Source organism: Crocodylus siamensis, chromosome 3 (genome assembly GCF_052110815.1).
Source record: "Crocodylus siamensis isolate JL-2025a chromosome 3, ASM5211081v1, whole genome shotgun sequence".
NCBI lineage: Eukaryota > Metazoa > Chordata > Crocodylia > Crocodylidae > Crocodylus > Crocodylus siamensis.
In genome coordinates, this window is record NC_143397.1 from 220,666,035 (window position 1) to 220,810,213 (window position 144,179).

Consider the following 144,179-nt stretch of genomic DNA (forward strand, 5'->3'; position numbering starts at 1 on the left):
CAAGGGGGGCAGGAGTGATCCAAAGCCCTCCTGGCTCACCAAAGGTGTACGGGAAAGCCTGATTGCCAAAAAGGCGGCGTACACCTGGTGGAAGGGGGGTTGTATCTCCAAAGAGAAGTGTACCTCCTCTGCTTGGGCCTGTAGAGGGGCTGTCAGGAAAGCTAAGGTGGACATAGAGCTAGGAATAGCATCCAAAATCAAAGATAATAAAAAGTCCTTTTTCAAATATATAGGGAGGATGAAGAAAGCATCGGGAAACGTGGGGCCCCTGCAAGATCCTCTGGGCAATCTGGTGGTTGCACCAGAGGAGAAAGCAGACCTCTTTAACCAAGTCTTCACCTCCGTTTTCTTGGTCGGGAACCAGGACTCCCCCACCGTGATGCAAGATGGACTCGAGGGGAACGCCTCCAGGCCTCAGGTTGGGGAGGACCAGGTTAGAGAGCTGGAGGGGCTGGACGTGTTCAAATCAGTGGGTCCAGATGCCCTCCACCCCAGGGTGTTGAGGGAGCTAGCAGGGGTTATTGCAGGGCCCTTGGCACAGCTTTACGAGCACTCGTGGTGCTCGGGACAGGTGCTGGATGATTGGAAGACAGCCAGCGCGGTCCCCATCTTTAAGAAAGGGAGGAGGGAGGACCTGGGCAACTACAGGCCCGTCAGTCTTACCTCAATCCTAGGGAAACTCTTTGAGAAGATCATCATGGGGCACACCTGTGATGGGCCGGCCTCAGAGATGATGCTCAAGGGCAACCAGCACAGTTTCATTAGGGGCAGGTCATGTCAGACCAACCTGATTGCCTTTTATGATCAGGTCACAAAAGCCTTGGACTCAGGTGTCGCCGTGGATGTAGTCTTTCTGGACTTCAGCAAGGCCTTTGACACCATCTCCCACCCCATCCTCATTAAAAAATTGGGTGACTGTGGCATTGATGCTTACACAGTCAGATGGATTGCAGATTGGCTGAAGGGTCGCACTCAGAGGGTGGTGGTGGATGGGTCATATTCAACCTGGGGGGAAGTGGGCAGTGGAGTCCCCCAGGGCTCGGTTCTTGGGCCCACGCTGTTCAATCTCTTTATCAGCGATTTGGACGATGGAGTGAAAAGCAACCTGTTTAAATTTGCTGATGATACCAAAATTTGGGGTGAGGTGAGCACGGTAGTAGGGAGGGAAAGACTGCAGCAAGACCTGGATAGGTTACAGGGGTGGGCTAACAAAAACAGGATGTGCTTCAATACTGAGAAGTGCAGGGTGCTGCATTTGGGCAGTAGTAACCAGCAGCACACTTATAAGATGGGAAACACCCTTCTTGAGAGCACGGAGGCAGAAAGGATCTTGGAGTCATTATTGACTCCAAGATGAACATGGGCCGACAATGCGAGGTCACGGTTGTCAGAGCTAACCGGATCTTGTCATGCATCCACAGGTGCATCTCTAGCAGGGACAAGGAGGTGATCCTCCCCCTCTATGCAACACTGGTCAGGCCACAGCTGGAGTACTGTGTCCAGCTCTGTGCGCCCCGTTTCAGGAGGAATGTGGACAAGATTGAGAGGGTCCAGAGGAGGGCCACCCGCATGATCCGGGGACAACAGGGCAGACCCTACAATGAGAGACTGTGGGACCTGAACCTGTTCAGGCTTCACAAGAGAAGGCTGAGGGGGGACCTGGTGACCATCTATAAACTCACTAAGGGGGACCAGAAGGGTTTGGGAGAGACCTTGTTTCCCCTAGCGCCCCCTGGCATAACAAGGAATAACAACCATAAGTTGTTGGAGAGTAGGTTTAGATTAGACATCTGTAAGAACTACTTCACAGTCAGGGCAGCTAGGATCTGGAACCAACTTCCAAGGGAAGTGGTGCTGGCTCCTACCCTGGGGGTCTTTAAGAGGAGGCTTGATGCCTACCTGGCTGGGATCATTTGAGCCCAGTTTTTTCTCCTGCCCAGGCAGGGGGTCAGACTTGAAGATCTACAAGGTCCCTTCTGACCCTGCTTCTATGATTCTATGCCCAAAGGTGCGGGTCCCAATGCATACCTTTTCCTCTCACTTCACCTGGGTGTGGCTCCTGCTCCAGACTGACCAGGGCTTCACTGGTCAGGGCACCCCCACGCCCTTGAACTTTCCAGGGGCTTACAGCAGACACCATGACATTCTAACATGCTTTTGCCCCAGGCTGGAAATGTTTGCTGTCCTCTACCCACTGCATAGAGGGAGCTGGTCACACAGATCTGCTTCTGAAGTTTGCAGCAGCACCTGTCTGCTTGCCTCAGCTTGGATGCTTACTGTCACCTCTCCTCCTCACCAACTTCTGACTCCAGGACCCTGTAGCTGCAAGCCAGAAAAGCGTTGCAGCAGGCCAGGTGCCAGCAGTGCCCAAGCCACATAGGCCACAGTGTTGCCTCTATGCCACTCCTGACCTCCTGGCCCCTGCCACTCTGACCCAGCAGAGGTGAGCTTTCCATACCAGGTCCAGTTTTGGGGCATGCTGGGGTCTGGGAAGACGTTCAGGTGCACATCTGTGGGGAGGTGTGCATATCTGTGGGGTGATTAGGGATGGGGTATGGAGGTGAACAGCTTGGGGATGTGGGTACAGGGACACAGATCCTTTTTCCCCGCCCCACCAGCCTGGCTGCAGTTCACAGCTAGCAGGAGGGAGGACACGGGGCTGGGGACAGAGGCTTCACTGACTGTTGTCAGTGATAGTACAACAACTGGGTCAGTGCAGTGATTGGGCAGAGTAGACGAGCTCTGGCTGAGGCTCGAGTGCCACCTTGCAAGAGGGGGTGGTGAGCGGGGTGCCACAAAGCCCCACAGGATGCTGGCAGAATGTAACCTATTTTGATTCACAGTAGGATCTGGCACAGATGTTTGATAAAATGCTCTAAACTAAAGTGCTTTAGTCTGATACCACATCCATCCAGGGTTAACTCAGTGCAGGATCCCCCATTTTTAAAGCTCTCTGTACTGTGACTGTCTGTTCAGTTGTAGAGCTCATTCTGTGTGCTTATCACGTGATAAGTGTAACATCTGTACCTAGCTTTAACTGTAAACTGAACTAACCATTGCTAGAAGATTCTGCTATGAAACTGATTGCTACTTGGCACCTGCAAGGAATGTACATGCTACAAGGTATATTGTTTTCTCATGAACAAACAGCTTGATCGCTTCTTCTGTAGGATGATAGGCACACATAATTTACTTTAGGATTGCCTAAGGGTTTGAAAGAACTGCTGTAGATTTAAAATTTTAATCTCCCAAGGTCAGTAATGTTTTTAATGTAGTTTGCTAAAACACTGCCGTTCAGAATCTGAATATCCTTCTTTTTTTAGGGGGGAATTTTAATAGCATGCCATATTTTATCTTGTAAAAATGTCTCAGTTTGGTTCCTTTTTATTAATGGAATGCATCATTACAGCCTGTGGGTGCATTGTTGAAATAACATTGCAGATGTAGTGTGCAGTAAAATAGATCAACATCAGAAATGTGGTCATTACTCAGAGGAGCCAGGAAATGCCTGGCCATAGTATAGATTATAAAAACATTAAAATACTGTTTATCTAAGATGGGAGTTGTGCTACAGGACCCTGGGGTAAAAGATTTGACCACATATATTTTAAATAAGGAAGCAAGGTGCAGCTTCCATTGTTTTCTAGCCAGATAAGGTGGTTTCAATGTCTCTTCTTGTCTTAAAGAAGATGGGAGATACCGGAGTGCATATGGTTTCCCTGTCTCAAAGTCTTGCAGACAGAAATTGTGGTTGGCTGTATCTGCTGTCTAAGAATTTGATGATGACTTCCAAGATTGTAACTAGTTTGAATACTAGTGACCTTCATGTGGACTTGCAGTAAATCTGTGCCTACTACTGATGCGGATAAAACGTGATTGTAATCAATCCAGTATTTGCATTGATTTTTCTACATTTAGTCCCTTTTATGAAGTTATCTTATACCTTCTAAAGTGAATACTCTTGGGCCTGAAATAATTTGTGCAATAGTGAGTCAACGGTCAGTACTTAAATGCAAATAGAACAATATGAAGTCTCTGTTGTCACAGTTAAATACATATATATATGTATTGGGCTAGATTAGCTCTCCTAACTTACTATAGGGTGACTATATTTCCCTTCTCTCAAAATGGGACACCCCACTGGCTCACATGCTCAGCAGGCTCCAACTCTGCCCTCAGCTAAACATTAGGGCTATGTGAAGCTTTGGTCCCTGATTCAATCTGGCGGAAATTCAGCCTGATTCTGATTTGGCTGAATCTCCAAATCTGAATCAAATCAGAAGACCCTCTAATCTCTCCAAATCAAATCAGAACCCTCTGAATCAATTCAGAGAGATCTGGAAAGATTCAGTGATTTGGACATAGACACAGCTTTAAACATGTTTTCTACATACCGCTAGGTAGCAGGTGACTTGTGAATGCTGGGGCGGATGGAGTGTCCCACAGAAGTATGGGGGGCTCCCCAGAGTGCTCAGCAGCAGACCCGGAAGTGGACCAGAAGCACTTCCGGCTCTGTCAGGGAGCATGCTGGGGACCCCCCCGAACCTCCCCAGCTCAGCAACTGGTTCCTCCTGGGTCTGGGGGGCACTTGGGGGTTTCCCTGCTGCCGATTGCTGAGGAGGGGGGTGTGGGGGGGGCCTGGTGTGCTCTCCAGTGGATCTGGAAGTGGACTAGAAGTACTTCTGGTCCACTTCCAGGTTCGCTGCTGAGCACATGCCCCCGCCTCCCCCTCACTGCACTCCTGTGGGATGCTCCATCTGCCCCAGCATCACAGTGTTCATGAGCCACACTGGTACCTTGAGGTATGTAGAAAAAACATTTAAAGCTGTGTCTATGGCTGAATCACTGATTCTCCGAATCAGCATCAAATCTTCAGATTCGGATCTGGCTAAATCGAATCAGGGACAGTGATCCAAATCAATAAATTGAATCACTCCCAATTCGGGCCGAATCCAAATCAAATAAGGCCCACTTTGCACACCCCTACTAAACATGTTAGAGAGTGGGGGAAAGGTGGGTTGATTGATGAAAGAGCCCTGTTTTTGCCAGAACAGTTTTGTTTTAAACACTTGTCCCAGGCTTCCTGCTGAAAATGGGCAAGAATATTCATTTGTCCAAAGTCAGCAGACACCCTGGACAGGTGTTTAAAACCAGACTGTCCCAGGAAAAAGAGGAAAGATGGCCACCCTAGCGTATGGACATAGTTGCCTAGTTTTGTCCTGGTTATGAAAAAGTTGACTTCAATATTTGGGGCTCATTTTATTTTTTACAAAATGGAAGTCAGAACACTGAACGTTAACATGTTTCAGCTGAGGTGTTTCTTGATTTGGCCTGTGTGCTCTTGGCTCTGTGGGGGGGAGGTCTTTTCTTTTAAAATGTACCTCATTAAAAGGTAACAGCAAGACAAGAAAAAAGGAGAAGGGCTGACTTGTGGTCAATGATGTGTGGTGTCTTTAACTGAAGAATAGCAATTCATCTTGTGTCTAGTTTTGCTGATAGTAAATCTTGGCCTTAATTTTGAAATTATCTATGAAATGTGCAAACTGGTGGTTTTGATTTTGTCTGCCATATGTCACGATTGACATGACCTTAGTCCAGCAGAACTGAGAGGGGACTTTGGCCTCACAGCACAATGAGGAATTCCACTTGCATGGCCAAGCAGCTACTAATGATATTCTAGAAATAGTTTGTAAACTTACTTTTTCTTCAAATGATTTTTCTAGAGTCCAGGTGTTTACTGAGGTGTCTTCAGATTAAATCCAAAGAATAGGTTTGAGACATAGACTTCACTGAAGATGGCCTGATTTCACTTTCTCTTCATGGGAAATAAAGTTATCAAAAACCCACCCAGTGAAGTTTCCTTTTTAGTACCAAAAATTTTTAAGTTAGGTGTCCGCTAGCTCATACAGACTATTTGGAATCAAGAAAAGCAGCTTCTTTTATGATTGGGATCACTAGACTCCGAGGAATTGTTCCAGGCTAGTGAATTAGGATCACAGAAAAGCAGGGTTGGAACCCTGTGCTCAGAGCAGTATCATCTCAGACAAATGTTTCCCTAAGCTTAAACTGGAAACTTGAACTGGAAGAACAGTGACACCCCTAAAATCACTGACCAGTTTCAAAATGTTTGGGAAGTTTTAATAATGGAAAAATTGTTGTATCAAGTCAGTGTTCTCTAGGGGAGAAGGCAAAAGACTTTTCCCTTGCATTCTGATTGGTATTATCAAAAGCTGTTTTTTCCCAGCATCAGGTGCATGTTTTCTGACATGGGTCATCATTTCATGTCATGTCCTGTTCATTCCCACCTCTCTCTACTGTCAATTCAGTTTTCTTCACTGGCGACTGCTTCCTCCATAGAACATCTTGGGGGAAAAAGCAGCTTCTAATCATCCTTTCTAAACATCTGGCAATTTTTTTCTTTAAAGCTAGAGGAAAACCATCTTACAGAAAACTCGGAGCATTATTGTTCCTTAATAAATTACAAATACTTACCATTTGCATATAGCTCTCAATTTTAATTAAATCCAGCTGTATACCACTTACAGCCCTGGAATTACCCTCCAAGATCCCTGGCTTTACATCTAAAACACTTGTTCCTCCAACATCTGATGTCCTGGGCACAAGTACACATTCTGAACTGAGTCCCCTCCCCTAAGCAATAAAAGCATCAATCTCCATTTCCTGCCATTTCAAATTCAAGCCTGATGCTTCATGAAGAAAAATACTTACTGGCAAAGCTCAGAATGAGACCAAGAGTAAGTAGGAATGCCAGCTCATGCAGCTGACAAACTCACATGGATCTATTCACAATCCAAGGAAACGGGACCAAAACTCACACTGTAAAGTCAATCGCCTGGAAATAAAAGCCATCAAGCTTTCTAGGCTGTTCATATTTAATTAAGGGACAGGCAGTTCATACAAAATAAAAATTCAAACTGCAGTAATACATATGAATAATGTCTTGTCATCAAGGAAGTAAAGACATTTACTCATCTTGGTTAATGAAAATTTATGGTTCCCCAATAGCATTGCATATCTTGGGAATGGTGACTGTTTTGTTCCTTCCCACATGACAACTGTCAAGGTCATAAAATAAGAATGAACTGAAGCAGCAAATTGATTTTTACAATATCTAGTTCTTCCAGGCTGTAGCATACAGGGCAAAATAAATGGTTGCCTAGGACTGCAAAATATTAGGAATAACACAGTATTTAGCGACGGTTCATTATGAGAGGGACTGTGAGCGAGGTGGTGTGTTCATGTGTTAGTTTGCTTAGAATAGCAGAAACCCTAGAACTGAGACAGTCTTGAATTTTCCATTTCTAGCCAACTTTCCAGCAGTCATGAATGAATAGCACTCCTAAGGGTAAGATTTCTGCATCTTTGCCTATGGTAAGGTCATGCCCTAGTTTTCTGCTAATATAATATACTTTCCCAGTTTCCCTGGTTTTTCTCATGACCTTTTCCCCTGTGTTTGCCATCATCATTTTTCTTTCTTTCCTATATTACTGTAGGTCTTTTATGCGTTTCTCATATTAGTGGGATTAGTTGGTATTTTTGCTTTTTCTGCCTATCCTGGCAATCTTCCACCTTGGCTGCATTCCTGCTAGTACAGCCCAAGTTTCAGGTGCCAATCCTGCAAATAATTATGTAGGTGCATGAGTTTATGTGTGTTCATGTGAAATCACAGATGCATAAGTATCTGTAGGGCTTAAAGACTTACTACTTGTGGAATATTAAAAATGCACATGTAACCACTGAAGTCCCTGTCAAATGTTCAAACTGCACCTTGCATTCACCTCTTACAATGCAGCTTCTAATTACATCATCACATTCCTTTTCTCAGATAATGGAGTGCCACATTGTATCTTTTTTTCAGCAGTTTTGAACCTTGTAATATTTTTTGGTCTATTTACACTAAAAACAGTGCCCTAATTACACATTTGCATAGTTAATGAGAATATCTGCTGTAACCTTAAAATTTGTGGAAAGGAGATAATGGTTCACTGTTAATTTTGTTCTTTTTCCATTTCTGTTGGATGGTGTCATGTTCCATGTACAGTATATAAAGTCTCTGGAGCAGACAGCAACTTTTCATTATGTTTATGTCAAGGGCTGAGTACAAAGGGGCATCGATCCATGATCTATTAGATTCTGCCATTATAATAATAATAATAATAATAAAAGAAATACCTCATGTTTTAGTGCATAACACCAGCTCCAATTCAAAGAAGATAGAAAAATGTTTCTCCCAATGTGCAGCTCATGCCATAATTGTCAATGATAGAATCTCTTGTACTTTCATTATGGCCATTATCAGAGACAAGAGAATGGTCTGGATTCAACACTGGTCTTATCTGATATGGCACTTCCTATATTGAGGCAATAACTCTTTATTGGCTTAGGACCATATCCCAAGCCTCTGCAACTCCCATTGATAGATTTGAAAATTAGTTTTGTATGTGTTTTCATCTCTAAGTTAGGTTTTCTTTTATATTTTACCCACATTCAGGTCTTATATATTATGAGAATATCATTTCTGATGCGTGATAGTGACACCTGTCAGCTGCACTGGAGATCAGGGCCCCATCTTGTTAGGCTCTTCACAAATGTATAGTAAGACACATCCCCTGTCTCCTGTGAGAGTCCATCTAAAAAGCAGTTATGACAAGTTTTCATTGTAGCAGTAGCATATTTTCCTTCCTGTGTATTTCACAGAGAAATATATATTGTGCTGTATCTTTTATAATTTCTTGTTTGACTCTTGCTTATATAGGAAGTGTGACTAGTGTGCATTTGCTGGGGGAACAGAATCCACTATGACTGCAGCTAAGTCAAACCCCGGGCAGCCCTTAACCTGCTCCAGATCAGAGCTGTAGAAGAGCCTATGCTGGAGGCAGGAGCTTTCCTACAGTCTTATGTCTAGGCTCTACAGATTGGAAACTGAACTCCACAGATGCAGACACAAAGGAGTTCACCATTATATCACTGCACAGCTTTAGGAATCTGCAGAAACTTCCCCCAAGCTTGAGATAGCTCCTCTCTTCCAGGCCATTGGTTTCCTCAGGGCAGTTTGTAGCCATTTTGGAGCATACCCAGTCCAGCACGTAGCTGAATTTGCTACACATATATGCTCCAGGTGCACATTTAATGAGTTTAGCAAAGCTATAACATTCTACCGCACATGCGCCAGTGTTGATTTCCAAATCCCTATAACTCTTGTCAAATCTCAAAACAATCTTCCTCCAGGACATGGCTGGGCACTATTACTCAGTGTTGAAACCACTGCCATTTAGGCTGCAGGCTTGTTTGTGGGAAATAAAAAGAAAATTATAAGAATATCATTTATAATGGGGAAAGTATTTTTTTCACTCTCCTCTAACTCAATAATAGCTGAACAATTTTTATTTATTTTTTGCTCAAACTCTCCAAAAAAAACAAAACCACACAACTCCAGGCAGCTTCCAAGCCTGGAAAATCTGAACACAAAAGGTGACAGCTCTATAAAGCTAGCTGTGAGCACAAAGTTCAACTTCAGGCCATTTTACAGTCTTGACCTTTGCCTCCACCTTTTCAAACAAACTGGGCGCATCTACATGAGATGCTGACTGCGCAGTAGCCGGAAAATACATCACAGCATGGGCAGTGCTAACACTACGCAGTATTATTAGGCTACTGAGCAGTAGCATCACCTAGATGTTCACTGGCACTACTGCACAGTAACTCCACTTACTGCACATTTATTTATTGCTTCCTAATACACCTGAATATTGAACAGAGTGTTAACGATGAAGCAGAACAACACAGAAACCCTGTTCTAGTTAAGGATCTGCTAAAGAGAAGGCTATTGAATCCCAACTGCAATTATTATATGGTAGGACAGAAAAGACACCAATGCCAGGTTAATGGGGAGAAAGGAGAGATACACAAACTCTGGACACATCTACACATGCATCTGATCCGGGCTCAGTTTACTTGGGTGTAAACTATACAGGAGTAAGTGTTCCCTAGCAGGCATCTACATATGCAGGGACCAGGCAGCTGATTTGGCAGGGATGCAGACAAGGGGCTTCTAGACACCCCTGCTGGGGCCACTGTCACCCTCCTGGGCCTCCAGTCCCATTGCCTCAGTGCCTGATGGGCCAGCCAGGACTGGTGGCAACACTTCATCCAGCATACCTGAGATGACAAGCAGCAGCTGGAGGCCTTTTACATGACCTGGGCCACCTTCTGGGACCTCATGGAGCAGCTCTGGCCACACCTGGAGTGACAGGACACTAGCATGCAGCTGCTTCTTCCCATGGACACCTGCCTGGCCCTCATCCTGTGGTCTGTCGACCACCTGTTTGGCATGGGAAAGGCCATTGCTGTGAAGGCTGTCCTGGAGGTACGCGGTGGCCACCTGAAATATGCACGTCACCAGGCAAACTACAACACTCGGTCTTCTCTTGTCCTGAAATTTAAAGGTCCTAGAGAAGATGTGGAAGAGTCCAACAGAAGGTAGATGAAGGCATAGTGGAGAATTTCAGCAGGGACAAAATTGAGGCAGCAGCATACACAATGTTGTGCAGCGAAGGGGCCTCCTGCGCCATCAAGTCCAGCACGTGGGATACACAGGCAACTATTTACAGAAAAATTCCTCAAAACTACCCACTCTGCACTTTTACACATATCACAGCTACAAAGCACAAAGCCAGGAAGACCATGAACATCCTATAACATGCCCCAAGTGAAATACAGGGAAGATGGCCAGAGCTCTGTTTCTGCAATGCCAGAGGAGTAATTGGTTAATATATGCTCAGAGAATCCTAGGTTGAGGGCTATGTCCATGCTACAGAGAAAGGCAAAAACCCTTACAAGGCTTGCCAGTCTGACCTGAGGGAAATATTCCTTCCTTCCCCCAAAATTTGATGATTGGTTTCACCTTAAGAAAAGCAGAACCTTCCAGTCAGGTATCTGTGATGTTTCACTCCAGTTAAAACCCCCAGTCTCACCTGTGGCCAATGTCCACATTGAAAGGAAGATGAGGAACCTCCTTCCCACCCCAGATCCTTCCCTTCCAAAAAAAATAAATAAATCCCAACCTCGAAGCCAATAAAGTATTATTGAGGTGGGAAAAATCTCCTTTCTGCTCCCTACAATTAGTAAAAGGCTGGAAATAGAAGAAGCAAAATTCAAGACTAGAGATAACAAAGAGTTCTGAACCTCAAAGTTAATGGAAAGCCTGAGTTGAACAGGGAGTCTGAGAAGTTAATTGATTCTGAAGGTTTAAGGCCAGAAGGAAACATTAGATCATTCATCCTGACCTCCTGTCCATCATGAAGTGACTAAATGAGCAGTGTCTGTGGGCCCCTCAAGGGCCAGAAAATTAATTCAAGCTTAAAAACATTTAGCTCAACGTAGGTGAAGATGAAGCCAAACATTTATTCAACACAGGCAGAGAAAGTGGTAAGGGAGAAGTTGTTACTTCCAGAGGTGTTGAGCATTGCCATTTTCTGGTAAAGTCAGTGGGTGGCTATGCATCACTTCTGAAAAATCAGATCATAAACAGCTGAAAGATCTGGAGCTGCATAAAGTTATTCAGGCTTCCAAAGCAAGCAGCAGTAAAACCTTGAAAGGATTCCCCTGCACCATCCCAGGTTTTGTTTATGTCACTATCTCTTCAGTGTTTAGTCTCCTTTGCGCTGTTTTGCCTTTGAAGTATGTGGATACCAGTACTTTTGAAACAACCTCTTTGTAGGAGACAGAGAAGAGCAACATCTACTAGTATAGTAAAATGCCCCTTTATTGGAATGGTTTGACATTTGGACTATGCATTTTGAAGCACGGGTGTAAGTAATTATCATGAATGATCATGCATGCATCTGCCCATAAAGTCATACATAGAAAAATGCTCTCCAAATACAAAATAAAGTGTGTTTTTGTTGTAAAATGGTGGTTTCACTGATTTTTTTCAAATTATTGTACTTCAGTAAGTGATAATTTGGGTAAAAACAAAAACCCCCACCTTTCTAATGTACAGAAAATACAGCGGAGATGGTAGACTAGAGATGAGGATCTTGTCTTTGTTTTTGAGCTAGTCACTTTTTTGAGCCAAGTCATCATTGCATGGCATGTGCAGAGATAAACAAGACCTAATCTGGATTTATTTTATATCTATTTTACATATATATATCTATTTTACATAGATATATATATATATATAGCAAGTGATGGGAAGAAAAAACACAGCAGTGATTACTACACCTACTGGCTATATTATTGGTTATGCCATGTAGTCTCCTCAACTGTGTGGGTGTTGAACATTGACTTTGGTTAACAATGGAAATTTTTACAATCATTATGCTAAATGTGAACACCCTTCAGAAGACATCATACACCTAAACCAATTATAATTGTAAATTTTTGTCCATAAGAAAAGGTTAATTTTTTCTTTTTCCTTTTTTTTCGTCATGCCTATGCATTCTCCTAGTTCATGGATAATGGCAGCAATTTTACTATTATAGTAAAACAAATCAGAAAAAAAATACACACACACACACACACACACACACACACATTATATATATATTTTCCCCCTGGTTTCCCCACAGCAGATATAAATATCTGTTAGATGTGTCATAAGGTGTTAGATGAACACCTTGCTGGGGTCGTTTGACTAGATGATCTGCTCAGGTCCCTTCCGACCCTAGAAACTATGAAACTATGAAACTATATCTGGGTGCTCCTCTAAAGAAACACAAAAACAAACGCCATTGTGACTATTGAAACTGGAATATTATTATACTTTAATACTATTCAAAATAAGACTTGAAAAAGAAAGAGGATTTGTAGCTATTAGCTCTACTCAGACTACTATTTTTTTTCTGAGACATCAAATATTTAGTAGGGAACCCCTTGTTGGTTTAAGATAAATCAGACAACCCCAGCATCCTGGCATGCTCTCTGGGTTAAGCATGGCTCTCTGCTCCACAGAAGGGCTGGCCTCTCACCTCTGCTTCCTGGCTGCAGCTCAGCAGAAACTTGCAGGCATAGCAACATCTGCCTGGCTTCTCCCTGCTAAACAGGGATTATTACCCCCTCCCCTCTGCCTTATGCAGACACCTCAGAATTAGCTAGCAGACTACATACCAGCTACAGTCTATGCTGTGGGAGACAACAGGCTTTTTGGAGTTAATCAACAGGTAGCTTAATGTCCTTCCTTGGAAAAGTTGTTTAAGAAGATTTGTTTGCTCCCCACCTCCCCCTCACCACTCCCTGCAAATTCCCCTCTCCCCTCTGCCTTGCTGAGGAGGTGTCTGTGTATTAGCTAGCGGACCACATGCTGGCTACAGGCCACGCTGAGTCAACAGGTAGAATCAAGAGATAGCTGGTAATGTCCCTCTGTTGTTTTCTTAATGGGGTGATAAACACTGTTATTAATTCCCTGCTGGGCTAATCAGAGCATCTTGCCAGGGCCTGTCCATGCCCCACCTTCATCGTAATGCTGTGCAAGGGAAGGGAGGGCTGCCCTAGCACCCCTTAGCTTCTAGCCTGAGTCACTATAGACATGTGCCTGCATGTCTGGGATGTCTGTGCAGTTACAAAGTCATTTAACCTAGCCAGGTTAAACTGACCTGCAAAGATTGAATGTGTATCCCTAGCCTTAGGGATGTATCCTTTCTTTGGGAAAAACTGGGGTAAATGTTCAAAGCAATACTTTTGGTCATTCTTTAGCAATACTGGCATTTAAAGGATCAGCATGATTTAGAACCCATTGAAATATTTGGAACAAATCTAGAGTTCCTATTTCAGATTGCTTCAAATCAAGTCAACCAGTGCCACACCATTTATACTCCCCTTATAGCCTAACATAGTCCTAACAACTTTATTTTGAAAGACAAGTTAAACATATAAAGAACAATTAAGAGGTCTGATTATGCCTGCCCTACTTGAGTAGACCTTCAAGCATGCCACAGTTTTGGAACTATTGAACTGAAATGTGTACGATGGATCAGTATGTTCTCTAAGGCTAAGTACAGACAGTCAAATTGCCTGTAGCTGAATTGATTAAATCTTCACAGGTTAGTCTAAGCCGCATAGATTGAACCAATAAGCAAATTAACAGAAATTCACTTTTGATTTCAGAAATGTAGCCATAAGCCTGCAGTGGCCCATGCTACAAGCCTCTTTGAGCAGACAGCTTAGGCCAAGGCTAGCATCCTAGGATGCTGGGAGATTGTGAGTTAACTAGAATCTGGAGGGGATCTGGGACAGAAGTCCAATAAACCAATTTAACCTAAATGTTTGATATTACATCTATCTAGGTTGATCTTAAACTGGTTATGGCCATTTTGAAAGCAGTTTATGTGCACTGAACTTTTGTTGTGTTACAGAGTTGAGCTAGTTTCCAATTACTTATATTGGTTTGTGTGTAATTTCTGTCCCTAGCCCTTAATGCCACATTTTGTATAGGTGTCCTCTAAGAGAAATGTGTTCATATTTTTGTCAGTTATGGAGAGATGAAGTATCTTGTGAATTCTCCATAATACGCAAGTAGAATAATGATGTAATTGCCTATCAGGCTTCTGCTTTCTATCACGTACTAATACTTATGAATAAAATATACCAAAGTTGGGCATATAGTAATAAAAAAAATACTTCTGGTTTTATGTTACTTCTGTTCCACCACACATATCTTCTGGACACTACTAAAATAGTGCCCAAAGCTTTATTATACCTGCTCCAGTATGAATACACCTCAGGCTGCCTTAGATTCTTCAGTATAAATGTTTCTTCTGGAATGCTGCCTACTGGTATACAGTTTCAGGCCAGATGCAAGTCTCTTCCATTCCAAACCCTTCCTCACACTTTAAATACATTAATCAAGGATGATTTCTCATGTGTATAGGGGCTTGTATTACAGCTTTGTATACTGTATGTCAAAACTGAATGTACAAAAGTAAGATTACGGAACACAGGACTGAAAAAGGCTTAGTGGACACATCTATGCAAGATGTTTACTGCACAGTTGACTAATTAACTGCAGTAAATGTCTCAGCGTCCTCATGAGTGCCCCTATTAGGTCGCAGGAAACTAATAAACTCTGCATCAGGGTAGTACTGGTAAAATACAAGTACTACCCTGCTCTGGATTTTTTGCTGCCACAGGTGGCTGGGACACAGGGTGCTTCAGTGAAGGGCAGGTAGCCACCACACCAAAGCACCCTCATGCCCCAGCCAGCAACTCTACACTAGGTGGAGCCTGGTTGGGACAGTCCTTGCCTGGCGGGCTGACGACCCTGGGTCACTTGCCAGCACAGGCTTCTCTGACTGGGCTTCACATGTTGTGCACGAATAAATTCTGGAAATTAAGCACTAGAGTTGATTCATGCACAATAATCACATGTGTAGATGTGCCCACAGGGTCCCCTTCCAACTATTTCAGGCAACCACATCATGTAACAATTTTCATCTCATGCGCCATCCTAAAACTAGTTAGAGTTCTTGCCTCCACTATCCTATTAGAGGGTTGTTCCAGAATTTCACTCCTCTTCCGGTTAGGAAACACCTAATTGCCAAGCAAAATTTATTTATTCGTTTATTTATACCTGTTTGTTCTGGTGCCAACTTCATCCATTAGTTTAAATAGACAGGTTACAGGAGTGGGTGAACGAGAATAGGATGGGATTCAACAGTGACAAGTGCAGGGTGATGCATCTAGGGAGGAAGAACCAGCACCATACCTACAGGCTGGGGAACTCCCTTCTCCTCAGTGCAGAGGCAGAAAAGGATCTTGGAGTCATCATTGATGCCAAAATGAATATGGGCTGGCAGTGTGGGGATGCAGTCAGGAAGGCCAACCGCACCTTCTCATGCATCCACAGATGCATCTTAAGCAGGTCCAAGGAGGTGATCTTCCCCCTCTATGCAGCACTGGTCAGGCCACAGCTGGAGTACTGCGTCCAGTTCTGGGCGCTGCACTTCATGAGGGATGTGGACAACATGGAGAGGGTCCAGAGGAGGGTCACCCGAATGATCAGGGGGCAGCAGGGCAGGCCTTACAAGGAGAGGCTACGGGACCTGAACCTGTTCAGCCTCCAGAAGAGAAGGCTGAGGGGGGATCTGGTGGCCTGTGACAAACTAGTTGTGGGGATCAGCAGGCATTGCGGGAGTCCCTGTTCCCCCGAGCACTACCAGGAGTGACTAGAAATAACGGTCACGAGCTGACAGAGGGTAAATTCAGATTAGACATCAGGAGGGGCTACTTCACTGTCAGGGTGACTAGGATCTGGAACCAACTTCCAAGCGAAGTGGTGCTGCCTCCTACCCTGGGGGTCTTTAAGGCAAGATTGGACGAACACCTTGCTGGGGTCATTTGACCCCAGTACTCTTTTCTGCCTTGGCAGGGGGTCGGACTTGATGATTTGCTTAGGTCCCTTCCGAACCTACTAACTATGAAATGATGAAATATATACTGTTCCTCCTGGGTATTCATTCCCTGCATATTTTTATAAGGCCAGCCATGCGCACGAGCATGATCTATCTTTAGTAAACCTAGGTAGCATTTTATTCTATTTTTCCATTTATTGAAAATCTAACAAATCCGTAGTCATTTTGTTTACTATTCTTCTGTTCTTCAATATCATTCCCAATTTGATCAACTTATTAAGTCAAGTCTTGCCATTGGACTTGCTGGCCTTGTGCCCTGAGGGAGTGTCTACAAGAGACACTGACTGTGTAGTAGTAAAAAATACTGTGCAGTAGTGTGTCACAGCATAGACAGTGCTAATATGCTACTGTGCAGTATTACTAGGTGCAGTCACCTAAAGGACATTCATCAGTGCTATTGCGCATTAACTCCAGTTACTGCACATTTATTTAGTACTTGCTAGTACAAGTAGTAAATAAATGCGCAGGAGCAACTACGCAGTAGTGTCTTGTGTAGATGTGCCCAAAGAGTATCTGGTTCCTTATAACTTGAGAAAATTAAGCTCTTTGAATTTTGCTTCCATTTTGGAGATAGTAATTTTTGCTGCTGAATCCGTTTCTCTATTCCTTAGTGGATCTTTGCTTACTCCTAATGACCTTGTATTCATCCACATATGTCTAGAGCCCTTCCCTAATAGTTTTTAGCCATTGTGTAGCATGTCACTTTTAAATAGTGTTTTCACCTTTGACCTAAAGAGGTTCCACATCTCCCCCAACAGTCAAATCCATGAGCATTTCAGTCTGACTAATTCTTTATTTTCTTAAACTCCACCCTTTTGGAATCAAATGCCTTAGTCAAAGTTCTGTTAATATTCCTCCACTTAATTTAAACCTAATTTTATCAAGGTTACTTGAACCAATGTTATTTTCTGTGACCAACTACTCTATAAAGAGTACTTATCAAAACCAAGTTTAAAACAGCATCTCTTCTGATTGGGATTGATATCAGGTAGATGTACCTGCTAGATAAGAGCACAAGGAAGGCAGTATTCTCCTCCACTGGTGCTAATTCTAACGTAGCAATGGTGTTTTGTGCCTCCCCTATCTTGGGTTTACCCATTTTTAATATGTTAATTTTTGGATTCAATTAGCCTACAGGCCTCCATCAGAAACCAGGGTCCTCATGTTCTAAGCACTGTATAAGCCCAACTAAAATAGTCTTCCTGCTCCAGACTGCTGAAAGTCTAAATATAAGATGCAAAACAACAGAGGCCCACTACAGAGTCAAGAGAAGCCCAAGGTAACAATGGCATAAACTTGCATCTTAGCTGCCTGCAGCCCCAGTATGCTTTTGCACTACTGGAGAGTAGAATAGTATTGCCTCAGCCAGAGCTTTCTGCTGCTTCATGTGAGGGCATCTCCTAGAAGAAACTCCGCTATTCTGGGGAAATTCCCCAGAGGAGCAGGGGTAGATAATTCTAGTGGATTCTTTGATCCTGTTCAACCTGGGTTCTGCTAAGAAAAAGAAACTGAAGCATAGCAGCAAAGTTTCCCTGATGCTTAGGGCACAAGACTTCTGTACAGCCTGTCAGTTCTGTGAGCAGATGTCACAGTCTGTGTTAAAACCTAACCATCGCTCCTTGTAAAGAGATAGGAGTGATGACCCCACATTACATCCAGTAACTTCAACTGGCAACTTGAACGCCACCAGCAGAAAGGATGAGACCAGTGTTATCTTCTGGTTTCTGTAATTTGCTAACATCAAAATTTCCTGAAATAGAATTAGAAGTATCGTACTTTAAAATAATTTCCACAGTGCTTTAGTTTAAATACATTTGTGTAGCTCTGTTCATGTTGTCTGAGCCCATTTGAAATAGCTGTATGCTGCACTGGGAGTTTCAGACTTAGGTTACGTATGTTTTATATATGATAGAACTGCATTCTGTGTTAATGGGTTTATATGTTTAAAGCCATGAATTAGGATATCAAAAGCCAATTAACAAAATTTGTGATTTGGCCAATGAGTTATAATAACATTGTTTAAGCTATAATTTTTCTTGTGTTGGAAGTATTATTAATGCATAGCAAATACATGTTTTTTCTTCTATTAATTGTATTTACTGCATGTTGCAAAACTTTCAGTCTACTAAAATGAAAAAGTTGTTATTTGATCAGCTAGTGGTGTGACATGTTACACACTAATGAACATAGCAAATACTGTAGGTATTTGCTAGGTGCTAATAATAAGAGTGCCACACAGTATCCAGTTAATCAGAGTCATATCCTCATCCAGATCTGGCTGCTTAATTTTTTTTCCCCCAAGATAAAGTACTTCAAATGAGTGAATTAGCTTATTATAGATACAGCTGACAGGACTGCACAGAGTTAAGTTTTACAGTCACGTTCCATTAGACAACAGTTTTCAGTTGACTATAACTTCCCCAAACCTCTACCACTTCGACTGAAATTCTCCCTTCTGGATGTTGACCTTCAGTGGCTAATGATCATTAAGGTTAAGCAAAAATGGCTTAACTGTTTCAGAAAATAAGACTGGGAAATTGTTGTTTTGTTGACATAAAAAAAAGCATTACAGCATTAGCACCTTCATGCTTGGAAGAGCTACTTAAAATGTGCTGGGTGGGCTGCTGGGGGCCTGTCTTTTACAGTCTCTGAAAGTTCATGCAAACCTGCCCTTTGAAAAATCGCATTAGTACATGTTCAGTAGGAGCCCACAGACCGGCTACATTTTGACCACTAAATTTCCAAAGGACCTTGTCCGCATATGATAGACAGGCCTCTCTCAGCTGCTGCTGCAAATTGTAACAGCAGGCATGGAATTGAGAAGAGGGAGATTTTACTTGTGCTCTTAGTGTTCTTCTCCCTTTTGTTGATACCCAAGCAGGATGGAGGTAAAAACCTGATTCAAGTACAAAAAAGGGTAAGAACTGAACAGCATAAACAGAGGGAGGAGTCTGGGGTATGTGTCACTGAACACTGGTCTGCTCAGCATTGCAAAACCCAGGTGCTAGGCGGTTCGTTGCTCAGAATGAAATAGCTCCAACAGGGAAGACTGAGGCAGAACCAATCTAATCTGATGGCTAAAACATGTCCTGGAGTTGTGGGCAAAAGTCCCTGCTCTGAAGGTAGAATCGGCATTTGAACCCAGTGTCTCATATTCCTGGTAATATCTAAAAACCAACTATTGGGTGCTTCTCCTTTGCATCGTAGTGCCTAAATACCCCAGAGGATTTAGCACTAGCATTCTGGGTAGAGTAGTTTACTGTTTGACCTTGTCCACCCTCTCTTATATAAGTGCAGCAGACTTCCCTTTTATGGTTTGGATGAGTCCTGGGCTTGAGATTCTGCAATTTTGATTGGTGGAGCCCACCTGCCAATCAGAAGCAAGCCAGGGTAAGTAAGGCCACGCCCTTTCCCCAAAGGGAGGGGGACAAGGAGCAGTCGAGAACTGATTCGAGACTGCACCCTGCCGGGTCCAAAGCACTTCAGGGGTGGAGTCCCTGAAATGTATAAAAGGAGCAGCGTGACAGCACGCAGAGGAACACGATGGGGAAGCTGAAGAAGGAAGATTGGAGTGAGAAAACCTGGGGACCAGCCACCCCAGCGGGGAATAGCCCCGAGCTCCTGAAGATCCCTGGGAGGGTGAGCCCTTCGGGCTCATCACGGTGCAGGGACCCACTGCACGGAGCAGCCCTAGGAGGGTCTGAGACCCTCGGCCTTGTCATAGTGAGTAGTCCGATGCATGGAGTCCAGGCCCTAGAAGCACAGCAGTCTCAAGCTTGCAGACCCCGGCAGGTGGCTGGAACCACTGTGCACAAGACCTAGGCAAGATCCAGGAGTGGTGAGCAGTGAAAGGCTGCTCCGCTGAGCCACCTAATGTGAGACCGGAAGGCCAGAGCCCCACATAGGGTCCCAGCGAACTGGGCACGGAGAGCAAGGAAGGCTACCCCAGTGTGAGGTAGGCAATTGGGAGCCCAGCAACCCCGCTGGGTGAAACAGCTAGCCCTTGGTGCTCAGAGTGGGGCACAGAGAGGCACAAGCAAATCTGCAGAGGGCCATGAGGCTCGAAGCAGATGACATTGCAAAGCTTGGGTTCCCAGGGACACCAGGCCACAAGGGGAGTCTGGAGGCAGCATAGGAGAAGAGACCCCGGCAGGGAGCATCACGCTGGGACAAGACAGACCATCAGAAGGGTCATGAGTTATTGGAGCACTGGGGCCCTGGAAAGGAGGGGCGGTATTAGGAGTGGCCTTACTAGAGCTGGGTGGAAGACCCTTCCCAGTGGGTGGGTCCCAAGACCCTGGTGGGAGTGGGTGAGGTGATCCCTGTTCTCCTGTCTCAGGGAACGAATTCATAATTAGACTTCTATGTGGTTGAGGTTCTGAATTTATGTTGCACTTTATATTTTATAAATAATATTGTTCTTATTATTTTAGTGTTGTTAACTGTGATGTTGATGGGTTTGAAAGCTTGAAGAAATCTTTGGGTCAGCAGTGTATATATTTTTAAGTACTGGGTTTTACCTGCTGGGGTGAATATTATTGGATTCATTGGGTTGGGTAACTCATGTCTTGACTTGGAGATTATGGAAGTTATTTTGTAATATCAGGTATTTAATTATTTCTGGTATGTAAATGTTTTAATTATATTTGTAATAATAAAACTGTATATGGTTAAGTGTGTACTCGTGGGGTTGTCTCTATAGAGAAATGGAAGGATCCGCATGTAGGGAGGTGACATTCCTCCCTCAGCACCCTACCCTGTCACCACTTCCTGTCCATTTGGCTGGGAGGGCACATAAGCATTTTCTTTGCATTGGATTTGTCTCACTGAATCCCATTTGGACTATCATGTGCAAAAGCTTGTACATCAGGCCTGGAGCAGAGAGTCTCTGAGGAAGGTTTGGAATGGAAGCACAAGACATGCAATAGCAAGATCCAGAGAAGTTTCTCTCTTTTCTTTGTCACTTCCCTTGTTTGTTCTCTCAAAGGTGCCCTTTTTAGCTCAAAAATGGAGATTTTGTCAATCACATTTGTGGAATGAGGAGCTTTATAAATAGGGAACTATGAATCTATTTCCACTTGGCATAACCTGTACTTTTCTGGTTACAGTGGAAAACTAGACTCAAGACCACAGAGCTCCTTAGTGAACAACAAATGGCACAACAACAAATGTAGCTGAAAAGAATGCCAAGGTTGTCATTCCCCATCAGTGGTTTGGATGGATTTCATCCTCAGAGAAACATTTAAAATGCTTGGGGCTGAATCTTGTGCAGGAAACAGGTGGTTTGCTTTACCAAGTGGCATGTGTAATGGTAAGTGAGCTAGAGCTGTGCATCAGTCCAAACTACAGCAGATGTACTGCAGTTCGCTCAGCTTCGCTGAAGGATATTTTTCATATTATGTGTGGAAAAGAGCAGTAACCCTTGTTTGTTATATGAGGCCTTGTAGGACTTGTTTGGAAAGGAGCCATTTTTAACATGAAAAAAGCCATTAAAATATGAGTCACCATAATCACACTCAAAGTGCTCCAGCGTGGGCTTTCAGATACAGCTATACAAAGCAGATTATTTTCTTTAAAATGAAGAACTTCATTACAAATTAAACTGCATGAAGCAAAGTGACATTACCAGTCTGTTAATTTGCAATAATTAAAAAACACAAATTCAGACTATTTTTAGTACTGCGGCAAGAAAGTCATACACCCTGTGTTGTGTAACATCCTACAGTATATTCGAATAGTGCCATGGAATTCTACTCAGCATGAGATGCTTTCATCTGCTAAACCAAAACCCAGCTCCAAAAAGGGACGTAAGTCTCTGGTCCAGGATCCAGGGCCCCAAGTTAGGTGCCTGGGCTCCCAGAACCAGCATGGGGAGATTAGGCATCTCAGACTGCATTCCACAAAAATCTGAGAGTGGCCTATGAGAAAGAACAGGAAATACTGAGGACAGGAGGGCATTTAAATCCATGATTCTGGGGTTTAGATGGCTTAGGTCATATCTAATCTATATAGCCTCTGTGCCAAGCCTGATTCCACTGCTGTGAAGTGAGTTTCGTATACTCACTCCTGCTGTGTACACCAAACCCTGATAATTAGTGCAGATAGATAGCTTATAACAGCCCTGAACATGCTTTTTACAAACTTAAGAGTGGGGTTGGTGAAAACATTCTATGGCATCTAATGGCTGGGCTTTGGAGTACATGAAGCAGGACTCAGTAGGTGAGACTTGTTTCTTGGTGGCAGACCCTGGCTCTGCAAGGAGGCAATGTAGACATGGTCTTACTCATCACTACTAGAAATCAGTTCTCCAGAGTCTCAGCTTGGAGGCACCTAAGCTTTCAGACCGTGAGCCAGTCAGTAAATATGGATCTCCCAGGATGTGTAAGAGCAGATTCAATTCCCTCCTCTGTCACAGCACCTGAAAACCTTCCTGTTTCCCAGAGTAGTTACACACCATCAGGCTATCATCTATGGTAGATGAGGCATTCTTCACCTTTCTTCTCAGAGCTACTCCATTGTGCATAAAGCATTGAAGAGGCATAAGGTCAGAAAGGGAGAATGAGACACTGTAGGACAATGATTACAGCACTCACCTGCACGCTTCAAAGTCTATGTATATATTTTACAGTAAGGGCTAAATTGTCTTGCACTTTCATGTGTTTAAGTGGTGCTTATGCATTCAAATGTAGTCAGGCAAAAGGCATTTTTGATATTTATACAGGTTTTAGAAACGATTTCCACCTAGGCAGCTAAGTTTGTTTTTCTGAGCATGCTTACAAGGTTCAATTATGGCCATATATGCTCTGTGGTGGAATAGGATCACACAAATAGGTGCATAACTAAGTCCACAAAACGGCAGCTGGAAAAAAAGCAGGACTAGCAACTGTTTTACATTGAAGGAGGAGAAGGAGCACTCTGCTACCTTTTAACCCAACTGCCTAATGATCAGGAAGTGAGAGACCCAGTTTCTAGGCCTCCCCTTATTCAGAGGGAATTTGAACATACATCTTCTGCTTCCAAGCAAAGTGCCAGGACATCATGGGATAAGTATTGCCCGATGGCCCTTTCTCTTAAAGCTGGCCCACTGGAGAGCCAAGAGAAAAAGCTATACGAGGCCAGGCAAAGATCAAGCTGGAGGCAGCAGGGCTCGGGGAGATAGGATCTAAAATCTGCAGTAAATGCCAAAAAGGTCACTATAATATCATGGCTACTTTCGGACATGTAAGTAGCACTTAGATGCATAAAGATGAAACAAGATTTGGCCCTAAATCTAACTGGATACAAAGTATAAACAGTCCCCTGCTAGGAGAGTGGAGATGCTGGACTGACTCCCCTTAAGCAGAGGAGGGAATTGAATTTTGGAATCCTACACCCTGGAAGAAAGCTCTTGCTACTTGGCTCCTGCAAAGCAGAGAGGAAGCACCACTGCCATGGTGTGTTTTGAAAAAGCAGCTATTGCTTTAGTTTCTGAGAAGTCCCATCTGGTAGGTATGCAGTCTAAGAGGCTGGATCAAGCCTCTTATAGGACCTAGCCAGAGGAATAGCTTATGACTCTTTATCAGGCGTATACATGAACTAGGCATCAATCTGCTCAGCTCTGTCAAAGCTAAAGAACACTCAGCATTCAGAGAAGTGGAATTTTAGGTCTCTGGGGAAATTTAACATTGAAAACTGAGGCACTTTAGAGTTTAGACATCTCCATATACAGCTAAGTGGGGGTTTAAGCACTGCAGTTTTGGCTTTAGGCACTGAAATACCACCTAGGTCTTATATTAGGTTCCTTAGTTGTTTTTTGGATGTGTTTTTTTTTTTCATCAGGCAGTGACAATATCTACTACTAGTTTCTATAATTTTTCTAGCTGCAGAATAGCAGGAAAGAGACTCCTACTTCAGTATATAGGACTGTACAACCAATACTAGGTTACTGTCTTCATTTCTGCTAGCCAGGATGCTGAAGAAGTGGATAAACATGGGGATTTTTTAGCTTCTTGCATATTTCCTTGACCATCAGGGCTACAACAATACTCCAACCTGAAAAACTGGAGAGGTATAGAGTAGAACCACAAGAACCTTACACTAAGAAACTCAAGCTAAACAGACGGAGCTCTTTATCATAAAAAGGACAAAAGTGTGATTAAGCTCTATGGGGGAGTAACTAGCAGTAGTTTTATGGCCTGTGAGATTCTGGAGGTCACACTAGATGATCTCAAGCAGTTAGAGGCAGAGATAATTGCATGCATGCAGCACCATGCTAACATAACTATCCTGCTTCCAGTGTGAGAGTAGCATGAGTGGAGGTAGCTCAGGTGACTGCATAGTTTTGCCTTGTAGGCTTATGGCAATGCACTAAGGAAGTAACACTATATTGTGTCCAGTTCTGGCTGGAGTTTTCCTGATACTGAAGGTCATATGGATCCCTCACGTGGGTCCCTTGGCCATTGTTAAGGACAGGACGGAGCATGGAATCAAAAAGATTGAGAACTACTAAATTCATGATTGCTTCTGCCCAAGACACCTGTTACTACATCAAATGTTAAAATACACTCACACATATATTCATCAGGCAGTCACATTTGCAGGGATTGTCCGCTATGAAGCATTCTCTGATGAAAACCACATTAAGACGGTGGCTCTGATGTTTGGTATGTCTATTAAAACCATCCTCTTTATCCATGTTGTTATATTTCCCCTATAAAACATCAGCACCTGTTGCTGGAACACTAACTAGAGGCTGAAGTATGTTGTGGTTCGATATATTTTAATACCATGTGATGCATTATGAGCAGCAAGCGTTAGCACAGAACTATGTAGAACTGCTTATTAGCAACCTGTGTGTCACTTGTCTTCTCTCTCATTCTTGGTGCTCCATGTTGAAGAGGGTAAGGCATATTTCTGGGTTTGTTAAACATACTATTGGAAATCAAAATCGTTTTTAAGGGGAGAGACAAGGTCTGTTCCTTTGTTGATCCTTGTCTGGACCTAGGCCCATCAAATATCAAACAACGGACAAATGACAATGCTGCTCCTCTGACAAGTTAATGATCCTGGCAAGCACACTGGGGGCATGCTCCAAGAAATTCACCTTGGGGAGGCAATGCCTATTTCAGGAGTGGAAATCTCTAACTGGAGAGCTGGCAAGTGTGTGCATATGCTGGAGGTTTAAATCAATCATTTCCATTTTTACTAATGTTACCCAGCAAGATACAAAACTTGGTTTCATCATTAATGGCTGCCGGCCACTTTGCAGGCTTGAAGCATTAACAGTCTGTGCTACAATAATACTTTAACTTCACGTAAAATATTTGGTACTAAAGCCAATTGTTTAATCATTTTCTCAGTAGCTTTCATTTCAGAGTGATCAGCAATTTTCTTTGACCTTATGTCCAATCCATCTCCGCAGAGACTTTAGATGGCCTCTGTGACTGTCTCTCCGCTTAAAAGCCAGGCAAGAGCTCCATCTATCATGATGCCTGAATTCTAGACCCTGAGTCTTAGTGAACTGACAAATATTTTGACAGCATTGACTGGTGAATAAACTGGACTGCAGATTCAAATACAATGCAAATGCAGTTCTGACTTTGAAAACCAGTAGCTAGATCCATAAAAGAAATTATGCATTGCTTGGCTGAGTACTTCAAGGCCTAAATTTTAGGCCTATAGAAGAATCCACAACCCCAAGTTAAGCACCTACAGCTAGGTCCAAGTACAAATTAGCTACCACAAATTAGCTGACTACCTTTTAGGTGCTTATGTTTCCAACAGTGCATGGGGAGAATTAGACACCTTAGAAACATGTTTTCAAGCCCATAATCCTTTCCTGAAGTCAGATACTTAAAACTGTTTTTTGAAAGAACTGATCAGAGCTCACTCTCTTCTTGTAAAACACAGCAGCAGAAAGAAGGACGGGTTTCTGTCTTTGCCTCCAGCCTTATTTTTGGTTTTATCCAATGGCTGTTTAAGGTAAAATGCATGAACAGTCCTGAGAGCACAGACTAGCACCTAGGACACTGTCCTCCTTGGCAAGTACCCCAGCCATACTCTACAAAGTCATTCTCCCTCTTGTGCTCCCTCTCTGTGGCTTCCTGGACCTTGCACTCCTTTCTGCACAATTTCAAAAGGACAGTGTCTCCAGCTTACTTTGTCTATAGTTTGGTGATTGGGCAGTCTCCTGTGAGGTAAGAGATAAGAGATATGGACTTGAACCTCCTCAGGTTTAAAAGGAACAAAAAGCCAGATCTCCTGCTTCATTAGTAACTGTTTCCAGTTCCACGGTCAATGTTTTGGCGTTAACAACAGTATTTATGATCAGGGTAACACATGCTGAATTCATCTTCCTGGTTCTGGTTTGTTGGACTAACACCCTGGAACCCATGGATGCCATTTAGAGGGGTTAAGCCTGGGTTACAGGTTTATTTATTTTTTACTTTGTTAAGTTTCATCCAGGACCTATTCAGGCTCTAAAAAGATTCTATTGCACATAAAGATTTCACAAGTCGCCTTTGGCCCAAAATTATGATCTTAGGACAAAACATAAGGTCTTACAACATATCATACAAGTGGAACTGTTTCTCTTTCTTCCTTTACAGTGAAAAGATGTATGTTTTCATAAACATTCCTTTATGGTATTTCAGTCTAAGCACGGTACAATCTGAAAGGAAAGCGACTAGAAGCTGATCCTAAACAAAATGAAACTGACAAGTCACCTTTCTTTTCACCATAATAATGAATCTTCACTGCTACAGCTTACAACAATGTAACATGTGTCCTGATATAGATTAATTGGAATGTGCCTAGGTTTCTAAATCATGTTTGTGACTTCTAGAATTTTTACTCAATAAATCAACTACACACAAATTTACCCAGACAGGGGGTTTGTTTTATTTTTAATTCATCTCTAGACCACATTTTTATTTTTGTTCAAACTCTCAGAAGAAGATGCAGTATTACACAAGTGGAGTTACAGAAGTTTGAAAATCAATAATGGATTTGGCCATTGCTTTCAATTTCCAATTGTTAACAATGAATCCAGTCACTGATGACCCATTATTTTCTGCCTAACACCTCCCAAATCATGGAAACAAGTTTTCTGCAGCCAATATTAGAAAAAACAAACAAACCCTAACATCTCTCAGAAATAATAGCAACAAAAACCTAGACGGATCCTATTTCCCTTCTTAATGCATACATTTTCACTTGGCAGTCAAAATGGGTCTTACATTTTCACTTTGTTGGAGTGCACAAAAAATATATATATCCTTTTTTTTTAACTTTAGGAATGTAAACTGGTTGCTTCTCTTAATTGTTGGAAGACTCATGGAGAAAAAAAAGCCCCCAGAGATACAGATAAGCAATGAGCACAACCAATGATAGAAGAAGGCAGTGACACTGACTCTCACTGTGTGGTTCTATCCCAATTGGTAAAGCTTAAATCATAAAACTAAAAAAAACCAAACAAAAGACCAAAATCTTCTCAGAGAACCCTGGATTTGGATGTAGGAAGATCAGTGTGTAGCAAATGCACAAATATTTAGGTACTTCAAAGTGTTCAACCTATTTCTCTTTGGCTAGATTCCTTCTAAAATAACATTTAAAAAAATCTGACTACAAAAAACTGTTTAAAAAATGAAAAGAAATAATCTCAGAGCCACCGAAGGAGATATATACACATTCACGACATATGCCCATTATTAAAAAGTAATTCACAACTAACAGGAGTAGAAGTATTCTGTGATGTATTTTGTACAAGGTTCAAGAAACAACACTGAACATTTAAAGTGATTTACCTTTTCCCCAGAGTATTTATGTAATTCCCACAGCATACCTGTGAGGTAGATTCATATTACCATATAAAAACAGAACTGGAAGCACACAGATTAATGCTTACATGTAACTTTGTCACCATGAATCAATGGCTGAAATTAAATTAGGACTTTCTGGCTCCACCCCCCACTCCAAATTAGCATGGAATAGATGCCTCCCAGTACTGACTGGGAGAATGCAAGGAAGCCATTTTTTCATAAAGAAAAATATATGTTATCATAGTGACTTTCCCTCTGCTGGTCTGATCCTGTGATCTTTAAAGCCTCAGCATTTCCACTGACTTCAATATTGCAGGATTGGGTCTGGCATATTGAATACATTTCTTTCTCAGGTGAGTCTTTTAAACAAAGAACAGCAGAGGGAATTTGGTTTCCCCTCTCAAAAAACACACTCTTCAAAAACCTGACCCCAAAAGCTGGCTTTTCATTTTGCTTAAGGAAGACAGGGGACAAATATCAGAGTGAACTATCCTGAAATACCTGCTTGCTGCTCCAGTCCAATAGGACAAAAATAAACTTCCCTACCAGAGAGCTGCTTCAGAGGAATTTATGCCTATGCTTTCTTCATATCTCAGTGTAGATTAGATACCACGCATATGTTTGTCTTTCGGAACAACTACCACTCACCTTCTCCACATGAACAATTCCTTTGAAAATAGTTAAATAAAGCAAATAGGACTTCCCTCTAGGTTTAATACCTAAATACCTCTAAATATATAAATACATTAGATGGTGGTAACTGAACAGAAGATTCCAGGTTTTAAAAGCATTAAGTGTGTAAAGATGCAGAGAGGCAAATACTGTTTAAAAAACATAATTCTAAGCACCTACCTGCACCTTTAGGCAACAACTTTGTACAATTCTGGTCTCAAAGCACTGGTAAGTAGTATTATATGAGGAAAATATCTAACTCCTTTGAATGATTACTAGCTTTTCTTTAAGCATAAAAGCCCTCCTTGCTCATCTGTGCTAGCCCTGGGATAAGTTAAGGAAGCTTAAAAAATGCTAAGAATTGTCAACATACAGTTCCTTGACACGCACAGAATATTTGCAGTAAAGCAGTGGTCATGAATATGATTTCAATAAACAGAGTTCATTTTGTGAACTGGAATGTAAAAGTGCTTTCTTCTCTCAGCTTTGAGTTTTCACCATGTCGCCTTCATTAGACAAAGTGCCGTAGGATAAACTGTTTGAATCTGGTTGTATTTTGCCCATCTTTTTTTTTCCTGAGGGGAGAGGGGGAAAAAAATTAAGGAACAGCCATAATAAAACAAATAGCCCTCCCTCCACTTTTTCTTTTGAACTTTTTTTGTTCATTTTTCCTTCTTTCAAAACTCTTAAAACCTACTTACCAGGAATGTGTCCACAGTCAATATAAGGAATTCGTAAGTGCTCTGCTTCTCGATTTCTTGTGATTATGAAAACACCAAGAAATGACAGAAGACACCTGCAGAAATGTTATAATGATGTGATTAAGAAGCAGTTTGCTGTTTTTGACATAAAGATATTCTCATGGGGTTCCATGCTTCTCTGTCAATGGATTCGAAGTCTGAGCTGCTTAGTTTAAAAGTAAACAGACTCATTATTGCAGTTATTTTGGATCAGGAGTCCTGCAGCTGCTCTTGTGTTTGCTGTCAGCCTACACTTTTTCTGGGACATCAAGAGCAGTAACAAAGGTTCCACATACCGAATTATGTTCTTAGAGATACCTCAGTCATCCATTAATTTTTGCTGGTTTGTGAACTGAGATCTAAATTAAACCATAACAAGGAACATACATGTTCACATAGTGTCTATAGTAGCATTGTTAACTAACGTTATAGAACAATCAAAAACTCTAGACTAGAACCTTTTGTCTCTCATTTGATATTCTATCTTAAAGCTGGGCTATTGGCCAGCAGTGACCTGGAAGTCATATGCATTAACAAGCTGACCCTGTATACAGCATCACTACCTCATGCGTGTCACAGGCATGGATGGAAAATGGTGAAGAGCAGATTCAGTCTCTTGCACTACAAACACTGTCAGTCACAGAAACCAATTAGTAGTGCACTGTGTCTCCTCAGTCCTAGCGGCAGAGGAAACAGTCACATGCAATTGTTGGTCCCATTGGCTTGGGCTAAGAGCTGATTAAGGATTTGCTGTTCAGCTTGTGTGAAAGATTCCCAAAGATTTCTCATATATCACCTGAACCCCTAGGTACTAACAACCAGTCAGGGATTTCTAATTACTCTTTTCATACCTGGTTGTACAACACTTAGGCTGCCCTTTTTTGAGTATTACTGTTTTTAGCTTCACCTATTCTCTAAAGTAGTGAGGCACCTGCGAGTTAGCTGCTCCAGCATCTAGTCCCCAGAATGGAATCCAGACCTCACAAATAAGCACCCAGGCTTCTCAATACCAGGCATGCTCAGTCCCAGCCTGCACAGCAGATCCAGCCTATAGAGCCATGTTATCTGGCCAACAGGGCTTCAGAAAAGGCCCAGAAATTTGGCAATGGGGAAGCAGTGGCAGTGCTAATTGCCATCCCCTTGCTGCCAAATTTCTGGACCCCTGGGGATTGTGCTAGCATGCAGCTGGACCCAGATATGCAGGGTGAGGCCAACTGGCTGGGCTGCATGCACAGACTAACCCCTGCACCAACTCTGTAGGGTTTCCAGCCTACAGACCAACCCCCAAACCACTCATCCAGCACACTGGGCCATAAAGCTGGGAAACACTGTTCTATATAATGGGTGGGGAAAGATGGACACATAAACAGACTTGTATGCTCAATGGAGAACCACCTAGTGGTAGACAATATCAAATACTAGGGGTGTACAAAGCGGGCCCTACTTGATTCAGATTTGGATTTGGCCCCAGTCAGGCAGCAATTCAATTAGTTGATTTAGATCACAGTCCCTGATTTGATTTGACTGAATCCAAATCTGAAGATTCGATGCTGAGTCAGAGAATGAGTGATTCAGACAGACACAGCTTTAAATATTTTTTCTACATACTTTGAGGTATGTTCATCGTTCATGGCTTGTGAATGGTGAGATGGTGAGGTACATGGAGCATCCCACAGGAGTGTGGGGGGGTCCTCCATGTGCTTGGCGGTGAACCTGGAAGTGGAGCCGAAGTACTACTGGTCCATTTCCAGGTCCACCAGGGAGTGTGCTGGGGGCCTCCCCCACACTTCCTTGTGCTCCCCTGGCTTGGCAATCAGCCTCAGGGGGACCCCAGGTACTTCCCCAGACCCAGGGAAGTGTTTCTGGTCCAATTTTGTGTCTGCTGCTGAGCATGCTAGGGAGCCCCCCATACTTCTGTATGGTACTCCATGTGCCCCAGCATCACAGCATTCATGAGCCCCTGCTACCTAGAGGCATGTAGAAAGAACACTGAAAGCTGTGTCTATGTCTGATTCTCCAAATCTTTCCGAATCTCTCCAAATCCATTTGGAGGGTTCCGATTCGATTTGGAGAGATTAAAGCATCCTCTGATTCAATATGGATTTGGAGACTTGGCCACCAAATTTGGCTGAATCTCTGCCAAATTGAATCAGGGACCAAAGCTTCACAGTGCCCTATCAAATATTAAATAAAGCATGTTGTAGCTTGGGATCTAACTAAATTGTAGTGAGTGAAAGGGATTTTTGTGGGCCACTAGTGACATGCAGGGCCAATTTTGTGGCCTTTTCACAGTGAAACTGCCCCTCACTACTGATTGGCTAAGAGGGTTGTCTGCCATGCAGCCCCCACCCCTCACCACAGCTGATTATATGAGACGGCTGTCCATCATGTGGCCCCACCCTTCACTGCCAATTGACCAAGAAGTACAGGACCATATGACAGGCAGCCCTCTCAGTCAATCAGTGGTGGGGGGAAGGGGATCGTGCCATCTTGGCTGATCTCCTTCAGGCTAGTGGCTCCACCCACCCCCAGCACACTGCAAGGCTGGGCCACAGTGGCCATGGGGACTGCTGTCTCCCAATGGGGAGCCAACATTTTAGATTTAGTAAGTTGGGTTTTTTTTTATTTCATGGGCAATGCCCAAGTTCATCGTTTCCACAAAATCATAAACTAAGTAGGTCCCTAAGTATAACTCCTACCCCTGAACTGGGGCTGCAAGGCAGGTACTGCTGTCCACTCCGATTTAGAACACGGAAGCCACTCTTGAGAGTACATGTCCCCAGTGGTTTTTTGAAACAACTGAGCAGAGCTCTGTCTTTTATCTAATTAACTTCCTTCCTCTTGAGGTCTGCCAGAGCCCAAGCCTGAACATCTTTCAGAAGCAATGTAAGACCTGCCTATTTAGGTAGGCGTTTAACAAACAAAGCTAGGCTGAGATATTGTTTAGAGGATCTCTATTTTATGTATCTTCTATTTCTCTTTTTTTTGTTCTCGTTTTAGAAGTTATCCTGTCATCTAATTGTAGCTGCCTTGAGACTTAAGGTTAGCATATAAATTGAATAAATAAATAATGCGGCCATACGCAGAGAAGGTGGTGGTGGTGGTGGTGATGCCCAGCCTTGCCTCATATGAGGGGGGTCAAGTCTACATCTGTTACCTTCTAGGAAAATTTGCCTCAACCATCAGACTAGAAGCAAGGCTGAGATGTGGATACTCTCCACCTCTCCTGGCCACCGTGTAACAAGGAATGCAAGATTTGTGAGGTCAGAAGCAGAACAAACATGATGGAGCATGACTGCATATGCTAATGGTTAAGGCCACTGGAAGGGGACAACCCAGGGTTCTGGTGCCTACTCCCAGGGCATACTATATTAAACAATCCTTGGATAAAAGGCAATGAAAAACTTCTGAGATCAGGGACTGGAATCCAGAACTCCCCCTCCAAGTGAGCATCCTAACACCTTTACATTTATGAAGTCATGTTCCCTCTTGTGTTCTCTCTCTCTCTGCTCCCATTGTCATGGTGTACCCAAATCTGCAGCAGGTCATTTTGGGGGAGACTGGATCTACATGCATAGATATCCCTGCAGGTTGAGCTAACGACTGTCGTGTTTGGTCTCTATCTGCAGCTAAGAATAAGGTAGAGTCATTTTATCATAGATGTGTTTGTATGAAATATGGTACCCTACATAAAATATGTATTTCAGTAAACCAGGAAAACCTAACAACAAATTATACTTTGTTTATGGCCCAGCTCCTGTGTAGCAATGGGGACTATTAGCACACATATCAGGTGTTTGGGAAACTCTTGGAGGAGACCATCTGTGAAATACAGAAAATGTTCCTAGGTACTGATTGGACAAGAGATGAATGGATAGGCAACTGTGGATTGGGTGGGGTCCCTTGGAGGCACCTGAATCTTAGGTTGAAGCAGGGGACCCAGTCAAGGAGACTATAGGATCACCCCAGAGGTAAGTGGGCTGTTAGCTGTTTGAAGCACAGAGAATACCTGGAAGCTGTAGCAGTAAGGAGGTTCTGTTTTATTTCTGTATTCCCATCTCCAAACCTAACAACTCTTTTCTGACTTGTACAATACACCTATTTTGGTTTTTTAATTTAGCAATTTATCTTGTGATGAGTGATTTTAGAGCAGCTAGCAGCAGCAGGCATTTTGTTCCTATGCGGATGGCAGACCTACCTTTTCAAATCCAGGGGACCCCAAAAGTTTTTAGGGTCTTCCTCCACTAAACTGTAAGACCAAGAACTTCTAGAAGAAGAGGAGTTTCACATGAGCAAGAGCCAGCTAGAGCCCTATGGATACTTAGCAGGATAATGGGGAAAGGGCCTGAAACCCTGGGGTCAAACTAAGGAAGGTAAGTCTGGATTTTGTTATATCCATGAATTTTGCATATACTGCATAATGACCAAAGTTCAAAATGAGGCATGGAGGGTGTATTCAGTCAGCCAAAGTCTAAGCCTAATCTTAAACATTCTCCTGGAAGGTAGATATGGGCTAGAGTCCGACTGAAGATAGCCATAGATCCATATCTCCCGCTTCCTGGACAAGTGGTCTTACACATAAAGCAGGTGGAAAAAAATCTGTAATTTCCCTCATTTACAAAGGGAACACATGCTGTGCTGCTCGTGTTTCTTCTGTCAGAAGAATTAGTGGCTCAGAAGTGGCTAGTATGAATTGCGTTCGACGTTTGGACTTAAAAGGAGGCCTCCAAAGCAAAATACAAATATTATTAGCCTTGGCTTTAATATTTTTCACACTACTGTGATGACTGTTCCATAATACTTAGCAATAGAAGCAGTTCCTTCCTTCCGAGAAAAGGAATATTGATTCTGTGACGTTAATGTGGTTTTAATACAAACTTTGTTACATATTTTCAGTCAAGGCCACTTACCCAAACAGAAACATGAACACATTCAGCAAAGCAGCACCTTGGAATTCCTGATAAAATATGGCCCCTAGAATGTGACAGAAATAAGAACTGCTGATTTTGAGCAAATTCCAAGTGATATGAATTACAGCTGAAAGGATTAGAAGTGGCGTTACACTCAAGTCGGAAAAAAATCCCAAATATGGTATTAATACAAATGCTTGGGTGGGTTCACATTATATGTCTATGTTCAATAGCTAGGCATTTTTAGATGCCCAATTATTGTACAGAAATTGACAATATTTTAACCCATCTGGTTTGGATCATTTGCTTGTTTTGCCAGTTGCTCTGCATTGCAACATCTTGGTTCACCAGCATCTAAAAAACCCTTGTAATATATAAGCATTGTTTTTAATGTATCCTGTCTGTATTCTGCACAGTCAAATCTTACAGGCTTAACAAAGTTTTCATTCAGGTCACACTCAGAGAGGTTCTCCACAAGCAGAGATGCACCCATTCAACTAACAGTATTACTTTAAATAGATTTGGCTTAACCCAGGCAAAGGACTATGTCCACATACCTACATCAGCTTAAATCAGGCTTTGGGGTTTAGTTTAGTCACTTAGGGTACCTATACACATGCTAGGGTTTGGGGGGAATATTTTAATTAGAACGGTTCCTAGAGAGCCACTCTAATTAAAACATTGCAGCATTATGTGTATTTAGCTCCCATGCATTTAAAAATGGCCGTGAGATGCTTTAACTAAAGATCATCTAACAAGCTTTAGTTAAAGCGGCCCAGCAGTTATTTTTCAACCCACAGGGGCTTATACACATGGCCCAGTGGCAATGCTAGAGCATTTTAATCGAACATGGAGCTGACTTGATATATTGAGTCTGCTCCAATGCACTCTAGTCAGAATGCATCAGAGCACATGTATAGGCACCCTTAGGCACTGGTTTAAGACAACCTGAAATAAGTGCCTCTTAAACCACACAGGGGTTTATTGAAGTTTACACTGGTTTAAAGTAAACCAGTCCAAATTTGTATGTATACAGTTCTGAGGACAGTCCTGAATAAGGAGCTGACCTTTGAATGCAGGGCAAGGCCAGATTTTCCATATGGTTACACCACTACAACATCTTTCAGCCAAAGTCTCTTGGTTACAAGGTAAAGGGCTATTTTAACACAGATGCTGAGGCAATCTCTGTGTGGAATTCCCCTTCGCATTAATGGCTGTACTGTATGGGGCTCTCCTGCAGATTAATGACAGGATAGCCCCCTGTGCACAGTAAAATGAATCATAAATGTTCTAACAACAGCTTGTTGCTGATTCAGCCTCTAAATCATCTTTGCTGCTCATGTGTTTGTGATGCACAAGATTTCCACAATTGTTCAAGTCTCTTTTTAATGTCATCAAGTTCAAAGGTCTCACCCAGGATAAAATGTTAAATACTTAAAAAGTCTTTGGAGTCTTTTATTTCCTTCACTTAACCTAGAATTCAGCCTTCTGAAATTGAATATACACTCACCACTAGAAAACACAGCTGGTTGTCATTTGAGTAGCTTGCCATGCTGTTAAAATGACTTTACCAGTTAGGATAGGGAGCACACATGGCAAATGCATTTACTGTACATCACACTGAGGCTAATACTAATGTAGGTATCTTTCCTAAGGCAGGACACAGTAAAATGCACATCAATACTAGAAAAGCTAGAATTTGACAACTTCTATTTTGTTTCAAAGTTTTGAACTGACCATTTTCCACAGTTTCCACACCTGTTATTGAAAAGGTCTCCTAGGAAAACAAAAGTGATCATATTTGGTTGTAATCCCCCAAGCAAAATAAGAATGTGCAGATATTCTATTTAAAACATGATTTCTCTGGGATGGAACGTCAAAACCAACCTGCAATGATGGCACTGGTGGTGAAGAACACAAAGTTAATCGGCACAACTACTGTTGCATTGTAGAGCTGCATTGCTTGATTCAAGAACCTAGAAGATGACAGTTATTACATCTAACTATGCTGTTTACTGCGTATTAGCACTGAGCTTAGCAGCAGGTGTGATACTTTCACATCAGTACATGTAATGACCCAATATAAAAAGATGTCTGCAACACATCTATTTCTGGTGGTGCCTCTGCACAGTGCAGATAAATACTACAAAATAAAAGATGATTAAAAGCAACCTAGTTTAAAATAAATGGGAGTTATTCCTGCCTGTTAGTAGAGGTACACCTAGCAAAAGGGTACATAGAACAAGATCCTGCTCTGCCTAATGAGGTGTCTAAGTGGCCTTAGATAGCAAACCATGATCCTATTGAAGCTCCTGAAAAAACATTAATTCAAAGGTGAAAGGATTCTCACCCAGCTCACTGCTTTTTGTGGCCTTGTCTTAAGGTTAAGATGACAGCATGTTACAAGAAGTAGGTGTATTAATGCTTTTCTCAGGAACTTGAGCAAAGGGAAATAAGATCACACTTAGGCACCTAATAAGAGGGATAGGATCTGGACGATAGGACACAATGCTGATCAGTATAAGGAGGATTATGTTTAAGCCATTGTCACCAGCAACAGGCTCCTCCTTCACCTTTTAAAACCTTGATCCAAAGCCCATTTAAAGAGACTGGGCATCTTTCCATTGACTTCTGTCATCTTTGGATCAGGCCTTTACCCCCTGTATATATTTAAATAGGTGACGAAACACACAGGAGATTTGAAAGTTCCCACTGCTCAGGTTAAGTGCAGACAGCCAAAAAGCCCGAGGCAGAACTGATTTAATCTATGCAGGTTGCATAGATCAGACCATTAATGGACAGAACACACATTCACACATCAGTAGCTCAAATCAGGCAGATGCCTGCATTGGTGAAGCGGGGTGCTTGTGCATGCTTCCCAGTTTTGCCGGGCTGTGGATGCCCTAGCCCCCACTCCCTTGGCAGCCCCCCAACTGTCAGCCAAGAGAAGGCAGACAAGGGGGAAGGGCCCCCGCACTGGCGCCCCAACTAGGATCTGCACAGTGGTGAGGGGCAGAAAAACCTCCAAAACTGATAAGTAGGAGGCTAGTGAGAGGGCAGAGCCAGGGCATTTGCAGCCCAGAGGAGCCTCAGAGGGCTTCCCCACCTCTCCTGCCCGCTGGGGTGGTGAGGCTGAAGTGCGGGAACATTTCTCCCATCTCTGCCCACCCCCAATGTGGTTGAGAGGCAGGGGGGCAGTAAGAGGGTGGGGCTGGAGCTGCCGAATCACACACCTTGGGGGGGAGCCCCTGCCTCAGGGAGCTGTGCAGATCCCAGCTGGTGGGAGCTGGGGCCAAAGCAGGGGTCAATTTCTCCCCACATTCACCTCCTTCCCTCCCCCGTGGCTGACAGGGGGCAGGACTGGGGCATTTGTAGCCTGGCAGAGCTGTGCCGCAGGGGAAAAAGCCCCTCCCCCAGGGGGCTTGCCCCATGTCTCCACCACTGTTCAGAGCCTGGCTGAGGGGGCCAAAGTGGGGGTCCATCCTCCCTAATTCACCCCTCCATGGCTGACATATGGCTGGCTGTCGAGGGGACAGGCTGAGGTGTTTGCAGCCCAGCAGAGCCCCCTGTGGAGGAGAAAGCCCCTGCCTTGACAGCTTCCCCCCTACCTGCTGGGGGAAGCTGGGGCCAGGGCAGGAGTCCATTTCCCCCCAAACTACTCCTGTGCCACGGCTGGTGGGACTGGCAAGGCTGCCTCATCTTTGTGACAGCTGGGGGTAGGGTTGCCTAGCTCGGCTGGAGCAGACAAGCTGGGGCAGATGCTAGCCCACCAAATCTGTGGTGGGGAGAGGGGGCTAGCTGGGGTTGAATGCATCCTGGGATGCAGGGGGACTGAGACTTAGCTTGTGTCGGGAGGCGATCTCGGACAGAAGTTCAATAGACCAGTTTAACTAAAATCAGTTAAGTATGATACTACATCCATCCAATTTTATCTTAAACTGAAGTGCGGGAACATTTCTCCCATCTCTGCCCACCCCTAATATGATTGAGAGTCATTTTGAAACTGGTCTATGTGCACTGAATTTCTGTTCTGTTACAGATTTAAACCAGTTTCTGATCACTTATATTGGTTTGTGTGTAATGTCTGTTCCTGGCTATAGTGTTGATGGCAAAGAGCTTGTCTTCAACAGAAGCTGTACTGGTCCAACTCTTCTCATCTGGGCAGAAGCTGGCATGCATTCATATGCACATCCCCCATGAAAAAATCTCTGGACCTAAATGTATTTAATTAAGACAGTCTGCAACTGCCACTATTCTGTTTTGGTGGGAATTAATTTGATTTAGTGTTGCTACGGACACACCTCACTTATGAGTAAGCCAGTATAAGGAGTCCTCCTCTTGCTATCCCATACTGCACAATGTATAACTGACAGTGCAATCCAGTGGACTCTAGGGTTAGTGTGTCTGGAAGCCACTCCTCTGTTCAGTCACCTCTGGCAAATTCATATCGGTCTCATTTGTGAGACACTTTGGTAGCGAGCAAATCCCATTTCTCCGAGATGCACAGCTTCTTGGAGAAAACTCAGAACAGTTCTCATGTATGCCTTCTGCACCTGCGCAGAGCCATCCAGAGCTCACTTCCTTCATTGGCATGCGGGATGAGAAGCATGTGCAAACACAGCTGGAAAGTAGTTGGTAGCGTGATTAAAAGATAAAGAAAAACAAACCCAAAAACCAATTCCAGAAGAAAGAAAAGGAACTCACTCAAATCTTCCAGCATGTTATTGACAACAAATACATCTAAATCCTCCTTCCTTATGTTATTTAAGTTTAGCATTAGCTTTACTCCTCTGTACCCAATGGGCAAGTTTCTAGCTGTGATCCAGCTGAGTAATAGAGCATGAAGGTACTCCACTCCAAGTCCCAGATCTCTAGCACAAGGAATAAAATAAACAGCCCCAGGCTGTTGTCAAGAGGCCCCCAGCCAACCACCAATGCCAGCGTGGAAGAAGCACTTTGGGGGAGGGGGGAGCAGTCATAAACCACAGTACTGTGCAGGTTCTGGAAAGCACTGCTGCTAGCGAGGTGCTGTAACTTAGTGTAGGGATGCTGAAGGCAAAGATAAGGTGGCACCAGGGACAGCAAACCTGGGGTAGTTGTAGTCTTCCTAGCACAGAAAGTAATAGCTGGAAAGATGTGATATCATAGACTTTTGCATAGCATGTACCTAGGCTCCCAGATGGACCTGTTCAGGTTTTCCTGAAGTTTGCATTGTCCTGTTTTTACTGCTGGTGTTATTCAAGCTAGCTAGATTAAAAAGCTGGTTTGCAAACATATCTTTACTTCTAGTATACCCCTCAGCTTCTATGGGGACCAAAGCCTGGACTAACTCCAAGGTGGGAAAGCATAAAAGAGTGTAACTTGCTCCTTCTTTGGACAATGAGTTCTGCATTGCATCTCTGAGAAGCAAACCTTAAAAATTCACCTCTAGCTTTTGTTAGAGTGTGCTGGAGTACAATATGATTATGCACTGTACAGGGACCCATAGGACCAAGACTAAAATATGGGTTCATGCATCCACCTTCATGATCTACGCAAATCCATTGTAAAAGCAAAGCAACTGCTCATGTTTAAAGGGAATGGACATCTGTTGCAACCTGCCATATCAATATCTAGACAGAAAATTATGGATCATAGCTCCAAAGACTGGCCTGTATCTTTGTTAATTCAGTGTCACCACACCATCACATGCTGTCCTTTCCCAACAATGCATTTAAAGCAAAAAGAGAAAAAATCAGGAGGCTGCAGAGTGCTTTAGAAAACTATAAAAATAACTATGCTTAAATGTTTCATTGGTACGATATATGTGAACAGTTAAAGTCCAAACTCTGATCTGTTTTAGCCATTAAAATAATTGCCTGGTTATTTTAGCAACTGTTGAACAGTCTCCATGGTGCTTTAAAAATAAAGAAATCCTGCATATCCACAGGATAGTCAGGATTTTGAAGTCATTCAAAACACCTCATTATTTTCTCCCATTTGCAACAATCTCAATCTCAGGGACCCAAATGTAGATGCTGATGCTCAGCACCAAATCCAAAAAGATGTTGCACAAGCTGTTCTGAGTTAACACGAGCCAGTAAAACAAATGGAATTGGAGAGAGATCAAGATAAAATGAAAAACCAGGAGTAACAGCTGGCTCAGAGAGAAGGCAAAGGATAGGAGGGAGATTGGGGCCAGGAAGGAAAGTGGGCACATTTAGTTGTGACCAAGTAGAAATAAAAAAGTCTGGCAGGAGGGGAGAGGGTCAAGCAGTAGCTTGTCTTTTACCAAGATTTAGTTCTGCTTTTAAGTGCACAGGAGAGGATTGCTGAATGTAAACCACTATAGATTGTTGTAGAGGAGTTCCCAAGTCAGTCATTGAGACACACTGCATAATAATGCCTATTCTTTTTCTAATCCTCATATGGCAATGATATGCACTGCCATTAGAGTGCTGAGCTGGCTATTTTACTGGAAACTGTTAATGAAACCAGCACTTGGAACTGTGCTGAAGCAGCCTGCCTCCACAGCACAGGGACTGGTAGAAAGAAAATGGACTCTCCAGGCAGCTGTGAATTATATTTTACCAAGCAGCCACCACCAGCAATCTCCAAAGGCAGCATAAAACAATCACTTAGCAGGCTGGAGGCCAGCAGCAAAAATCTTGAGGTCTCCTCCTGTTCTGCCAAACACTGTCCAAAATTTACCTATTTTCTAAAGAAGCCTAGGAATACCATCCTAACCTGTATTTGGGTAGAGATTTCTCACTGAAGACAATATGCAGAGGGGGAAAAATGGAAAAGAGGCTTTTATTTTCTTCCATCTTAGGATACATAAAGAAATAGTTATCAGTGGGAAAGCAATTAATTTTGTATATTTGGGGTAACATTGCTGAAAGGTAGATTTGTCCACTTAATTAACTGGAAACCATAAATGGGTCTACAAGGCATATGGGAAAGTAAAAACAATGAAGCAGGAAAACAGCAAGTTTCACTTAAAAGTTGGATTAAAAAAACCAGGCAAATTGAAATGGTATTTGTAAAATCTTGCATTGAAAAATACATGTAGTAGCATTGCAATAAATCAGTTGTAGAACAGAATAAATTTGTATGATGAGTAATAAAGCAATCAGCTAAAGGCAAGTTGTGTGTCTGGCAGGAATCTATGAGAGATTTGTTGCATTCACACTAGGAGTCATTAAGCATCAGTAATTAACAAAACTGGCAGATAAATGGGTATGAAGGTTAGTAGGTAATTAAGAACTAACTTACTTGACTTGGAAGACACAAGATATAACCATTATGACAAGCATGACATAAAAAATGGGGTGAGTTAGCTGCATTTTACCACTCGCTGAGAGTACTGTCATGCCTGCCACAGCCTTCACCGAAACGACAGTCACCGATGCTAAGAGAGAGAGAGAAAGAGAAATTAACATGGAAGAAATTATTTAAAAGTATGTCAGAGCTTTGGTGATACTGGAAGAGCAAAGTCAAAAAAGGTCATAGATGCTTGAGTACTGGAATTGTAGTACCCAAGTCCAACAGTGAGATCTTGAAACCCCTGATAAAAGTGGTACCTAAACTCCACAGATGCCTTAAAATTTCTAACGAGGGAATTAAACCTAGGTTTCTAAGTTCTGAGAAGGTCACCCTATCCAGGAAGCCATTATTTAAAAAGTGTACCATTGCTACCACCACGTGTTAAAAGAAAAGGGGGGTAAGTCCTGCAGAGGTTTTTAAGAAACAGTTGTAGGTATCTACTCTCAGGACAGGGTTCTGAGCAGACAATCCCAAATTTATGATGGTACCTTCCTGCAAGCTCAAACCCAGATTATAGAGGGATTTACATCAGACCCCTGTTGTTAACATTTACTTATTGGCTCTGGACACTTGCCCACTGAATGTGCTGGTGTTAGACAGCAACCTGTTCAATGTGTTTGTTATTTAAGACCCCACTTTGAGGTGTCTAACTTCCTCCCCCAGTGCATTGTACATGGAGTCCAGGTGCCTTGCGCACTGTGAAGCCAGGCTCTGCAGTGCCTTTGGCAACCAAGCCCTTTATTGGATCCAGTCCATTGATCAGAATGAATTTTAAAGGAACAGTTATTAATCCATTATATGATTTTCTTTGAAAAAGAATACTAACAGGTTTAAAATACACATAACCACAAAGAAGTCTTGTTTAAAGGAAATCGATGGCTTGGGACAGGGAGAGGAAAGGGGGAGGGGAAAAGATGGACCATAGTGTTGTCAATCATCAGTTCATGGAGCATAACTAGCTTTTTCATTTGTACCAGCCAGGAAAGGGGCTGATAGTTAGACTCAAATGCAGGAAGCTTTTCTTTTGGAACAGGCTATTATTAAAGATGCAGAGAAGTGATGGTCAGCTTCATTCTGAACTTGTGTTGAAAACTGCTCCCAGTTAACTCAAATCGCTACCTGCTCATTTGGGCTGAGGAGTCACAGGCAGATGTGGTGGCACTCCCTTGTGTGCCACTGGCTACAGAATAGGTGTACATTAATTGTGATAGCCCAATGGGTCATCCAGGCATGGGCAGACTTTTGATTTTCTTTGGGCTCTAAGTTTGCTTAGTCCCTGCTGCTGAAGTTAAACCAGGGAGATTAGAATGGTCAGAAGTGAAATGTAACAAATTCAAAACAAATGGCATGGCAGGACGAGAAGAGAAAGCTCACATGTAATGGTAACAGAAAATAATTAATAGTAGGGAACACAGTCCCACCACTGAGATCCAATTCCAACTTCTCCAAAGTTCAGAAGCATCCAATTTCAGCGTTCCAGTTTGTGCTATTACAGCTGCAAAATTCAAATCAGCGCACCAATCTGAACTGCCCTGGAGTTCAGGGCAGGAGATAAGGGGGGAGGGGGCGCTTTAGATCTGGGGTTATAATTCCAAGCATTTTGCTTACAACTGCTGTAAAAATCCACAAGATTTCACTAGCCTTGTGGTGGCCCCCGCACATGCAAACTTCACTGTCAGAACCAAGTTCTATGAGAGGCTGCTCACCCTGTAGTATCTGAAATCAATGGGATTATTCCAGAAAAAAGCAATATTTGAGGTGATCAAATGTATCATATTCTGGCCTTTACAGGTGCCAAACATGCTAGGGAGATGATGATTTGAAAAAAAAATCAGCAACCTCAGTCTGTTAGAGAGCAGCATGTAGAAACTGAGACTTACAATCGGAAATAGGATTTTAAAGTAACAATTGGTAGTGCTGACTTTCCAATTGATGGTTAGATTGCTGAAAGGTGAAGATATTGTCATGATAGTATTATCAAAAATGGTAGGGCAGTTTCTATCCTGTTTCTATACAGCCTTAGGAATTTCAGTTTTAGCTTCAGTATTTCAATTGTTAAACTGAAATAGTTTATCTCATTAGAGTAGCCACAAAGCAGATTGAAATGGTTTTGCTATCTCTGATAACAGGTCTCCATGTAGCTAGTGTTACCAATGATGTCACTGTCCAGCTGTAACCAGCAGGAAGCTCTGAAATCCCAGTTTAATCTGAAACCTTTTCCAAGCATACAGTAAGTCCCAGTGTATACATGAGGTAAGGCAATTCTTACCAAATCAACTTCCAGAGCTGTACCATGCAAACCGTTTTCAGATTTCTTGTAAATATCACCTCAGTGTTTTTTTCCCAATGAACATAAATCTTACTCTATATCTCCCTCTATCCTATTAAACACATGCTTTTCTCCTCCTTAAATAAGTCCCTCTAAATTTTATTTATATATAAAACCTTTTCCCTGGGGATATGCTTTTCCAGGCATTAGGGGAGGGATTCGCCTTGCCAAACACAGAAAATTGAAGATCCCTTTTAGCTGCTTCTATAAAGACCTGCAAAAGAGGCCAACCTTGGCCATCATCCTTTCAGGCAAGACTCTTTGAAGTCTGTTAACATATCAGTCAACCAAAAGGGTGCTAGTGAACCTTCTGAGGCAATTTGCCATTTCTTGTGGCCCAAGAGCAGTGCTCCCAGACTCTGCTAGCCAGAGAGGCAAATGAACAGGTTGAAGAATCCAATCTAAGTTTTCAGTGGGGAATTGCAAAAGACTACCATTTTAGCTGACTAAAACTATAATTTCTGGCTTGAAGTAAAATTCTATACTTCAAAATTTCCTATGACCGAGAAATTCTGAAATCACTTTATTGTGTAAATACTGATGCATGATAATTCTGAAAGTGAATGCATTTTCCAGGACCCTGGCAGCTACTGACTGAAAGGGACATTTTTGTCATTGTCTGTAACTGCAATAGGCTACCAGGGTTTCCAACAGCCCCACCATGCACAATACCCCAGGACCAGGGATATCAGGACTTCCTGATTTCGTGGCCAGTGGGCTATAGGATTCACGTAGTCCTAGCCAGCCAGCCCCAGAGTCTGGAAGCTCTGTAGTTTCCAGCCTGGTGCAGTCCATATGATGGGTCTTCCCCAGGACCACAAACTCCAGAAATTCAGCATAGGACTTCAAGCCTCCCAGACCCATGATAGAAGCCTTGAGGAACCTTGTCTCTGCAGCAGAGCTTGGAGCTACAAGAAGGTTCTCAAGGCTTCCAGGCTCATATCACTATGTTGGGAAACCTAGCAGACCTCAAAGTAAGGCTTCAGAAACCAAATTAGACACAGATTCCTGGGTCTACAGCAGGGGCTCTGAAAATCCAAGTATAGGAGGGCTGTCTTAGAGCTCCAGACTCTGGAAACCTTCTTCCAGCCCATGGCAGGGCTGTTAAAGAATTGAAGAACTGGGAGGGCCAGGCCCCCATCAGCCTGCTGGGACATCACTCAGGATTCTGATGGCAGCCAGCCTGAGAATCAGCAGAAGTTCTCTAAAACTGAAGGATCCTGCAAAACATTTGGAGCCTTTGACACTGGCATTTTCTGCTCAAGTTTTCTTCCTTCAGAAGTGTCCTGACTATACTAGGTACGTCTCATAAATGTATCTGGAGCTCAAACCTGCACCTACAGAAGTCTATGAGAATGCTGTCACTGGCTCCACTGGCGCCGAATCAGACACTTAAATGCTTTCCAGAATATTTCATATCCTTTGGAAGGTGACATACCCCTCACATACACCCAACCCAGGGGAGTTTTAAGTGTCATTATATCATGTTGCTCAAAAATGAATCGGATTTGCCTTTTATAAAACTTATGGAAAAAAAGTCTCTTCCAAATTTTTGATTCTCTATTGCTTCTGGCCCTGGCATTCATTGATGATAATGGCAAACTCTAGGCACGTTTCAGTGTCCCACTTAGATCTTATTTCATATCTGCAAAGGCAGCAACATAAACTATATTGTGTTTGTTAGAACTTTGGTTTTGGGGAAAAATGTGTATGTAGATGGGTGTAACTGGATACAGAGAGGAAGCCCCAACTGATCAAACTGCAGAGCTGCATTCAGCTACACAGAGGTTAAGAGGTTTTTTCTGGTTTTGTATCAAAATTACTGATTTCCTCAGTTAGCCCCAATCACCAAAAGTCCTCTTAGCCATATGGAGTTTCACATAGAATCTGTATTTCGCTCTTTCAGGGATCTAATGATAAAGGGTTTCTTTAAATGGCAGAGACAAAAAGTCCTTGCACAATATCCACACACAAATCAGGTTCAGAGAAGCAAACCTAGCCTGTGAAAATAATGAATCCCAACTATAAACATAGGAAGTATGTTCATAAGGAGATTGCACTGAAATCAAGTAAAATGCCTAAGGAGTCTCCTGCTAATTGCCACTTTAAAAACATTTCTAATAATAATCCAACAAAGGGGACCAAGTGACAAGGAGTGATCAAGCGAGAGACAGGAATATTAAAGAGAATAATATGTTCTTACCAAGTAGCGCTACCATCATTAACAAAACCACAATGTGCTTCACATCTTTTCTTTTATAAAAATACAGGAGAATGCAGAATGTTATTATTTCCAAGATCTGGAAATAAAAGGGAAGAAAGGTTGAGCTGTTAAACCACATAATAAATGCTTCATTCAAACTCTTTAAGATGTCATATTTATCTACTCTGTTCAAACAGTTCAAAGGCAGATTGCTTTATTAAGAATCTCTGACTAAAAAACAACCTTATCTCCAGTCAACTAAGTTATCAAATAATTGTCCTCATAAATCTTTCCTGCTCTTAAGGAAGATAACGTTAACCATGTCTCATCTCTTTAAGTACCAATTTGTGTTGGCAGCATTGAGAAGATTAAAACAAAGACTGCTTTTCTATGGTAGTGAATGTACCATGTTTGCTAGAAATAATAAATATAGAGACCCATCATATGTAATCCCCAGGTTCCCCTATGCTACAGAAGAACATCATGTTATGCCAGTCAGATTTTCCAACAGTGCCTATCATTCTAGTATCCAACTGCATTATTTCCTTCAACTTTGCCCTTTTCTTCCTCCTCATTCAACAGGACTTTAGTGATCTTCCTTTCTGAACCTCCTGCCACTTAATTCAAAAGGGAAAGTATTTATTCTGTGCAATGATCTTCAAATCACTTGCTAACTACCTACCTGTCAGAAGGTTCCATGAGAGGAAGGACACTGGCAAGCTCAATGACACACCATCAGAGACAGTCCTGCAGGGTCTTGACGCTGCTGCATCCTTACACTGTATACAATCCACACTTGCTCCCCTCAATAACCGTCCCCATCTTCCAGACTGATAGTTAAATTTACTAGCTTCGCTATTAATGCTAACTCTTAGAGATTGCTATACTAACTCTTGCTCTCTTGCCAGTACAGAGATATTTCTATATTATCAACTGCACAAAACAGCCTAGCTGTTATCAGCTACAGGGTTATCTGTCCAGTGCCTTTGGGAGCAAAAGATGAGTATCGAGTTGAGTAGAAAAAATGATTCAAGAATAAAATGTGGGTTTTTGTGATGTAGCATAAACAGGTGACTATCTGTCAACATAAAACTTCACTCTGTGCTGAAAGAATGGGCAGTGAATGAAATGGCTCTTGGGAATAACAATCTGGCAGGTAACCAGCAGCCCATCTACAAACAAGCATGTACTGTCATTTTCTCTGGGGCAAGATTCTAAGGGTGAAAAATGCAGCAAGCATAGGCCTTACCTTGTATTAGGACAGTCTGTGTAGCATCCCAGACATACAAAGCTGGCCTAAAGCATGTTTAACCAGCCAAAGGAACATGACCCTAAAGGGAATATTCAACTGATACAGTAATTACTGTAATGCTCCTACTTCATTCCCTTCCCTGCTACAGGTGCAGGGGCTATGTTCAGGGCCCATTGATTGCCAGCCCCTGGAATGACTACTTGGAACTATTCATTTTTTTTTGGTAATAGCTTTTATTGAATCAAGTGTATATTTGGAGAGAGGCTAGATGAGCTTTCAGGCACAATGTGTCCTTATTCAGGTTGAGGGTATCAGTAGCAAGCATACATGAAAGCAGCCCTCAGGTGGCCTGGTAAGGGAAGCACCAAGCTGACTGGAGCCACACTGTGTTTCCTGAGCTGTATGGAATATTTTGGATCCAAGTCCCAGCTTCAGTCTCAAAAAGAAGCAGCCCATTGCTCACTATCTATTTCAGTGGTATAAGGTAAACAGCATAGCTACCTCTTTTTTTTAAGAGCATCAGCATCTGAGATACAGGGATCCTTATATGGCCCTCAGGCCCGATCCTGCAGGAACTCCCATGTAAATCGGTGGGGTTTCTGCACATTGACCAACTATGGGGCTTAAAACATGGGTGCAACCACTAAGGAAGGCCGGTGACCAGAGTGATACCTTCTTTCCCCAGATTTTTTTCCTTCCACTCATGGCTTCATAGTGCTGTTAGTGAGCACCCTGATCTGACAGCATTTCAGTTATAGTATGTGCTGCTAACTGCTCTCATTCCATGGGGCAGCTATGAAGACCACCAGATGCTAAATGCCAGGTAGCTGAGCAGAGCAGAGCAGAGCAGAGCAGAAACTGCACTCAAAAAGGAAGAGAGCCCCATGCTGCTGGCTCAATCCAAAGTCTTACAGGTGGAAGTCTTTTTCTTACCTATCACAAAAAGCCTCAGACTGAGGCAAGGGTACTTCAAGAGCCTCATTCCCTCACATGGTATCCCTAAAGTACAGAACACAGCAGCTGCTGGAGCTGGGGAATCCTGTGGGAAGCTCGGCGGGCCATGTAGGATGGGGTGTCTTAGGAAAATGATACTCAAGATCCTAGTAGCAGAAGAAGGATACTCAACCACCTCTATGGGACCCAGAATTCATGGGTGGATAGCAATTTAGGGCAGGGAGGGAAGAAGGCACAGAGATGGTAGTCTATTGCTTTGGTATCTGAGTTCTGCAATGGTTATTCTCAATTTTTTTTCATGGAAGTGATCATTAGATCAACCTTTAGTTTTCTTCTCCTGCTTTTCTACTCACATTTCTTTTCTTTTTTAAACTGTGGCTTCACCTCTGGCCCAAGCAGACTCATAGAGGCAGTGTTGGAATCCAAAAGGATTCTTGTTGGTTGCACTAATGAAACATCTACACACAAACTGATGATTCTGTGGTTGCGGTTACAGTTTTAAAACATTCACTTTTGTTAAAAAGAGAGACTGTACCAATAATCTGTAAAACTAATTTACCTAAATCCTGTTCAACATTAACTCAAAAATTACACAATTAGAAAATATTAAAAAACACGTTTTTTCTTAAATCATTTTTTCTATGGGACTCCATACTCATTTTTTACTCCCAAAGACACTTGACAGATAACTTAGTCTAATAAAATTATTCATATTGCAAATGTGCCAGGTTTTTTTTCCTCCACTCTAAAAATATCAAAATCCATTTTTAAATAATTTTAAAATACTTTGAATATGAAAACACAAATATTAAGAGCTATTTGTTCAATGTGCTTTTCTGGTCTAAACAATCTACCCAATTTGTCATTACAGATGACAACACATTTCACTTCAAGGCTATTCCTCACTGCAGCAAACAAAATGCAACAATGAATTGGATAAAGGTGAAGGCTAAAATATGGTAGAAGATAGACCTGATTTGTCACTTCTTTCCCCAAGTTCTGTACTAATGTAAGACAGTTGGGTTTGACAGAGTCACCACAGCTTTCTTCAGTGCAACGAAGAGTAATGTTTAAATTAGGAAAAGTGAGAAAGTTCATGCTGGGACCTAACAAATATGTCATCTCAACTGATGCCCAGGAAAAAGCCAAACTATTAAATGGGTACTTTGCATCAGTCTTTCATTAGTCTCATGGGACACCCATGCCTGCAACAGGACAGGGAGGTCCGGGTGAGGAAGATCCCCTGCCCTTCATTAATGCTGACCTCGTGAAGGAACACCTTGAGAAGCTGATACCTTCAAGTCAGCTGGCCCTGACAATCTGCACCCCAGGGTACTCAAGGAGCTGGCAAGCGTCATAGCCCAGCCCCTGGCACGGATCTTTGAGAACTCCTGGTGCTCTGGTGTAGTGCCCGAAGACTGGAAGAAGGCCAACGTGGTGCCAATCTTCAGGAAAGAGAGGAAAGTGAATCTGGCTAACTATAGGCCTATCAGCCTGACTTCTACCCCAGGGAAAATTTTTAAAAAGTTTATTAAAGAGGACTGGCCAATGCCAACACCCTAAGGGATAGCCAGCATGGGTTTCTTGTGGGTAGGTCTTGCTTGACCAATCTCATTTCCTTCTATGACCAGGTGACCTGTCACCTGGGCAAGGGAGAGGAGATTGATATCATATATCTTGACTTCAAAAAAGCCTTCGATCTGGTATCCCATGATCACCTCTTGGTGAAACTGGCCAATTGTGGCCTTGGGTCCACCACGATCCGCTGGCTGGAAAATTGCCTCTGTGGTCGGACCCAGAGGGTGGTAATTGATGGCAGTCACTCATCATGGTGTTCCCCAAGGCTCTGTCCTTGGACCCATAGTGTTCAACATCTTTATTAATGATGTGGACACTGGAGTTGGAAGCGGACTGGCCAAGTTCACCGATGTCACTAAACTTTGGGGCAAAGCATCCACACCAGAAGATAGGCAGGTGATCCAGGCTGACCTGGACAGGCTCAGCAAATGCGCAGATGAGAACCTGATGGTGCTCAACACCGAGAAATGCAAGGCTCTCCACCTTGGGAAGAAAAACCTGCAGCATCCTTATAGGCTCGGCAGTGCTACTCTGGCTAGCACTACGGAAGAAAAAGACTTGGGGGTCATCATTGACCACAAGATGAACATGAACCTGCAATGTGATGCTGCGGCTAGTAAAGCGACCAGAACTCTGGCTTGCATCCATAGATGCTTCTCAAGAAAATCCCAGGATGTCATTCTCCCCTTGTACTCAGCCTTGGTGAGGCTGCAGCTGGAGTACTGTGTCCAGTTTTGGGCTCCACAATTCAAAAAGGATGTGGAGAAGCTTGAGAGAGTCCAGAGGAGAGCCATGCACATGATCAGAGGTCAGGAAAACAGACCTTACGATGACAGGCTGAGAGCCATGGGACTCTTTAGCCTGGAAAAGTGCAGGCTCGGGGTGATCTGATGGCCACCTATAAGTTTATCAGGGGTGACCACCAGGATCTGGAGGAACGTTTGTTCACCAGAGCGCCCCAAGGGATGATGAGGTCGAATGGTTACAAACTACTGCAAGACTGTTTCAGGCTGGATGTAAGGAAGAATTTCTTTACTGTCCGAGCCCCCAAGGTCTGGAACAGCCTGCCATCAGAGGTGGTTCAAGCACCTACATTGAACACCTTCAAGAGCAAATTGGATGTTTATCTTGCTGGGATCCTATGACCCCAGCTGACTTCCAGCCCTTTGGGCAGGGGGCTGGACTCGATGATCTCTCAAGGTCCCTTCCAGCCCTGATGTCTGTGAAATCTATGAAATCTCACCCCACCTTCCTGTTATAAACTCTGACAGCTAGTTGAGGGAAACAGGTGACAGCAATCAAAGTCAGCAGTGCTTCAATCTCTTCCATTGGCTCAAAAATACCTCTTCACTCAAGATAAATGCATCATACTGTGGGACTACAGCAGTGACAACTGCTGCTTTGATAATGATGTGCCAGCAGAATGGAAGAACGCCCCTTTGAATATGCTTCTTATATAAAGACACTTCATTGTAGGAGGGGAATTTCAGGTACTGACTCTTTTTATATCATCTGAGCACCATTACAAGGTACCAGCCTCAACTGAAAGGGCAGCACTAACTTTCATCCTGTCATCAAGCTCATCAACACAACAGTCCTTGGGCATGACCTCTTGTACAAAGACACTGAAATGCTACCACTGTTTCACAGGAAGTACCACCCTATGTGTACTAGTAAATCACACTCACCTTTCAATTCACAGAGCTAAACCTTTGCCAAGAAAGTTCAAGGCTTGGCTATTATTGAGGGGCATTCTAACAACTATCTTCTGGTGATTTAACAGCTGTAAGCTGAGCAAGGGAGCCCCTTTTTTTTATTTGTTTTGATTTCATTTTATTTTATTTTATTTGGGGGGGGGATTTCTCCCTGCCACAGCTAAGGGATATTACATAAACCTGTTACAGTCTCTTTCTATTTAAGAGCAACCAGTGTCATATTAAAGAAATGTGAATCCATCTTATGTATTCAGGACTCTTGCATTCAGTCATGCTGACAGGTGCCTGACATTGTACTGAAGTGCAGAAGTATTCATGCTAGGAGAAGGATCTTATATTATGCTAAAACCTTAGAAAGACCCTGTAATTCCTCTTATAAGGTAGGAGGAGTTAGGAGCTATGATAAATGAGGTCCTGCAGGGAAATTCCTAGGAACAGCCAAACTTGAGGAAAAAGCTTAAGCAGATGTTTGTGTTTTGTTGCTGTTATTTAAGTTAATGTTAAACATAAACATCAGCAATGTAGTATATTTGGAGCATATCCACGTGCAGATTCTCTGTTTAGAAGCCAGGGAAGAACTGTACCTGCTGAAAATAATTATGAGAACTAATCTACACAAAAGTCTGTTCACAGACATCAGACCATCATCATCATTATTGTCATTATTTTTATGATCATGTTTTCCATTGCACTAACAGCTGTCTCTCTCAGAAGGTATTAGCCGGAATACCACAATTCCCAAGATTACTTTTCTAGGCAATGTAGGGACCATCAATCAAAAGGATGCTCATTCCTTTAGGCATTGTGCAGGAAAAGCTGAAAAGCTTTGAACCTGCTTCCATAGTTGTTAAATATTAACTACTCAAATAAATGTTCACTAGATTTCTGTTATAGTTAAGAAACCCTAAGAGCTTCATCTATAATTGATGGCTTATGCAGGTCACATAAGCAAAAAGCAAACTAGGATTCTAGTTTTAGTTTGAGCACGATAACATTACTGCAAAATCTCAAATCATGACTCTTGGGACTCAATCTCAAAAGTTGTTTCATGGGGAAAGGTCACTCTGCCTTCGTAGAACTCAGAAGCAGTGGGTGTCAAATGAAGACAATTTTCTTCCCACAAGGAACAACTTCCTGTTGTATTTCTCAGTAGACTACACTCTCTAGCTACCTTTAAAAAATCTGCTTATTAAAAACTCTTGTACCATCTTGCCTCTAAATTCCTTTACTCTAGAAATGCTACAACTTTTCCTATGTTGTTTATATAAAACACCACCCAAGTTATGCTAGGCATTTTACAAATAGATGAAGGGGCAAAGCTTCCTGTTCCAAGAAGAATACTTATATTGGGATTTGTATTAGCATCCATCATTGTGCTACCTGGGTACTTCCAAGCTTGATTAGAATGGCTGGGTTATCCTTTAGTAAAACCTGAGTCTTCTCCTTTCCTTAGCTATAGGAAGCTCTAAACAGACGAAAGCCAATTCTGAACGGCAACAAGTCTACTAGTTCAATAAGTGGCAATAGAATCAAAGGACATATGTTGGATATTTGGTTGTTCTCTTTCCTGTTATTTCCCCCCACGCTGTGCTATAGGTGAAGATGTGGATATTTGGAAGAGCAAGGGAGAAGACAAGACTGGCAGACTCATTGAATTAATGGAGTCATGAACAATAAGGGTGGGGAGGTAGCTTCTGGATTTGAGCACCATGTGAATTTGAAAGATGTCAAACTCAAGAGTGGGAGCAAGAAATAGAAGGTACAGCTAGCTCAACATGGTGTTGGAACAGATTGAATATATGGCAAGATGTACTGCTAGCTGCCAGCTGACAAACCTTCCCACTGACATTTGTGAAGATATCCAGATACAAGTGGGTGATTGCTCAACACATAAGCTGCATTAGATACACTGTTAGCTAATCAATGTGGTAGGGTTATTTATTTATTTTAAATAAGGCACAGGGGTTCCCTACCATCCTCTTATAATGTCTTCCAGGCACCCGCCCTGAAAGGCATTGAAGAATGCACTTAAGTGCTTTGCTGGATCAAGGCCTAAATCTCCTGAAGCCGAGGGTGGCCCCTTTCCAAAGAGCCTATTGATTCTGAGAAATGTGTTAATTCATTAACACTGAACTATCACTTGACATTTTGATAAAGTGAGTCACTCTCTAAAACTTGTGGTCACACCAGGATTGGAATAGGGATTTCATGTCTCAAATATCCCTAAAAAGTTGTTTTAAGAGTTTGGGGAAGCTATTTAAAAGGTATTCCTTAAAACATCCAGCTTTTGAAAACTATTGAAGGGCCCAATTTTAATGCTATAAACAGGATACTTAATTCTTAACACTCTCATCCCCTTGTACAACTGAGTCTCCACAAAGGGTCTTGGAAATAATTCTACTGCACGATTAAAAAAACACATTTTGATGCATGGAAAGAAACTCCTAGTCTCTTTTCCTGCTCTTTATCACCGTCTTTCAAGGGTGTTGAAAATACACTTTTGATAGATTGTTAAAAAAGGAACTGCTATTTAGTGTTGTCTTGTACTTAATAATTAATCAATTGACCCATCTACAGATCTCCCGTCTTGTGTTTTTTAAGTTAGCAAACTGGCTGGGAATAGGTGAGGCCATGGGGTGAGGCCAGGGGGCTAGTCAGGCTCTAAATATTTTAGCTAGGCATCCTGAAGTCTCCTCCTATTGAAAGCAGAGCATTTTGAAGTACAAATATCAATAATAACCCTAGTAAATCATTTTCCAGGGAAAAAAGTCTAGGTTTCTGGAGCTTACATATTACAGTCTACTTCCAGTGAAAGCAGCTATTTTTCTGCATTCTGGAAAGAGACGCAGACATAGTCCTCCTACTCACTCTGCTCTTGTTCCTGAAGCTAATTAGAATGCATCAAAGAACTTGGGTAGATTTTGAAGCTTTGTACACTCCAGCTCTAATCAAAGGGGGATTTTGGTATTTGAATTCAAATTCAAATTTTGATTAACAATTCATAGCAGTAGAGCTGTCAGGCTTTGTTGAACCCAAGAGACAGAGAAGGGAAAAACTTTCAAGGAGCTGATCTGCAGCATATGGCTATGACCAGTACATTCAAAATAATTTGTTGCAAGGGTAGCTGTTTGACACTGGGACTTGCTTTGCAAAACAAAAAAAAGTCAAGATATTTTGACTTAGAGAATCACAAAAAAACTTACCACACAGATCAAGAACTGCCAGCCAACTAAGTAGTTCTGTATTTTTCTTGCTGTGAGCTGCTGGGTTATATTTGGAGCAAAGGTTACCAGCAGATATGTTCCTATGATTGTCAGAGTTCCACCTTTAAAAAAAACAACACGTTACATGGACAGCACACATAACCATTGTCTAATTTACCCTCTCGGTCTATTTAAAAAGAATTCCTAGCATAAAATGAAGTCCACTGAATCAGCTCTATCATGAGGTAACTGGATGGCCCATATTTGGAGCCCTAACTAATGCAATTTTAAAATAAACTCCAGGCAAATTCCAAGGAATCCCTTCAGAATGCAGACAAAAGCTGTCTGCACAGTTTTACACTGTGCTGAATTAAGTCCCTAACTCTGCAGGACATCTTTAAGTGCGCTTAACTTTAAGCAAAGGCAAAACAAAGGAGAATCATGTCCCATGTTTCTGACAGTTACAGCTGGTTCCCACAAGTCATCAACAACTAAAATCATAGGCTGTTTATTGAGACAAAGGACAAGATCTTCAGCTGGTGGCAATCAGCGTAACTCCTCTGATGTCACTAAGGCAGTAAGTGCAAAAGATACGTTCCAACCCCAAGACCGGCCCTGAAGCCACTCCCTGCGATACTTACGGACCAACAAATTGTTTTATAACAGGTCGATTTGCAAGAGGATAGTCAGCCATTTGGATGTAGGGGCCCCTTTCAAGGTCAAACTTGCATTATTGTGCTTTTAATAAAAGCCTGGAACATCTGCCCTGTGGACAGCCAGCTGACAAACACAGATGTGCACAGAGGTATGGAGATGCAAGGGGGCTGGTCCTGAGCTCATAAACTGTATTGGATTAGGTATGATATTAGCTAATCAATTTTTTGAAGTAATCTTTAAAAATTCTTGGCAAATCAATAAATCAATAGGGAACATGAGGTTCAAGAACACAAAACAAAGCACATCAGGAGGACATTGCTGGCACTGCTATAGCACACAGCTTCTCTGGAAAAGCAGAACTGTTCTATATTTATGTGCTTGCAAAAACATCACCATATTTCCCATTATACAGCTCATTCCTATGGAATGTAGCAACATTGTTAAATCCTCCTTGCAAAGTCAAACTCACAGAAATAAAATAAATCAGTGTTAAGAGTTAGTTAAAGCAATGTGTGATGCATAAGATGGACGGGGGAGGGGAGATGTGAGTGGTTGAGGGGTGAATTCTCAGTGTATCAGCCAAGTTGGCAGACTTGGATACAAAACATAAATATTGTCAGAATGGGACGAAGCATCTTTCTCCAAAATGTTCACAAGAACAGCTGTGGTGCTCTTATCACACGACAGAATAAATCCTGATCAGCTTAGCCATGTAGTCCCTCACAAAAAATTGATGGTACAATGGCCTTGTTCATAGCCTGCCCACAAGAGCATGATTTAAAAGCCAAACCTGAAACTTGCTTGTCTTTTTCTTTTAAAATGCTTGAGCAAAATCATTATGATATACAACAATGTAGCCAGAAAGCCTACTTGCTTTTACAGCAAAGATCATGTTTCCTGATAAAGCATTTGACAACATGATCATCTGCTCTTTGAAGTGACTAAATTTGTACCAAAAGAGTAGGCACTGTCATTTTCAGTTGAACTTACTTTATGTAATATCTCTGCAGTGAAAATCTTTTAATTTAAATGAATAGTTCATTAGATTGCCTTGTCTTTTCTCCTGAAATTTCCTTGAGTTCACAAATGTAATACTAATTATCCCTCAGAGTTAAAAATAGGCAACAAAAATAAATTTAAGATAATCTATACACATATGTTAAGTTATAGCTGTAAGTGCAAAAGATTTTACATCACTCTCATATTCAGATGTAAATACAATTTTCTTTCTTTCTTGTCACTTGTGCCCAATTTTTAAAGTACTGTATATGCCTTGAAATGTTTGCAGGGGGGGAAGTGGGAGTGCTGAAGGAGAGGAATTGGAGGGTTACAGCTCGCTAAGCATATGGTACCACACATGCTTATGTTAGCAACTGCTTACTTACCCAATATATCAGCAGCCCTCATGGTTTCTTTTAGGAACAAGACCGAAATAAATGCACTACCTGAAAAAGAAAAAGCACGTCTCACATATGTCATAAATTATATAATGCTTCATAAGTACTGGATCTGATCTTGGTAAGGAATACAAAAATCTATCAAGGTTGCTGTTCTGCCTTACAGTTCACTGAGGTGTCCTGGTAGTATGATCAAGGAACTGGGAGCAGGGCCATCTGGAATCAAAGCCGTTACAGTGATATAAGTTATACATTCAGATTAAGATTCCACTGACTTTGGAGAAGCCTCCCTTTTTTACTGGTATAACAGAGCAGAATTCTTTTCCTATGGTACCACCTGTCCACTCCTGGTGTAAGGGCTGCTCTGCCCTCATTCTTTGTGCTGCTTTCATGAGGACCAGGGGTGGGCAATTATTTGGGCCCAATGGCCACATAGGGAGTTTTGATGAGCTGTTGTGAGTTGAGTCAACACCATCCCCCCCAAAACTCACCAAATTTCCTATGGGTCTCTGGGTGGGTAGGGAACAGGGTTCAAGAGTGGGACAGGTGGGCGAGGCTGGGATCATGGGGCCAGGTCATGGAGCAATGACAGCTTGGGGCCAAGGTGATGGGGGGTGTATGGAGGGTGTGTTGCGGGGGGGGGGGGTGCTGCCTGGGCACTAGGTCCCAGGAGCCAGCTGGGGGTAAGGAAGAGAGGGGGAGGTGGGATGGCGGGGTGCCGCACCAAAAATGGGGGTGGTTCTGTTGGAGGACACAATGAGGATTTGGGCCTATAGAAGCAGGAGAGAAAGAGAGTCTGGAATGTTCTGAATGAAGGAAAGGATGTGTGTGAGAGAGAGAGAGCACGAGAGGGACAACGAGACTTTCAGAGAGCCTAACTGTTAGGCTCATTTGGATATCCTAAGAAGGAGAGATACCTAGATGGCCTTGTTCCTAAAGCCAAGAATGCTGTTTCAAGTCTTCTCCTGCCTATGCTAGAAACACCTGGTGTAATTCCTGAAAAAAAGTAATTTAACTTTTTTGCAGCTTACTCTGTCTCAGTAACTCCATGTGTACCAAGCCACCTGATGTGTTCTGAGCTTTGTAAAGCACTTCCCATCAGTGGATACACAGAACAAACTACAGATAGTGTTTGGCAGGACTTTCATACTTGTCCAATCAGGAGAAAACCTCCCAAAATGAATGGACAGATGAACAAACAGCATTAAGTTAAAGGCAGAAGGGGGGCTAGCACATTACCGACTCTACAGTAGTAACTGTTCATGTGTAGCTAAATCATGGTATTTTATCCCTGTTTTATCCAGGGATAAGCTTCCCAGATTTAGCTTCCACTTACCAAATGTCAAAGCACACACAGGAAAGAGTTACCAGGAGAAGCTAGTATACAGTTAGTCGACTCTCTGGTATAGTTTATCTATCTGTCTACACCCTCAGAAATATATTGTATTTCTTTTCTAGGCAGCTTAGATATATATGATATAAAGAGCTATAGAGAACTCTACCTAAATTACTGTTACCAATAGAGTGGAACTATATGTGAGAGTGCATCTCATAGCTTTACCTACATAAGTGATAAAGTTTTCCTTGTACAACATTAAGATGACGGCTTTGTTGAGTAAAAGACATTGGTATCTAAGCAATACCTTGCAAAAACAGAGCCATTTAACTAAAACAAAACAAAAAAAAGGAGAAGGGAATAAAAGCAAACTGAGTTAGAACAGAAACTAAATTACTGCTCTATTTTTCTGCAATCACAGCTCTTACGAATTCCGTATCAGGCCACTTATTTATACAGTTGCTATAACAACAAAGAACCAAAGCTTAATGAAACGATGCCTTAGTAATAGGACTTTTTTTTAGCCTATGCTCTTGTCATAAAGGTTGATGAATATATTACACTAGAGAAGGAAAGAGATAAGACTTGGCCCTGGAAGATGCTGAGTACCACCTGCAAAAGTCCAATGCTGCCAGCTCTCATAATGCTATTGTGAATCTTACAATATTGGTGTCTTGGTTAAAGCCATAGTTACAGGAGTCAAGGGACTGTGAAAATTTCAGCTTTAATAGAGACAGGGGAAACGTTTGAAAATATGGTCCATGTCAACCCTACATCTCCAAAACCAGCAGAAACAGATATGATAGTTTTTGTAAACTGGGTTATTGCATAGACCAGGGGCTCCTTACATTCTTCCACTGCAGAGTTTAATATTGCAAAAGCACCCCACAGGCTACCTGTCCGTGACCATCCTTCCTCCTCTATTTCAGGGACTTTCTGCACAGAATTTCATTCCAATGCCAGAGATTCTATGCCAGGGTGCCATATTTTTGCCCACTGACAGAAGCTTTATGTGTATCCCTTTGCTGGTTCTCTCCATGACAGGGACCCCATTCTCCTATGCCCCTTAAAGTAGGGCCCTTCAATCTCTCCTCCATTCCCAGGATTGTGTGTACACCCCATTATACATGGACCTTTTCTCCTATTTGAGGGGCTCTGAGTGCTTCACTCTTCACACACCAGATCCCCCAAATTTCCCTTCCTCCCCTCTGCAATAGAGAATGTGTTCAACATCCTCCACACTTACATTCCCTCCCCCTTCTCCATCATTATTCTTGGTCAGGGAGATAAGACATTTAGGGCGCATCTATACATTGCCCGATGGTGACATTGTTACTGTGCCATGGTTTAGTACTTCCTTTTGGGAGTACTAAAGCATGGCACAGTAATCACCCATACTGTACTGTATCTGAGGTGCACAGCTATTTTTAGCAGCTACTTAGCCACCACTGTGTGTTATAACAGAGAGTGTGCCACTATGGCAAAGTGGCTGCTGGTCACACATAGATACCCATGGATGCTTCATCTCTGTAATGCGTCACTATGGCGACATAGCATCACATATAGACATGCCCTTAAAGCATCAACACATTAAACTCAACTGAGCAATAATGAACTGAGCTAAGCCAGGGCTACTATTAGTTGGAAATACATTAATTGAAGCCATCACTGCATTGTTTGATCTACTCAGCTGTAGAAGTACTTGAAGAGGGTTGGCTCTGTTGAGTTGAGAGTCAGACCCCTAAAGCCCAAGCACCATCTGGAAGCATCTTCCTGCTCTAAATATTGCGATTTTCTAATCATTAAGTTGGACCATACCACACAGGGGTGTAATTAGGTGTGGCCCCTTAGTTTGAATGCTTTTTGGGCCACAGGCCAGGTCTTTAGCTGCCTAAAGGCAAATTTTCAAAAGTGCCAAAGGATCTGAAGTCCCACTGGAAGCTAATGGGACTTTGCTGGCTAAGCCTGGACTTCAGCACTTCTAAAAATGTTGCTGTAATATTTAGCATTTGATAGATGTAGGCTCAGATAAAGCAATATCTTAGTGATTTGGTTAAAAAAAGCACCAATATCTGATGGAATTTTAGACCTACTCTGAAACAGATGTTAATAGCAGCTACCTCACAAACCAAGAAGAAAATGGAAGCTCAAGCCCATTTTCACATGCATACATACGGCGTCCCCAGCTGGCACTGAGTATGTTCCCATTCCATGTTCTGGGCCCCCCAATTCACCTGTCATGACTTAATGGAACTGTAAAAGGTGGGGTTCAGTGGTGTTCCTTCCCCCAACCTGAAGATGGAATAGTCATGGTGTTGCAGAGCACCTCGGTGCTCTGTTCCTATAAAGAGCAGTGCCCTGCTACAGGTGTGTAGCAGGGCACTGAGATGCCTGCTACTTGTGGAGCAGCAAGTAAGGAGCCCAGCTGCTGGTTATCAGGGCAGCCACAGCAGTAATAAAGAAGCACAGCTGCGGGTTGCCAGGGAAACCAGTGAGTCAGCTGACTGGAACAGGCTGGGCCTGGCTCTCATTTAAATCCAGGCTGGGGCCAGGCAGGCAGTTCTCTGCCAACAGCTGTAGAGGAAGGAGCTCTGCCAGACTGGACAAAGAGGAGAGGCTAGACTGCAGGTACAGCTTCAAGACTGAGGGAAGGATAGAGCACCCCAATGTGTCAAGACTAAAGTTATAGCCAAGTGGCTTGAATTTATGTTGCAGCCAAGGGGCTTGAGTTTGTATTGATGGTTTACTGTTTATAACCTGTGGTTTGGGTGAGGCTATTAGGGGTTGGAGGAGGCCTCAAAGGGGCTCCACGGTAGTGTGGGGACCCCAGTACCAGAGAGGGCGCAGCATTTGGAGGTACACTGATCCCAGCCCTGAGAAGGGGAGTGGAGAATTGGAGGCCAGGTAAGGCTGAGGTTGCCTGAACCCATCTGGGGGGTTGAGACCCTGAGGAGGAGAGTTGGGGCCAGGCACGGCTATGGCCACCTGAGCCCCAAGGCTGTGGTAACCCCAGACCAAAGGGGGCAGCACAAGGAGGCCCCAGACCAAAGGGAGCAGCCAGACAAGGCTGCGGAAAGCCAGAGCACCTGTGGGGTGCAGTTGTGAGACAAGGGCTACAGAAAGCCAGACTGCCTGTGGGGCGCAGTTGCGAGACAAGGGCTGTGGAGAGCCCAAGCACCAGAGGGTGTGGTGAGAGACGAGGGCCATGGAGAACCTGAGCACCAGAGAGGGAGCTGAGAACCAGACAGACCGAACAACGTCAAGGATATCAGCGAGGGTTGGGGTGTGGTAAAGGGGTGGTTGGAGCCACGCATAGCCCATAAGGCTGGGGTGCACTGAGTCACACAGTACAGAACAGGGGCCAGGATACAACAGAGCACCGTGTCCAAGGGGACGAAAAGCAGCCTCCCTTATATATATATAAAAGATCAAGACGTGGCAGGAAAGAATGAGGGTGCTGTGAGATGAAATTGGCATGGTAGGGGGCGCCAGGGGAGATCACGGCCACCCCTAAGACCCCGCTCTGTGACACATGGGTTCACTGTGGTTGTTCTCAGGGCTCCACCTTCCCTACACCCTGTCCACTTGCCAGCCATGTGGGTGCTTGTGTTGCCACACCAACTCTGGCTACGACTCATGCGTTACCCTGAGAACTCCTCAGCTGTGGATGGGGCGCAGGCTTAGGAGTTCAGCCTGCCCGATCCCTAAGCCAACCCTGAGGCCTGAGATGCAAGGCTTAGAGCTGGGGTAGATAAGGCTGGTTATTTCTCTTAAGGATAATCACCGACCTCAAGCCTCTATTGCTCTGGGGCCGAAGTTTGTGAGGTCCCAGTCAGGTATCAGCTCCTGCCCTCGCCTCTGCCATGGGGCAGGGTTGTAGGGCCTGTTCGTGCTGGCATGTCTCAGCAGCTGGCTTCCCACCCCCGACTTGACTTCCGGCGGGGTTTCTGAATCTCCTGCAGTGGTGGCCCCAACTGATGTCATCAGCTGGCCACCATCTAGCTTGATTGACAGCTGCTTGAAAAGCCGGTGGAATGCCAGCTCACACGGCTCTTTCTCCACCCTGGCCTGCCTTGAAGGTAAGTTTTCTGTGGTGTCCGTGTCCCCATTCCCTTCTTCAGAAGCATCAGGGTCTGCCCCTGGTGCCTCCAACCCCCACAGGCGTTCCCAACTGCCACAATGCAAAACCCAGAACTCATTTTCTAAAACATTATTATTATTGCACTGAAAGGCTTAGGACTTGCTCCAATATCAGTGTTGTGCTAAGTAAAACTATTTGCTGCAAAAGCAAAAACAGCTTAATTCAGGAGCTTGTTTTCTTGAAAAAAATCTTGTCTTCCAACGCATCAGTGTAATATAGGCTGTTTTGTATTCATTGTCAGTGTACTACTGCAGCATACAAATTTCAGTCCACTAAAATAAATACCTGAAATACTACTTTTTCTGAATGTTACACAGTGAAGAAAAGAGAGGTGGTATATAAATTAGTTAGGGCAGATGCTAAATTTTCTAGTATTACCATTGTCTGGTTCTGTGCATCTCTTTTCTGAGGTATAGCAGGATATATTTTTATATGTATAATCATATATTTTTACAAAAAAAGTTGCAGAATTGTTTACAAATATGTATATCTCAAATGTAGCATTTTGGGCACTAAGAGGAAGGGGTCAAGGCTGGCTCTGGCCCTCCTGGGTACTAGCCTTATACTGTAGGGCCTCCAGGCCTGGTGGCAGTTCCCTACAGAGGGAACACCTGCTTGGATTTTTTTTTTAAGGGCCAAAATAAAAGGTACTCATCAGCATTTTTGGCATCAGGGGAGGGTGTTGGAGCTTGTTCTGCACTTGTAGAAGTCAGCCTAGTATTGCAGTACCTCCAGGCCCTGTGCTTGTGCCTGCAAATGCCTGTTTTTTGGTTTGTTTGTTTTTAAGAGCCTCACAAAAAAAAAAAAAAGGTTCTCCTCCGTATGTTTGCCCAATATGGGCCATGTGTTACATAGTTATGCTCAGTGTTGGCTGCATTTAATCAATTTCATAGTTGGTTTCCATTACTGAGCACATGCTGCTTTTGGCACGAGTTTAATGATAGACAATGTATTTAATAAAGTGTCCTTGTATGCAAATGCAAGACAAACCTCACCTTATATTCCAGTAAACACAGTAATTTCAAGCACGGCAGCAGAACCAAATGTCTTCAGTGAATGTGTTAGTTCTGTTTGCTTTGTTTAAATAAACAAGACCTGAATCCAAATCATCTGGAATGGAGCTTAGATACAGTCTCTCCTCTGGGTGACTAGCTGTGTCTATACATGTACTTTACCGTAGACTAATTAACTGCTGAGTAAAGTGTCACCATCTATGTGTGTGACAGTATTAGGTCACAGTAAATTAACACCGCTGCAAGATAGTTCTGTCCTTGACAGTAATGTCTTATGAAAAACTAATTAACTGCAATTAAATGCATGTGTAGATGCTGATTGCAGGTGTAAATTGCACCCAGCCAGCCCAAGCAGGGAGCCAGACTCCTACCTGTTGCATAGCCCCACAGGTCCACTCTTTCAGCACTGTTGTACCCTAACCAGATTCTTCACCACCCAATGCTGCCACCTGGAGCTGGGAGCAGAGCAGGGCAGGAACATCCATGACAAACCTCTCTACCCTGACTCAGATTGCTACTGTCCCAGGTGCACATATAGATGCTGTGCCTTGTAGTAGCTTACTCCAGCTCAAACTGCTCTGGAGTTTGTTGCTTTGAATTAATTGTACGTGTAGGTGCACCCTGTATGAAAGCAAAGTGGGGAAAAAATAATTAGACTGCTTATCAATTATGGTTTATGTTGGTGGGAGGTCTGAGAGTGGGATAATGAGTGTTCTTACAAGCACTTGTCTAGATAAATTTGATAGAACCTTACAGCCCATCTCCTTGCATATGTTAATATACTTCATATAAAGGAGAGAATTCTGAAAGGGGATAAAGTAGAATCATGACAGCCTATATCACAGTTAAACAAGAGGCTAGGTGTGCCAAGAAGCTAAACATGCAAACAAATGGACAATAGTTAATGGACTACTCAAGCCTCCGCTTGGCAAACAAGATAGATATTACCAATGTAATGAATACAAAGGGAAGGAAGGAATTACAGAACCAAAGCATTCAAATGAAGGCATGTTTATCAATATTGCATGCTCAAGTTGGGGCATTTCAAACGTGGCAGATGCAGAGCTGGAAAGTCAGCAGATAAGATGTTATAAAATACTCTTCCAATCTTAGTTTCTATATTTACAATTAAAAAATAACCCAATGATCAGAGGGTTGATAGCAAAAGAGAAAACTCTACAGCTGGCCTAACTCACTCTCTTTTACACATACACACACATTTTAACAAGACAGGAGAGAACCTTGAAAGCCATGGCATTCATTGGCATGGCATACATTTCAAGAAATTATCTGAAATTAGCTTTCTGGAAAGTATTTAAGAGCTGCTGTTCACTAATACATTTCTTAAGAACTCATGTTCTCAGAAAGGGGGCCTACATACTAGATATTCTGTAAAAGCACTGTTCTCTATGAATATGAATATATGAGTACTGTTTGTACTCGTATTCAAACAGAGGCAATATCTTGATCCAAAAATCATTTGGGAAAAGATCTATGAAACTACAGACCATGTCACCCTATCAGGATTGTGTGTTGAAAGCAATTCTGCATGTAATGATAACAGCTATATAAGATAAAGTCTCAAATACTATAGAATGTCTTTAGTTTTGCAGGCACAAATGATAAACAAAAAGAGAAAAGAAGAATGATTTAATGTTAATTAAAACACTTATTAAAATTTTAAATATTAAAAAGTCTTGAAAGATCACATCCGTCGTATGTGGTATGTTCTCCAGTATAACATACTCCTGAATGCACCTGTTTTTTGAACAATAGAATGAAGAAGAAAAAAATATTTTTTTCAGCGTTATGGCTGTATAGAGTAGAATCAGAGCCTAATCTTCAGCTGACTCACCCTCCCTTTCCTGAGTAACTAAAGCTCAAATCCTAGCTGCTTTTAAAGATTGTTCTCCATGGGTGGATCTATGATTTTGAAAAGACCTGAAGAATCTCCAAGGATGTGAAATAGGAGGAGAGAGATCAAGAACAGCTAGCAGGCAGCAAAATTGCCTTGAAAATGTTAGCTTGATTAGTGGAATATCAAGATTATTTAAAAGGAGAGATGATCATTAACACCTCTGGAATGAAGAACAGCAAATCCTTAAATCAACTTACTTTCTCAACTACCTGCATAGAAATGCTGCACTGTGGAGCAGAAATCAAAGCAAGGTGCTTCTATCCCAGGCAGAAACACAGCTTCCCCACTTAACACATTCACCTCAATTCGGGAGGGGGGTGCAATTTTGGGGGAAGAGATGCATGTTATATGCAAGAAAATATGGCATTACTCATTAGTTGTTTCTTAGATATTCATTGATTTCTTCTCTGCAGAAAAGAACATCTGACTCTGTCTTTTCAAACTATTAAAAACCTTAGCAAATGCAGGAGCTCACATCATTTCAAATGCACAAAAAGAATATATAATTAAAAATATGGTTATTTTGGATTAATCTACTACTGTTGACCTACAGCAGTGGGTACCTCCAAGAGGTTCATTAAAGTCATAATTTGTGAGGATCAAGACATATACTTTTCACTGTTTGACCATCATTAAAACAACCTGATCAATATAACTGCGTACTGCAGGATATGCAGTGATGCATATAGGGGATCCAGTCCTGGGAATAGGCCCATTATATATACTACAGGAATATAAGACATTATTTAGCAGACACCAAAAATATTTAGAAAATCTGTGCTCCAGAAGTAGGCTGTTTTGTGCATTCAAAACAAACTTCAGGCAAAATTTTCCTTAAACAAAATTCTGTTAAATTTTGCAGCCATAACTTGACTGTGATCTATGAAGGAGCATATTCAACTTCAGCACAAAACAAAACTTCCAGTATAAAACCTCCTTCTCCTACAGAAGATACTACAATTTTTTTTTTAAATATTTCTCAAACTGTGAAATTGGAAGACCTACATTACCATTTGCTCAGCTGTAAACAGAAGATAGTGTTTGACTTGATCAGTTTGTCACTGATCCAAAGGAGATCCTAAAATTCACAAAATATTGTTCCCCTGGCAGTAATTTTAATAAAAAAATGAGATAAGGGAGAAAGCATCTGGTGGTAGGAAGTATAACTGAACGTGATGATTTCCTCAGTGCACCAAATTTGGCTATTTCCTCTTTCTTGACGTTTCCAGTTAATTTTCCCTTGGGTATAAACAGATGTCATTTTTGGAGTGGGATCATCTGTGCAGGGATGTGTGGGAGGGCCCAGATGCCACACCCCCCTGATGGGGGATTCCCAGGGCACGCAATAATCAAACAGATGTTGTCCCATTTAAGGCATCACAAACTGTGACTACCCTTGATCACAGCAACTTTTGGGGGCAGTTGGAACATAACAAGAGGCAAGGGCACCTGTTTGCTTGCAACTTGTGCCGCCATCACAATTTTGCAACTTGTGCCGCCACCTGTTTGCATCCCTCCTTTAATGCAGTTAAGTGGTTACCCAACTAAAAATCTGTTTGTCCTCAGACTAAGTTCTGGAAGGTCAGGCAGAATAAGCTACAGCATTGCAAAGTAAATGTATCTGCTGGTTAAGATGTATTAAAATTTCCATATTGCTTCGTTTAGGAAAATAATATTTGGAGTGGGTATGAGGGAATGGCATATGAAATACTGAAGGGATTTTCATAATCTTTTGTACCAAAATTTTTAGTTCAGTTAAAAAGAGAGTGGGAGGTGGGACACTGACAAAACATAATACTTATGGAAATATTTTCATACGTCTTCTTCAGGGTAGGAGGAGGGGGAGAAGCAATAATGACATATTTTTAATGTATACAATCCATTTCTGAGCAGGATAGTTTTGTTGTCCCAGCTGAATGCAAGGGATGGAGTAAACAGAAATAAAATAAAGAAATGAAAAGTTAAAAAAAAAACTTAGCTAATATTACAGGTAATAGTTAATATTGATTTTGGTCTTTACTATATCCTTTTGTGTTCAGAGACGCATGAAACAGGTAAGATTTACAAGTTATAGATCACAAATGGAGACATCACACCAACATATTGTCTGATCTCCAGGTAACTATTTAATTGCTTCCTGTAAGAAATCCTTCCAAGGGCCATGGATTCTGATGCATAGCTGCAATAGCTTTGTATGTGATGCCAAAATTCTAGACTATTTTAAAAAGTGAAGGATACAGTAAACTGCCAGCTCCTTCTCTTCTCACTTATTTGATGATACAAACACGCACAGAACTGCTACAGACAGGCAGTCTGCAGGGAAGAAAACTCACCATGCTGAAAAATTACTTCACGAAGCAGTATCATTTTCAGGTCCCAGTGGACAGCTGGTAGGCACCAACAGACCATGAAAATACACTGTCATGGTGTCAGAATGAATTCCAGGATATGTAGAACCATCATGATACACGAGCACCGCACATGTCAATCTTCTTTGGGAAGTGTCATTATTTAAGGGATGCGGCTGACCCAGTGACTTCCTATCACTACAACTTCTGTGCTACCCTGTTCTATCTATTGTCATTTCCACTGGTAAAGCTGCAAGAACATTTTAAAAGTAGTGCATCATAAAATAAATCAACTCACCTTAATTGATATTAACCCAATTGTTTCTATCCAGTAAAAGTATTAATAATACAGATATCCAAATAAAGTACAAGATAAAATATGCCCTAAGTTGTAAAATGACTAGTCTAAGGTTTCATACATATGCTCCATGAAGGAAAAGGACTTCAGTATTGGGAGAGTCCCACAACAAACCAAAGGTTCTGAAATAATCCAGGTCTCTTTAATGTCACATGTTCCTATCAGAAGAGGCAGAACAATTTATGTACACTTAATCAACTTCCAAAGAGAGTGTGAATTAAAGACACTGATCTGATGACAGTATAATTATTTCAGGCTTATACTTGCATTTATCAGCAAATTCACTCAGATATGTTGGCCCAGAGGAGCCACTCAGCACTGCCTAAGCTTTGAAGTGCAACTCTACAAGGCTTAGGCAGGGAGGTGCCTGCAAACCACAGGGAAGATGGAAAGGGAGTTCCAGAAGAAGCGTGTGTGGAGACAAGGCTTAAGTTATCGTGGAAGATGGTGATGGGTCAGTGAGACCAGGAAAGGGTTTCTTATACTACAGCGATGAGTGACTGAGCAGCACAGATGAAGATCCAGAAGTATTTAAATACTGTGGAACAATCCGAATACACTGGAGTCAACGGATGGATATCTATTGAGAGAAGAGTCTAGGATGGGTAATTCAAAGCACTGGGGATTGGTAACCTGCCATCACTACATGCTGCAGTACAAGACAAGCAATAGCAGATTACTAGAGATTTTGTGTGTGTTGAGTACAGGGTTTATTTTAAAATGTCACCTTCCTAATTGTATGAGTCATTCACTTTCAAATTAACGTTACCCATTCCTCCCCTGACAAGTTCCTCCTCTCTCTGCAATTCTTCTAATATTTTTCTTACAATCTTTTGAATACATTTACTAAAATATCCTCATAAATAAAATAGGCAAAACCATCTCACCTATGACAGACACACATCCTAATGGAGCAACAAGGGTGGCTGGTGCAAATCCATAAGCTGCAAAATTTCCCAGCTCTCCAGATACCATGAGGATAATTCCACTCCACCATAGCTTGCTTGTGTAGTAAGGCTTTTGAGCTGCCAGGCATGCCAGTCGGAGATGAGCATATTTCTAGAAAATTAATTATTAGGAGCAGCAATTAAAGAGACTTCCATTGTGTTTTTATATAAAATGAAGTTTGAATAATTAGGGGTGCTGTCAACTTCAAATTCCAGGTATGTCAAAGTTTTCTTTTTTAATTAATTTCAGTTTGATCTTGTAGAAATATTGCATGGTACTAATACAATGTGGCTTCTGCTTTATGCTTTCTTAACCCTACTTGAAACAATGGAAAACTCAGACAACTAAAATCCACCTGAAAAACATATCAAGGGTCTCTGAAGTTTATAGATAAGAACTATGGGCAGCACTACAAACCTCTGATGTTATCTCAAAATATGGATTGAAAAAAAAACAAACCAACCCATATTTCCCAGAGTACCCTAGTGGTAATGCAAATGCACACAACACTCTCATCTAGGAAACCCAAGAAAAATGGCAAAACCAAAAGCTTATACTACAAACCAAAGAAAGTCAGACAGGGAACAGTATGTCCCTTCTAAGACCCCCTCTACATATTACAGGTGTTGTGCAATTAACTGGTTAATTGTGCAATTGCCTTAAGGCCAGCTACACGTGCAAAGTACTTATCACACCATAAAAAGCTCAAACCGGCTATAAAGTTAAACTTCACAAATGTGTACCATAGACAATACGTAGGGGGGGCACAGGTGGGCACATGCTCCCCCTGAGATTAGCCACTGCCGAAGCTGCCGCTGGCTTCTGCAGGCGGTCTCTGCCCCCCCTCCCCACACACACTTGCTGCTGGTGTGGCCACCGGAGGCTGTGGATGGTCCCTACTTACCACTTGCTGCTGCCAACGGCGCAGATGGTGGCTGCAGGACATCCTTGCTTGCCACCTGCTGCTTGCTCCCCCTCCTCCCCCTTGCTGCCATCACCGATGCATCCAACTGTGGGCACAGTTGTTTTCAAGCTTTAATATGCAAGTGTAGCAGGGTCTCCCCTGCTGCTGGGAGCCCCATCAATACACCATGCCCAGCTAGGTCTGAGAGTCCTGCAGCTGAGGGAACTCTCAGCCCCAGCAGTTGCCAACTCTGGGTCCTGACAGCACCAGGTCCCAGAGTGCTCCAGTTGTGGATACTGGGTTCCAGGATCCAGCTCGTTCCCAGCAGCTGATGGGAGCAGCTGCCCCAGGGATCATGGCTGCTACAAATCCCCCTGTACCTGGGAGTGCATGGGGTGGCCCCGCAGTTGAAAGCCCCTCAGCTGAGGGGCTCCCCCTGCACCAACAATAAGGTGTGATGGGTTCTAATCCATAATCCCACAATCACATCTCCTGCCACGCATGTGTGATATGGCAGGAGGTGTGATTGTGTAGATCACACATTGAATCCCATTGTGCCTTTACCTGTACATGTAGTGGAGGACTATCTGATCCATGAACTGACCAGAAAGGCAGTTCTTGAATGAAAGAGTATGCAATAAACCAGAGCTGCTATCAGAATTGCCAGAGCCCAGTTCTGCTTGCCTAATTCACTCATGACTTTGGCAGGATTACTTATGGGAGCAAACCAAATTGGATTTGGTCTATGATCTCCTGTAATGCAAAATTATTTTGCGCTTACTCTTAGTATATTAAAAAAATTCAACAATGTCTCTGTTTCTAATGTCCCTATCAACCAGACTTGTGTTTCAGCATATATATAGTCAAATGGTATTTTGTCAATGCCGTTTTTAAAGGGTGGAAGTATTATTTGTACACATGGTAATTGCTTTCTCTTTAGCTCTAGAGCAAGAACTGTGCAGTGGCAGGATAGTTGAGTGACTTTGGTTATTCAAATCTTCTCAAACAGCTCAGTCATTTAATGGAGGAAGTATGTGATAGTCAGGAATGCAGAACTGTGGTGAAGTTGCATTATTTCACACATACACACACAATTACTCTGCAAAACATAGTCTCAACTGTCTCATGTACCAGGCCAAATTTCTCACAAACCTCTCTGAACAGCAGGGGAGGCAGTGCCAAGAGCACTGGAAACACATGGGACTATGACTGCATTTCTACTGGCTTGAAAATGGGTTTTCCCCCCATTTGGCAGGGAGGGGAGCCAAAAAGCAAAATATTTTGAAGTGCCACATTGGAGTTTAGCGGGCCAAAATCATTGGTCAGAGAACATTTCCCATGGTACACCACATTCTCCCCTGTTGAGAGGACATATTACAGGGCAGCCATAGAGCTGAGGTGCATTGCAATAGATAAAGTGAAATGGGAAGTCTAGCTCCTAATGGAAAAAGGAAGCATGAAGAAACTGAACAGCAGGAGCCAGGAGGGAACAAGACTGGATTTCAGAATGGTAATATTTAGGTTTTTTAACATCCAGTTTTCCAACAACAATCCATTTTCCCTTGTGATGCAGATACTTTTTGTGGAAAAAACTCTGGCTAGTCAAAAACCTAGGATTCTACTGAAAACCAACTTGGCAGAAAATTTCTGACCAGCCCTAAATGAAACCTCATTCAAGATTCACCCAAAATGCTTACAGGCCTTTAGAGAAAAATCCAGACTGCATCTTGAGACTGAAGAGAGTTTTTATCTCCTGACACAGTTTTATCACATTGTTTTATCTCCTGACAGTAGATTGTTGCCTACAAAAGTTTATTATGCCTCTCTGAGCCAGTTAGTGCCACCCTGCCCTACTTTCCACATGTTTTATCATGTAACTTCAGTCACCCATAGATCATATGTATCCTCCTCTATTTTAATTACTCATGCTCTGAGCATAAGTATTCTGTAGATATAGCAGTTTGAAAGATATGTCAAATCCAGCCAAAATACTGCCTTTCCTGACTGCTTTTTTATTTGGAGTGGGGAGAAGGAAGAGGATGAGGTACTTCATGGGAAGGAGAGTGAAGAGATACATCGGAACTATTTATCTCCAATTAATATTAATAGGAAAATACACATTGGGATTTAAGGAAGTCAGTTGTTAAACCTACCACCTTTCAGGAAGACAGTCTCTCAGATGCTAACAGTGGCTAATTGGTTGCACAGTTCGCGAACCTCAGCCTTGTCCTTTTAAAGAGCTGTCAGGAACGTGGCCCTGACATCGGCACCATCTTCCGAAAATCAAGGCCAGTCAATAGCTTCATCAGATGTCCATTTTATAAAAACACTGTTTTGTCACTAAAGAAAATGCCATTTGTAAAAGACAGTAGAAGTTTCAGCTGCAATTGTTAATTACTGGGTAATGGAGGGGCATTCCATTTTTCTAAATCTCTTGTAGGTTTGAAAATAGGAAGACACTTCAAGTTGAATCAAGCCTAGACAGTTAATGTTTGAAAGGTAGTGATTATCTGCTTGCAGGTATTCTTGGTATACTGCCTTTTGAAACATTCAAAAATCCTTTTGACTCCCCTAGTAGCAAGACAGAAGGTACTGACCCAGAACTGACTCTCTTCACTACAGGCTTGATGAAACACTCACTGCAGCCAATGCAAGTTCTCCCATTGCACTTCTCACCCTCAGAAGAGATCCCAATCTTCAAAGAGCATTGGCAGTGTCATAGACTGCCAGAGGCAAGAAATGTACAACAGATCTGTGGGCAGAACAGAGGACTTGTCTCTGGGACAGTCAATCTAGAAACATTCATAAGCATTTCCTATTTAAGAAAATAGGAGCGAAATGGTGAAGAAGTTCCCTGATTTTAATAAAAAGGTGAATTCATGAACTTTATACTCCACAGACTTTCGTGTAGGACAGCATAAAACAGATTGTATTCAAAGACCAGTTTGCAGTCTCATTCTTTCTGGGAAAAAAACAGCCAAGTAGGTGGGGATGTAAAAGTATGAAATACAATGGCACCAGAATTATTTTTCTAGAACTTTTTAAAAATCATCTACAGTGCAAGGACCGATTCTACCCATAAAGACACCTGGTTAGGATTACTAAAAAACAGTTCAAAGGGACATTTTCAAGATAAAAATGTTTCCCTGTTTAACTATTAGCAGAAGTTGAGAGGTCAGGACCTCAGTTTGTTTTTCATCATTTATGCTATTTACTCTATTATTCCAATTGCACAAAGACACAGGTTGGTCAATGTTCCTTTAGGCATCAGTCTTGCAAACGTAGGTATGCATGCAGGTTTACTTACATGGCTAAAGAAAGGGCAGGGTTTTGGTCTTACTTTAGGAAGTATACACACTTAAAGGTTTCAGAGGTACTAGGTTGTAGCCATATTGGTCTACAGGCAAAAGGAATCAGACCTCTGTGTAGAGGTAATATCTTTTATTAGACCAAATAGATATTTGCAAATAAAAATCTTTATTTGCAAGCTTTCAGGCACACTCACCCTTCTTCATGCATAGAAGAATGCAAAGATTGTAAAATTTCTCTTAGGTGGAAATGAAAATTCATATTTGAAGGTTTTTCAGCTTGGTGATCACAAACACCATTAGGATCAGGAATAGGTTCAAAGGGCCTTGCCTTTTCTTATGACAGATTGGAAGAAAAAGAAATCCTATAAGTTAATTTTGTTGTAATGTTGGGTCACAGTATAGAAAAGGTTTAGAATCATTGCAGCATTAAAGTTATTAGGCTGAGGTACTTCAAGGTAGGAGACTATGTAAAAAAAAAATAGAAAAAAATAAACAAAGCCTTATACTTGGAGCCTGAAATTTAGAAGTTAAACATTTGCTAAAAGGTAAATGTATCCAAATACTTACAGGGCATCTCTTACCTGTATATTCAAAGAGATACTAATCAAGAAGTTGCCAGTGACTGCCAACAAAACTCCTAAGAGCTGAGTCTGAAAAATTAAAATGAAAAAAATAAAATGAAAAAATGTTTCTATAGAAGAATGACAGAATAGTAGGCATTATTGTAACAGTATAAAAAAATGAACTTTTCTGCTAATGAATTCATGCCTCATTAAATAAATCAGTGAAGAATAACTTTGCATGAATAATTACAAAACTAATGAAGATGGTGCATTATGCCTGAGGCTTTAGAAGTAAACAACCAGAAAGTAAAATTGTATTTGCTTTCCTAATTTATTTTGCCATACTTCCCTAGAATATCTTGCAAGGTCTCCAGGAAAACTTGGTAGGTTTCAAGTTAATATCCTGTGTTATTCTCAAAAGACCAAGGAGTTAAACCTACAGAATGATAAAGCTTCTTTATTCAGAGAACCTTCTTAGCCTACTGATCTGCTGTTCCCTCCATTTCCTTTCTGCAATCCCAGGGTCAATGTACTAATTTACACGTGACAGTCTTAAAGGTATCCACACATTTTCCCCCTTAAATGAAACCTATCCCTATGTAACATTGGAGGTTTAGTGCAATCCATTGTTAAAGCACATTTCAACCAAGTCTCTAGTTTCTGTGTTGGCTTTTTAGCTCTAAGTGATCTTCTCAGTTTCTCTACATTCTCAGTCTTTATTGTTTCAGTTCTTGTTTGGTTTTCTTGTTCAGAGGTCTCTATTTCTGAGTAATTTTCAATCTTTTCTGTCGTTTCTTGATGCTTTGTTGTTAGCTCTGTTTCCTTTGGTGACTCTCATGATGCTGCTTCTTTTCTCACCTTTACAAGCTGCAAGTGTCATCTGTTTCTTCTTAATACCTGTCCTTCCATTGTGACTACTTCATAGGATTTGGAAGCTACTTGACGAGAAACTAGTGCTTTTTGTTTCCACATTTGTCCAGCTGAAATAAGCACCATATCTTTGCTGTGCAGTTGTGGTAACAATCTGGAACCACTCTCATAGTATCATTTTTGTTTGAGTTCATAAAATTTATTTAATGTTTTCATGTTTTGCTTTTCATTCTGATGAGCATGATCCACAAGATTTGGCAGTCTGATTTTGAGTTTCCTGTTCAATAGCATTTCTGCTGGGGACAATCCAAGTTTCATGGGTGTTACCCTGTAATTTAAGAGTGACAGGTAAACATTGGTGTGTGAATCTGTAGGTTTTATCAACAATTTCTTCACTATTTCTACTCCATTTTCCACCCAACCATTGGATTGCAGGTAATTAGGGCTTGAAGTGTTGTGACAGAATCCATATGTGCTTGCAAACTCTTTAAAAGCAAGACAGTTGACTTGAGGTCCGTTGTCTGCTCCCACAATTTGTGGAATCCCATGTCTAGAAAAAAATCAGTTTGATGTGAGTTATGACATGGTTTGCTGTTGTGCTTTTCACCAATGCAATTTCAGACTCTGAGAATAATAATCCAGCTCTAGTTAGGATGTCTTGTTTTCAATGGCATTAACAAATGTTACCTTAAGTAGGGAGATAAAAAAACAAATCACTGTTTGGGGAAACAGTGATTAAGGGGCTATTTCAGCAAGCTTAAAGGCTATTCAGCTTTGTAGAATTACCACGTGGGTTCACCTTCTTTAAACAGTTATCATAATATGGTTTTTACTAGCCAAGACCAAACTGTGTTATAGTACCAACGTATAACACTGTTTTTGTCTTTAGCTAAACTTGGTTTGGAAGGTGTGTTATCTATCACATTGCAATCTAGTGTGGATGAAGAGTACAGGTTCTAACACATAGTATGGTTGTTGATTTTAAAGTTGGTCAGCCCCAACCAGGGTAGCAAATGGTAGAGTATATACATTGTTTTGTCTGCTGTGGACAAAAATGCATTAGTCAGCATGCGTTAGCTAAAGTGCTAAGAATGCACTTTTAAATAATACTGCATGAGAGAATGCCTGAATGAATAAAGTCAAAGAATGGTGTTGTTGCAGGGTCATAACATTCTTTGATTCAATTTATCAAGACAAAAACAAATTATCATAAAAATCCCCCATGGTCCCCACACTTTGGTAACAGGAAAGGAAAGGCAGGAAAGAATAAGGGGTTGGCTGTGCCTTTTATAAATCAGAATGCACCTTCCCTTCAGTAGGCATTTCTTAGTGCACTAGGGCTATCATAAAGGATAGAACCTTATGGGCACGTCCAGATGAGCATGCACGTGTGTGGCAGCAGCTCAAACCTGTGGAAGACGCACGTCCAGGAACAAAAATACATTCCCCGCACTGGATATTTGCAGCGCAGGGGCAAAATTAGACCCCTGGATATGCAGGGGTCAAAAAAAAAAATGCACCGCAGAACAGCAGGACAAGGCATGGTCCCAGACTGTGCCTGGAAGCAACCTGGGAGTCAGTTATCCAGGAGAGACACTCTGGTTTCTGGCCAGAGCATCTGTGTGGTGCTCCTGCTGCCCTCAGCACTGTAAAAGGTAATTTAGGGATGTGGGGTGGGGGGGATTTATGGGTATAGGTGGGAATGGGTGGGTGTAAGGAGTGGCAGCAGGATGTCGGGGGGGGTGTTGGGAGTGAATGGAGATTTCAAGGGCTATGGGGAGTGGCAGGGGGATGTCTCAGTGGGTGGGTACATGGAGGGGCTTGAGCAGAGGCTGCCACACACCTGCACCCCACCTGGCCCCTGTGATGCCAGCGGCAGCAGGCAGCATGGCTGTGGTTCTTCTACAGACACAGTGGGCAGTGATGCTGAGCTGTGAGACCCATACAGCTCTATACATGCTGAACAGACCCAACCCAGTCCGCTAGTGCGCAGCCTTGGATGGGCTGGGCTGTATCCATTTAGCATGTATGGAACCCAGGTCACACAGCGCCACGTTGCTGCCCACTGTACCTGCAGCAAAGCCACAGCCCTGCTTGGCTGTTGCCACTGGTGCTGCGGCTGCCGGGAGGGGGGGCAGGCATGTGGCAGCTCCAGAGCCATTCCCAGGAGTGTGCAGGCCCAGTGGAGGGGTTGGGGGTGGCGAGCGGCCAGAGCATGGAGCCAGCGCCTCACTGCAGGACCCAATCTGGCCCAGCCCAGCGTGGCTCTCTAGCCTGGCTTTGTACCAAAGCAGAACGCACAGCTCTGGGAGGTGAAGCCCCTGAGCAAACACATGCTAGCTGTGCAGCCTGGGCTGGATTGGATTGGCAGGGTGTGTTTTCCATGAGGCTCAGGCCCGATCCAGCCCAATCTGTGCGCCTCCTTCCCACAGGCACCATGGGGCAAGCACCACTTCCACTGGAGGCAGGACCCAGTGCAGCATGTAGGGACAGTGTACTGAGCCAAGCTGGGCTCTGCTGGCACTGGGGAAGCTCATGCTGCCAGGCTGGACCAGTTCCATGGTGGCAGAACCTGGTGCAGCGTACAGGGACTGTGTGTTATGCCGAAACGGGTTCTGCCGCTTTGGAGCTGCCCCAGTGTGACAGGTGGTCCCTGCAAGTGGCACTGGCCCCCAAGTGACACCTGCAAGTGGCACCAGTCCCCAGTGAGCGGCACAGGCAGCACCAGATCTGCGTTGCTCAGGGCCGAGCCATGCCATGGAGGGGCTGGCAGCAGTGGGATCTGAGCACACCACTCCCACTGCTGCTGTAGGGGTAAGTTGTAGGCCCTGCTGGGGGGCTGTGGCCCCTCAGGGTGCCTGGGACCCTGGGGGGGGTGGTCCTCCAAGGTGGTTGGGTCCCTGCAGGGTGGGGCAGTCCAGGTGATGTGTGGGCCAGGAGACACACCCCTCCTGAGCAGCCCTCCTACAAAGTCCCCCCATACCCACAGTACGCCTATAATCAGCCCACACCTAGCCACACACCAACATGCATCTCCCCACATCCCCCCACACAACCACGAGCCTTCCTCCACACCCCTTCCCACCTCCCCTCCTGCAAACCCCACATCCCCCCATCACGCACCCATCATGTGAGAAGAAAACCAAAATCACACATTAACACATATTGATATTTAGACTGTATTGTATAATTATGATAGAGTCACTGGTAGGCTTCCAAATTGCTTTAACATTGTAAATATATCAATAAAGCATCGCCCAACTGATTGATCTCTCTCTCTCTCTCTCTCTGCAAATAACTATGATGTCATTGGGATAACAGAGACCTGGTGGGACTCCACCCATGACTGGACCATGGGTATAGATGGCTACACCCTGTACAGGAGGCATCGAGCGGATAAAAGGGGCGGGTGCAAAGCTCTCTATGTCAAGGAAAGCTACTCATCCCTGCAAGCCAACATTGGCACCCACGGTGGATGACTTGAGACCCTCTGGGTTAAAATCCGTGGGGAACACGGCACAGGGGATACTATGGTAGGGGACTACTACAGACCCCCTACCCAGAGTCAAGACCTAGACCAGGAGTTCACCAGGGAATTGGCTGAGGCCACATGGTCCCAGTGTATGGTTGTCATGGGAGACTTTAACTACCCAAACATCTCATGGAAGGAGCACTTGGCCAAATCCGAGCGGTTGCAAAGCTTTCTTTCATGTGTGGATGACGTCTATCTGACTCAGGAAGTCTACGGGCTGACAAGAGGTAAAGCACTGCTCAACCTTGTACTGGCAACCGGGGATGACCTAATCAGTGACCTAACAATTGAAGGGAAGCTGGGTGACAGTCATCATGAACTGACAGCCTTCACCATCTGCCATAAAGCTGGCAAGTCAGTCAGTAATACAGAAGTCCTCAACTTCGGGAAAGCTGACTTTTGACAAGATAAGGAGACAAGGCCTAAAAGGCCACAACCTAATGGAGAGGGGAGGTTCAGGACGAATAGCTGCTCCTCAAGGAAGCAATCCTGGATGCGCAAGCAAAGTCCATCCTGTCTCGGAGGAAAGGCAGCAAAAGGGCACAGCAGCCCCCTTGGCTCTCCAGGGAACTGGCAGACCTCCTGCATCTTAAAAGGAAGACCTACAAAGGACGGAGGACTGGAACCACCACAAAGGAGGAACACTCTGCTCTGGTCTGGACTTGCAGAGAGCAAATCAGCAAAGCCAAGGCTGTAATGGAACTCCAGCTAGCTACAAATATCAAGGAAAATAAGAAGTCCTATTTTAGATATGTGGGGAGCTAAAGGAAAAGCAAGGGCAACATTGGATGGGGCAACTGACAACTGATGCCCAGGAAAAAGTGAACTTGCTAAATGGGTACTTTGCATCAGTTTTTCACCAGTTCCATTGGACAGCCCTGCCCACTATGGGTTAGGGAGGCCCGGGTGAGGGAGATTCCTTACCATCCATCGAAGCTGACCTCGTGAAGGAACATCTTGACAGGCTGGATACCTTCAAGTCAGCCAGCCCTAATGGGTTACACCCAAGGGTACTCAGGGAGCTGGCAAGCATCATAGTTCAGCCCCTGGCACGAATCTTTGAGAGCTCTTGGCGCTCTGGTGAAGTGCCTCATGATTGGAAGAGGGCCAATGTCATGTCTATCTTCAAGAAAGGGAGGAAAAAAGACCTGGCAAACTACAGGCCCATCAGCCTGACTTCTATCCTGGGGAAGGTCTTGGAAAAGATTATCAAGGAGGTCATCCTTAACAGACTGGCTGAAGGTAATATCCTGAGGGATACCAGCATGGGTTTGTTGCAGGTAGGGCTTGCTTGACCAATCTCATTTCCTTTTATGACCAGGTGACTTATCACCTGGACAAGGGGGAAGAGATCGACGTTGTATACCTCGACTTTAAAAAAGCCTTCGATCTGGTATCCCACGATCACCTCTTGGCTAAACTGGCTAACTGCAGCCTTGATATCACCACAATCCACTGGCTGGGGAACTGGCTCCGCAGTATGACCCAGAGGGTGGTAGTTGATGGGAGCCAATCGTCTTGGTGCCCTGTGACCAGTGGGGTCCCACAAGGCTCTGTCCTAGGGCCTATACTGTTTAACATCTTCATCAATGATGTGGACATTGGTGTCAGTAGTGGACTGGCCAAGTTCAGTGATGACACCAAACTCTGGGGTAATGCATCCACACCTGAGGACAGGAGGGTGATCCAGGCAGATCTGGACAGACTCATGAAATGGGTGGATGAGAACCTGATGGTGTTCAACACCGAAAAATCTAAGGTTCTCCACCTTGGGAGGAAAAACCTGCAGAATGCTTATAGGCTCGGTAGTGCTGTGCTGGTTAGCACTACAGATGAAAGGGACCTGGGGGTCATGGTTGACCACAAGATAAACATGAGCCTTCAGTGTGATGCTGCAGGTAGTAAAGCAAGCAAAACGCTGGCTTGCATCCATAGATGCTCCTCAAGCAGATCCCAGGACATCATTCTCTTGCTGTACTCGGCCTTGGTGAGGCCGCAGCTGGAGTACTGTGTCCAGTTTTGGGCTCCACAATTCAAAAGGGATGTGGAGAAGCTTGAGAGGGTGCAGGGGAGAGCCACATGATCACAGGTCAGGAAAACAGACCTTATGATAAGAGGCTGAGAGCAATGGGGCTATTCAGCCTGGAAAAGTGCAGGCTCAGGGGTGATCTGGTGGCCACCTATAAATTTATCAGGGGTGACCACCAGGATCTGGGGGAACATCTGTTCACCAGAGCACCCCAAGGGGTGAAAAAGTCGAACAGTCACAAACTCCTCCGTGACCGATTCAGGCTGGGCATAAGAAAGAACTCCTTCACTGGGGGAATGCTTCTTGTACTTCTAATTTAGAGTTAACTGTGAAGTATAGCGGAACTCAAGAGTTATTATCAAAAAACACATTTTTGAAAGTAGCAGCCATGTGGAATGAGAGAAGATTATCATTTAAAGCTCACTGTGCTCAGTGCTTTATAGATGTACAAAGAAAACACAGCTCTTGTTCCAAGTATTTTATAGCACAATTCAGATACATACAGAGTTCAGGTCCATACAAAGCACTGGGGGATAGTAAAAATAAGTAGAAGGGCAGATATCCTGTCAAGGTTATCTGTGCTGAAATATTTCAGGAAAGTTTACATTTGGTCAATGGGGTATAAAAATGAGGGGAAAGTCAGATAGAATATGAGGAGCTGGTCTGGATAGGGATGATCCTGATACAGGCAGGTGGTTGGACTAGGTGACCTCCAGGGTTAGGGACAGAAGTTACATATAAGCCAGTTCAAGGGCATTTATACACATACCTTTTCATCCTCAACCCGCTGGAGATCCAGCAGCTCAGAGCAGACTCAGTTAATCAAGTCTGCTCCACAAATGAGCTTATGTGAACTGTGCTGCATTGCATGCAGTTGTATACGCAGCACAATATGCGTTAACATGCATAAAATGGTGGTGGTGCACTTTTGAACTAAAACACTTTCAAGGTTTTTTAGTTCAAAAGCACACTACTGCCATTTTCTGTGTGCTGATGTGCATTTTGCCACTTACACAACTGCATGCCATGCAGCGTATGTACAAATGTTCCAAGTGATCAGAAACTGCTTTAAATCTGTAACAGAATAGAAGTTCAGTGTGCACAAACCAGTTTCAAAATGGCTATAACTGGTTTTAGATAAACCTGGTTAAATGTAAACTTAACTGATTAAGTCAAACCAGTTTATGAAACTTCTGTCCCAGACTCCTTCCTGGTTCAAGTTAAATCAGAGTCCCCCAGCATCCAAGCATTTTGCAGCCCTGGGCTGGGATGGGCTGGGCTGTCTGTTCCAGAAAGCAGTACTGGCCCCACCACAGCTCCCTAGCTGCAGCAGTGAGGGCAGACTCACTGGCCTCCCCCCAGACAAACCCCAGCTGGGATTTGGGGCCAGGGAGGGGGTTAAGCTTCTCTTCCCCAGAGTACAGAGATGCCCTCCCCTGCTAAACTTACTGCTGGCTGTGACTGTGGACTACAAATCCCAGAGGTACCTGGAAGCAGAAGGAAGAAGTGATGAGGAACCCTGAAGAGTTTTGCTGCTGTGAGTCTGGACTGCAAATCCTATAGACCTCGGACGCAACAGAAAGAGGAAACGTACACACAGCCCACGCCAGCTATGTGCCAGAGAGCCACACTCTAGCACCGCCTTGGTTTCTGGCTTGACCCACTGCAGGCATGGCTGCATTTCCTGAATCAATAGTGAATGTCTGTTCATTTGCTTATTGGTTCAATCTTTGCAGCTTAGACCAACTTGCCAAGACTGAATCAACTCAGCCTTGGGCATTTTGACTGTCTGTACTTAGACCAGAGGTCTCTTCCAGCCCTATTTTTCTATGATTCTAAGGAAGAGGGAATTCCAAATATGATCTTATCTTTCCTCAGGAAAAAAGAAATCATGTACTTAACTCATTAGCTAACTCAAGGTTTTTACACAAGTTAAATGACTGAGTTAGAAACTAGTAAGATCTTTAATTCAGTCTACCTATTTACATGAAAGCTACAAACTATCTTGTCTTCGCTAGAATTTTATCTCAAATTGCTAATGACTTAACACAACCTTTCCCTAGAGAACACAAAGTCTATACAGCTAGAAAAGAAGCAGACAGGAAGAGGAGCATATTGAGGAGTGTAGGAATCTTGGGAAGATACAAGGAGGCTGGAAAAGCTAACCCCTTGCTGTGCTTTATATCATTTTCATCGGCTCTTATTATGCTACATTCATCATTTTCCAATTACCTTGTGGAATACCTAAAACTAATGAACTAAGAGGGAATATACAGGTTTTAAAACATGTTCAAGAAACTTCTGTTGTGCTTGCCAATGCAGTATACAATTAAACCCATTTGAGTTAATGCCAAAGTGAATGAAAAACAGCAGATTTTATTTTATTTCATTTTATTTTTGCTTTTCAAAGGCCAGTAAGACCAACACTCCCAGCTCTTATCTTTCAATTCCTCAGCTTCAGAATTCAGATGGCAAAAATTAGAAGATGACTGGGGAAGAGACAAGGCTTTTATTGTCGTATCTTTTACTGTGCAGTAGAGAGAGCTGTTGGACAAGGCATTAGGTGCCTTTCCTGAGGTCACAGAGGAAACTGTGGGCAAAGTAATGGAATTTTTTCAGCTTTCCTCAAGTAGCAGCCTATGTTTTATGTGACTGACATTGCATAATCAAGAGAGTACCATTTCAAGTTTCCAGTGTTGTCCATTAGCTTGCAAATGAAAAGCTTTCCAGTGGCCATATAGCAGAAGCTCAATCTTAATTGTTCATGGAGTGGATTACAGTTTAACAGAAGAGATTTTCTCAGATCATCTCCTCTTCTATTCACCATCAAACAGCATCCGTATGATAACTCCATAAATTGCATAGCATCATGGAAAAACAACAAGAGGAAATTCTTTAAACTGTCCTTAATTTAGCAAGCATTTTGTTATTACTGAGGAAAAATGAGTCTCCCCTTCTCTTAGTTCTATTTCTTTGAAAAAAATATGGATAAAACATATCATTATGTGACCAGCTGTCTTTTGGCGACTAAAAAGGGTTCTGTGGATCAATTTGGAAACCTGTGCTTCCATGTCACTGTCTGAACAATATTACTACGTAAGTAATATTCTTGAGTTGGAATAGCTCATGGATGAAACCACATGCTGGAATGTGGTTGAAAAGTCATGGAGACCAGAGATGTGCATTCATCCTTTTAATTTTGATATACTGTATTTACTCAAATCTAAAGCAACCCTGAATTTAAGATGACCCCTGCTAATAATTAAATTCTATATATGGAAGCTTTATAAATTTGTTCTAATTTTCCAGGTGTAGACTCTAATTATGAGAGGTTTGTCTTGAATTTGTCCCCCTCCCACTGCTACAGCAGGGAAAATAATGGGGGGTAAGTAAGGTGGCCCTCTGCCCTCTACTCCCCCCCAACTTTTCCCCCTACAGCCTCTTTTGCCACCTTATTGTCAGACCCTGCTTAGGCTCTGTTCCCTCCTTGTGCCAGGCCCCAAAAGAGTCAACAGTGTTTCAAGCCATAGTGACCCAGTAGCCCAGCACTGCTCACCATGTGTGTGTACTCCAGATATCTACTACAAAGGATCCATGTGCTAATTAGCCCCCCACTCATGACTGGAAACTGGTGTTCTTGTCAGAAGTCCTGGGACCCTCCAACATTTATATGCAGATGAGACACAGAGCTGCCTGGTCCAGCTCCACCCCATGAAGGGTGGGGTGACACTCAACAGGCTGAGAGAGGGGGCAACAGAGCTTCTCACCTACATGGACATTTGGAGATGTTTGCCAGACATTTAAGACTGGTAGAGAAACAAGAATCAGTGGAAATGGCAGGGGGCTGGGGAGGGGGAGTGCTGTTCAGCTGTAGGAGCAAAAGGGAAGTTGAAAAGTATTCAATACAGTGATTCAGCATGAGTTGAAAGAGTCAGCACTGAGGGGAACCGATCATAATGGGTACTATACCTTACTGTACCTTATACCAATGGGACTGCATTAATCTAGCCTTATGGCAGTTTCCCATCAGTATGCAGTTTCCCATTATGGGCCATGTGTTTTACAGGCATACTCTGGGTAGGCTGTGTTCAATCAGCTTCATAGTTGGTTTCTAGTATTGTGCACATGCTGCTTCTGACAGCAGTTTAATGATAGACAATGTATGTAATGAGGTGGTTTTCCTGTATGCAAATATAAGACAAAGGGCTTGCTCCCCCCAATCAGCATGGGGAAAAAATGTCATATTTTATTTGAGTAAATATAGTAAGCGTGCTTGGAATATGAGCATGGATTTCAAAGTCAGCCTCAGTCAGCATCCATGTGTAGCCCTGATGTTGATATATGTGGCAGGCTGGCTGGTGGCAGCCCAGCTTGATGGCTTGAGCTGGATGACTCAGGGCAATTGGTGGGGGCATTTCCCTTCCCCATCAATCAAAAGAAGGCAGGAAGAAGGCAAGGCGGCTTGCCCTGCCCTGCCCTGACCCAGGGGTGAGGTGAAGAAGAGAGTCTGAGGGGGAACTAACCCTTCAGGCTTTCCCATTGGTCAATTTCCAATCTGGGGGTGGAGGCTCCAGAAGGGATAAAAAGCCCATGTGCCCATGACATGGACAGCTTCAATGAGGGACAATGAAGAGGGCTGCAGAAGAGCTGGTGGAGCTGACCAGTGGGGCAGAGCAGTTGCCCTGGAAGCACCCAGAAGATGCCTTTGCCGAGTGGGAGGCAGTAAGCGGGTGCATCCTAGCCCTGCCGTAGAGGGGGCTGTGATGTCAGTGCACAGATCAGTGCACGGAGGGTCCAGGAGTGGATGGGACTTTGGCATCTGCACAAGGCAGCGTGGGCCCCCAACTCTGCATGAGGCAGGAGCCCTCAGTGCATGGATTGGTGCATAGGGCTGGGAAGGGTCCGGGGTAGATGGGACCTCGGTGGCTGCACGAGGCAGTGTGCATCCCCAACCCTGAACAAGTCAGGAGCCCTTGGTGCACAGATTGGTGCCCAGGGCTGCGGAGCTGAAGGGATCACCATGGCTGCACAAGGCAGTGCAGGTCACCAACCCTGCGTGAGTCAAGAGCCCTCAGTGCACAGGGCTGTGGAGCTGAAAGGATTGCTGCAGCTGCATGAGGCAGCGCAGGTCCCCATCCTATATGAGGCAGATGCCCCTTTAGTGCACAGGGCATAGAGAGCTGATTGGATGCCACAACTGCAAGAGGCAACGTGGGTCCCCAATCCTGCATCAGGCAGGAGCCCTCAGTACACAGGCCGGTGCACAGGGCTGGAGAGGGTCTGGGAGCAGATGGGATCTTGGTGGCTGCACAAGTCAGTGCAGGTCCCCAACCCTGGAGGCAGGAACCCTCGGTGCACGGGTTGGTGCACAGGGCTGAGAGAGGGCTGACAGGCCCAGTAGCTGTACAAGATAGCTCGGGTCCTCCTGTATCAAGAGGCAATGGACAGGTCGACCACCCTGGTGAGGGAAGACACCCTGTATCCATCTCATGACTGAGATGAGCCTAGCCCACCAAAAGCTGCTGGGAGTCATGAGTTATCCAGGAAGGGGATTTCCGCAGAGGAAGAGGGGCCCTCCCCCATTCAGGTGATCAAATGAAAGCCCAAGGAGGGGTAGGGAATGATTCCCCTTAGGGAGTAGAGAGGAACCTAGGGCCCCTGTTTGTTAAGGGTGGTTTCCATGGCTATGGGGTCCTAGTCATGGCCTAGGGGAGGGTGATGGCATTCCCTTAAGGTAGCGGGTTCTTTCCCTTGGTACCATTTCTTCTTGGGGGCACAGCTGCTGTGCCATTGTGTTCTGGTTCCTCATGTTGTTGAGATTTTTATTGTAAACTTATATCGTTAATGTTGCATTATGAGATGATTGTAAGCTGCTCTATTTAGTCTGCTAGTAGGGTCTGTTAGCACAACCCTGACTCTGTATCTGAATTCATTGTATTGGTTACCATTATACATTGGTATCCCTTTTGATATAATATCACCGTGCATGTTCCGCTATTGTCCCATCCCTGCCAGATTTTCCTTTGTTGATTTGCTCTCTAACCTGTTTTAACACTGAGTGTTCCTGCGCCTGCTGCCTGCAAGGCCCTGTTGAGGGCAGGGCTGCATACTAACTGGAAGGCCAAAGAGGATCAAGACCTGTGCCCAAGTTCAGGGTTGACAAGACTTATTGTCTTTGTAAACTTATATTTGTAAATAGCATATAAATTTGATATAATATTGTATATAATTAAATCTGTAAATAGGTAATTAGGTAAATAGGTAGGTAAGTAGGTAAATAGGTAAGACACTAGGTGCCCCTAGTCTCTGCTCTGCTCTGTACGCAAAGGAGGTGAACCATCCTGCAGCCAGGCAGTCATGCTTCTGCAGCATACACGCACCTGCTGACATCCCTTCAATTGAAAAGGGGGTACCAGTGGCATACCACCCAGGTTACATACATGTAATCTCATTAGAAGTTATATTACTTACCAAAAAAAAGGGAGTATATCTTCCTACTCAGCTCACTGAACCTGCAGATAACATTTAAATATCTCTCTAGAAAAAGTAGCCAGAGTCTAAACCTGAAATCTGCTGATAATCTTCCAGAATTGCAAGCTTATTCCTGCACTCTATTTTAGTTAGATGTGAGCAAAGAAAATAGCATTTTTCACAAGAAGTACCACAGACTTCATATCCATTGGAAAAATAATCAAGCTGATCTCAGCAAACACTCTCTTGAGCTAGATTCTGCTCTCTCAAAAACACGTCTAAACTCCTGAGAACACACATTCCTCTAACTTGTTTCAATAGCTGCAAACATATGGTTGAGAAATACTGACAGGATCCTGATGAGATGAAAGCAGCATTGTTGCTTGACTGAGTCTTCCACAGACACTACAGACTTTACTGTCTGTCATCCTGAGAGGATAAATGAATCATTGCTTCATGATAACAGACTCCAAATGATAATGTTCATGGTGGCTTAGCCATTGAAGAGATATAGCTTCTCAGGGAAAGAGAAAGAAACATAAAGCAAAGATAAATATCAACAGTTGATAATATGAGAACCAATGACAACAAGAGTAAAGAGAAGCAAAAATGTATGGCAAGGAAGCACTGAAAGAGAACATTAGTTACCTTCAGTGAGCAAACGCTTTAGCAGTGTCAAAGCTTGTCTACACACAAACTAAAGTCAAGGGAACTACATTGTTTTTAATTCATACCTTCAGTCACGTCAGTGAAATTATTTGTACGCACACAAACGACCTAGTCTGATTTAGCTTTTACAGTAATTCCTCTGGGAGGGGAATTGCCTGCTGTAGAAATATAGTTGAAATACAGACTGAAACAACATAATACATATATGCTGTTACAATACCAAACATTTATGTAGTTACATCATGTTAACTATTTTTTGAGTACCAAGTATCTTGGGCTCCAGTTTATGTCAAACTGATCAAGTTCAAGACGCTAGTGATTTAGCACAAGCTAGGGCTTGTCTCCACAAGGTGATACACTTCAAAGTGAGATTTTTATAATGCAATGGCTTCCTGTAAACAGGCACACAGCCATCTATAAATGAATAAGTAGTTTTTACTTCACTTTACTTCCACACAGGAGGGGATTTCTCTTGAGGGATGCACTACTAAGCATTATAGGTGGGTACCTGCAGTTCCTTTGCACAGCTGATGGGCTCTAAGCATTGTGGGATTTGTCCTACAAGACCTGATGAAATATCTAGCAGAAGCTAGACAGACCTCATTGCATTCCACAACTTGGGATGAAGCTATGAAAATCCTATGATGCCTCTCTCTCACCATCCTGTGATCCTTCTCTTTGAATATAGCGGGACTCTTTTTTGAATTCCTAAGCAATCATTATAGACAAAACAGGTCTCCACACCATGATGCTGGCAGTCAGATAGACATAGTAGATTGTTCAAAAGTAGCACTGGTTACTGCACATTTAGATAGTACCTGGGGGGTTCAGTCAGAAATGTTGGGGAGGAAAATGGAAAAGAAATGTAAGGGCTGTGGCTCCTAAGCTGGTCATTACAAAGCATTCTCACTATCAACACCATTTTGAGTATGCAAAAGGAAGTTGTAACCCACTGGCAGAGCTGTCCCTAGGGTATGGTGAATCAGGGAGACCGCCCTGGGCCCCGCACTTTGGGGTGCCCTGCGGAGCCAAACGGAGCAGCCACACCCTCCTGGAGCTGGTGGCTCAGCCCCGTACCACAGAAAAAACATGGAGGCCCTCCTCCCAGCCCTCCCCACCCTTGCAGGGGTACTACAGCCCCACGCAGTGTTAAGGGCACCCCCCACCCCAGGCTTATTTGACCTGGGTCCCACACCCTGCAGGGCTGGCTCTGCCCACAAAGATGAAAGACAGGATTTAGAAGGGGCTTTAGCTCACATATGCCCAAGAAGACAGAGTCCAACAGGAATAACTGAGAGTTTATATCACAGCCTGTAACAGCAAGAACTTATAAGGAAAGCAAATGTTATAGTGCCTATCAGCAGGGAACCTGGCTTTCCATGATAAAAAAAAATCACAAATTCTCCGATAAAAAATTGCAAATTCTCTGATAGACATCCCAAAATCTGTGGTTAAAATTAAATGCCCCTCATAGCCGCACTGGTGTCCCTCACTCCCCTCCCACAGACCACAGACCTGCTTGTGCTCCTTGCCCCCCACCGACAGCCCCTGCCCCCCAGTCCTGCCAAAGGGGGGCCCCAAGCTGCCAGGGCAATGGAGCCAGGGACCCAGGCCTACAGCCCTCTGCCCCCAGTGGAAGGCAGTGGCTGCTACGGCAGGAGCATGAGTCAGCTCCTCCCCTGCTGCTTGCCTGCTGCAGGCTCGAGTGGGGCCGGCTCCCAGTGCCAGCATGCAGTCCAGGGGGATGGGGGGGAACTGCGCCCCGTGATCTGTGGGGGGGTGGGGACAGGGTGAGTGTGCACTGCTCCTGTGCACACAGAGGAAGTGTGGCCATGGGAGCACAGAGCTTGCAGAGGCAGGCAGGTTTCATGCATGGCCCTGCTGTGCCCTGTCATGCCAGTCACATACGCTGCACTCCAGAGAAGCTGGGGGAGGGCAGCAGGGCAGGGAGCACAGTGTTTGCAATCCAGGGTTTGCAGCTGGCTGAGCACTCTGGCCAGGAGGGGGAGGGTTTGCAGTGTCTCCACTCCTGGCTAGAGTCCCTGGCCAGCTGCAACGACCCCCTCCCCCCGCCTCCTGGCCAGAGAGTGCCCAAGATGGCTGGCAGCTGAGGAAGTGGGGATGCTGCAAACCTCCCTTGCTCCTGGCTGGAGTGCCAAGATGGCTGGGGGCTGAGGAAATGGGGAGGTTTGCAGCCAGCCAGACAGTCCAGCCAGGAGGGGGCTTGCAGCCTGCCCATTCCCAGCCAGAGTGCTCAGCTGGTTGCAAACCCCTATCACTCCCGGCCAGCTGCAAACGTCCCTGCTCCCTCAGCCCCCAGCCAGCTTGGGCGCTCCCTCAGCCCCCAGCCAGCTTGGGCACTCCCCAGCTGGTTACTCCTGCCAGGAGGCGGGGTTTGCAGCTGGCTGGGGGTGGCGGGGGTTTGCAGCCGGCCAAGTACTCTGGCTGGGAGCATGGAGGCTGCAAACTCCCTCCCAGTCGAAGTGCCTGGCCAGCTGCAAACCTCCCCATGCCCTCAGCCCCTGGCCAGCTTCCCCCACCAGCCCTGACCCCAAGCCCCACTTACCTCTAGCAAGAAAAGTAAGCCTGAAGCAGCCTTCAGTAAATATGAGTGTTGGGCCCTGCCCTTCCCCCTCTCCCTTCCCCTTTGGGCAGGGTTGAGGGTTTCCCCGCCCCTTTTGCAAACAGCTCTTGTAGGCTGGAACTCTGTCAGCCTGCAGAGCTCTTTGAAAAAGGGGGAAATCCACGGGTTTCTCTTCTACAAGGGAAAATCCCATTTTTAATCAGAGAAAACACAGAAATCTGTGGTCCCTGCTTATCAGTCTCTTCTGCAACACTGCTGATCGCCTGAGGGTTCTCAGGGAGAGAATGCTGGCTGCCAATGAGTACAGGTAGCCAAGTCTGTTTGTAGAGGGTCTCACTCAGATTCTTATTTCTTGAAGGGGGTCCTGCCTGGGTGATACACCTCTATGCAAGGAGTCTTAAGTCATGCAGTCTTTGATATCCCCTTGTCCTTTAGTCATGTCCAAGCTGAAGCATAGTTTGATGCTGGCTTTCAATTCCCAAATCCTATTCAAAGTTTTGTAACATGGACAGGTAACTGGAGGTCCATCTTACCTTTTCTCTCTTGTAAGCCACATCCATATCCTTGGTTTTAGGAGACTGCATGATTTTCCAAGCTATGACCACACTAGGCCACTGTCTTAGCAATTCCCTCCTTTTCTGGGACATCATAAACTGTACTATACTTGATTCTTTTCTCATGCATGGACTTCAAAGCTTCCTGTTCCCTTGCCTCTCCCCAAAGAGAAGTAGATACAGGACTTCATCAGAGATCCATGTGGAAGGATGACAATCAGGCATAGCACAGGGATAGAATAACATGCTAGGTTTGTTTTGTTGAGTATAATAAGTCCTGGAACAAGCAAGTGTGAAGAGGTACAAACTGCCTGCATATAACATTTCAAATGGGAGATGCTGTCTGGTCACCATGCACCCAGAGTGGTAGGGGGTACACAGGCAAAAAATGACTGGATAGGACAAGGTTTCAAGCAGCGTGGGAAGGCAGCTAGAAAACCATCAGAATAGTCTGGAGCACAGACACAACTATACCCTGTTCCATGGTGAAATTACTCTCAATTCTGCAAAATTAAAAACTCCAGAGCAATTCAGCAGACACACTGTTATGACATACTGAATTATGTGGATATAGATCTTTTTATCTTTTAACCCCACTGGCACCAGTGTAAATCCCCCATGTAGATGCGCCCTTACTTAAAAAGTACTACTTCATACAATTAAAAAAAAATAGAAGTCCTCCCCTTCCAATTCAAGACCAAGGCATTGAAGCTAGATTTGACATCATAAATTGTACTGGGCTTGATTCGTTTCTCACAGTTTGCCTCAACTAGAGCTTTTGGTTATGTTGCAACATATTAATTGATTGCAAATGCTAATGTAGACATGTCATAAACATTTGTTCCTGAACACAAATGTTATTTCTGGTGGTGGCTGATCCATCCAGTGAACCATGACAAACATGACAAGTGTTTGTGAAGAATCTATATTAGCATTTATCATCACAATAATTAATGTGTTAATTGACAACCAATTATAGTATGTTGCAAAAAAACTAAAGCCCTTAGGCTAGACAATATAAATATAAACTAGTAGCTAAGTCTATTAAAGAAAATGGAGGTTTGGTGGTATAACACCAGTTTATGTAGCACACATTTCTTTTATTAGATACTGAATATTTACTTTTGAAAGTACACTCCTATACAGACAACTCTCCCACAGTTCTTTACAGCACAGCTCCAGTTCTGGCTTTCAATTACACACCAACTGGCTGTGTTTAGAAACTTACATTCCAAAGTCCAAATTAGTCACATGGAAAGAAAATATATACACCCAATTGTTCATATTAACAAACGTTATTCTTTTGAGGGAATCTGTGGTGCCATTGTAAACATGAACATATAACAGTTGGTTTATTAATGTCACCCAAAATCGAACAATTACAAATTTTTACAATGTAACTACATTTATTGGGTTAGCCAAAGTTCTGTCACATCCCCCAAAACCAATGCACTCATTCTATCCCTTCCTTCTATTTCTGAAAGCTAAGAGTGTGGGGTCTGATCTAATTTATTTTGCAGTAAGTGAGTTTTTCTATTGCCTTTAATGAGCGTTAGATTCCATTATGGATGGTGAGACATCCAAATCCTTTTGGAAATCAGAGTTTTGTACCATGGTAGTGGTGAAGTGATGTTGTAGCCTTGATGGTCCAAAAAAAAATGCCAGAAGCAAGGATGTTTGTGGCTAATATCCTTTATTGGACCAAGTCCATGGTTGGGATAGACTTAGACAAACTTTTAAATGCAGTGCATTCTTCTTCAGGTCTGGATTTTGTTCCATACAGTTTAAGTAATTTATTTTTGCATTGTACTTGAACATTGCTTTTCTTTTACAAGTTTATTTGGCTTTGTCTTCTCATGGCCCCAACAGAGAACAAGTTTTAAAATGTTAACAACTGGCTAGGAATTCAAATGTAACAGCCATCTTCTTCTTTTGCTAGCATAACTACAAAGCCTCAGCAGTTGCATTAGATGTTCAGAAATCAAATGTGTCAATCTTTCAAAGTTCTTACGTCAGTTTTAACGAAAACGGGTTCACCGTGACAGAAGAACTATAAAAGAATGCTTTATGACAAGACACCCAGAGTTCAATGTTAGTTTATCAAAAATAAAATTGAGAAGTGACTTGTTTGTAGTATACAAACCTTAATAGGAAGAAATTATCAACATTCTCTACTAGCTTGTTTAAACAGCCCACAAGTTTTAAGCAGTATGCTAGGTTTTGTGGATCCCATCCTTACCTGTCTAACTCAGCATTGTCAACCTCCCAGGTTATAGGAGGCCTAGGAATCAGATGTCCAAGGTGCTTTTTTGGGTTTAGCCCTCAGGTCTAGCATAGCCAGGCAAAAGCATGATAAAAATCAAAAAGGTGCAGACCAAGGCTCAGTCTACACACTCAGAATTTGGCCAGCATACCTGTGTTGCTCAGAGATGATTTTGTAACCACACGTAAGCAATGAAACCTACGATCGGGGAAAATCATCCTTTGTACTGAATATGAAATGACAGCACAGAAGTCACAGCATAAGGAAATGGGGCTTTAAACCACCTTCATTCCCTCCTGATCCTATCATAGCTGCTCCAAGATAACTGCTCATTTGTACGCTCGAATGAAAGCTAATAAGGCTGTGCAAGGCTTTGAACCATGCTTCGGATCTGGAGAAGCTTCAGCTATTTCGGCATCCAAAGCAGCATGTCCAGATCAAAGCGCTGGCTTCGTTAGGCTTTCCAGAGTGGTTCGGAGCCGCTTCAGAGATCTAGCCATAGGGTATAATGGGGAATCAATGAAATATCTATAACTTTGTTGTTTTCTGTCAGATTTGGATAATCCTTGCAGGGATGGTAGCCTCTGCTAACAGCATGAAGCCTGCCAGGTTTCAAGAGGGTCGGTGCAGGGGCTCAAGGGGAACTGCACCCCAAATTTGTGAAAGCAAAACTCATGTCACATCTATGTGTTACACCACAGGGGGGTGAAAACTGCAGGGGTGATAGCCCCTGGTGAGGCCACAAAGCCTGCCAAGTTTCAAGGAGATAGGTGCAGGGGTTTGGGGGGAACTGTACCTCAAGCTGCTGACATGCAAAACTCATGACATAGATGACCCTGTGTGTGTTAAGGCACAGGGGGCTGAACACTGAAAGGGTGGTGGCCCCTGCTGAGGCCACAAAGCCTGCCAGCTGTCAAGGAAATAGGTACAGGGGGCTTCTGGGGCCCTGCACCTCGATGCTGACAGACAAAACTCATGCCATGGGTGCTTGTGCAACTGAATGTGTCTGTCTTGGGGCAGTTGATTATTTCCTCTCCTTAGTCTGTGGTTTTGTAAGTGCTAACCCTTGCTCATTAACTCATTATGTAGTAGCTAGGTACTGTGTATTTAGCTGGTTCTTGAGTGAATCATGATTAACTAGTAACTGGTAACACAGTAGCTTAGCAGCCAGGCCTGCAGTAGTCACCCCATGCCACGTCCCTGTGCCCCAAGACAGACACAGTAGCGCAAGCACCCATGTCACGACTTTTGCTTGTCAGCAGCCAGAGGTGCAGGGCTCCAGAACCCAGAAGCCCTGCACCAGTCTCCATGACAGCTGGCAGGCTTTGTGGCCACAGCAGGGGCTACCATCCCTGCAGCTTTCACCCTGCTGCACCTTAACACACACAGTGTCACCCATGTCATGAGTTTTGCTTGTCCACAGCTTGAGGTGCAGTTTCCCCCAAACCCCTGCACTTATTTCCTTGAAACTTGGCAGGCTTCATGGCCTCAGCAGGGGCCACCGCCTCTGCAGTTTTCAGCCTGCTGCACCTTAACACACACAGGGTCATCTATGTCACAAGTTTTGCCGGTAAGCAGCATGAGGTGCAGTTCCCCCCAAACCCCTACATCTATCACCTTGAAACTTGGTAGGGACTACCACACCTGCAGTTTTGACCCCATTGTGGCTTAACACATAGACATGACATGAGTTTTGGTTTCAAGAATTTGGGGTGCAGTCCCCCCCAAACCCCTGCACCAATCTTCTTGAAACTTGGCAGACTTCATGCTGTCAGTAGAGGCTACCATTCCGGCAAGGATTATCCAAATAAGACAAAAAACAATAAAGTTATAGATATTTCATTGATTCCCCATTATACCCTATGGCCAGATCTCCAAGGCAGCTCCGAAGTTTAGGAGCCACTTTAGCCAGATCTGGAGCTCTGGATCAGATCACTGACATCCGAAGTGGCTGGATCCAGTGCTGGATCGAATACCTGCCTACTCGCATAGGCCTAAAAGCTAACCCAGGGGAGCTTATTCCTCAGTGAAAGCTAATCTACTACAGGTTAGCTTTCATCTACTATGGGAAAGAGCATGCAAAAGTGATGTGTGCTAAAACCTCTCCCACCTTTATCTTACAGTAACTTGTTTGTGTGCCAGTCTCTTAGACTTAAACCATTCTAGCACCCAACCCTGTAAGCAACAGAACAACTCAAAATTTCTACAGCACTGCATATGGCCTTCCTGCTCATATAATCACTGTCATCTCCACTGTCATCATGCCCTTTATACTGGGGCAAGCCATGGGGTCCTTAGGAAGCATCCTCTGGATTCATCTACATTGCCTGCACGGTGGGGGGCAGTATTTCTTCAGAGACTGGAGTTTTGTAGACTCTATAAAATGGGTTGAATTGTGGACTATTATTGCCACTACAGGTCTTTTATGTAGGCCTGAAAGGGAAAGGAGTAGGGCAAAAAAAACACACTCCTCATCTCATTTCCTTAATGTTTATTTTGACAATATTTCTATAAACATGTTTATTACCAAATCAAAGGCTACAACAAAGTAACCCATCTTTCTTTCTTTAATGTGGGTACTGCAGCCTGTGCAATTTCAGTATATTTTCTATACTGAACTTAAGTATTTCCAAGTGTGGAGGGGCCATTGGCATTCTGCAAGGCCAAAGTCATACAGCATGTTCGAGTGGACACACGCTGTGTTCTCTCATGGATATCTACCTTTACTCTCAAGGAAGTTTAAGCAGATTATATGGTTATTTCTTGAATATATAAATCACATATTCTATGCTTCTTAGTCTTTTAAAGTCGAATGAAAAATGGTAGTGCATGGGACAATTCTTTAAAAAGTAGCCACAGTACCTCCGTGGGGTTCAAAAAAGGAACAATTCTGCATTTTCAAGTTATTTTCATAAAAAACAATCTGCTCTGAAAAACAGTGTATGTAACTATACACTTAGACCCTTCAGAAATCTACCCTTATATCTCTGGCAGAGTTTAAAAGATCAACATGGCTCCTAGTCCTGCTTTTGCATGAAGTAGGCAACATAGGCTCTCCAGCTTATTTTAATTATATGGCAAATAAAAACCACATCCCTTATTTAGTTCAGAACAATGATCATAAGAAAAAAAAAACTGTGCATGTAAGGTATCCACATCAGTATTAACCAAGCGAAGAGTGCAAATTTACTTCAAATCACATCTATAAAAGCAAATGTTAAGTAATATTCACTTTTCAGCTTCCTGCAGAGGTGCTCCCAAGGTGTTTTTACATTCCACCCTACTTCACTCAACCCAATCCTGCTGCAGACTTCTTGAGACTCTCCATGGGTGCAAGAGTCTATCCTCATGAAGCCCAGTAGCCCCAAATATGTGGTGCAGAAAATGGGAATATTCTATTAGGTCCATAGAATGAACTCTATGTTTGTATACTGGAAATGCCCAGACTAACCTTTACAATTGTTAATTTGAGCTAGCTAACTGGAAATCAGACAAAGGGCAGCAAAAGGGTGAAGCATCCAATTGGGAATCTTTAGCCTGAAAGTTCTCATTAATAGCAGAGGGTTTTGTCTGATTAACGATTGAAGGATACCATTCCTTTCTGACTCTCTTATCTTACTGTCTAGTTTAGAACAGGAATTTTTTTGTTTTCTAAAGAAACAAATGATGAGAATTACCGAGGCTATATTATGGTTAGGGAATGCATGGCAAAGGACGCATAAAAAATTAAAGAGAATCAACTCTATGTGCAAAGTCAGTGCTGCCAGACAATCCTTTGTCCCAGATAGAAACATTTAATTGCAGTGCTTCGGCTCTCATTCCAAAGTAAAGCAGTTACCTTGCATGTGCTGGACAAGAAGTCAGGCAGTGACACATTGCAAGCCCTGTGCCTCTCAAAGTTGTAGCTACCAGGCAGCTGCTCTATAGTATTCAGACAGTTCATTGCTCTGTCACTCTTAGACATCATGGTTTAAGCACCCCTGGCTCTCATTTGTCCAATATAGTGGTAAATGTAGCAGCCTGACCTTACACCAGAAACAGCCAGGACTGGAGAGATTTTGCTGACTTGCAAACAGAAGTCGGATGATTTCATACCCTCTCCTTGGTCTGGGAGCAGGAGACTGCCTGTGTCTGACACATGCTGCTACACTAATTGGTGCCTGAATAACTCGGCAAGAGGAGAATGCAGAGTCAGGGGAATTAGAAAGTTACTAGAAGCCCCGAGGGAACCATGGCACACTTTCTTCAGAACGGGAAGCAGCTATTTACAAGTTAGATATCAGGATTATACAGCACTTTACATTACAAAAAGGCAGCTCAGTTCTTACCCAGTTGGGAGTAATGTAAGTTTATTTACCTCCACTGCTTTACAGTATGTGAACTGACAGACAAGGAGGAGGCCAAATCAATCTCTAAATTAGCTTTATTGTTAGCAGATGCTACTACCTGTCAGCTCTGAAGAGCTAGGCCCTCTCCACTTTGTGCCGTCTTCAGTACTAAGCATGTAATCAGCACTTAAGACAATAACTAAACAGCCACACCATAAACTATACCAGGACAATGCTTTTTCTCCCATTATAGGAGTAAGAGTCTATTTCATGCACTTTTCAGTATTGTATGTTTTCAGGGAAGAAATCCATGCTTAATTGAGCATTTTGAGACTACAGGTTGACTCATTAACTAATTAAGAGCAGGTGAAAACAGTAAGAGTGGGTCAGTAAAGAGGTTCAGGGAAAGAAGCTCCTCAAGGAACTGTAACATCTTCCTTTTCCTCAGCTTCTACCTTTGACACTTATCTATGGCCCCCGGAACCAGACAGTCACTCATTTACCTTGTTTGTATTGTACCAAAACTTGGAGAGGGACCCATTTCCAATGTGGTGCTCCTCAGAGGTGGAGTTCCAAGACAGCAGGCCTAACGAGCTCAGGAAGCGCATGTCTCCAGTCATCAGTTGTACCCCCGTTGCTCCTGCTGCACACAGTGCCATGAGCACTTGCCAGGGGGTTGCGTGGCTGTCCAGGTGTGCAGAGACTTTACAGTCACTTCCTGGTTTGGGAAGATCTGGCAGTAAAACATTCTTCTTGCATGACACACTGCTGCACTGCCTGGGCTCTGAACAGGTGTGTGCTCTCAAGGGAGGAAGAAAGCTACTTCTAGGGAACTTAGGGGCATTAAAAGGGTCTGCATGGCTTTTGACTTTTTTAACCTTTTTATAGATATTTGTATAAACATGACAAAGCCACATGCCATAATTTTTCAGCTGGCTTTACTGACTCTGGCTCAGCATTCACACTTTGCCTCTCTGATTCTCTGTGTGCTCCACCCCTATTCTATACTAGCAGTGTGAGAGCTTAACTCTTTCTGAGACAAGTGAACACTAACTCTTATACTGGCTAAATTATTCGTACCTAATTGACTATTCAGTGACATGAGCTTTTTAACAATGACTGTTATTCCTGAGTTACTAGCACCAATTCTATGTTTCTGTGAGCATATTCCTTGGTTGTAAGTAGTTACCAAATAATTTATGTGAACAGATTTCAGGTAATGGGGCTGTTTCCAAGCTGTTATTTCATCTATTTGCTGTTGGTGAGGTGTGATTAGTCACTTCAGCTGCCTTATATTATTTCTTCTCTTCGACTGGAAAGTGAAACTTGCTCTTCATTCCTTCTTCTCCTACAACCCGTTCCCCCTCCCCCCCTCCGAAAAGCAAGTACCCTCAGTTGCACATGAATATGTTTGTTCAGTTTCTTAGGGGATGGCTTAGTACATGGGAGTAAGCTGTTATGTACATGAGGTGGATCCAGAATCTAAACAACTAGTTTTGGATGTGAAAACTTGTCACTTTTTAACGTTAACATCTGAAATCCCTCTGGACAAGTATTTCACTGTAGAGGAGAATAAAGCAGAAAAAAGCATATTATAGAGGAATGAAGTATTAAGGTTAAATACAAATATTCAAAAAGCCTGGCCTGAATTGATTCAGTCTTTGCAGGTTAGTCTAACCTGCGTAGATTGAAACAATTTGCAAGTGAATAGACATTCACTTGATTCTGGAAATGCAGACACATGCCTGCAGTGGCTAGGCTAGAAGCAGGGGGGCCCCTAGAATGAGCCCTCCCTTGCCTTTGGCAGCAACCACAAAGGTGAAGGGAAGCTGAGCTGTGGGGGGATGGGGTGGTGTGGCTAGGCCCTGGCAGGCTGCTAAAGTATGATTGCAGAGGGGTTTAAACCCCTACCCTGGCATGCAGGGACCCCAGGCAGGGTGTGCCTGGAGAGGGAAGGGGGAAGCAGCCCTTGACAGGTTTGTCCCTGGGGGGGCATAGCCAGCAGTGCCTCAGGTAAAGGGGGGGGATTAAACTCCCTAGTCTCCCCTCTTGAGCATGGGTACAGGGACCCCAGGTAGGGTTTTACCGGCTTTCTGCCCCATTGGCTGCTTGTGTGGTTGGGGGCATAGCCCTGCCATTCTCTCACCTTACCCAGAGCTGCAGGGCTGAGCCAGCCAGCCTACAGGTGCTGCTGAGGGCAGGTGTAAAAGGGACGGCATAGCCTGGGCCACAGGGGCAGGGCCCTTCCCAACTGGCTGTGGCTCCATGCAACCCAGCCTGGTATGCATGGGCAGAAGCTGGCAGAGGTGACACCCCTGCGGCTACGGGCAGGCACCTTGGCAGCTGGACTGGCCATGCGGGATGTGCCTGTGGCTGCCCGACCTGGCTCAGAGGTGCTGGCAGGCCCACAGCCCAGCAGCCACCTGCCACAAGGGCTCGTGTGTCCACAGCCTCCACCATTCCCCCTGCACAGTACTTGCTTAGCACAGGAACTGTGCAAGGGGCGCAGCAGTGGTGGCAGCTCTGGGCACACAAACCCCCGCAGAAGGCCGCTACTGAGTTGTGGGCCCACCAGTGCCTCCGAGCCAACCCAAGCAGCTGTGGGTACATCCTGTGTGGCAGGGTCAGCTGCCAGGGTGCCCTCCCACAGCTTCAGTGGCATTGCCTCCACACTGCTGCCAGGCAGCTGCTGCACATGCATGCCAGACTGAGCTGTCACAGAGCTGCACCTGGTTGGGAAGGGCCCTGCCTCCATGGCCCAGTTTGGACCAGCCCCCGCCCTGAGCAGCACCTGCAGATCAGCCTGGCTCAGCCCCAGGCCCAGCCCCGGGTGAGGCCCACGAATGCCAGGGTCATGCTGGCTAGAATCTGACCATGCCCCCGCCCCTGTGGCTAGAGCGGGGAGTTGGGGGGATCCTAACAGGGGTTGCAGTCCTGCCGGTGGGGGGGGGGGGAAAGAGGGGGAATAAACCACCTCCCTGCCGCTTTGCCTTACAGGGCTATGCTGGCCAGTGTCTGGCCAGGCCCCCACCCCTGCTGTGACCAGGGAGCAGAGGGGCAGGGCCAGTCCTGCTCTCTGGAGCAGACAGCACAACCCAGGCCAGGGCTGAAAAGCATGGTGGGATGCTGGGGGACTCTGATCCCTGGAAGGGGTCTGGGTCAGAAGTTTCATAAATTGGTTTGACCCAAATCAATTAAGTCTGATACTACTTTCAACCAGGTTTATCTTAAACCAGTTTTGGCCATTTTGAAATTGGTTTATGTGCACTGAACTTCTGTTCTGTTACAAGTTTAAACCAGTTTCTGATCACTTAAACCAGTTTATATGTAACTTCTGTCCCTAGCCTTAAGGAGGTAGAGACATTTGCAGATGCATGAAGAAAAAAGGGACCAGAAAGAGGGGCTGTGGGAAATCACAGGAAGATAGAAATGCCTTACAGAGTAATATGGAGAGTTCTAAATGCAGAAGCAAGAGTAAAGCTGTTGCACCCTTTTGATTTGTAAAACATATAGCTGAGTATAATGTGGAAGAAGTTTACACTGCCCATCTGCCAGTCTGAACAGCAAGATTGTTGACCTGGCACAGGAAGAGAGACTGTGAGGAAAACACTGTGAATAATTATGTTGGCATACCATGCTCATTTCATGCAGTTCTTCAGGTGCTGCGGTTTGAATGGGCAGCACTCCCAGAGACTTACACAATAGCAGTATTAACAACAGTACATCCTGTTGAAACATCTTTTGTCAAATGTTGGTTTAGTGTCCCGTAAGACTCCAGTTACTTTTAATGCAGAGGCCTCCTGGCTTGCATTGTGTTTCAGGGTCCTGCTGTGCTAGGCACTATCCACATACTTAAGAAAAATGTAACCTCTTTCTCAAAGTGCATATAGTCTGTACCAGATAAAGACCAACAGGTAAATACAATATTTTGTCTGGAACCACTACTGCATAAGAGTACAAGGAAAAGTAATAGGGCTTATTCATTTGGGATGAAAAATGCCCAGAGGAGTGTAGACTAGGAGAGCAAGGCAGCTGGACAATATGTCCAGAGGAACAGACTGGAGAGTGAAGTTCTAGCAAGGCATCATGTCCAAGAAGTATGGTGCAGTGATCCAGGTGACAGGAGGAAAATGAAGAGAGAGGAATACATGAAAAGGAGGGATCAAGATGGAATGAAGATCAGAAAGAGCATAATTTATCCACTTTTCTTTTTAAACCACTGCTTTAAAGAAGCTAAAGTTAGCTAAAAATTGTCCTAGCAATGTCACATTTGCTGCAGCAGCCTTAGGCTGTGATGTGAATGTAAGGGGGAGGTAAGATGTTGGTAAATACAGGAAAAAGAGAGGTGGTCAATGTGGCAAGGTCTTCACTGACACTCCAAAAAAGGACAAGGTGCTCTGTTCTGAACATTAATAGAAATATTCAGTATTATGGAGGATTGGCTTATGCTACCTTGAATGTGATCCCAAGTTTTGTTGGAATGTGAGTAGAAAGAAAGGAAGTTGGGTAATCCAGAACAGAAAAGGTGTCCCAAGCACCCAGGAAGTACAACTATACTCAGCACAGTTATTCCATACAGAACTGATACCTGTTAAAATGTCTTTGTTTCAGAAACCAAAGACTGATTCCTACTGACTCTATTTTAAATGTGCTTTTCCTGTAAATGATGATTTAGTATCAAGAAACATTTTATTTCAAGGATTCACTGGTACTGTTGAACTTGAAATACCAGTTCCAGTGATCATGATTCCTCTGCATACTTTGTAAATACTGGTATGTAGAGCTGAATAGCTGGATACACTGTACTGAAATGGTTTCTTTATTTCCCGCCTTCATAAACAGTTGCAGAGTTTCTGAGTATTTTTAAACTGTTGCATAATTGTGCTTTCAAAGCCTCAGATTGCATTGAAAAAATGTCTCTAGCCAACTTGGTTTAAGATTGCAAAGAAAACCCTCAAAATGGGAAAGAAGTGTAAACTGATGCAATGATATTTATTTTGAGTCTAGGAAGAGGTGAAACAATAGCTCTGAGAGAGAAGTGTGAATGGGTTCCATTCTTCTAACTGGAGCATTAACATGAAAGTCTGCTGACAATATAAATGTCAACATTAGCTACTTCAAGGCAGATCATTTTAGCAGAAACACCAAGCTAATGTTCTTTTTTGTCATTTCCAGTTTGTAATTGTTGGATGTAATGGCAGATACTGGGGGCAGAGACCAACGGAGCAGCTAGTTATCAAAGTCTTGTACAGTGGGAAAGGTATTTAAACCTCCCTGGGTCTCCCTTTTTAAAGTCATCTTTGTCCCTGGCCAAATGAGAAGGGAAGGAGTCAATTCTGCTAAGTGCCAAGAGCCAGCCTCATCTGCCACCTAAATAAGTAAAACCACATCCCACCTTTCATGGGAGCCAAGAGCTACGTTGGCCTTCTACTGAACTGCCAGAAACTTCTGCGGTGCAGTTCCCTATTGCCAAAAATGCAGAAGCTGACAGCATGTTAAAAATTGGGAAGCTGCCTAAAATAAATTTAATTGAACCTCCAAATAATCCCCACCAGTCACAAGGCAGTTTTCATGGATAACTCCATTCTCATCAACATATTGTTTGAAATAAAAATGTGACCATATAAAAAGTTGTTTGAAAAAGAACAAGGCAGGTTCTCTATAACCTTGTGTGTGCTGAGCCTTTTCTGTGCTTCACCTGCCATTGATTTAATTTAACATCGATGGGAGCATTATTCCATACCAGGTTTAGATAATTTTACCCCCTTACCTTCTTAAGTTTGGAGGCCTCTATGGCATTCTGCATGGTTTTTTTATAAATTGCAGATGGCATTTCATATGCGATAGCTTTCAAAGTTCTGCTTACACTCCTAATAGAACCAGCCTATAACCTGAAGAAGGGTCAGATTTATTTTAATAACTGGGCTCTTTCAGTCAAATTGCCACCTCACATTGGCAGACAAATCTGACTTTGCAGCAGCTGTGCACTGCGATTAGCTTAATGTCATTTAGTTTTTAATAACATGCAAAAATCTGTGCCACCTAGAATTAAAGTACAGCATGTCATTAGGAAACCTCCTGCAGCTGGCAGCACAGCACAAAGAAGCACAGCAATATGCTTCTAGGAACAATGCACTTTTAAATCTACAATGTGGCTCAGCTATGCTGTGATCCCGTCTGTCTTAAATTTTGTCGTACTATTTAATCCAGGCCCTTTTTTTGCAGGGGAGGGAAGAGAAGGAGAAAAATCCTTTTGATTTTTGCTGCAATCATGAAGTTGCTCTCCATTGGGATCCTATTAATCTAGTGAGGTGGGGAGGAAACTAAAGATGACGTGAGATCTGCTTCCTCAGAAAAGTCTTGTTCTTCTATAAAATGTCTTGTTCATCATAGTCCAGTCCCATGCATTTTTATTTTTTATCATCTCTACCTGTTCCACTTGAGATGAATCTCAATCTCTTTAAAAACAACCGCAAAGCTCCTATTGATTACAGTGGTACAGGATCAGGCTCTCAAATAGGCTGAACAATAATTTTAAAAAATCTAAAATGGATAAGAAATGGCTTGTTATTGCTTATAAGGAATGCAGTGTATTTTCTCCAGATGTAAACATGACCTGGGAAGCTGAACACTGCTGTGCTTTTTATTATTTCTGCAGTAGAATATAGCATCCTGAGCATATTCCATACATATTTCTTCAGTTAGGAGGAAAACACAGCTATGTAAAGTGAGCAGCTTGTTTACCATAGACCCCTATGGCTTGCTATCAAATTAGTGGTGAATCAGTAGTAGAATAAACAGAGGTCAAAGATCAAACCTGCAATTTCACATAAAATTCCAGACGATGTACACAAAATATGAAATGCAAAATCTTCAAGTCACAAGACCATCAACTGCTCTTAAAACTAATCAAAAGCAGGAGACGATTAGAGGAAGTAGATTTTAAACATGATTTTAATCCGAATTTTGATGTAACCATCCTATCATAGATCTCATTTAAACCGTGACAGCATGCTACTTATTGTAACTTGAAACAAAACAAAATTTTATGTTACCATGACTAATTACATTCATACATGTATGCTTTCAAAGGGCCAATAAATATAGCAATGTGGTGGTGAAAAAATTAATACATCCAAGACTCGCCTCCTGTCCTTATTAAGTCAACAGTAATTCATCACTGACCTGAAGCACTCAAGATTGGGCCTTGAATTTCATTGCAATTTATGATGCTGTCTATTTATTATGGGCACTAAAAGATTCCATCTCATAATAGGCTAATTGTTCCTGAAATTACAATACGCTCATTAAATTATCTGAAAAATAAGTTTCCAGACAAACATCTCAAAACATATGGCTAGCAATGTGCCTGTGTCTAGCTGCAGTGTGCATGCACTGTGCTGAAGGTGTAAACTCCAATAGCAATAAGCAATATAGTAAGGAGATCAAACATTTCTTAACCCAAACTTTTAACCAGTTACTTTGAAGAAACTCTTTAAAACAGAAATGTTTTAATGAAGATTCAGTTACTCAGTGCCACCAGATGTCAGCATTCACTGTGATTGAAAACAAGTGCTTCAAACCTTTCACAACTGGATTTTAAGAAAACTACCCTTCTGCTAATAAAAATGGCCCAATCAGCCCTGCTGTGCAAGAAATTGTGGCAGGGGCTAAGAGAAGTGTTTCTCAGCTCCTCCATCATTAGTGTGAATGCCCTCTTAATTTTCCCAGGGATTGAGAACTCTCTAGAGGACCAAGGAAAGGATGATTTATATCTCCCATACATGCTGTTCTCAGCTGTAGATAGTAGGGCCCATGTTGTGCATTGTCTGTGGATCCAGGACAAAAGAAGAAACCTGCTGTAGACTCAGCTGAATCTGTTTTCATGTGCATGAATCTGGGCAGTGCTGGATTAAGGCTTAAACTACTTATGCTACAGTTTTGGGCTTCGCAATATGAGGGGCCCCTAAATAAGGAATAAAAGTGGATACCTTCATTCTAATATGACAAAAATATACACATATATGGCTCCACAGTTGTTATTCATATTGAGTTCATAAATTTGTGCAGAAATAACTATAATTTATTTTTAAATGTCATGAAAATCCATTTTGTGGATTTCATGGATTATTTTTATCACATAGAGCCTCTTAAACTGGACATAGTTTAGGGCCTCAGCATGTCATACTCCGGCACTGATCATGGGGACACAGTTGGGCTGTGAATGCTATAGTTTAACTTGATCTTTTTCACCTCAACACAATAGATTAACTGTTTTGCTACACAGAACTGCTCTCGCCACTTTTCATGCTGTAATTTGTTGACATTAAAGATCATAAAGGCCTGCTATTGAGCTGAAGAATTCACTGGGAGGAAAGAAAGACACCAGGATTGATGCTATAAATGTAAAATAATGTCTCTAAACACACACCAGCCATCCTTTTCAACCATTATTTCCTGCCTGTTTCATTGTGAGACCTCACCATATAATCTAAAATCCTGGTTTGCATCATGAAGAATGGGCAGGTTCAGTTATTAGAACTGAGCAAATACCATATCTCTTCCCACTGACAAAACATACCGATTATACCAGGAGCATTGCTGCTCTAATGTTTTGTTTGTTTTTTGCAAGTATTCTTATGAATATGCTTACTGGAAAAATATGCATTTATTTTGTAAATTTGAAGAAAATATTCTCTGAAAATATATTCTGAATTTGTAAATAGGAGTATCCTTGCTAAAAACTTGATTGAAAGTGTTCAAGTCAACCAAAGAAGGAAAAGAGACTTTATTCTCCAATCAAAGTGAGCAAAACTCAAACAAAATTAATAATTGCAACCAATTGCTTGCAAACACTCTAGAGAACAGGAATTCTTTTTCTGAAAATATTTGGCAGGGCTGTCCCTTGGGGCTGATGAAAAACTGATGCAAAATACCCATTAAGCAGGTTGGCTTTTTCCTGGGCGTTGGTTGTCAGTTGACCCATATGAGTTAGCAGGGGTCCAATGTTACCCTTAGTTTTCCTCTGGCTCCCCACATATTTAAAAAAGGACTTTTTATTGTCCTTGATATGTATACTCAGTTGGAGTTCAGTCACAATCTTGGCTTTCCTGGTTTGCTCCCTACAGGTCAGGGCCGGTGCAGAGTCCTCCTCCTTTGGGGTGGATCCAGCCTTCTATCCTTTATAGGTCTTTCTTTTTAGATGCAGGAGGTCTACAAGTTCCCTGCAGAGCCAAGGGGGCTGTTGTGCCCTTTTGCTGCCTTTCCTTCGAGATGGGATAGACATTGCTTGAGCTTCCAGGATTGCTCTCCTGAGGAGCAACTTATAGTTGAAGTGCTGTCACATTTAACAAAGACAGAAGACAAAACTGCTTCCCTCACAAAGCGTTTGCCTGCAGAACTGGTAATGACAGCCTTCATAGCCATCTGAGGGTTGGGCCAGATGACCCTCAAGGTCCAGCCCAACCCTATATGATTCTATGAGATCAGAAATTCCAATGCAAAGATCCGACCAGGGGTCAGCTTCTCTGACACAAAAGAATACATTTGAAAGAATTGCAAGCAAGTCCCAGAAAAATGTGCAAAAGCATGGGTTTCCCTTTGTAAGTTAGCAGTATCCCAGCCTGGAAGGGGCTCCTTGGGACGATTGGAGGCAGTGGGAGCATGTGCGTATGTGGCCAGCATACAGCGAGGCCAGGTTGGGGGAACAGCTCCAGCCACTGGACGTGGGTAAGTGTATGGGGAGCGGGGCTGGAGGTCCAGAGGGCTGAGGGAGAGAGGGGCTTGTGTGTGTACATACATGTGCATGTACGTCTACTGGCACTGGGGAAGGTATCTGGGTGTGGCGCTGCAGCAGGACACGGGGAGTGGGGGAGGGTGGGATGCACCTGGCCCTTCAGCAAGGGGGAAGGGGACAGGCCCAGTCCTTGGCAGTGGGGAGTTGTGTGCCTGGGCTGGCAGCATGTGGCCAGTGCCCATACACACAGGGGCCTGCACTTGCTGCTCAGCTCAAGCAGGACAGCTCCAGCTCAAGCAGGACAGGGGCAGCTGGGGGCCTCTGCTGCAGAGCTGGGTGGGACAGGGGATTGTGGGTCAGGAGTGAGGGGCTCCACCATGGCCTGGGGGGGCAGGGGTCTGTGGCTGGACACCAGCTGGGCCAGGGGAGTGTCGGTTGGGACAAGCCATTGATCTTAGCAAATGTGTCCTGGTACAAAAACTATTGAGCACCGCTGCTCTAAAGGCCTTCAGTCAAAGGTGTTTGAGTGCCTATCTGCTATTGAAATCAACAAGAGAAAAGTACCTGCACAGATTTAGTGGCCTGAGCTAGGCCTTAGGTACTTTACTTAACTGAGTAGTTGGAAAGAAACTGCAGCAACTCGCTCACATATTATAAAACTCAAACTCCAGCACCAGAGCAAAATTGGGGTTGCAGCAAGTATTTGATGTATTATAACCTTGGCAGCATGAGGTATCGGTGAACTGAAACTATGTATACCAACGTCCAGTCTGGTTTGATTTTTTGTTTTGGAAACTTGTCATTTGAAACTAGAAATTATGGTACAGTATATGGGTAAATCTGTAAAATCCCTGCAATTTTATTAAAAGTGTGTGTATGTGTGGGAGGGGGTCAGAGGCAACCTACAGTAGGAGTGGCCTGAGAAACTGCTCTAGTTTCCTCTCTCCAAGAAATAAATTGTCCACATGAATACCATATGTATGAGGGGTAGGAATTTCAAACAAATGCAATAAATAATGTATTTACATCATAAAGCCTGTTTGCATGCAGCATTGCCAGTTCTAGTATTTAGGGGTTTATAGAACGAAGTTTTCTGCATAATAAACTATTAGCAGATTGTCATAGTTGTCTTTTGAATTAAAATTAACTAAATTAGTTCCTTGGAAAATGTGCATATTCTAAAATATATATTTTTCTGTGTTATCCAATGAGGTAAGACAGTCCTGATTATTGCCTAATGATTATAAATGTCAAAGATCAATATGCTAGGATTTTGCTTTAACTGCAGAAATACTTTTTGAAAATGTTGCTTTTATCCTTGTGATGGAACCAAAACATCAATGTTACGGTTGTAGAGCTCTACAAAAAGCTAAATAGACTGTTCAGGCTCAACAAATAATAATAAATCAGGGAAATGATTATTTATGAATTTCACAGGGAACATCCCAGTCAAGACAGGCTGACATAGATATTTCCTGAAATAGCAACCTGAGATCTCTGAAGCATTTAATGTAGACTTGTGGATTTCTAGGTCTGTTATAAATAACTTTCTAAAGTTTAATCAGACAAAGTTCAAAGATTCTTTTTACAGGTGACCCTTGCATTCATGGGGGATACGTTCCCGTGATCCCCACAAATGGTTAAATCTGTGAATGCGACACTGCGTTCATAAACGCAGTGCCCCGGGCAGCTGGGGGGGTGGGGGGCATGGCTGTGGCAGGAGCACAGCAGTGAGAGTGGGAGCCCGATGGTGGTGGTGGGAGCCTGACGGCAGCAAGCGTGAAGCTCCCGAGGAGCTCTGGTAAGCATTTAAAGTGTATTTAAAATGCGGGTTCAGCATTCATGAATATCTGAAACTGCGAATACTGAAGGTTTCCTTTATTTTGGTTTTGTCCAGAAAAAGGGTGTATTTTAAACACTTAACTTACAAAGAATATAGCTGGCTGTAGGCTTTTTGTCTATAAATGGAGTTTTTGTAGACCCAGAGAGTTTTGTTGAAAAAACTAGGCCTTTATCAACAATTCATATGTTAAATACATCTTTCAGTGATGCTACAGTAGATGCACCTTCCTTTAGGGAAGGCAAATCCTTCCTTGCCTGAGGTTATGTTCACTATTTAGAATCTTCAGAACTTTCCTCTACATATTTATTATTTTTAACAATATTATAACAATTTCGAGGTGCAAAGGTCAAGGTTTTTTTTTAAACTTCACTTGATATAGCAGTGTTCCTTTTTCAACTTGTTTGGACATAAGGAACCGATCTTTCTTTTGAAAATATATTTTTTTTATTTGAAAGCCATTTGGTATAAAGAATTTACAGACAGTTTATGATAGGTTGGAACATGCTGGAAAGAAAGAAAATAAATAGTATAAATTGAAATCAAGCTGTCCCGTGGAAGGAAACATCATAAAAGGAAAAGATTTACGGGTTTTCAATCAAGATTGGCTTTGTGTGTGTAACATGGAAAATGCCCAGTTTGCTTGATGTGGATCATCCAGTTCCTTGTCCAGCTCTTGCACATGTGAAATAAATAGATTCCACCCAAATTCCAAGTCGGCAAGGTTTTCCTTAGCCCTGTAATTTACTCTTTAAAGAATAATGTTTGGGAAGGAGGGGAGACAATCTATAATCTAACCCCAGAAGCAGGTGGGGGATAGAGAATGGATAGCCCATTTTCCCATTGATTGTGATTCTTTTTTCAATTATTAACAGCCACATGCAAAAACCCACTTTGCCTCTATATCAGCGGTTCTTAACATTTTTAGACTCAAGGCATCCCTCATTGGACTCTAGGCACTTTTGTGAATTGAACACAATATTTCAAAACCTAACTTATTTATTACAGTGTTTACCTTCTTGCAGAGCACCCTGGTTGAGAATCACTGCTCTGTATAAATCAAGTGCAACATTTTCTGTTGTATAAATAAGCACAGTTTGAAGCATGTGAGTACTTCTTTGTTTATTACCTTAGTTACACAGTTCAATATTGCAACTATTAGTTTGCTAGTTTAGGACATGTGTATTTATAATATATGGAAAATCCCACTACAGTTGTTTTAAAAACAGCTAGAGATATAGAAAAATAGGGGTACCAAAGAGATTTGAGGTTTTGCTGTTGTTTAGGGTAATCTGTGTTCTTCTTGAGAAAACAGTATGCTTGGGTTTAGAGATTTTTTAGATTTTGTAAACTTTGCTCATGTACTTAAAGTCAAAGCTACTGCCAGATTCACTTTCAGGCAGGCCTTTTCTTCCTCCCCTAATCAGATTGGTAAAGATCATGTTGGTTTTTGCCTTCCACTGTGGAAAAGGGAAAGGAACAGCCCTGTTCCTTCCGTGCTACAAAGTTACCAGTGCTGGGGAGAGTTGGGTCAGGGGAGATTGCACCCAGGGTGACTGTTGCCTGATTAAGAGCCAGTGGCTATTACAGTCCGCAGCAGGGGGCTTTTCTTTGCCCCCTGGGGCACAGCATGAGGAGAGTCAGTGGGGAAAGCCAGGAGCATCAAACCCAGCGCTGATAAGACCAGCTGATTGGGTAAAGGTAACCATGGCGACGGGCAAAGCAAAGAGGTGAGAGAGAGAGGAGATACTTACCAGACTGATCCTCAGGCAGAGAGAGGGTCCCATGGAGGAAGAATCCACCGGTACCTGTGAAGGAAGGAAAGACAGTGAGGCTGGAGGTGAGTTGATAGGCTCAGGGGAGTGGGTTGCATGGAACTGGAGGGCGAAGGAAGACCACGCAGTGTGATAATAGCTGGGGTTATCCACAACCCATGAGGAATTCACTAATAAACCTATTTACTTTTATTCTGCTTCTGGGGTGATTTACTACACCTTGTCTTCTTGGGGAATTAACTTCTTGCTCTTCCATCACTTCAAGGCATGGCAGTAGAGCCCCAGGGAGAGGGTTTTCATTATTCACCCCCACCCAGCCACACTCTGTAGCATGGGGCATGGTTGCCTTCCTATAAGCCATGGTTGTCTGAACACATATTAACAACAAATTCTCTGCTATTACAGTTGCAGAACAATGGTAGTGCCTTTGTATCACCTCACCTGCCTTTTACCTATGTTTTTTGTAGAATTGTAGGGTTTTTTGTTTGTTTTTTTAAATAGGACTCTTTGAGCATTTCCGAAGATGAGCATGCACATGCCTGTTGTGGCATCTCAAAGCAGTTTGAGACGCCACAAGAGGCATGCTGAGAACAAAAAAATGTTCCTCATGCTGCATATTTGCAGCACGGACTCTAAATTTGCTACCTGGAGGTTTCCAGGTATCAACCTCCTCCCCCCCCCCAAAAAAAAAAACCCACCCAGAGAAAAAACAGCACAGGGCACATTTCTTCAGCATGCCCTGAGGCAAGCCAGAGCTGGGACCTCCAGAGACACTGTAGCATGTGTAGGTGGGTATGTGGGCAGATTTGGGGGTGGCGTCACATGACCAACCGCCCACCCCCTGTGGTGTACAGCCCCTGGCACTGGCAGCAACAGCCCTCCAGGACATCCCACTGCAACACTGTCTGACCCATGGTCTGTGCAGGGGGAATGGGTCCAGCCTGACTTGGCCCAGCCAGCTAGCATGCCTTTGGACAGGACTGGGTTGGCTCCTGCCACCACCCATGGCTCCTGTTCAAAGGCTCATGCTAGTGGGGCGGGCTGGGTCAAGTCAGGTCCATTCTTCTTGGGCTCAGGCAGTGATGCTTGGCCATGAGGCTGGGCCTGCAAGCAGACCATGGCCTTGACAGCCCAGCTGGCTGCTGCTGCCAGTGCAGGGAGCTGTCTGCTGTAGGAGGTGGGAGGGGGGCAGTGTGTGGTGGCTCCCTCTCAAACCCTACCCCCACCCCTAACACCCACATCTCCCCACACCTGCCCATACACTCTGCACCCACCCCTTTCCCCCTGCATCTCCCCACACCTACCTACACACCACACATCTCCTCCACACTCCCTTCCACCCCACTCCTGCAAACTTATATCACCCCCCATCACACACCCAGCATACCCAGCTGCCAGGCAGGATGAGAACTGCTGGCAGCAGCTGTTGCTGCAGGGGCAACTGTACCCACATCCTGAGTAGTGAAAGGGTTGGGGGAGCTCTAATTTTTCTATGATAAGAAAACCAAAAGCAAACATCAAAGCATAAGATATTTAGAATTTATTTTATTATGATGATAGAGACACTGGTAGGCTTCCAAATTGCTTTAAAATTATAAATAGATCAATAAAACATTGCCCAACTAATTGATCTCTCTCTCTTTATATATATAGTGGTCTTTTGTTTTAATTGTGGAAGAAAATGGCTTTTGCGGTATTTTAAAGAGTGAATTTGGGATTTTTTATCAGAGATTTTGCAGTTTTTAAATAGGAAACACCAAGATTCCTGCTGGTGAGGCAAGTGGCAGGATCCAGGCAGAGGAGCCTGCTTAGGGCTGGCACCCAGGACCCAGCTGGTGGGCAAATGAGCTGGCACGTGGGACCCAGCTGGTGGGCCATTTGGGGCCAGGAGGATATGCATTGACAGTTCAAAGCAGGCCACCACACTGGAAATTTCTTTTAGGCAATAGCTGTCCAGATAGTAGGATGGGGCACACATGGCAGCAGTGCCGCACAAAGGCCAACTGTGCAGCCACGGCCCACAGGCATCTGGCCCAGAGTTGCAGACACCTCTGCTGCAGTTCCCATGCCACAGCCCAGGTGGCCTTGTGGTCCCCATCTGGGTCTGGCAGGCACACAACCTTGGGGCTGCATGCTGTCACAGGTGGCAGCCCCAACTGTGAGACTGCTGCAGTGGGTAGAGGGTGTAGGGAATTCTAGGTTAGGTCTGGCACAAGGAGTTAGTTTCCCCATATACCAATTGCCCGTGCCCCAGAAGCTGCTGTCTATTTGTATCTTCCATATTAACATGGGCCTTAAGGCCCATCCAGCTAACTAATCACCCCTTTGTGGGCTAAAGGGTGAAAGATATAACTAATTTCTCGGGGCAACAAAAGCAAAAACAGGGTAAGAATGATGGGGGGGGTCAAAGGGTCAAAATGTGAAAATAAGTTCCCTGGAGGGGGACTTACAGCAGAGCCCCTGGGCCACACCCACCGGTCCTCAAAGGTATCCAAGACACCAGTGGACACCACCCACTGGTGCTCTGCCCAGAAACATGCACGGACAAGTGAGAGAAAAGCAGCCCTGCAGTCTCTGGGCACCTTCCCAGCCAGAGCCTCCTTCCTGGTCAAGTACAGGAGTCACTTGGCCAGGGTGAGGAAGAGGTTGAACAGGAGGTCCCGGGACTTGGTGGGGCCATGGATAGGGAGACCAAAAACTGAAAGGTAGGTGATGAAATTCAACCAGAACCTCAGGAGGAGGTTCTGGAAGTGGAGGAGCTGCAGCCTGGTGCACTCAAGGGTCATGTGTACCAGGGTCTCCCTCTGCCTGCAGAAGGGGCAGGGTATATGTGAAGCTCGCCATATACATGCCTATGGTGATGGCTCCACGGACGAGCTGCCAGGTAAGGTCCCCAGTGGCTTGTAGGATGAGGGTGGAGTACAGACTCAGCCACTGGGGTGCTCCAGCCACACCCTCGCTGAGCAGGTCCTGTCAACTGATGTCTGGGCAGGACATGAGGGTGGCATAATGGATTGTGTGGCACACAAGAGTGTAGAGGTGGCAGCAATGGATGGTGGAAAAGTGGACCAGTCTGGTGTCCTCCAGCCAGGTCAGATGGTGTAGCAGGGAGTGCTGCAAGGCCAGGTGAAGCGCCAGCTCCATGACAAACTCCGGTGGACTGGAAGTCATGGGGGGGGAGGGGAACTGCCACCACACAGGACCTGGTCAACAAAGGCAAGGGCATCAGGAAGTAGGTCAGATTTCATCTCCTGGATCAGCTGGCAGGTCACATGTGTCATACTGGGCCAGCACAGCAGGGTCCACCCACTCCTGCCTATCAAAGTCCAGGAGGTCTCCAATACAGGTGACACCAGCCAGGATCAACCTCTGTCACAACTGAGGTGCCTCTGCTGTCTGCACCTCCAGCTGGGGGTTCCAGAGAAGGAGCTTGATGAGCAGGTAGGCACCCTGGGTGAGTGTTGCAGGGGACCTGGGGGCAGAGACCAGCCTCCAGGCCCGGAGGAGATCCTGGTAGTACCCTGGCACCCTCACAGGTCCTGCAGGGGGAAACCATGCAGGCCAAGGAGCTGTCAGTCATATCAGAGCCCCCGGAAGTGGCAGAGGAATGTGTGCCCCAGGTGGCCCCATGCCACGTGGCTACTGACACCCTATAGCAGTTACTACAGGGCCTGAAGGTGGAACCTCAGGACCTGGCCATGCAGGCAAACCAGGCCTGGCTGCCCTCCTGCAGGGGAAGGCCCATGACCTCTGCAGCAACCCAGTGCCATCCTGGCCCATCTCTGGTGCCCTACCAGGACCTCAGGGAGCACAGGCAGGGTGTGTAAGCAGTGCTAAAGCATCAACAGGACCAGCTGGTTCAGCACCAGCACTCTCCCACACAGGGAGAGACACCTCAGGAGCCTTACCCATGCCCGGAGCTGCTCCACCACCCTTGCCTCCAGCTGGTGCTAGTTCTCCAGCAGGGAGGGGCTTGTGGGGGACAGGTAGACCCCCAAGTAGAGCAGTAAACCCATGCTTCAGTGGATCCCATGGAGCATGGGTGGGAGTGAGGCCACCTACCACCTGTCATCCGCCGCCAGGTCAAAGGCCCCGACTGTGGCTTGGTGGTGGGCTGGGCAGCAGGCTGGAACAGGAGTGCAGAAGCTGGGGTGCGGTGCTGGGGTGCATTGCACTGTGGCATGCAGCACAGCCCAAGGCAGGAAGCGGTGCAACCAGCTTACCTCCAAAGGCTGCAAGAACAAGGTAGCAGCAGCCAGAGGCAGAAAGGGGCCTGGCCATTCTCTCCCCAGAGGCTCCTGAGACCAAGCTTACAGCAGCAAAAGCACAGCAATCAACAGCAGCAGCAGCCTGGGATAGGAAGGGGCATGGGAGCCCAACTTCCTCCCAAAGGCTCCTCCATCAGAAACTCCTGAGGGCACATAGCCCTAAGCTGCTGCCCAGGGCAGGTTTTTATACTGCTGGGGCCAGCACAGGTGCTCGCCCCAGCCTCTAGGTTACCCTGGCTGCAGATCCAGGAGGATCTTTTTAGCATAGAACAGACAAGCACAGCACTAATGGCAAACTCCCCCCCACCAAGCAAGCTAATGTCTGTTTTCAGTGGCCTGCGAGGAGAATGGCAATAAGAACACCAGGGTTCTATTTCTACCTTTTGTCATTAGCTCCCTCTATGACCCTGGCAAGGAACCTAGCCTACTTTGTCAAAAATGGCCTCTCATTTCCCATCTTCAGACACCTGAAACCATTCACTAACTAATATTAGGATTTTGGAAGAGATTTGCACCTATAGTTCCCATAGACCAGAGGTTCCCAAACTGTGGTACACAACCCTGGAGGGATACATGGGAGAAATTATGTAATGATAAATGTAATTTTCATTATAACAATAATTAGCATTTAGGGGGTTAAAATATAAAATGTATGCTGGTAAGGATATGTAGGCAGCTGCTAAATCTAGAATGGGGTATGCAATAAGAAAAAGTCTGGGAACCTCTGCCATAGACTTCAGTGAAACATGTTAAGCCACATCTGAAAAAAATCAAGCTCCAGATACTTGAGTTGGACACATGGAAACTAAAGGTCTCCACATGAGAAACCATTATAATATATTTGGATTTGAAAATGTATTACCTCAGTTGTACTATCTGTAAAATGGCAATAGTAATGATTACCTGCCTCAATAAAAACTTTGAGTTTGGGGCTGAATAACACTAATAAGAAAGAAGCATTTATTCTACATCACTGCCTTCTGGTGGCATTGATATTTTTCAGGTGTGCATGACTATGGCTATATTTTAAATCACTACCTGGTAATTTTAATTTCATATTGCATTTCTAGATCCCCTTGGTCATCTATTACTTATGATGATTTTTAAAAAAATTTCTCAATGATTTTATAGTTAGTTTGTACAGTTGGACTGAAAATGGATCTTTTTCCCCTGTGGAAAAAGTATGGTGTATGTGTTATGTCCATCCTTTTTCCACAGGAGAAAAAAGATCCATTTTCAGTCCAACATCATAATAGTGCTCATGTGATTCACTACTAGCAAGGCATTGAAAGCAGTGCACCTTAAACATGTTTTATCTCTGAGTGCCATCCTCTAATAATGGTTTTGTTGTTTGCCTGTTTTAAGCTCCCTAGCTACAGTATTGTGTCTTGTAGCACATAGTTGCTTTACAACACATACTGGTGCTGCTGAACTATCAGAGGTGATGTTGCACTTGTGAGGGAGGAATTTATCTTTGAAGTGCCTCTTGATGAGATTCTACTTGATGAATCTTGTGCATAATACTAATCACAAAGGAAGACTACATGGAAACTGCAAAAGAACGTCTTTTAAAGCCAGTGTTTTGCAGGGATGAATAAAAAAACAAGCTTCTGTAGAGACTGCACTGTTGCCCCCACTTCTGCCCTGCTGAGAGATCACAATAGGGGAGTAATGACAGGCTGAGATTTTCAAAACTTCTAGTAACTTCGTGTGCCTCCATTTTTTAGTTCAACTAGAAACACCTTAATAGAGCCTGATTTTTCAGATGTGCTGGGCATTTTCTCTCACAATCAAGCCATGTTTCCAGCTGAGCCCCACAAACTGAGGTGTCCAAAATCACTAGCTGCTTTTGTTAGTCTCTAAGGCTAGTTAGTCTCTAAGACTAGTCAGCAGTGATTTCCAGTAGCCAGAATGACCCAGCTCCCATCTGAGATGGGCTGGTGCTAGTACCCACCTGCCTCCACCATTTCTCCCTGTCACCCAACAGCGGCATGGCACAGGCAGAGCTCCCCCTCCACTGAAGCCCCCAGCTCCTGAATGTGGCATGATGCAGGCAGAGCGCCCCCCATCTCTGCCAACTGCCACCACAACCAGGGGTCTGCAGGCCAGATCCAAAGGCTCCACACCTGTAAGTTGCTGACCCCTTCTCTAAGGTGCTGCAGATGCCTTCTGCCTAGGTGCTTTGAAAAATCTTGGCCCAGGTGGCCATTGAAGACTTTGTCTTTAAAATATTTTTGTTCAGTTTTAGAAAGAAGGTAGACTTCCAACAGTTTAAAGGATTCATTGACATATGCTTATAGCTCTACTTTCAGCTGGGATTAAATGAAAAGTGTTTAGCTTCTGCTTTTAAACCTATATTGCTTCTACCTTTGGACTCTGAGCACTGTTTATCTAAAAGACAGCAGCTGCCAGAGATGATTGTTAGGGTAGACAGAACATTTTCTCCCAAAACTGTAAAAACTGAAAATGAGACTTTTCATTTTAAAAAAATATTTTTTTCAGAAAGTGTCTGCTTCTAAAGAAAATTTTGACTTTTCTTCTGGGAAAATATTTTAAAGGCCCTTATTTTAAGACAAGTTGAAGGAGAATTGTGACTTTAGTAACTTTTTTTTGCTGATGATTATCTCAAGGTCTAATGCCAGTCTCAAGTCTGGATAAAAGAGGATGGAAGCAGCAAAGAGGAGATCAATTCTACTGTTATTAAGCAAGCCTAAGAACCCAGTCATAAGAAATGCTCAAAGAAAGATACCAAATTGGGTAGTATGCACAAAAACCTTCAACACCATATTTGCTGTTAGACCTCTGGAGGATAAAGCTGTCCTGGCTTCTACGACTTTCCTGGTTGTAAGAACAGCTGGGCAGCATCTGGTGGAGAAATGTGCCAGTCTTTGAAGATGGCAAAGGCAGCTGGACCATAAGAACCTGGAACACAAGATAGCTTTGGCACCCATTTAGTTTGCAGCAGGTTGCCACATTAAGAATGAGTTACTTTGTTCCTTGCTGCATATTTTGCTCCAGGGGGCATCACTAGAGCAGCAATCCCTGGCAGAAGTGGAGAAGTGGCAGCCTTTAAAATTAAACTTGTAGCTAAAAGCTGACAGATCTCCATAGTCCTCAGTAGTTACTTGCTGCAGCAACCCTGAGACAACCAGAGGCCGGATCCCCCATGGAGATGGTCTGGCTGCCAGAGCGCCTCTATGGTTACCCCTCACCCTGGTGCAGAAACGTGGCGGGCCAGGCTGTGTGTTTCAGCACCATGGCTCTGGTGCTGGTGAGTAAGGGGTCGGGGGGGCTGGAGGAGGGGGGAAGGGACTGTGGGGGGGACCCCCAATGACCCTGCCCACTCCCTCAGCCCCTCCGAGCCTTGCCAACACCCAACCCCTGCTGGGGCTGGCCCCTCCCCCCACCAGCCACCCCAAGCCCCCCAACCCCTGCTGGGGCTGGCCTCTCCCCCTTGGTTCACTTTTAATCTGTCTGGGTCCTCCTGCTCAAACCATACAAGGACCTAGGTTTTGGGGCCCCAGTTCCATCCCAGCCCCTGTGGGTTGTGGGACACTTGTTTCCAGGTCCTAGGAATGCTCTGAACTTGGTGCCCCCGCTGTACCCCAGTGGCTTCCAATCCACCCCTTACAGCCACTCTACTCCTCCAGTTTATATGCAAGTCAAAAGCATGAACATCTGCTCTCAAAACATAAAGTTCATCAAAGCACAAGGCATCCCTGTTGGGGTTAGCTCTGCTCCACAGTAGCACTAATATAAAGGTTAGAGGTACTTAACTCTCGCTGCTCCAGGTGCAGGGCTGCTTCTGTCCTTCCTCTGTAGGCAGCCTGGGCAGGCTCTTCCCTGGAGCTCTGTCTCCTCCATCTCCTATGGCCAGACTCCCCTTCTGGGCCAGGTCCTGGACTTACGAGCCTCTCCTTGGGTCACCACCCCAAGCCTGCCAATCACAATCCACACCTGGGGCAGGTGGACATTTTATTTAAGGTTCCCTTTGCCATTATGAGTCTGTTCAGAAGGGCTGGGCTGACTGGTGGACCATGGGCTCCCTCCCCCTCTCAGAAATGGGGCAGAGGCCCTGTTACAAAGTCTCATATAAAAGATGCCCTAAAGCGGCCTTAAAGTATCTTAAAGATGTGACAAGACTGGAGCTGAACCTCAAAACTCAGAAATAGCAGTAGGTTATTCAAATGTTACTGAATGTAGGTGAATACTACCTTACCTTTATAGAAAACTGTTATTCATCCTTATAGATGATCACTCTCTTTTGTTGTAGATAAGTAAGACTTTCCTAAACTGTTAACAGGAGCAGATCTAGTGGGTTACAGTCGGATCCCCCTTCAATTCCTTCTGCACTCCTGCTGCCTGTGGGAACTGAAGGTCAGATCCTGCTGGAGCCAGGGTACCCAGCTTCTCTTCCCAAGCCAGATGGGCAGCACTCACTAAGTGAGCTGATCCATGAGATTTTGTATCTAAGAGGTTGATGAAGTGAAGTTCATAGGCTCATCTGTGAACAGTGTTTTGTAAATTCAAAGAATTTACGCACCGAACCTCACTAACCGCATCACCAGAATCAAATTTCCTACAGCCCAAAACACACCAAATGGATCCAGACCATGCCATGACAAGAAATGCAAAATCTGCTAACACATCTCCAGTACCCCAACAATTAGTACACTTCACAACAGAACCATCACCGTCCCTGGATCTTACAGCTGCAGCTCCAGAAACGTTATATATCTCATCCAGTGCACCAAATGCCCTGATGGAAAAAATGTAGGAGAGACCAAACAACAACTGCGCACCAGAATGAATGAACACTGGAAATCCAATAAAGACAAGAACTCCCAGTTACCAGTGGGGCACACTTCTCACAAGAAAACCACTCTCTTTCCAATCTCAGTTCTGATCCTTAAAGGGAATTTACAAAACACTTTTCACAGATGCACTTATGAACTTCACTTCATCAACCTCCTAGATACAAAAACTCATGGACTCAGTATAGACACTGGATTTATGACACACTATAACCTGCCTGATATTTGACTTCCCAGGTACCTCTCCACTTTTACCTGCTATATCTCCCTTCTCCCCCCCTCCCCCACAACAACCTGTCTCTCACCCCCTGATGCCTCAATTTACATTTTTACTGACAAGCTTTCTTGCATGCATACTAGCCTCTGGCTTCTTTATTATTCATTCCATCCAGGAAGAGTACACACCAACTGCAGACGGGGTTTTAAACCCCAAAGTTTGCTAAGATATATTTTTCCAACTATTTAGTTGGTCTAATAAAAGATATCAGATTGACCCAAATAATCTTGCTTGCCTTGTGTGTCTTAAGGCAGAGCAGGATGAATGCAGCAGGGATGGTAGCCTGTAACAGGGGGCCTTCCCAGTGCTGGTCAGATCTCGGTCTGACCACCTGTTCCTGGGCCAACCACCCACCCCTCTTTCATCTGCCATGCTTTGATGGAAAACTGATTCAGATGCTACCCAGGTGGAAGGCTGCCCATTTAGGCCCCTGAAGTCTAGGGGTAACATCCATTCCGCAGCTCCGTACCTTCCCTACACTACAGCCCATGCCTTGCAGGTTGTATCCTTCACCCCTTCCAGCTGTGGCCCCCTCTCATATGGCCCCAGCATGGACCAGCTGAGTATACCTCAGGTCAGATCTGAGTCACCTGCCTGTTCTCACCCTCACAACTCCACTGCAATCAGTAAGCTTGAGGTCTTTCAAAGATCTTACAGGTTTGGGCTTTCCCCAGCCAGGACTGTACATGTGTGCGGTGGCTGCAGATTATCAGGTGCCCCCTACATGCCTTTCACCAGGGAGGTTCATGGTCCTAGCATTTCCTGGGGCTGCTGTGCTACCAGCACTGTCACAACATCCCCAGCAATGCTGAACACCCTTTCGCTTGGAACACTGGTTGGTGGACAGTACAGGTGTTCCTGGCCAGATCCTGCTACACCTGGCTGTGGGTTGCCCAGTAGGCCAACTGGTCACAATGCAGTGGCTCCATGTCCTCGGTGAGATACGTAGCCACTGAGGCCTCTGTGCTACCTCCCAGATGATGGGGTCTGGTGTCTCTGGACCCCAACATTGAAACCATGCCCTTGGCCCACATTGCCAGTGACTGTGATGGAGGAGACTAGCTCATGATTGGAGTGCTGGCATGGGAACGGGTATCCGCTTCTTCCACGTCCCTCTGCCTCTACTCTTCTGCCTGTCTGACTCTGTTCACCAGAACCTCTGTCCAGTGATCAAGGGTTTTCCTGCTGCAGATGCTCCTCTTCACTGTCAGGTCTCATATGCCTGCTGGCACGTGGACCACACTGGACCACAGTGGATCCAGCCATTTTCTGATGCTCTCCTTCAGCCACTTCACCAGTGCCTGCACCTCTGGTGAAAGCAGCTGCCCTAGCCAGGAACATCGATCCCCTGGAACATCTCCATTTCATTCTCATGCTCCTTCACTATGGGGATCACCTAGCTAAGGAGGGCATCGCCAGTGCTAAGACTCATGGTGGCCTTGAGGAATGGCTTGAAAACCACCAAGATCTAGGAGATGGTATCCCACTCTATTTTGTTAAGGGGGCCACTGATCCCAATCTCCCCAACCAAGGCCACCTCATGGATGGCCTTCTGTTGCTTGACCAGCCTTTTGAGCATCAGGTATGTGGAGTTCCACCAAGTCTCTACATCCTGCATGATTCTGTGCTGTGGAATGCTCAGCTCTGCCTATTTGTCCCACAGCATCTTGCCCCCCCTTGATGCTCTGGTGGCAGTAGCCTGCCACCTTCCTGCATTTCGAAATGAGCTAGCTGGTAGTGGTAGTGATGATGCCATCACCAGGAGCCCTGTCCCCCTCCAAGGCATCCCTGACTATAAGGTGGACCTTGTGTTCCACACAGTGGATGCCAACAAAGTTGGCATCACGCACCGCCTTGACCATATTGACCCCATTGTCTGTGACCGTGAACGTGCGGGTGAGCTCACCCTGCCCAATGAGCCACCCCTGCACCATGCAGTTCATGGTCATGATTATCTCCCTTACTGTGTGACACCCATCCATGACCTCTGCTTGAAGGAGAGCCTACCAATGCCCTGATTGATCCCACCAATGCCCTGTCAGGGAGAGGTAGGTATGATCTTCACCCCGGCTGCTCCAGATGTCCAAAGTGAACTGCAAGCTACCTTGCAGCCCTGCCTTCTGCAACTCCTCCCTCATGTACTCCCTGCATGGCTCATACAGGGAGGCGACTACCATCTTGCTAAAGGTGGTGTATGCAGACACTTGATAGGATGGGGTCATGAGCACCATGAGCCTCCTGAACCCTGGATGCTCAACAGAGGAGAAGGGCTGGCCATCCAGAGCAAGCATCTCCCCAGTGCTCTGGATGACCTTGTTCACCTTGGGAACACGTTCCACTTTGTCTCCACCTTTCCCCCACTGATCCCGGGTGGTCTGCCTCTGCTTCTTGGGGATGGAGGCTTTCGAGTGAGAGGGGGACTTCTTTTTGGTCATGCTCCCACTGGTCCCAGGCTGAGGAGGAACAGGGTCAAGAGGGTGCTGCCTCCTGAAATGCAGCAGGATTTCTGTGGTGGTGAAGTGTTTCACCTCCTTGCCCTGGCTGATCTGCTTTCGGTAGTGCTGGCAGGTAGCATACTTGGCATCTGCCACCTCAAAGTGATCCCACTACACTACTCCCTTCCCCCCCACTTCTGGGTTGAGGGTGGGGATCCTGCCTTATTCCCCTCCTCACCAAGCAGAAGCACTGGCCAGTGCTTCTCTCAGTGCCCCCACTCCCTGGCCAGCAAGGGCCAATTTCACTGGGGGCATATGCCCTGCAGTATCCCTGCTAAACATTGCCTATGCTCCCACTAGCACCAGAAGACTCACTACTGCCAGGAAAGAGGGTGCATCTATGGGGGTTTTTTGTGGGGTACTTGCAGTTCTTTCTCTACCTCCTCTCTCTCCCCTGCCAGAAGACCTGGCACCTGCTTTTCTAGCACACTTCATAATGTTTGGTGTGCTGCAAAATGTGTGTGTGTCTGTAACATATGTTGTGCTTTCCTGCACAGTGATGACCAGGGAACCTGGCTTTCTCCTGCACAGTGATGACCAGGGAACCTGGCTTTCTCCGATTAAAAATTCCAAATTCTCTGGTTAAAAATTGCAAATTTGCTGGTTAAAAGCCCAAAAGCCATGATAAAAATTAGAGGCCCCCCCAAAGCCCCTCCCACTGCTGCTGGTGCCCCGCACTCCACCCCACAGTCTCAACAGCCCTTCTGATGCCCCTCACAACAGCCCCCCCCAGACCGAACCCACAGACACTGACACCCACCCCAGCAGGTAAAGTATGTGTGGGGGGAAGGGATGGGGCAGGGCAGGGGAAAGGGAAGGTGCTGGGGGGTAGATCAAGAAGGGGGGAGTGTGCCCCTGTGCCCACTCCCAGGAGCAGGGCGAGGGGGTGAGGGTAGGGGTGCCACTCTGTGGGCCACACACATGCCAGCCAGCCTGACAGGAGGTTTGCACATGGAGGCCACCACTGCAACTCTGCCACTTGCACCCTGCGCTATCATCCCATGCCCACCTGAATCGCTTTGTGGGCAAGTAGCACAGGGTGTGGCAGCAGCAGTGCAGTGGCAACCACCGTGTGTGGACCACATATGTGGACCACATATCTTCCCCAGCCCTGCCCCACTTACCTCCATGCTCCAGGGTTGAAGGGCGAGCCTGAGCCTGGCCTTGGCTGCCTCAGAGGCTCAGGCTCTGCCCTCCCTGCCCTCTGGCCAGGGTTGGGGGTTTCCCACCCTTTTTGCAATTGGCTGTTGCAGGCTGGAGTTGTGCCAGCCTGCAAGAGCTCTTTGCAAAAGTGGAGAATTTGTGGATTTCTCTGCTAAAAAGAGAAATCTGCATTTTCTCCAATAAAAACAGGAAATCTGTGGTTTTCTCCATTTTTCCATGGGAAATGGAAAACCTGGATCACTGATGCCACACTCTCGGGGAAAACACAGAAGAAGAGAGACTAGGTATCTACCAAGAGACTGGTTAACAATCCAGAGCCTTTTAGACACTGCTGGTCCAAGACAGAGACAGCTCACAAAAGGCACAGATCACTTCACACACAACCTTATAAGGTGTTTCTACATCTCTCCCCCAGAGCACTGGGATTGGAAGGGAACTCAAGGAAAGATCACAGTCACTGGCCAGCTACAGATGTCAATATCAGAGCAGTCTTTCCCCTCCTCTTCCTCCCTCCCTTCTCAGTTTCTGTTTCCTGCAAGCCTGTCTTCCAAATCTCCAAATCTTTCTGAATCTTTTCCAAATTGTTTCAGATGCTTCTGAATCAATTTGGACCTTTTAATGGGTCTCTCGATTCAATTCAGATTCAGAAATTTGGCTGCTGAATTGAGCTGAATCTCTTCCGAATTGAATTGGCTACCGAACCTTCGCAGCCCTATTGCTCATGGTCAGCTGACAACTCCACATCAGACGCAGGGCGATCAAAAGAAGGGGTTAGTGCTAAAAAGGCAGTCATTGAAATGGGATGAGATGGAAAGATGATAAAGCAAGAAGTAGAACAAACAACATACCATTTAGGTGTCTAAACAATATACAGGAAGTTGCAGCAGGGATCTAAAGATTCTATAAGCCAAAGCACAGGACAAGTGCTAGGAAGTGATAGGTTAAAGAATAATGTGTGACTTTCCCCTATGGCTGTTCCCAACCATTTTAGATGCAAGGCACCCCTTGATAAACTTTAGACATTCCTTGGAAAATGTCAGCTCTTCTTTTTCTCTTACTGTTTGACTTAGGAAAAACAACAAAGTACTTTTTCTGTTGCAAAGAACTAAGAAACACCACAACAGGTCAAGACGTTTTAAATGCTATGTATTCATTTGCAGTCCTTGTGCTTACCTTGTGGATCATGTTTGCACGCTTAACAGTACTGACATTCTCTGGTTGAGAATCACTGCCCTATGGTGATAGGAGGATAGCCAGAACATGAAAGAATTTCTAAGGAAGATGACAGAAGATTCACTATCATAATACAGAGTTCTTATATTATATTAAGATAAACCTAGAACTGTGCTTTACTGTAGAATATTAGACTAGTGAGTCCTAACTGAATTCCCACCCACCATCCCTGCCTTTTTCTGTGATTGTCTCCACTTCGCAATCCTTTTAATATTTTCCATTAATTTGTTGCACTCTCTTACCTCCTGTGTTATTCCTTCTTGCACTTCTCAAACTTTGTCCCCAAATATATTATACCTTAGGTACCATAAATAATAATAAAAATATATATATATTTTTCTTCTCACTCAATTATTTTTAAGCATCTACATAGTACCTATCCTGAAAGACACTTTAGTATGTTCTTAAATTTAAGCATGAACATAGTAGTCACATTGGAACTTACCCAAAGTGTTAAAGTAATTGGTATCATCAGTTTCAGTGGAAATATACCCTTAAATTTAAATACTTAGGACATTGCTGCATTAGATCCTATTTTTTAAGACTTTTCTTTTAAAGAATTTTCATCTTAACCCAGAATCTAAATAGGTCAACTTTTAAATTATGCACACAGCATAATATGCAAGGATCCCCTGTAAATCTGGTGGGAAGAGTCTGATGTAAATAGTTCTACCAGGAGTTGGCAACCTACAGCCCATGAGCTGGATCCAGCCTGAGTGGCCATTTCTTTCATCCCATGGAGCTATGGGTCCTCTGTGGTGTTTGAGTGGCAGAGGGTTTTGGCAGCTTTCTGTGGTGGGGGCTTCAATCAATCATCAGAGAAAAGAAATAGCAACAGCAAAGAGAAGCAGCAGAGCTGGAGACACTGGGGGGAGGCTGGGGGGGAGGAGGGAGCGATGACCCATGGGGTGGGTGGGCAAGGTTGGAAGTGGCCTGGGCTCAGTAAGCTCCACTTAAGTGCCCCCTCACCCCAGCAAAACACTGGAAGCCCCTGCTCTACACCAACCTGTTGCAGCACAGCTGTTTTTTTGTATACAGGATGACTGGCAAGAAATGAGCAGTGCATGAATTGCTTGATATGCATTATAAATAAATAACTTAATCCAGGGTACAATCAACAGTCCTTTCATTATTCAATTTCCCCCAATAGGTGTTACACCATAGGCTGTCATTTAAATTGTAAATTAACAGCATTTGTATATGCAATTTTATTTTCTTTCACAGCTGCCTGATAGCATGGTGCTGATGATTGTTGCCTTTCAGAGTGAATGAATTGTAAATAGCGGAGTCTCACTGCCTGCACAGCATTTTGTGTTATTTATCCTTTGCTGAATGTGTTGGCTGCCCATTTGATCCCAGTTCAGAGCAAGTACAGCTCATTCATCAGCACTTTCCCCTTTTGATCTTTGTTTAAGACTGCCAAAGTCATTGCAAGTCAAGGGGAGATTTTGTTTTTCAAAACTGAAGAAAATTGCCATCCAGTTCCCTGAAAGCCAATTTTAAAAGAAATGTTTGGGAGGAAAGCTGAAGTATACAGCTCAGTGAACAGAAAATAAACAGTAAGACTTAATGTTGACACTGAAATAGGACCACATTGAGCTATAGGGCTCGACTCTGCCCTCAGTTGCATCCATTTAAGTTGCACTCAACTACAGTTACTTGCTGTACAACTGCCATGGGAGCAGACTCAGGCCCAGGCTGTGATGCAGACTCTCCAAACAGCTGTCACAGGCCTTGTTTACCCTGGGCAAAGTCACTGTGGTAGTTAGGGTGACTCCTGAGTATCAATATGTCCTAACCTGATGGAATTTCCCAGTGTAAACAGGCTCATAAGTATCCCTGTTCAGCTGTATGAACCATGCAAAAGGATCATCATTGTGCTTTGCTGGTATTACAGAAATGCCCTAAGGCCTCAGTATCAGGAAGGCACAAGCCTTCCCTTCCCTGAAGTGCTTAGAATCCAATTTAATACAGGACACAAGGAGTGAGGAGAAGGCTCAGTGCATAGAGTTCCACCAAATGTGACTTTACATTGATTTGATTAAACTAACGCACTCTTCTCCCAGTTTCTTAGCATCTGCATTAGGAGGGCTGCACGAATTAAAATGATGCAATTTCTTGTATGTATGTAGCCTAGCCATGTGCATTATTTGATAGTTACTAATTATTTTAATTTAAACAAACAAACAAACAAACAATCCCCACTGGCTGTGTAGCCAAATGATAGAAATTAGCAATTTGCCCTAGGCAAATGCAAACACTAGTTACAAAATCTCAGTTTCAAATATGGTAAAAAAGCTCTCTGTGTGCTGTGCCGAAAAACAAGGAAGCAATTCAGTGGAAAAGGAAAAAATACATTTAACATTGTTTTTACAAAGCATCCTTCACTGTAAATATATTTTCTGATGTCGGTAAGATGTTGTTATAATAATAATAAAAACAATAATAATACTTTATACCTTACATCTTCAAAATGCTATAACAAAATTCATAGATTCATAGATGTTAGGGTCGGAAGGGACCTCGATAGATCATCGAGTCCGACCCCCTGCATAGGCCTTCTTGGATGGCACTGTGAGCTAGGTAATTAAGTACGCTTTGACTTAATGCTAGATTTAAATAAACTAAACTCAAGGGACTTCATCTGATTTATATTAGGGCTCCAGATCCTACCTCCCACTGATTTCCAACTGAGGGTCCCAACTAAATGGCTTGACTTTTTTAAGATTTACTGGTGTGGATACTATTTATTACCACGAGAAGGGAATCCAGCCTCTCCTTTCACAAAAGATTTTCAGAACTGGGCCCTTTCAGGAAGTTCCTTGGACAGAAAATCTGTTGTCTTCATAAGTAAGCTCCATACAATCACCTTCATTTTACAGGTGGAAAGCTGAAACAAAAAGCCATCTCCTCTAAAGAGTTTGACTCTTGATTCCCATTGTTATCAGTGGGAGTTTGGTGACTCCCTGCTTTAAGGATCTGGATCAAATCGTTTAGGAGGAGCCAGGTTTATAACTCAAGAATTTTTAATTTGAAGCCCCATACTCAGACCAGTAGTTCTCAATATTTTAGGCCTACGGCATCTTCTTGTTAGACTCAAGGAACCCCTCAGAAAATGACAGCTCTGCATTTTCATGTGTTCTTTGGCTACAAAAAATATTAAGTTCTTCTATGGCAGCAAATTAAGAAAACCCACAATAAGCCAACTGCTTTTAACACTATGGATTCCTATCTAAAAACCTTGGGCTTATCTTGTGAATCATGTTTGCACACCTAACAGTGCTAATATTGTGTGGCTCTACATGGCACCCATGACAGGCTCTGAAAGCTCTCCATATTGCTTTTCTATACTTGGATTTGCCATTATACACCTGGATTTGTAACAAGGGACATTGCACTGATACACACTATGCATATGGCTGTGGTGGAAGTTAGACAACCCACATGGAGAAAGGAATTAAAAAAGAAAGTTTGATACTACTCAGATCAAATATGCTCTCTATATATGTGTGTAAAGAGAAAATATTTATTTTTTTTCTTTTACCTGCTAGCTCTGCAAACCCAGTTTAAGATGTCGGGAAGTTTTTCTTCATTTTTTGTTTGCAGCAATAGCAATTCTTCAAGCAGAATACTACCCTCAGTAGTTACATCTCTGCGGCCTTCATTGACTTCCAATTACTTCTCTGTGTCTTTGTTATCAGTGATGATGGTGCACAGGCATAACCAAGGGCATAGTTTGAAAACAATGGTTTGTAATTGCAACATCCAGAAAATAATTTATTTCACTCTCCCAAGGCAGGTTTCAATCCTCCAATCTACCAGCAATATGCTTCCTCTTTTACTAAAGTAAACAGACAGGACACTGTAAACACACAGAATTAATTCACCCTCTGCTAAGACCAGCACATACCCTATGCATAATCACAGGTACAAATATTGTCTGCAAAGCTGGAACTCCTGACACAGCAGGTACCTTTTTTCTATGGTCACTTTTCACAGTACAGCCAGACTTTAATAATAATGATATACATTTCTACTTACAATAAACCTGACTCTCTCAGGGTGGTGATATTACAATTACAGCCTTTATTACATTGATGATTTAAGTGAATTAAACTGAGAGAAAACAGAAATGCACGAATGCTGACAGTTTTTTTCATTACTGCAGTAACTGTGCCCTCTGTTTCAAAGTAATTGGACTTAATGGCAACACTGATAGGCAAAACTGTACTGTAGGTAGCAACTAACTTAATTGGTTTTCACAATAAAAAAGGAAGGTATAATTTTGCACATTAGCTAAAAGTAGCTTGTTAGCTAGGGAGTCACTATGAAACAGTTTGTATGTAAAACAGAACATAAGGCTCACTAATTTATTATTAATAGTGGCTTGCTAATTTATTGTTAATAGTACAGTGGCAGCTCAACTGCAATAACATAGCATATAGAAAACATGGCTTCTCTCTAGAATTTGTGTTCATACCTGCAGAAGTGCTGGGGTTATGGTTTGGCAATGCTGAAGCTATGAAGGAACAATGAGCATCTGAGTTGTGCTATGGACTAGCACGTATATAGTGAGGGTTGTTTTTAACCTAAGGAATGCAACAAATTTGTATTTATTTTCTTTGTTGCTTACTCAGTTACTAAAAAATAAAATTTGTCCTTTGCTCAGTTTTTCCAGTGCTACAGTCTCTTCCTGCATGTTCCATTGCAAGTTTGTGTACGATGTAAACTCCTTCTACACCCACAAAGCTCCAAGGTCTCCAGTATGCCTACGCCCTTTACAAGAAAAATAAGTGTTCTGGTGGATACAAGTTACAGCACAAAAGAACTGCGCCATTCAGTTTAGGGAAGCAAAGCTCATTCCTTCCCTCAGGAACTGAGGAGCGGTGAAGACAATATGCTCTCCTCCCATGACAAACACTGCCCGTTTCATTCTTTAGTGACTGATGCAGTAGCAGTAATAGATTAGGTTCTGCTTCCTCTTTCTAAGCAAGGGTCAATAAAAATGTGACTTCTTTAAGTGAGGATAAGATAACTGGGACAATCCCTGTGAACTGTCCTTGCAAATAAACTGTGCCACTGAGCCACGTAACAATGAACAGCAATATTTAACATTGACCAAATATAGCATATTGGGCCTTCTAAGGTGTCACAGTGGCTTCAAGTAGAGTCTATTTTGTTCCTTTCAGGTCACCATTCAGATAATAAGCTTGGCCTTCTTTACATCTCTCAACGGTGGAATCACTCTGCAACTGGTTTTGAGTAGCAGCCCTAGTCCTCCAAGCTCATTTCCCCTCCCATTTCCCAAATGAGTTAATCCAGTAAATCCAACTGTGTTTGGCACCAGGAAAACAGACCATTCTCCAGTTAAAAGCTTCCCATTGTTTTCTCAAGGACCCTTAACTGTCTCTGGGACATCCCATAACAATTTATACCTGCTTACACGTAGTTACTGCTTTCATAGATTTCATAGATATTTGGGCTGGAAGGGACCCCGGAGGATCATCGAGTCCAGCCCCCTGCCCCAGGGGCAGGAAGTCAGCAGGGATCATAGGATCCCAGCAAGATAAATATCCAAATGTGTCTTGAAGGCGTTCAAAGTGGGTGCTTGAACCACCTCCAGCGGCAGTCTATTCCAAACTTTGGGGGCTTGGACAGTGAAGAAGTTCTTCCTTATGTCCAGCCTGAATCAGTTGTGGCGGAGTTTGACTGTTCGATCTTGTAACGTTCCCCCAGACCCTGATGAGCACCTCTGATAAATTTATAGGTGGCCATCAGATCACCCCTGAGCAGGTGTTTTTCCAGGCTAAAGAGCCCCATGGCTTTCAGCCTGTCGTTGTAAGGTCTGTTTTCCTGACCTCTGATCACACACATGGCTCTTCTCTGGACTCTCTCAAGCTTCTCCACATCCTTTTTGAATTGCGGAGCCCAAAACTGGACTCAGTACTCCAGCTGCAGCCTCACTAAGGCCGAGTACAATGGGAGAATGACGTCCTGAGATTTACTTGAGAAGCATCTATGGATGCAAGCCAGTGTTTTGCTCACTTTACTAGCCACAGCATCACACTGAAGTCTCATGTTCATCTAGTGGTCAATCAATGACCCCCAAGTCCCTTTAATCTGTAGTGCTAACCAGCGTAGCACTGCTGACCCTATAAGCATGCTGCAGGTTTTTCCTCCCAAGGTGAAGAACCTTGCATTTTCCAGTGTTGAACACCATCAGGTTCTCGTCCGCCCATTTCATGAGTCTGTCCAGATCTGCCTGGATCACCCTCCTGTCCTCAGGTGTGGATGCTTTACCCCAGAGTTTGGTGTCATCGGCAACTTGGCCAGTCCGCTTTTGACACCAATGTCCACATCATTGATGAAGATGTTAAACAGTATAGGCCCTAGGACAGAGCCTTGTGGGACCCCACTGGTCACAGCGCACCAAGACAATTGGCTCCCATCAACCACTACCCTCTGGGTCCTACTGCAGAGCCAATTCCCCAGTCAGCGGATCATGGTGAGGTTGAGGCCACAGTTAGCCAGTTTAGCCAAGAGATGATCGTGGGATACCAGATAGAAGGCTTTTTTAAAGTCAAGATATTCAATGTCGATCTCTTCCCCCTCGTCCAGGTGATAAGTCACCTGGTCATAAAAGGAAATGAGATTGGTCAGGCAAGACCTACCCGCAACAAACCCATGCTGGGTATCCCTCAGCTTATTGCCTTCAGCTAGTCTGTTAAGGATGGCCTCCTTGATAATCTTTTCCAGGACCTTCCCCAGGATAGAGGTCAGGCTGATGGGCCTGTAGTTAGCTGGATCTACTTTCCTCCTTTTCTTGAAGATAGGCATGACATTGGTCCTCTTCCAATCATCGGGTACTTCACCAGAGCGCCAAGAGCTCTCGAAGATCTGTGCCAGGGGCTGAGCTATTATGTTTGCCAGCTCCCTGAGTACCCTTAGGTGTAACCCATCAGGGCCGGCTGACTTGAAGGTATCCAGCCTGTCAAGGTGTTCATTCACAAGGTCAGCTTCGATGGAGGGCAAGGAATCTCCCTAACTCAGGCCTCCCTAACCCATAGTGGACAGGGCCATCCAATGGGACCTGTGAAAAACTGATGCAAAGTACCCAATTATCAAGTTCACTTTTTTCTGGGCATCAATTGTCAGTTGTCCCATCTGGTTTAGCAGGGGTCCAATGTTGCCCTTGCTTTTCCTCTGGCTCCCCACATGTCAAAAATAGGACTTTTTATTTTCCTTGATATTTGTAGCTAGCTGGAGTTCCATCACAGCCTTCCCTTTCCTGATTTGTTCTCTGCAGGTCTGGACCAGAGCAGAGTATTCCTCCTTGGTGGCAGTTCCAGTCCTCCATCCTTTGTAGGTCTTCCTTTTAAGACGTAGGAGGTCTGCCAGTTCCCTGGAGAGCCAAGGGAACTGCTGTGCCCTTTTACTGCCTTTCCTCTGAGATGGGATGGACTTTGCTTGCGCATCCAGGATTGCTCCCTTGAGGAACAACCACTCACCCTGAACTCCCCTCACCATTGGGCTGTGGCCTTTTAGGGCCTCTCTGACAAGTCTCTTTAGCTTGTCAAATTCAGTTTTCCTGAAGTCAAGGACTTCTGTATTACTGACTGACTTGCCATTTTTGTGGCAGATGGTGAAGGTGATCAGCTCATGGTCACTGTCACCCAGCTTCCCTTCGATCGTTAGGTCACTGATTAGGTCGTCCCTGGTTGCCAGTATGAGGTCAAGCAGCGCTTTACCTCTTGTCTGCCCGTAGACTTCCTCCATCAGATAGAGGTCATCCACACATGAGAGAAAGCTTTGTGACCGCTCGGATTTGGCCGAGCACTCCTCCCACAAGATGTCTGGGTAGTTAAAGTGTCCCATGACAACCATACACTGGGATTGTGTGGCCTCAGCCAATTCTCTGGTGAACTTCTTGTCAAGGTCTTGACTCTGGGTAGCGAGTCTGTAGTAGACCCCCACTATAGTGTCCCCTGTACTGTGTTCCCCATAGATTTTAACCCAGAGGGTCTCAAATCATCCATCATGGGTGCCAATGTTGGCTTGCAGGGGTGCCTAGCTTTCCTTGACATAGAGAGCTACACCCCTGCCCCTTTTATCCACTCGATCCCTTCTGTACAGGGTATAGCTGTCTATACCCATGGTCCAGTCATGGGTGGAGTCCCACCAGGTCTCTGTTATCCCAATGACATCATAGTTATTTGCATTTAGCAGGAGAACAAATTCCTCCTGTTTATTCCCCAGGCTCCTGGCATTTGTGTATAGGCATGCAAGTGTCCCCTTGGGGGCCCTTGCTCTGCCTACATTTTGTTCCAGGGCTGGGGCTGGGGCTGGGGCAGGATCCCTTAAGTGCCTTGGCCTGCTGGATTTGCAAGGGGCACTCAGTGGGCCAGCAGTGGCAGTAGTCCCCCCATCCCCCGGCGGGCTTAGTTTAAAGTCAGGTGGAGCAGGTCAGTCAGTCTTTGTTTCCTGTTGATTCCTCCCTAACACCCTTCTTTGATTTAACTCTGTGCAACTAGATAAGACAACTGAAAGTAGGACAATTAAGGTGCACCTGATAGTTATTTAAACAAATACAGATACTTTCCATGCAAGAGTTTTTACAATCATTGCAATCCACCAGGACTCCCACATAGGACTGCTGTCCTAGCCATTTCCCATTATTTCCCATTTTGTGTCTTTGATTCCTTCCTCCTACATGTAATATTTTGAATTTGACCTTATTGAATTTTATCATAATCATTTCAGACCATATCTTCAATTTATGAAGATTATTTTGAATTCTCATCCTGTCCTCCAAAGTGCTTGCAACCTCCCCCAGCCTGGTGTCACACACAAATCTTTAAATGTACTCTGTTCTATAATTCAAGTCATTTACAAGAATACTGACTAGCATGAGACCCAGGAAAGCACAAGTGCAACTTTTTCACCCTTCTGCCAATTTGAATTTGACCATATTTCTCCAGTTTGGTTTTAACAATGTCACATGAGCTAGTGTCAGAAGCTGTAATACATTCAAGATAAATCACATCTACTGCTTTCCCTTCATCCACTAGACGAGTTATCTTGCCAAAGTGGCACGTCTACACAAGAAGCTAGAAACGCAGTAGGCTAATTCTACTGTCCCTTAGCACATCACAGCATAAGCTGTGCTAACGTACAGTAGAATTAGTCTACTATGCATTAGCATCACCTGAAAGACATGCACCAGTGCTACTACGCACTTGTCATTACAGGAACTAAACTTAATGCACCATAATTATGGCACATTAATCCACACATAGATATGCCCAAGGAGGAAATTAGGTTGGTTGGACATGATTTGTTCTTGACAAATCAATGCTGGCTGTTTATCACTTTATATCCTTTTAGGTCAGTAATCCCCAACCTGTGGCTCATGGGCAACATGTTGCCCACAAGACCCATCCCAGTATTGCCCACAGGCACAGAAAATTTAAAAAGTTCAAGTGGAGGTTTGCAGGGGAAGCAAAGTATGCTGTTGGCTGCACAATATTAGGTCTAAGGAATGCTTCCCATAAGCCAGCAAAAGTTAGAGACCACTACTCTGGATACTTAAAAAGCAAATGTTTAATAACTTGTTCCAATATCTCTCTGAGTATCAAAGCAATAATTCTAGTTTATAATTCCTGAGGTCCTCTTTTTAACCTTTATAAAAATGTGCTATTTTCCCTCCTTTAGTCCTTTATGACATAGATGCTCAAACTCCAGCCTGTGGGCCACTGAAGTCATGGCATCCGGCCTGCAGGGCTCCCTACAGGTCAAGAAACTTAGTAGCAGGGGAGCACTGACAAGTAATACTGGCATCCTTCTCCTGCTGCCAAATTCCCAAGTCGTGCATGGGTGGAGAACACCCCACTCTTCCCCAGTGTGGCTGGACTGGGGCTGGGCCTCACTCCCTTTCTCTGGCATGCAGCCAGTTTGGGGCCAGATCTGGTCTGCAGACACTCTGAGCACCGTCCATCCAACCCAAAAGAGGAAAAGGTTGGACACCACTGCTTTAGGACATTGCCCATTCTCCACAGATTCTCAGAGATAATATCTTATAGTTCAGAGATTGTTTTATCAAGCTCCTAAATTACCCAAGGGTAAATTTCATTAAGCACCGTTGACTTGAATACATCTCAGCTGTCTAAATGTTTCTTAACCTGTTTTTTTCTTTATTTAATGTCCCTGTCTCCTTGTTAATATTAACCATGTATCTGGTCAAAATTAACCCCTTGGGGACAGAGAAAAGAGAGGAAAAAGCCAAATTTCATCTTTCTGTCATCTATTTTTTTCAAACTTTCCCATTAAGTAATGGCCCTGTATATTTTCTGTCACCTCTTTCACTTCTAATGTACTTACAGATTTTCTTTCATTTGGGTTTCTTGCTAATTGAAATTCATTTGGCATCTTAACCTTTCTGATTTTGGCTGTACAATCCTGTGCTGTTGCTAGGGATGAAAGAACATGTTCTCATTCCTATTTCTTATAGGATTCTATACATTCAGGTTATTAAAGAGCTACCAACATAGCCACAGTGGTCTCCATACTGGATAGTTCATTTCTGTGCCTGGAAGCATACTCCAAGCTCAGACAGAAGTTTTCCTACATGCTTAGCCTGGATCAGAGATGGATGCCCTTTATGGTTTTTATCACTATCCCCACTATGCAAAAGTAGGGACAGTATAATTTGCCTTCCTGCTTCACCAGGCAATGGTGATAAATAGGTAGCAAATAGTTCAGAGCACACACAAAATCTTTTGGTTGTTGAGGGTCCTGCGGCATCCAGGTCCATAATTTGAATATTGTCCCTTTAAAAATGTTTCTATAATATGGCTGGGTAGTACAAGTTGCATCACCTGGCAGGTAGTACAAAGGTAGCAATGGCAAGAAGATCCAATCATCTTGCAACAGATAAGAGGCTGTTAAATCTGAAAGAATTAACTGTCTGACTCTCTCCAGCTCTGTAAAGCTGGCCCTGCAGAGAGTGGTTTGGATGCAGGGGACAGTAGTTAACGTTTGAGGACTGCAACAAAATGATATTCAGGCTCAATCAAAGCTTCTATGCCTAGCTCTGCAAAGGAGATTGGAGTGACAGATCTGGTTGAGGAAGACACAGAATGGAGAAAACCGGGTATGTGCCATGCTCAGAAAGACTGATTGGGACCTTTTTATCCCCATTGACACCAACCATTCTTGCAGGTAAAGGTCAACACCAATAAATATCTTGTTGCAAAAAAAGTTTTGGAAAAAAATTGTTGGAATAGCTGAAATGGGATGTTTCAGGGGTTTGGTTCAAAATGACATTTACAGTTAAAATTACTTTATAGTAACAAAAAATGATGTAAGTCAAAATCTGAACAAGGCATTTCTGAGTTATTAATGACAGGGTGCAGATGAAGGGGATCCCATGGGTTTATAACTATCCCTTCTGCAAGAGAAGGTTCTGCTAAATGAAATTCTCAATCTCGCCCCTTTCAAGACATTAAGTATTTGTTCCATTTTGAGAAAGAAACTCGGATATGAAGATTATGTGATTACATTAGGTCACAAAGTAAGCCAGGGACAGAAGGATTAGAATTTAGAAGTTCAATTTACCTTTTGAGTGACCGAAACTTGACAAAGTAGGAAACTTTTCTTTGTTCCAAAGACCCTGCAAATCTCAGAGGTGGAGTTTTTGACTCCTGATAGGGCCAGCCAAGCCAGGTAGGTCAAAGAGTAGGGAGTAAACAAGTAGTAGTCCACTGGTCCTTCACACTGGGTATTAAGCAACAAGCCAACAACCTATCCATGTAAAAAATGAAGTTATTAAAACACAGGGGAGTCATTCCAACAAACAGCATGTGGGACAGCAGAGCCTTGTTCATGGCTCAACTGACTTATGATAGTGCAGAAAGGATTCAGATTCAGTTAAATTCTGAGAAAAATATGCCTGAGAAGTAATGGCAGGATATAGCCCCACTGGAATGTGATGACTTTTAAGAAATATAAAAGTCAAATGACTTGTTGGTAGCAAAACTATCTTCCCAAGATGGAATAATGGAAAATTCCTTTCTAGAGCTGGTGTTTAGACCTCACAAAAATGCACAGCAAATTGTACTGTGATTTATTTGTCAGGGTCTTTATAGGTTGGGCGTTACTTTACTCCACAGCTGGAGTCAATTTTTAATATTTAAAAGTGGAAAGAAAGCAAAACCTAAACACATACAGATCTGTCTGTTTTAGATTGTACTTTTCCCAAACATTACTGTTTAGAATTGAACCCTGAATATAATTCTGCAGGGGCCAGCTGGCAACACAGAATTAAAATAGCTGGGACTGGGCAGATTATACAGAAAGACCTCCTAAACTGTAGTTAGCTGATCTGGTATTCATAGCCACTCCAAAAATAAATATAATCTTCCCCTCTGTTCTTATAAAGAACATAAAGCTTCACCTTTATGTTTTCAGTTCTGTCTTGCTCGCACTTCAGTACCAACATTTATACAGAGTAGGTGTGGTACGAATACATTCTTTAAATACAGTAGTTATTGGTTACCATGACAGACTGTTGAAGAAACAGATAAATAGTGTGAGGTGGCAATGGTGATTTACATCACTCTTGAATCACACATAGTCAGAGCAATTACTGGAGAAATGTATGACAAAGAAATTTTCCGGTGCCCATCAACTTTTATTCAGTTAGCCGGCAAAGGCAAATAGAATAACAGCTGCAGTAAGAAACAGATCATATTTCAAAAGCCCAGATTGATAGAAAACCTGGTCTCCTATGCTTTATGCTTAACTGTTATTGTAAGTTATCAGAGATTATTGTAACAGAGTGGCCTCTCAGAAGCTGATGGTTAAAGCACAATCTGGGAATCAGGACTTCAGGAATATATCCCTGCCTCTTATTATGGGTTCCCCATCTTGTCTAAGGCAAGTCATTACATCTCTTTGTACCTCGTTTGAACCACCCACCTGCTACTCTACTTCCCCACCTCTCAAAACACAAATTGAGGTTCATGGATGTCTGCAAAGGACTTTAAGATTCTTGGGTGAAAGATAATATAGGAAGAAATGATGATGATGATGGAGCTACTGGGTAAGGAAACTCAAGCCACCATGCATACTTAACTTTCCTTTCTATCCAGAGTGAAGCTCCATTCAAAATAAATATCATTTTGTCAACCAATAGCAGATTCCAGCATAATAGTTTCTCTCTCTCTCTATTTTAGTAAAGAGCACATGGAAACACAAGCAGATTTCTTAAACCAAAGACATGAGTCTTTGCTTGGCATATCACACTTCATGCACAATTTGAGTCTCAAAGTTCCATTGTTCCACTGGTGAGTGGCACTGGCACCCCTGAAGGCAGCCATGGGTATGTTTACCAACAAAGGGCTGTATAACAGACAACATATGTAGGTAGGAAAAACAAGTCTAATTGTGACAGACACAATCCCATTTGGTAACATTGCTGTACCTCTTTATTTTATTTTATTTATCCTTTCTTCCCTACTGAGTCACGGTGGATGCCAAACACCAGGACCACCAAGCAAAGCTGGCTGCTTCCCAAAAATGTGCCTTGCATGAGCTGATTAACTCCGTGAAGGATTGCAGGAAGATGTTCTCCTTCAAAGATTTTTACATGATTGGAAGAGATGTTGTAAGATAGGCAAAGAATGGCTTCCAGCTGAGAATAGCTTCAGTTTCACACTGGCCTAGTCAGAACAAGAATTTGTTTTTGGCTCACTCAGTAGAGCTGCTGTCTGCAGACCACAAGGCTCTTGGTTTAAACCTCAGCTGTGAAAATGTGCAGGACTCACGAAGGTAGAGTTCATATAGCAGATGAGGGACATCTCTATTTGGAGAAAGCAGTTCTGCTCTTAACGTCTGGACAGCAGCTGGCAGGCCTGAAAAACTATATATTTTTTTCAAATTGTCATTTTGTGGCAAGCCATTTCCTTCATGTTTTTTCATATCTCCTTTTTGAAGATTAGCACAGTCTCAACAGATTTCTATTTAAGAATCCCTTAGAATTAGAAGAGGTCCCTAGAGCAACACTTCATTCTTAGGTGCATCTGCTATGAACTAGTAACATTACATTGTTACTGAATTAGTTTGCTATCGTCTGGAATTCCACAACCAAACTAATATCAAGGATCTGCTAAAAAGCTGGTTAAAAGCAGGGATCAAGTAAATGAAAGTAGATTATCACATGGCATTATAATGGGACAGCTTTGACTTTCACTTATGAGTTATATACCTGTCTATCACCACTAACTGAGGGTGTTTTAAAAACTAACAGCAGTTCCAAAATAAAACCACTTTGTGTGTAACAATTTATGAGGCCAAATCACTTCTCTGCATAGTTGTAAGCGATGGGTACATTCAGCAATGAGACCATCAGTGTTCCCCACTGCTGTATAGTTTCCCACTTTGTTGTAGACATTCATCAGCCATTTTGCTGTTAGTTTCTGAAACACCCTTGTAGTTATCCATGACATGCTATTATGCAAGAAAGATCAGAAGCCTATCCAAATACTGCAAAATTGTTCATATGCAGGCCCACCGTGATGGCAAGTGAAAAATGACTGAACCTGAACATAGAAAATACGCTTTTTCTTGCATTCTATTGCAGAAACATCCGAGGCCAAAAAGAAAAGAAAATACACAAAGTTCTAAGCCTTTCTGATCCACCTGATTCCCAGTGAACTGAGACTCCTGCTAAGACAGGGAAGCCTTAAATTCATAAAGTTAAGGCCTGAAAGGACCATCATCATAATCCAGTAAGACCTCCAGCATAAATTCAGTTTAAACAACCTCAACCAAAAAGAACCCCTGCATCTGGATTGGATGCATGCCTTGCTGGGGTTATTTGAATCCAGCAGTCTTTCCTGCCCAGAGTGGGGGGGATACACCTGATGATCTCACGAGGTCTCTTCCAGCCCTAAAGTTCTGTGAATCTCTGAATCAAGGTCAAAACTCTTGGTCAAGACTTATGTTATGCAGTTTTAACATTTAAAGACTTTTAAGTGGTGCAGAATGCAACACATTCCTAGTGAAGTTGTTCCAATGGCTACTTTTCTTCACTAATAAAAAATTGCACTTTATTTCTAGTTTGAGTATATCTAGTAGGTATATACAGCACTTTTATCAGGCCTGTGACAAGGAAGAAAGGACTCCAAAGAGTTACAAAGTTCAAAGCCAAATCTAAGTTTGGCAATATTGAGATCCATACAAGGGTTATGGTTTAGGTTCATTTCTACTGGAAAGCAAGCTGGGAACCTGAACTGGTTTCTCCTCTCCAAGAACAAGTACCATATATAAATGTTCACCTGAACACATAGTCATTTTGCATGCATTTCATCACAATTAAGTAGTAAGAGGATGTAACGGTAGGTGATTTGATCTGGCATGATCACCTCAATATTTTGGCTGCAGTATTGTCTACACTCCCATAAAACAGTTCCCTTTGACCCTGTGATTAACCCCCATGCCCCCTGGGTCGCATGTGCTCACAAAGAAGAAGGACTGAGATACTACAGGACCCTTTGTCTTGCTTTTTAAAATAATTGCTTTTTCATAGCAACTTATGTTAACTCCCATAGGCATGGAATTATCTTGCTTTCTGAAAGATATACCTGGCAGTATATACAGTATTTTGATAATATCACACTATGCTCAGCTGGTGTTATTTGAAATGTGGTTTATGGGAAGAAGTTGGAAAGAGGTTTGGGGACACCTCTCCTCAAGATACTGTTTGAAAATATCTGTCATTTGGTGCAACCTGGTCCTTTAAAAAACAAAGAGTATAGCTCTTCAGTATTTGTCAGACTTCCAAGAAGAAATCCCCTCTGGCATGAATGACTTAGCAGTCATGCAGGAGACACAGTGAAATCAGCCTTCATTTTGCTGGCAAAATGCTAACAAGTACTCCCAAGTCCCGGTCCTCCAAATAGTACAGCACTGCAGTACCACTGGTTTTAAGAAAGGTCATCTAATCCAGCTACCCACTCAAGACAGGATGATCCCTAACTAAATCACCCCAGCCAAGTGTTCATCTGACCAACTCTTGAAAATTGGCAAGAATGGAGATTCCACAACTTTTCTAAGTAGTCTGTTCCAATGATTGACCACCCGCACTGTAATCACCACCCTACATTTCCTCTGCTGCAGTTTAAGACCACTGCTCACAGTCCTATCCCCTACAGCTGCAAAGAAAACCTCATCTTCATTCTCTCTGTAACTGCCCTTCAGGTATTTGAAGACTGATAATAAATCCCATCCCCCACCCCTCAGTCTTTGCTTCTCCAAAATAGATACGCCTAGTTTTTTTCAGCTTTTCCTTATAAATCTTGCTTCCCAGGCCACTAATAATTTTTGTCACTCTTCACTAAACTCTTTCCAATCTGTCCACATCCTTCCTGAAGTGTGGGGCCCAAAACTGGATGCAGTACTCCAGGTGAAGTTTCACCAGTGCTGAATAAAGCAGAAAAATGAATTCCTTTGATTTGCAAGCAATATTCCTGTTACTACAACCTGTGCTAGCTTTTTTTGTAACAAGATTACAGTGCTGACCATATTCAGCTTATGGTCTACTGTAGCACACAGGTCCTTCTCTGTAGTATTATAGTTTAGCCAGTCATTCCCTAGTCTGTATTTGTATTCCATACCTAGTGCAGGTCTTTGTACTTGTCCATATTGAATCGTGTCCAATTGATTGTTGGCCATTTCTCCAGTCTATCCAGATCCTTCTGGATCCTAGTCCTGCCCTCCAGAGTGTCTGCAACCGAACCCAATTTTATTTAGCAAATTTGCTAAGCTTGGAGTCAATCCCATCATCCAAATCATTAATGAAGATGCTGAACAATATCAGACTCAAGACAGACCCCCAAGGAATCCCACTTGATATCACTACGCCATTGAGGACTACTACTTGAACATGATAATCCAACCAATTATATATCCATGTTATAATACTTTCATATAGTCTGCATTTCCTTACCTTGTTAATAAGAATGTAATGGGAGACAGTGTCGAGGTACTAACGTCAAGGTATATCACATTCACTGCTCTTTCCCCATTCACAAAGCCTGTTGCCTTATCATAGAAGGAAATCAGTTCAGACATAACTTGGCCATGGTGAATCTATGCTGGCTGTTCCCAAGCACCTTGTTTTCCTTTAGCTGCTTTACAATAGATTCCTTATGGATCTACTCCATGATCTTTCCAGGCACCAAAGTCAAGCTGACTGCTCTGTAATCTCCTGGTTCCTCTTTCTTCCCTTCTTAATAAGATGGATGCTATATGTGGCCTTTTCCAGTCATCTGGACCTCACCTGATTTCCACAAGTGCTCAGAGAGGATAACTGGTGGCTCTGAAATTACCTCAGCCAATCCCATCCAGCCCTGCTAATTTTAAGGCATCTATATTTTGTAAGTAATCCCTAACCTGTTCTTCTACTGCCCTAGACTATTTATCTCATGCCCCATCTTTGCTGCCAATTACACTTGCCATCTGGTAGCTGCCCCTATTTGTGAAGACTGAAGTAAAAAAGGGCATAAAATACTTTAGCATTCTTTCCATAGACCAGAGGTGGCCAGAGTTACTCACCCTGGAAACTACATCTTATCCTCCACCAAAGTTCAAAAACCAGAGGGGAGGGAGGAGTGCGGTGCTAAGTGACCTAGAATGGAGGTGACCAATTTCCCGTCCCGCACCACCAACCTGCTCCGGCTTTCCCCGCAAGGAGCATGCCCCAGGGTAAGCAGCATGGCTGAAGCCCCTGCCCTGGCAGCCTAGCACCTGAGTTGGCAGTCCCAGAGGGAGAGAAGGAGGGCAGGCTCAGGGTACGCTCCCTGGGGTAAAGCTGGAGCACCGGGTGGTACCAGGCTGCACTGTCCCCCAGAGCCACTTCAGGGCAAAGTGGGCGGGGCTTCAGCCAATTTTCAGAGAGCTGCATGTACTGCAGTTTGGCCACCATGGCCATAGACTTCATTCTGTAAGGGACCTATGATTTCTTTGATCTTTCTTATTTTTCACAGACTTGTAGAATCCCTTATTATTGCTTTTTATGTTCCTTACTAGTAGCATCTCAAATCATGCCTTGGCCTTCCTAATTTTATTCCTTCATGTACTAGAACTTATCCTAAAGTGTTTTAGGAGAATCTCCCCTTTCCAAATTTTGTACTAAATAAACTGTAATTAAACTGTAATTAAAGTTACTAAACCATCCAAGAAGGCTGCTGTAGAGTTCTGCTAACCTTAGCTCGTATATATATAGATTTTTAGGGCTGCCTTGAGGATTGCACTCAACCTGAGTCATACGAGCTGAACCCCTCACCCTCTATATCTTATCTCACAGCCTGAAACAAAGTTGACTACATTGTCCATCTTGTTCCTTGAATAGAGACCTTCTAATAAGCAATCTGCAGTAGAGACAGGAAGTGGGATGCAGAAGGACTAGTAATCAGGAACAGGAAGTTGTGAGCTTGTTGTCCACTGATTTCCTATCTTTCTAGTCTAGTGACAGGGAAGTTTGGAGCACATTGCAGGGAGAACCAAGCTAGGCCGCAGGTCCTAAAATTCAGCAGAGCTTCTTAAATTAGGTTGGATGACTGCTCGGGCTGAATGTTAGATGTTTCCAGCATAGGTGTTCGCTGTGCGGGGGCTTAAGATTGGCTCATTGAACCTAACTATCGATATAAATATAGTCCTAAATGCCTGAGGTGAAATCCTGGCCTACTGAAGTCACTGAAACTTTTACATTGATTTCACTGTGCTAAGATATAACCCCAGATATCTGATTTATTATTATAAACATTGGCCATGAAAAAAGTTGGTCATTATAAGGAATTCACCAAGCTATTATACCAATACAGCTTTAAGACCAATTAGTCTTTAAAATGTAGATTCATAATTGATTCAAATTCTCATTTTTACACTAGAACTTTTAAAAATGTTTAATTTTGTTTTTGTTTTACAATTTTGGACCAAATTCTGCTATTGTACATGTATTAGCAACTCCTATCAGTTTCAGTAAGAGAAATGAGCTAGCATATAATGGCACAAATTGGTCCTATTGATTAAAAAGACCACATTGAAGCTACATTATATTTTTAAAAATCTGCAGAAGATACATACTAATTACACCCTAGTGAAAGTTGTATTTGAAATATCTGGACTGTCCAAGAGAGAACCTAACTTCTCTATTAAAGATGTAAAAACAGCTTTTGTGTCTTAAAAGCATTGTGCTTTTACAGTCCACAACACAGGCCAGGGTCAGGATATGGAG

At 43.7% G+C, this 144,179-nt stretch overlaps 1 protein-coding gene across 1 annotated transcript; it reads right to left on the reverse strand.

The window, feature by feature from the left end:
• Window positions 1–27,296: 27,296 nt before the first annotated feature.
• NIPAL2 (NIPA like domain containing 2) lies at window positions 27,297–98,033 on the reverse strand. The gene is made up of 11 exons (XM_090037359.1): window positions 97,787–98,033; window positions 74,002–74,070; window positions 69,145–69,316; window positions 57,132–57,191; window positions 55,090–55,211; window positions 46,388–46,484; window positions 41,805–41,940; window positions 36,438–36,526; window positions 34,551–34,614; window positions 29,602–29,696; window positions 27,297–29,475 (listed from the first exon to the last, which is right to left on the reverse strand). The coding sequence occupies exons 1-11, from the start codon at window positions 97,940–97,942 to the stop codon at window positions 29,381–29,383; spliced, it is 1,155 nt and encodes a 384-aa protein (XP_089893485.1). The 5' UTR covers window positions 97,943–98,033; the 3' UTR covers window positions 27,297–29,380.
• Window positions 98,034–144,179: the final 46,146 nt, after the last annotated feature.

Excerpts from the sequence above, each read along its gene's own strand:
- NIPAL2 (XM_090037359.1), bottom strand. The coding sequence starts at position 97,942 with ATGGCACTGTGTGCAGCAGGAGCAACGGGGGTACAACTGATGACTGGA. Across the intron at positions 74,071-97,786 it reads TTTGGTACAATACAAACAAG|ACTCAGCTCTTAGGAGTTTT; the intron begins GTAAATGAGTGA and ends TTAATTTTTCAG. Across the intron at positions 29,697-34,550 it reads GTGTTCATGTTTCTGTTTGG|GTGTCTTCTGTCATTTCTTG; the intron begins GTAAGTGGCCTT and ends ACATTTCTGCAG.